Genomic DNA, 121,689 nt, shown 5'->3' on the forward strand with positions numbered 1-121,689 from the left:
GCCCGCTTTTGCCCTGTCGCCAAGCTGAGAGGCCTTCCTGCCAAGCCTAAGCACAGTTGTTTCTATTCTCCATTTGATGGCTTTATTGAGGTAGAATTCACATACCATACAATTCACCTGTCAGAAGGGCAAAGTTCCATGCACACACTGTCATGCACCCATCACCACAATCAACTTTGGACCACTTTCTTCACCCTAAAAAGAAGTCCTGGCCCCTGACAGCCAGGAGCCCTCTCCCTGTGTCTGGGGACTGGCCTGTTCTGGACGCCTCACATCCGCGGACTCACACACTGTGTCCTTCTGTGTCTGCTTCTCTCCCTGAGCGTCATGCTCTCGGGGTCCGTCCCCGTGGGAGCGGGTGTCAGGGCTGCTCTCCTGGTCACGGCTGAGCGATGCTCCCGTGAGGGAGGGACGCGTGTTTGTCTGTTCTCCGGTTGATGGACGCTGGAGTTGTTTCCGTTTCTCGGGGATTGTGAGTAATGTTGCTGTGAACTTCCAGGTGAAAGTTAGTGTGGACGTGGGTTGGTTTGTTTTTCTGGGTGTGTACCTCGGAATAGAATTGCTGGGTCATATGGAAGCTCTGGTTACCCTTTCAAGAGACTGTTTCCCACAGCAGCTGCCCCATTTCCTGTTCCCACCAGCCCTGTACAAGGACTCGGTGTCTCTGCGTCCTCACCAGCACTGGTTTGTTCTTTCCTTGGGGGCTGGGTGATGTCCCCGTGGTTCAGACTCACCTTCCTGGCGCCTGGGTGTCATACGACCCAGGGCTGTAACCTCACCCCAGAAAGTGGTCTTGACACCATTTATCGAGTAGCCAGAGGTTCTTTCCTCACTGCCGTGAATCACCGCTCTCACAGTAAATGCGCAGGTGCACAGGGTCTGTTTTGAGGTCCGCCTTTTCTCTATTGGTAAATGAAGATCTTAGAAGTCATGGTTTTATATAGCATTTGATGGTGGAACAGGTCCCTCCTTCTCCCAAAACTGTCTTGGCCAAAATGAGCCAGATCAAAGGACAACTACTGTCTGATCCCACTCACAGGAGGACCTGGAGGAGTCACATCCAGAGAGACAGGAAATAGATGGGGGGTGGGGCTGGGGGAGGGGAAGGGGAGTCTGTTTAATGGAGACAGTTTCAGTTTGGGGAGGTGAGAAAGTTCTGGAGACACAGGGTGGGGATGCTTGCATGACTGTGAGTGACTGTGTGCTTAGTGTCTGGGAACTGTGCACTTAAAAATGGCAAAAACAGTAAATATGTGTAACTTGCAATTAAAAAAAAGCACCTTGGTTATTCTTGTGTAGAAATGAGTGTAGAAATGAGTTCTACACTCATCAACTCCTTGAAAATTCCTCTTGCTTTTGGTTGGGTTTGCTTGGTCCCCAGGTTGGGGACAAACCTGTCCCTGGATGCGTGGCCTTGGATGCTGTCGGTCAAGTCTCTGGCTTTAGAGGGTGTAGTAGAGATTACCCCCCAGCCCCCTTCTTCCAGTGGGACCAGTTCTGCCTGCTTGTGCCACCAAGCATGGCCTGTTCCAAGTCCCTGAGATTGGTTTTGACATCTGCCTCAGCGGTGCTCCCTCTTGGGGGTCGGGGGTGAGGTGAGGAGGGGGCCTGGCTTTCAAGCAGCCCCCTGGCCCCTGGGATGCGCTGTGAGCCTGGGTCAGGCCATGCCTGGAGCCAGAGCAGCCTGTGAAGGCCTGTGGATTGCCGCACTACCAGGCACCTCACGCGAGGCGTTAGCCGTCCGTCAGGCTCCTTCGAAGTGGCTCCCATGCTTTCAGCCTTTGGGCTGACGCTGAGAAGTGTGAAGCTGCTGTCCAGCCGAGCACGACGCTGGCGGTGGTTCTGTCTCCACAATCCTGTTTTAAAGATGTTGATGGGAGCGAGGATACAGCTAAATGGTGGAGCATGTTCCTAGCACACACAGGGTCCTGGGTTCACCCCCAAGTACCTCTGTTAACATAAAAACCTAATTCCGTCCTCCTCTAAAAAAAATGTAGGTCAGGGGTCAGGAAGCTTTCTGTGAAGGATCTGACGGTGAGATATTCTGGGGTTTTGCCCGTTTCCCCCTGCTGCAGTGCTCAGCTCTGCTGCCAGCGTTTCACACGTGGCCCCGGCCCCGGCCCCGTTTGCGGAACGCACTGGGTTGTAGTTCGCTGGCTCTGGGAGGCGTCTGCGGAGGCAGAGCCTCTGACCGCCGCGGCCCAGCCTTACCTAGGCCTGCTAGGGGCTGCCGTCTGGGGCTGTTCTGTGCCAGGAACGGATGCCCCTGCTCTCCCCAGCTGCTCGTACCATGACCGGGTGTGAAATTCGTCTTCATTTTATATCAGGTGGATAGTTCTGAGCGGACTGTGGGGTCTCTCAGCTGGGTGAGGGGTCGGGAGCAGGCACTGGGAGGGTCCTCGCTGTGCTGGCCCGGACGGTGGCTGCGGCCTTCCCCAGGCTCTTCCGTCCAAAGGGATTTCAGCTGCAGCTCCTCGCATGCACTGGCCACAATCGCGGCTGGGGCCGCGTGGCCGCCTGGGCTCACGCACCTCGCGGGGCGGGGATTTCCCTTCACCTCAACCCCAGCGGGGAACGCCAGGGGTGCTAAGGGCCCTCTGTGTCCTGGTCCCTAGGGTGCTGCCGCCAGAGGAGACGGAATCAGGTTAAAGACTTTATTGTAAGCAAAGTAAACGTTGACGTCAAAGCACATCGTGTTCCCAAAGCCCAGGTGTCCAACCCGGTTTTCTGTGTGTCATCTCAACATGTTCCTGAACTCCAGGTGTCTACGTGGTTTTCCATAAAAGCCAGGACGTCCGGGGCCCACTGAGGCCTGCTGTCTGCAGAAGTTTCCAGTCCTCCTCCCGGCTACTGCGGGCCTCCACAGCCCAGGGCAGGCAGAGGCTGCTCAGGGGGTCCCTCTACCACAGCCCCTGGGCAACTCCTGAAAGCAAATCCTCTCCCTTGGGGAGCCAGGCCTGCTGGGCGTGCAGAGGGCTGCAGGGCAGAAGCTTCTGGGAAAGCTATCCAGTGTTGCCCTCACCACTGTGGGCCAGAAGAAGAGGCCTCTGGTGAGGCGATGGCTTGGCTGAGCCCAGGGCTATGTGCGGGACAGGAGCGGGACGGGCCCAGCACCCCAGCTAGACAAACTCCGGCTGCCTCTCCGGGCCGGTGCCTGTCGCGACCCGCCCGCCGCGGAGCCTCATGGCCGGCAGCCGGGCCGCAGCCGCGTTGTTGCACTGGTTGGTGTTGTACTCAGAGAGCCGCTGGGCCGGGTCCTCCCCAAGGCCCTTCCAGGGTGTGTCTCCGTCCTCCCCGGGGTCCAGCTGCTCCTCACTGCCACTGCGGCTGCCCTGGCCGCCCTCGGCGCCGGCCTGGCTCCCCTGCTTCTCCAGGAAGTTCAGCTGGTGCTGCACGAGGATGGCCGCCGGGGACTGCAGGTCCACGGCCTCCTCCAGCTCTGAGTCAGAGTCGTTGGAGGTGATGTGGGATTCTGGGAGGTCCGGGGCAGAGAGAGAGAGACCGTGGTCCTGTGAGCAGGAGGGCGACTGGGCCTCCACCTCCCATGATGCTGAGGCAGCCCCTCAGCAGGCCACTTCCCGCTCGGAACCCCAGGGGAAGCAGGGGTGCACAAAGTCTCAAACTTTGGGGTAGTTCTCGTCTTAGATGCCCATTTCTCAGCGTCAGCAAAACACCTGAAAGGGTATCTCTGCGAGAGTTTGTAACAAGGTAAGACAGTGAACAAACAGGTGACCCACGTGGTCTCTGGGAAGCAAATCAGAGTGCAGCTTCCAGGCCCAGTGCCTCACCCGCCACCTGCCCAGCACCCCTAGGGCTGCCCCACTCACCGAGGGCCCCGTCCTCAGCCTCCTCCTCCAGGGGGAAGGCCACGCCCCCACTCGTCTCCAGGTAGGGCACCTGGACCACCACCTCGGCCCGCTGGTTGGACATCCCATCCTGCAGGGGTGGGACGGAGGTCAGGGAGGTACCACGGTACCATTCCAAGTCCCATTTTATGTCTTGTAAATTAACAACACCCACAGCAGCTGAACACATGAGGACCCCTATTCTCATGTCGTGAGCAGGCTGAGCTTGTGCAAAGAGGGCAGAAGGCTCAGGCCAGAAAGGCTGAATCCCCACATGGACACCGGCACAGGAGCCTCCCCTCAACACCAAGATGCCAGGAGAAGGATTAAAGACGCCCGGGGACTCTGAGCACAGGAGCAAGGTGCTGCTCCAACACTACTTGGACTAGCAGAAACAAGAGCTGGTGGCAGGAAGTGAGGCCCAGCGGCGGGGGACCCTGCTGAGTGCTCAAAAGCCAGAGCACAGGGACGAGCTGCTGGTGCCAAGAGGTGGGGAATGGGAGGGGCTGGGGCAGCTGGTCCCATGCAGGCTTGACAGGAGCTCAGGCAAGGGCAGAGGGAAGGCTGGAGGACCTTTGCACCATCTGGAGCTGAGCCCACAGAGTTGAACCCACACTTGTCCAGTTCTTTGCTTAAAAGATACCTTGGAGGCCACCCCGACAGCCCTATCCTAGCCAGATGTCTGCCTGACGTTCTCCCCATCCTGGTACCCCGCAAGCCAGACTCCAGGCCCCCAGCCACATTCATGGAGCCCTGTGCCCCTCGCTTAGAGCAGACAGCCCTCACCTGGCCCCCGGGCGCCTCCTCAGGCTCCTCGAAGACCAGGCTGTAGTGGGTGATGAGGGTCTCCACGATGCAGGCCTGGTGGGGGTAGTCGACCAGGGAGGAGAGGGACACAGTGGCCTCCGTGGGCCGGGGCCGCAGCAGCGTGGGCCCAAACACGATTCCCAGGTTCCCCGAGGTCATCTTGTTGTCCTGCTCCACCTCCACGATCCTGGGGGGTGGAAGGCATAGGAGTAGGTGTGAGCGGCTCCTGGGACCCTGCCACCCTCGACTCCTGCCTGGGCAGCCCTCACCTGCGCAGGTGCCGCATCAGGTACCGCAGTGTTGCCCGGTTCTCCGCTGGCAGGTCCCGCAGGAGTTCCCGCAGCCGGCCAGCCATGGCCACGGCTGCAGCCTCCCTCTCAGTGGCATCCAGTTGTCCTCGGGACACTGCCTTGGCCTCGGCTTCTGCCTTCAGGCTGTCCTTGGCCAACCCCACAAGCTCATGGTAGAGGCGGAAGGAGATGAGCGGCTCGGGCAGCTGCGGAGCGATGGGTCAGGTATGGGGAGTCAGTGGGCCTGGCCTGCCTTGGCCACGCCCCTGACCTAGAAGGCCCCCCCCCCCCCCCCCCCCCCCGGCCAGGTGCTGGTTCCACCCACCCTATACTGACTATGCCTCTGAGGTACCACTGCCCCAGGCCAGGCACTGGCCACGCCCATCGCGCTCAGGCCACGCCTCCCGTCAAGCTAAGGTCCCGCCCAGGATCTGCTCTGCCCTGTCCCCATCTGTCTCACCTGACGCAAGTAGAGTTTGAGGACGTTGCTGATGTCGTGTGGCGAAGCCTGCGACAGTTCCACCAGCTCCTTGCCGTTTTCGAAGGCCTGGCACAGCTTCTCCACACGTGTCTTCACCCCATTGACCCGGTAGATGCCCTGTGGAAGCCCGCAGTCAACCTCAGCCCACGCCCAGCTCCCCTCCCTGTACAGCCCCTAGGACGGAACCCCCAGCGCTGTGGCCCCGGTGGTCACCTTCGTGCGCAGTGCCCGCTGCTCAATCTCGAAGACGCACTTCTTGACGATGAAGGGCACGCTGTCGGGGGCGCTGCGGGCAGCCTGGCTGAAGTCCTGGCCGAAGAGCTGCAGGCGGCCTTGCAGCTTCTTGTGGCCGCACTGGATGGCCAGGGTCTCCAGGCACTTCTTGTGGCAGGCCAGGCAACACTGGGGGAGAGCCGAGCACGGAGTGAGCAGGCCTTCCCCACCCCAGCGCAGCGCAGACTCCCCTGACGCCCGGCCGCTAGCCCCTGCGCTGACTGTGCCTGTGCCTGGGGCGCCCTCCTGACAGGAGCCACCACCCGCTTCTAGCTTCACTTCCCGCCAGCGCTCTGCATGCAAAGTGCTGGCGCCCGGCTGCTGCCCCTGCGCCCAGCCTTCCCCGGGCCGGCCACTCACCTCCTCGCACTCGGCCCCCTGGAAATAGACATAGCTGTTGCACTCCCGGCACTTGGCCGGTGTGCGGAGCTTCCGGAGCCGGTGGGTACGGGCTGCCTTAGACAGCCCCACATGACGGAAGGGCCCGCTGGGCATGGCCACTGGCAGCTCCGGGGCCATGCCGTTGAGGTCAGCTGGTGGGGAGGGGGCGGGTGGTCAGTGTCACCAAGGTCAGTCAGGGCCAGGCCCACAGATGGGGGTCCAAATACCCCCCCACCTCTCCCAGCCCAGGGGCCCCCTCACCCTGCTCAAAGGCTGACGTCCCTGCACTGCCTTCCTGGTCTGCCAGTTCCTCGCTGGACGACATGGTGCCACTGGACGACATCCGCTCGAACTTCTTAAAGTCCCCTGAGGAGGAAACAGGGCATTAGACACCCTGAGCCAGGAGGCTCCAGGCAGGACACTCCCCAGAAGGCCCTCAGCTGGCACTCCCCATCACTCCAGCTGCACGGTGGGCCCACTGAAGTCTGGGAGGGGCAGCAGCTTTCCACGCCCCGCCAGCCAGGGAGGCCCCTCACCTGAGCCAGGGCTGGGGTCCAGACTGGCATCGGAGTCTGAGATGGAGATCGGCCAGGATTTGTGCACCTGGTGTCCGCGCCCACCTGCGTGTGGAAGGAGGCATCCCTAGTGAAGGGCTGAGGTGGGCTGCAGGGAGGCATATCCAAGCGCACCAGACACTTACCCCTGCGCTCCTTGACAAGAGTCCCATCGCTGGGCCCACCTTCCTCCAGGGGGCTGCCCGCGGCCTCCGTCCCCGTGGCATCGCCCACATTGAAGCTGCCCTTCCGGGCGCGCATGACCGGGGACCTGGTGGGGCCAACAGCCAAAAGGGGGGGCCACGACGGGGGTCAAAGAGGCTCGCCGCACCCACCGTGATCGCAGGGCTTCCCCGAGCATGCGCAGACGGCGTACCAGGCGTTGGCGGAGACGTGGGGCTCAAAGTCATAGTGCACATCGGGCTCCTCGCCGCGCTGCAGCTGGCGCACGTGGGAAGCATACTGCTGGCCCGGGTCGTACAGCTTGCTGCTCTCGCACAGCATCTGGAAGAGCACAGGCAGCGGGGCCGTCTGCATGTGCATCATCTGGTAGTAGGAGATGGTGGCCTGCGGGCAGGGCAGGGCGCAGACAGCGTGAGTCAGGAGGCGGGCCCCGCAGCTGCCCCGCCCACCCCACTGCGGTGAGCGCGGGGGCACCGCACGCACAGACTTGATGGTCTGGTCGCTCTGCCGGATGACCTCCTGGATCTGCCGGAGTGCGGTCACCTTGGTGTCCTCCAGCTCCTGCTTCTGTGTCTTAGCATCCGCCACACATGTGCGGTATGTGGCCATGGCTTCCTCCGCCTGGGGTGGGGACAAGGGCATACCCAGAGAGACCTCAGCCCGAGGTTCTGCCCTCAAGGCATCGTCAGACCCCACACGGAAATCAGCCAGGCAGAGAAGGAGGGGAAGGCAGGCGTTCCTGGCAGGAGATGCAGCCTGGACAGAAGCAGGCAGTTCTGCACCAGGGTCAGGGCCTGCCGCCACAGGCATGGCCTCCTCGGCCCCTCTCCAGCCTGCACCTCACCAGCCCGCACCTTGTTCTTGGCCTCCTCCTCCAGGCGCCGCCGCTTGTCCAGAGTCTTGGAGGCCACGCCCCCTGCCCCAGGCCCGGTGCCTGCCTGCTCTTCCTCCGCCTTGGCCACCAGGAAGCGGGCCTTGTCGTGGTCCTCGCAGCGCTGAACGTAGCCCTGCTTGGCCTTACGCAGGTTGGACTCCGCCTCTTGCTGCAGGCGTGGGAGTGAGCAGACAGCGCCCCCATCAGCCAGACACCGAGTTAGGGACCTCCACCACCCACATCTCTTGTCCCAAGATCCTACAGCCAGTTGAGCAAACAGAGGTCCCCGCCCAAGAACTGATGGTGGAAGAATAGGAAGTGGCATCTCCAAGGCCCCAGAAGGAGCCAGCATCCGGGGTGCCCATTTCACAGCTGGGGAGGCTGAACACACCTAAGCTCTGAAGAAGGCATGGATGGCATCGTCTTCTTACACCTACACCCACCCCTGCTACCAGCCACTTGTGCTTGTCTCTCTCACTTCCCTTCTTACAGATGAAAACAGTGAGGCCACCCAGACAGGAAGTCAGGCACCCTCAGGGTTGGCAGGAAGAGCACTTAGTCAAAACCGAGTGCGCCTTCTGGGGGCCACAGCTTGCAGCCTACACCATCAGAGGTTTAAGCATAAAGAAGAGAACTCATACAAGTACTAGAAGAAACCACAGAAGAATTTTTAAAAATAAACACAGTGTGGGGAAGGCCTTTCCATGCATGACACAGAACCCAGAAGCCATAAATGAAAAGACTACTACTAACAGTCGTGGGTTTCAACTGGCAAAACCGGCCACAGGTTAAATCAAAAGTCAAAACGCTAAATTGGGGGTAGGGGAGTCTGTAACACCTATCATCAAGGGCTGGGGTCTCTAATATGTAAAGAGTTCTGGCAAATCAATAAGAAACAGAGTACCATCCAATCCAAGGTGAGCAACTTAGAGCTCACGGAAAAGGAGAAGAAAGGCTGCGGCTCAGAAGGGCAGCTCATACACTCACCCCATGATTCAGCCACTACCTTTTGGACACTGATCAGAGATAAATGCTAGGTCACCTGTCTGAGACAAGGGCACAAGCACGTCACAGCAGTGGTGTTTGAAACAGCAACAGCTCAACAACAACTGAAGTGCTCACGAATAGGAATTTAGTGGAATAAGCCACACAGTGCTGCAGCTGAACACCTGTAGCAGAGGAGAAGGGACAAGGAGCTTCATAGGGACTGAAACGGGGCAAGTCCCTGGATGTGGAGGTGAGGGTGAAAGGCCGGAGGCAGACCGGGGCCTCGGCAAGCTGTCAGCCAGTGTACAGAAGACGGGGAGGCACACTTGCCAGATGTGCTGGGGAGGCCACAGGACGCCACTAGCTGCAGCTGGCGCCGTGTGGACACTGCACCACAGACCCTGTTAACAGACCTAAAAAGAAACCCAAAAGATACCAGTGCCTTTGGAACAGCCCAAAGGAGAGGTGAGAAAAGAATAACATGCAGGAACCTGGAGTATCCACCAGACCTGAGAGAGCCTCAGTTTCCCTCCAACCCAGGCCTGTTCCTGGTGGCCTCAGGGGACACCGTTTCTCCCCATGACTGAACGGGGACAGTGATAGGGGCCAAGGTCACTCCTGACATAGCTGGGGCTGATGGGGCTGGAACACCTTGTAGTCAGGACCCGCTCCAGCCTGTGACACCGCAGCCAGCCCCACATGGGCACAGAAGGCCATGGTCCCGGGTATCCACGAAACTCTGGAAAGGATCCCCTCCAGTCTCTGCTAGGGGGCCTGAGCATGCGCAGGCCAGCCCGTCCTGCCCCATCCCACCCCCACAGCCCCGCGGTACCAGCTTCCTCTGGGCGCGGTGCCAAGCCTCCTTGATCTCCTTTCTGCGCTTCTCGTGCTCGAGCCGCCTCAGGTTCAGAGGCTGGGGGGGAAGACGGGCATGAGTGGGGCCTGCAGCGCCCTCCTTCCCACCCACCCTACCCTGGGTGCAGCCCACCTGCATGAAGGTCTGGGTCTGCAGCGTGCCCGCTGCCTGCACCATGCCGTGGCCAAACTCCAGGTCCTGCTCCAGTGCCAGCGAGTAGATGGACAGGAGGGGCATGTGGGGCTGCGGGGGGCGGGGGGCGGGGGGCGGCAGTCACAGGGGTGGGACAGGAGGGGGCCCCAGCACCCCACGCCCTCGTGGAAGCCCTGCCATCTCAGCTACTGTAGTGTAGACAGGAAGCCCCTTTCCTTCAGCCCTTCTCGGAGGGGCCTAGACTCACACCCAGGCCTGAGGGACCCTGCCCAGTACCCCAGGGGCCCCCACCTCCTGCATGACGTTCTGTCTGCAGTTGTGCACGATCTTCTGCAGGCCTTTGGCAAAGTCCATCTCTGCAGGCAGGGAGAGGTGTGAGTGCAGGGGGGATGGGAGGGGCGGGGAGGGGCGGGGCGGGGCGGGGCAGGGCCCCCCAGCCAGACCCCCGCCCTAACCCTGTCCGGCTCGCACCCAGGGCCATCCGCTTCTCCAGGTAGCCAATGAGGTCCTTCATGTATTTGGCCATGTTCTTGGCGTACTGCAGCGCTGCATCCACGCCGCCCTCACAGCGCTGCAGCAGCATGTCCACCTCCTCCGGGGCCAGGCAGCCTGTGGGGGGTCTGCTCAGCCCGGGCTCCCCCTCAGCCCACCTTTCCTTCCAGCCTTTGCCCGAGTCCTCCGCCGCTCGGCCCACCACTTGAGCACGTGCCACCCGCTCTGTGGTTCCGAGACTCACCCACATCACAGTCGTCGGTGCTGGGTGGGGCGCCCTCACTCCCCTGTCCATACAGATTCTCCACGGACTGCACAGGGGGAAAACAGGTGAGTCCAGCCAGGGCTGGGGCCTGTTTGATTCCCACCCTGCAGGAGACAGTCACCACAACCCTGGACAGAGCAGGGGACCACAGTCCACAGAGGGAGCTGGGGTGACTCACCCACCCTGCCAGCCTGACCCCATGCAGCCTCCAGGCTACCCCGACTCACCTGGCCCAGGTCCCCAAGGGGCACTGACAGGAGGATGCTACTGTCCACTTCACCCATGAGGAACTCAGACACACTGCAGGGCAGGGGGGTGCAGATGTCAAGAGGCACACAGGTCCCCACGATTCCCCACCCCGGCGTCGCTGGCCCCATGCTCACGTGCTACTGAAGGACACGGCAATGGTCTCCAAGGCCTTCTCAAACTCCCGCTTGTCAGACTCGTTGTTGCACTCATAATGGAAGGCTGAAGTGCAGAGACGAGGAAAAGAGGGTTTGGCCTAGTCTGGGAGGTAACCACCTGTGCAACTAACTGAAGGGGTAACATTGGAGCTGTTGGGTCTATCAGACTCCTATGCATCCTTCAAAACCCACTTCAAACATCCCCTCCTTCAGGGAGCCCTCCCAGGCAGAAAGCCATTTCTGCCCCACCCTAGCCAACTGACCTTTGGTCTTGGCAATAAGGGTGCCAGCAGCTGTAAGCGTCTCCACTGTGTTCAGCAGCGGGTACTTGGACATGACCTGGTACATCACACGTAGGGCCTCACCCAGGCACTCATGGGCCAGTGGCCGGCGGGCCTCCAGGAGGTCTGCTGGGCAGAGTGGGTGTGAGCAGGGAGAGAGGGGCCCACCTCCTCCTCAGAGCCCCTGTCCCCAAGTGGGGAGACAGGCAGAGATGGGAGGGCAGCTGTCTGAGGCTCGGCCTGTGACCTCAGTGGGAGCAATGTTCCTCTCTGAACTGCTGGCCAGCTCAACCAAGGCATAGACGTTGGCTTATGTAGTCCTGCACAGAACATTCTTTCCTCGTCCCTCCAGAAAACAAACTCCTGCTTCCCTTCAAATTTGTAGTCCTGGTCCTTCCTCCTCCATGCAGCCCACCTGGCCCCTTCCCTGCCCCAAACCCTCAAGGCTCTGTCCAGCTCTCTCCCAGCCCTGCATGCCTGGACACTGGGGCTTAAACACCTCGTTATCTCACTCTCCCCAGACAGCCACCCCATGGTGCAGACACTGTCATCACCCCCATTTGGCAAATGAGGAAAGAGGCACAGAATGGAGAAGTCAGTTCTCAAGGATCAAACAGCTTTCAAATCTACACTAGCTCTGAAGGCATGAGAATGCCAGCCAGATAGATCCTGCCTGACTTTATCTCAAGGGCAATGGGGAGCCACAGAAGGTGTTAGAGCAAAGGAGGGTTGAGGTCATATCTGCATCTTGGAAAGTAGCTTTAAATGCCCTCCTCAAATGTTCTTAATTGAAAAAAAGCAGTGTGCACAAGCAGAACAGTGTGTGCAAAACATGCACCATCTAGTGGAAACCAAGCCACAGGAATGCGTGGATAGGGAAGGAATGACCAGACTCTGAGACCCAGGAGGAGCCTGGCCACCAGTTGGGAGGATAACTTTCACACCTGTGGACCCTAACTCTGTGCCTGGTAGGTGATGCTCAAAACCAAACCAAAACCAAAAGAGTGGAACCTAAAAAGAGGTGCCTGATCCCTTTGCAGCACTGAGGCCCCTGGCTGAATGCCACCCACAGGGAGACCCCCTCCACGGAATGCCTGCTCCAGATACAGCCCGGTGCCTCAGACCTGGGTGCAATTTGCTGCCTGAATCCAAGGCCAACTCAAGGAGGCGGGAAGGAGCGTCAGAAAACCAGGGAAGCCAGGAGAGGAAAGGCCAGGACACGCCCCTTCCCAGGACACTCCTTCCAAGCACCGGCCCCTCTTGCCTGGGCCTCAGCCACTCCTGTCGCGCAGCATCCCAACCTGGGAAGCCAACGGCAGGTGGGATTCTGGCTAAGCTCAGATATGCCCAGCTTGGCACGGCCAAGGCAAGTGCCTGGCAGCCCTGTGTCCCCCCATGGACTGGTGGTAAATGCCCCAAGCTCCACGTGCTCGCAGCCAGACCCCTGCACCCCGCACAGTCCCCTCACCTCGGGGCCCCGTCTGGCAGCAGACGGGGCCCTGGTGCAGAGCCAGGTGCACCGTCCCGCAGATACACATGGCTCGACCGTGAGCGCGCGGGGACCTCCGTGAACGCGCAGGACGGACTAGACGACCTACAGGTCCAGGGTCTTTGGTGCTCGGTCCTCCGCAGCCAAACCGGCTCTGGCCGGTCCGAAGACCCCGCCCCCGCCGGGAAAGGCTCCGCCCCGGCGTCCCACTAGCCCTGGCTGGGGTTTTCAGCTCCCAGGACTGGGGAGCAGGAGTCCGAGACTCAAGGAGCCTTAATTCGATTCAGGGTGGGGCGGGCCAAGGGTAGGCAGGGAAACAGGCCGGCCGAGGCTCAGGACGTCAGGAGGCGCGGGGACACCCCGCCCCGCCCACGTGGATCCTGGCGCACTCCCCCCACCTCTGCCGCCGCTTCCTCCGCTGACAGCACAGGGGTCACCAAGTCGCTGTATGGGTCTCACTAACCCCACAATAGGCACTATATGCAGAGGGCATCTGGTTACAGTCAGCAACCCTGCCTGGCGTATCATTACCCTATTTCACATTGAAGACACCTGAGGCTTAGAGAGGGGACCGCTGGTCTAGAGCCTCAGCCCAGCAGGGGCAGCACTGGAACTCGAACCCACATCCTCTCAGCCCCTCAGCCCAGGGCTGCCCCTAGATGCAAAGCAGGGTACCTGGCCCTGGCCCAGCCTCCTGCAGGATGCCCAAGAGCTCAACTCCACCCAGGCCTGGCCTCCAAGGAACCTCCAGGATAGGAAAGGAACCGAGATTAGAGTTTCCCCGGGAAACAACTATGGCGCCCACCTCCTTCCAGCCCAGGGGCTGCCACTCCCCACCCAGCAGGCGTAGCACCAGTAGAGCACCCCACTAACGCCTGCAGAGCTGAGGTCTCTCTCCAGGCTGAGGTCTAATTTCGGCTCCGGCCCCTCCTTGGCTGGGTGAGCTAGAAGTCAGGGGCCCACTCTGGGCCTTAGTTTCCTCATCTGTAAAATGGGCACCTGGAGGAGCAAGTCAAAGTGTTTACCATGGCCCTGGCACTGCGGTTTCCGGGAGGAGAGATCACAGTGCCCTCTCTGGCTGCCAGGGACAAACAGGAAGCAGATGAAAATAACTCGGCAGGAAGCTGGGCTGTCAGCGGACGCGTGCAAGGAAAAAACGGAACTGCCATCCCACAGGCCACTCACTCCCACAGTTTACGTGCCAGCCCTGCCCCTTGTCCCTCTTGAATCTCTCTCCATTGAGACTTAAGCCCACCTCCAGTCCGTTTCAGTCCAACACACAGATCTCACCTCGTTCCACCTCTGCTCTAACACCTTCTATGTCTCCTCACCGCCCTCAGGTTAATGTCCAGGGTCCTTCTGCTTGCCAGTCTCAATGCCTTCAGCCTCACACAATTCATACACCCCAACCTTGTTCCCACAAATTCATATCTGTTTCATGTTTCTGAGTCTGTGTATATGACATTCACTCTGCCTCAATGCCATTCCTTCCTAGTTGCCACCAAACTCCTATATATCCCTCAGAACCCTTCTGCAATGGGTTTTTCCAAGAAGCCCTCCCTACAACCTCCTTCTAGCCTCCCCAAGTCCCTCCCTCTATCCTGTCTTGACCCCACAGGGTTTGGGGCATCTGTGTCTGGCCCTGCCTTCCACCCAGGCCTCGGTGTCCTGGCCGGTTCTCACCATCATGCAGAACACACTCCTTCAGCTTCTCGAGGCCCTCGGCAAAGCGGGCCACGTCAGCCAGCAGGTGGGAGATGTCCTCCACGGAGTCGGGACCAGGCCCCTGGATGGGTACCTCAGCCGGGCTGGCTGCTGCCAGTGGGCTGCGGTGGCTGCGGCCTAGCGTCCAGGTGCTGGCTCCAGACAGCGGGAAGCCAGCAGCACTGGCGTGGCGGCTCAGGCTGGTGGGCCTCTTGAGTGTGCCAGTGGCCTTGGCATTTGAGGCCACAGTTGGTGGTTCCAGGCTGGGTCCGAGGGACACTGCGTCAGCCCCATCTCTCCTGGGCAGCTCCTGGTCGGGGAGGAGAGGGGAGGGGGCGCTGGTAGAGTAGGTTTGCCACCTAGCCCTGCCTTAGCTTCCCCAGAAGTGAAGTGGGGCTCGGGAAGGTCTTCAGCCTGACCCTGCAGGGGTCAAAGGCCACAGGTTAGTGGGCTGAGATTTGGGGTCGTGCCCCTCCCACACCTGTTACCCAACATCCTCTTCCCCAGAGCTTTCACAAACAACGGTCTGCCCAAACCACAGCCAGGGGCGGGGCCTGCAAGGGTGCGGGGGAGGGGCACCTCACTTCCTGGGGGGTAGGGAGGGCCAGGAGAGGGTCCTCAACCTCTGGCTCCTCTCAGGCTAGGCCACTGCAGGCAACCCTACTCGCTGGTAAAGACACCGCCTCGATTCCCGAGGCCCCTGAGTCCCGTGGACTCCCCCCAGGCCTTGCAGATGCCCCCAGCCTGTGGAGACACCCCCAGGCCTTACACCCAGAGATCTTCTTCTTCACTCTGCTCCCACTAAACCATCCACCTAGTGGTCCTCACATCTCACAGTGCCTGGAGGCCCCAGATTCCCTGAGCCCCCACCATACAGAGTCTCAGACCCAGGGCGCCCACACCCTGGCACCCGCCCCACCCACTCCCTGGACCCCACAGCTGGCCCTGGAAGGGATCGGAGGGTGCAGCGGCCATCCCGAAGGGCTCTGACCATGAGCTGAACGCTGGGGGCCCAGCCTGTCCTGCGTGGCCCCTGAAGTCTGGCCCGGCAGGGGCTGTAGCTGGTTTGAGCCCTCCGCCGCTGCCCCAGCATGGCCCTGCCCAGCCCCTGCCCGGCCAGGCCCCGAGCACAGGGTACCCCTCTGTCTCCCTGCTGCCCGGGTGTGGCTCCAAGGTCCCCACCCGCTCCGAGCAGAGTCTCACTCACCCCCGAAGGCTGCGGGCAGGGGCTTCCCGCCCGGTTCTTTTTCGAGATGGAAGGGGTTTTCATGAGCTCCCGCTTCTTCCTGGAGAACATGGTGGGGCCGGGCCAAGTGGCCCTAGTGGCCCGAGGTGGGCCGGGCTAGGGGGTCTCAGCGCTGCAGCTCCTGGTGTAGGTGGCCACTGGACCACATTGCCGCGAGCCACCCCCTCCCCAGCTGTCAGGCCCACGTGACAGGCCCAGCCCTCATTGGCGGTGCTTCCCCCTAACAGGAAAAGGCCTCCGGAGGCGGTGACGCAGACCCGCCCCTGACCCTCCCCAGCATCGGCCTCAGCCTGCCCCTCTGCAGAGTGGGCTCGAAGGTGGGGTCCCAGGCCCCGCCCCCTCGCTTCCGGTTTCAGGAGCTCTGCGCGTGCGCGAGCTGGACAAGGTGCCCCAGCCTGGCACTGGCGCCCCCAGGCAGGCACCGCGCAGCACTGCGGCCGACTGCAGAGACGCTGACCCGCACTTGGACAACCCAGATGCAACCAGAAGGACACAGACTTCCAGAGACAGGCTCAGACACGTGCTCAGAAGCCCCCGAGCTCCGTGGAGGAAATGGATGCCCCACACATAGACGTCTATCCCTCTAGGCCCCGTCCTTTCCTGGGTGTGCCCGCCCTCCTCTGGTGACGCCCCCTGCAGACCTCAGGGCCTGGGCAGCAAGGGGCACAGCGGGTCACCTCCCCTCCGCCTCACACCTGCGCTGGTCTTAGCCCACCCCCCCCCCACACCTCCCCAATTCCATATTCCAGGGACACACATCGACCATGACCACTGGACAGCTAGCCAGCAGCCGGGCGGATAACACACCTGAGGCCACCCCGCCACCTCCTCCCCTCCCTGGCAGGGCCCCCAGAGCTGGGGCAATCTGCAGTGTGTCCAGCTCTCCACCTCCTTCTGTCCTCCACGCACCCCCTCCCCGCCCATGACCATCTCTTCTCTTCAACGCCCCTAATCTGAGCCATCTCCTCTCCCCACGTCTTCCTCCCTGCCCCTTCCGGAGTCTAACCCCCATCTCCAAACCCCAGCCAGTCCAACCTCCCCAGCACTGGCCCACACTGACCTCAGTGGGCAGAGGAGGATCTCCGGGGCACAGGGCGTGCAGGCCACAGCCCCTCACGCCAAATCCAGCCCTCCAGGCCCAGATCCATCCACAAACCCAGTGCAAAAGTCCCTTAAAGATCCTTTGCCCACCACTCATTTCTCTGGAGACCAGGATCAGGGGATGAGGGCTAGCTGGTGGGCTTCTGATCTGGTCAGGAGGCCCGAGGTCCGAGCCACTGCTGCTGGGCTCCTCCAGCTGCCCGAGACATTCCTGAGCCCTGACCTCATGCCCACTTTATGACCAGCGGCTCACAGTTCCCGCCCTCAGGTGCCAGAACCACGTGGGCATGTAGGGGCCCCGGGACCAGCGTCCAGGCTCTTAGGAAGGCCACCCGTGCACGTGAGACTCCCCTGTTCCCCAGCCCAGCACAGAGGCCTTTACAGCTGGGAGTCCAGTTGGCTGTAGCTGGGCCCTCCCCTGCATCCCACAAGCGGCATCTGCGTTCACAAGCCCACGCCCGCACACACGTGGGTGCCAGGCCTGGGATCCAGACAAGCGCACGCAGCTAGCTTTGGAGAAGCGCGCAGCCTGGCGCACGGACACGTGTGCTCACTGCTTTACACCGCGACTTCTCTTTATTTCCTCCTGGGCAGCGACCCCTCTGGGAGTCTGGGTCCATGCTCCAGGCCCTCTGCCCTGCCTCTGTCACTTCCAGGGCCTCCCGCCAGCTCCACAGAGGAGATAGGCTCAGAGCACCGTCACGGCCATGCTGGGGTCATCGAGGGACTGGGTGATGAGCTTGGGGCGCTGCCAGCCTGGCACAGGGTCCGCTTCTGCCTCCTGTTCCTCCTCCTCCTCCTTCCCCTGATCCTTGGAGAAGTACAGGAATACCTAGTGGTAGGTGGCCCAAGAAAACAGGAGCGGAAGTCAGCTTGAGGGCCCCCAGCCCCACCCTTACCCCCAGCCCAGTCCTGGCGCTGCAGTCACCTCCTCTAGCGTGGTCTGGCTTACAGAGAAGTCCTCCACGCCATGCTCCGCCCCGTGTGCCGCCAGCTCTCCAAAGACGCGCGCCAGGGCACAGCGCCCTCCCGGGGGCAGCTGGAAGCGCAGGCGGCCGCCGTGTGCCTCCCGCAGCTCGGCCTCCGGGAACGCCGCTGCCACGAAGGCTGCCGCTGACTCAGACCGCGACAAGGGCACCCGCAGGGTCAGCGTGTGGCCAGCCCCGAATCTGGGGTGGGGTGGGCGGGGCCAGAGCTACAAGGCCCGCCCACAGCCCACTCTTCCCTACAACCAGCCCACAGCACCCTCCAGCTTTCCTCTGGCCCCATCCCTATCCCCAGCTCCTCTAGATCCCTATCCAACACACGTGACCCCAACCCCTGCTCGTCCTCGCCCCACCCGCATGCTCGTTTCTTGTCTAGTTTTGGTTTCCCCTAGGCCCCGCCCACATGAGGCCGCGCCCCGCCCAATCTCCAGGCCTCGCCCACTCGCCAGACCCTCTTTGGCCTCTGCCCTGGCCTCTTGCACCCTCACCCATCAGACCTCATCCCCATCTTGGTCCAGTCTCGCCCTCTCAAGCCATCTCTCCCGGACAGCCCATGATTTTTGCCTCTTCCCCAGAGAGCCAAGATGGCCCCGCGTGGTCTCTCCTCCGGCCCCTCCTACAGCCCCACGCTTACCTGCCCCAACCCCGGTCCTGGAGGGCTGCCCCCGCTCACCTGCCCTTGAGGTGCTGCGTGCTGCCCAGGCAGCGGAACCGCCCGTTCACCATGACGGCGAGGCGCGTGCAGAGGGCCTCACACTCCTCCATGCTGCAGGAGCCCAGCGCCGTGAGCTCCAGCCTGGCCTGGACCAGCCACGCCCGGTGCTGTGCTGCCCCTGCCGGGATCCTCACCCGCCACCTCTAGACCACCCTGTGCTCGCGGATAGTTCCTGTTGGGCCCAGACTGCTGTGTTTCCGGGGCCGGGTACCAACCCCTTGTGTCCTCCGAATCAGGCTGGGCACCCTCCCCCAAGGGCAGGACCACCCCATCCCTTGTGACCCCGTGCTCTGACACCCTCTCGCCTGGGGCCTGGTCCACCTTTCTTCCCAGGCCGGGGCACCTGGACCCGCAGGCCTGGGCATCCAGTCTGGGGCCCACCTGTGCGAGGTGAGCACCACGGAGCGGCCCTCCTGCACCACAGCCAGGACGCTGTTCCAGAGGAAGCGCCGGGCACTGGGGTCCATGCCGGTGGTCGGCTCATCCTGGGAGGGGAGAGATGTTTAAGCCCCGCCCCACCCGCCCCGACTCCGCCTCTGCCTGGGCCCCGCCCACACGCACCAGAAAGACCACAGCCGGGTCCCCCACCAGAGCCAGGGCTGTCGCCAGCTTCCGCTTGTTGCCACTGCTATAGGTGCCCGCGGGACGGTCCGCATACTGAAGGAGCCCCAGGCGCTCCAGGCCCAAGCTTGCTGTCTGTGGTGGGCCAGAGTGAGAGTTGGGGGCCAGGGTGAGAGGGGCCAGAGTGTGCTTGGGGGAGGCCACGATGAGCCTGGTGGGGGCCACAGCGAGGGCTGGGCAGGAAGGTAGTGAGAGCAAGTGGGCACAGAGTGAGGGCGGAGTGAGCCCAGGGGTCCCGAGTGAGCGGAAGGGGCCAGGGAGAGGATGGGGGTGTGGAAGGTAAATAAAGGGGGTGGGGCCAGAGCGCATACGGTGCGAGTACAGAGCGGGAATGCCACGTGGGCGTGGGGCCGGAGTACGGGAGAGGCAGGACTTGGCCCAGGGGCAGAAGGCACCACCGCTAGGAAGCGCAAGCTGGACGGGAGTCCCGTGAGAGTGGACGAGTGGACGGGCTGGAGCCAGGAGGGTCAAGGAGGAAAGGGGCGGGTCCCTAAGCGGAGAGGGGGGTCAGATGCAGCCTGGAAGACTGTGGGAAGGGGAGGTGAACCGAAACGACTGTGTAGGAGCTGGGGGAGGAGCAAGGGGAAGAGCTGGGGGAAAGGCAGGGGCAGAGGACCAGGCGTGGGTGGACCTGGGCTCTGGGTGTGGTCAAGGAGAAGGCTTGATAAGTTGTGATCCGGGGCGGGGGCAGGGGACAGATGGTTGGGTGGGGGCTGGAGAGCTTGTTGGGGGGTGGTCACCTGGGCAACCTGGGCCTCAGGGACCCCGCGCAGGCGTGCAAACAGCTCCAGGTGCTCGCGGCCTGTCAGCAGCTCGAAGATGGCATCAGACTGAGGGCAGTAGCCCATGCCGCGGTTAGCTGCAGCCGGTTCCTGGGTCACGCTGGGGACGGGGCACAGGTAGCTCAGGGAACTGGCTAGGCCTCGGCCATGCCGGGGCAAACAAGGGTCTCAGGGCCCACCCACCCTGGTAAAGGACGGGGTGTCTCAGGGCCGAGTCCATGGGCAGGGGCGTGGGGGTCAGGCACTCAGGCCAGCCCGAGAGGACCATGCTGGGGAGGTAGTGGCCATGCGCGGGAAAGGGTGGTGGGGAGGAACAAGGGCTCCGGGCTGGGGCTGCTCACCTGTGGCCCACCAGCATGGCCTCACCCCCGCTGGGGAGCATGTCCCCTGTCACCATGCGGAAGGTGGACGTCTTCCCGGCTCCATTCACACCCAGCAGCCCAAAACACTGCAGGTACACCCACAGGTGGCACTCAGTGAGGCCTCAGACCCTTGTCCCAGCACCTCTGATTTCTGGGGTAGCTTTCTCAGTTCCACAGGGACGGCTGTGGGCAAGGGGACCCCTGGGGCAGATACTGGGGTGTGCAGGTAGACGTAAAGCTGCCACTTAGCAGGAATGGTGGTTGGCACACAGCCCGTGTTGAATCCATCCGGGCACACAGCCAGTGCTCCGTACGTATTTGGGCAGGAGATTTCTGAATGTTTCCTGCCACGCATGGGGTACCTGATAGCAATGGTACCCAGAGAGAATTCAGGCTGGGCGCAAGTCAGCCTGAGGTGGAGAGGTTGGCTACACACAGTAGGCACTCGACACAGTGACTACAACTGACACTAACACGTCACATGTGTCCATGGGTGTGTGCCAGCCCCCAGAAGGTGGCCAGTAAATGGCCCACAGCAGGTAAGTCTGCACAAAGTAATTGCTTGAAGGTGAATCAGTACAAAGCAGGTGACTACTAGATACTGGCTGTCAGCAAGTGCTCAGACATATACAGTAGGAGCTCAGTAAATACTGTTGGTGCTTGATAAAAAGTTGACCATCACAAAGGTGACATTCAATACACTTTGGGTGCACACAAGGGGGCTCAACAATGCTTTAATGTATACAGTTCATAGTCAGTAAATGCTGGTACACAGTAGGTGCTTGATTAATATAACCGGCACGTATGTGGGAGCCCAACAAGTGCTCAACCATTAATTTGTCCTCAGTAGGCTTGTTCTAACACCTGATAGCACACAGTAGGGGTCAATAAATGTAAGCATGCAGTAGGTGCTTAATGAGAATTTGTTGGCTCAAAATTGAAGCTCAAATGTCGACAGCCAGTAAGTGCTCAATAAAGAGCAGCAGGTGCACAGTAGGTGTTCAGTAGAGGGAGATAAGCACAAACATGGTAAGGGGCGGGGGTGCACAGTAGGGCAGCCTCTCAGCCCTGGACCAGAACCTCCACCCTGGACCTACCTCGCCAGGGGGGATCCCCAGGCACAGGCGGTTGACAGCCAGTGTCCTCTGCCCACGGTACACCTGGGAAGGGCACAGGTCCATGAGAATGGGGAGTGGGCCAGAGGGAGCCCCCCAAGCCCGCACTCTGCACCCACCTTGGTCAGGTCCCTCAGCACCAACACATCCCCCTGGGTATCCCCTAGCATGACCCGTTCCCGCTCACGGGCCACATCTTCATCCTCCTCTCCAAGGGGGGGCAGAGGCTTCAGCTTGGGTCTGAGAACAGAGAGACATGAGTGAGCCCAAAGCCAGACCCCAGTCCGCACCACCCTCCCTGGTCCACACTGACTGTGGCAGGAGGCGATTGCGATGCTGCAGCAGGAGCGTGAAGAGGAGGAAGATGGGCCCCTGTACCACCATGGCCAAGAGGTTCTTGCCAACCACCTCCCAGCGCAGGGGTGACTGGAACTGCCCATCTCCTGTGGGGACAGGAAGGAGGGATTGGGTCATTTTGGGGGGCTTGGGATCTGGGTCCCTCTCTATTTGGGTTATTTTGGGTTCTTTTTGTTTGTTTGTTTTTAATGCTTCTGTGTGTGGAGGAGATAATTAGGTTTATTTATTTGGTGGAGGTACTGGGAATTGAACCCTGGACCTCATGCATGCTAGGCAAGCACTCTACCACTGAGCTGTATCCTCCCCTCAACCTTGGGTTCTTAAGGGAAAGGACCAATAACTGAATAGGCCACTCAACTGGGGTCTAATTGGCATAGAAAATAGTGGCATTACCATCTCCCTTATTTAGGGCCTCAGACCTCTTGTGATGTGACCAAGATGGAATTGACTTTTACGGCTGCTTTGCTGCACTTCTAACTTGGTCCACCAGTTCTTGGGGCCACCTAAGACCTTCAGTTCTCTTCCTGGGGGCTGTCATTTGTCCTTGCCTGTAGAATTGATGGCTAGAGGGAAGTTCTCACCCAAGCGCTCAAAGGCGTCAGCCATGGCCTGGTTCCGCACCATGTCAATGAGTCCCCGACCCAGGCAGAAGTGGGGAAAGATAAGGAAGACCCGTTTCAGGATCTGGCTCACCTCCTGCAATTTCTGCTCAAGGGCAGGAAGAAGGAGATAAGTCAGGGGCTGAGGCTGATGCCCCCATCCAACTCCAGCCCAAGGCCCAGGCTTGTGGTGCCCTTACCTGATCAGAGAAGAGCTCAAGCACAAAAGTGGCCATGCTGCCATTGGTGCCAATAAAGAGGTTGATGCAGGTGAGCACCACGTAGGCCGTGCTGGGCACGGAGAAGAAGAAGGAGGCTGGGTACATGAGCGGTGTGATCGACCAGCTGAAGGGTAACAGGAGTTGCTCTTACTGCCCAGACAGGGTGCTGAGCAGCCCTGAGAGGAATACAGATCTCCCCTCCCAAATTCTGTGTTGTAGACTCCTGTGATGTGGGCCAGGACAAGATGAGCTTTTAAGGCCACCTCAGCACACTGCTGAACTAGATCACACTTGGGGTCAACTCAGACCTCCAGATCCTCTCCTTAGGAGTTGCTACAGAGTCCCATCTCCCTCAACAGTATTAGGTGGTAGGGGGTATCAATAAGAACAAGCCCTGAGGGGCTGGGGGCCTCACCCATACAGTAGTAGCAAGAGCAGGAGGGCAGGCAGGTTGGCAGGGGCCACATACGCCCTCTGCTGGAAGGCCAGAAAAATGAGGACCACAATGCACGCTGGCACCAAGTAGTTACACTGCATTGGAGATGGCAGTTACACCCCTCAGTGTGCAGGGGCAGAAACTGGCATCCTCAGCACTGTAATCCCCCCACCCTCTGACCTCCTTGTGCTTTGGGTAGCAGGATATGAGGTCTCCCACAATCCCCAAGATTTCACTTGGGCCATCCTAGACATGATCTGCCCAGAAGGGGCAATGACAAGTGGTGACTGGGGCCCCATCCCTCCAGGCAGACACCGCACCATGTCCCAGACAAAGTTGCTGAGCCAGTAGAGGGTTGGGGGCAGGCCACCCATGCACTGCAGGTGTTTGGCTCGGGTGACACGCTCATCGATGAGGACAAGGGTGAAGCTGGCTGGGACGAAGGACATAGCAAAGACCACGCAGATGGAGACGAGCACGTCCACTGAGGAGGCCATCCTGGGGGCGAGGGTAAATGAGCAGCTCAGAGCGGAACTGGGCATGCCACAAATGGGACAGAGGTCCCCACGGCTGGGCATGGGTGGGGGACGGGGCCTGAGCCATTTCAGGTCGTTTGTCAGGGAGAGGTTGTGCAGGTCTCTCGTCGGATAGAGGTTGATGTGACAAGGATGTGCAGGCTGTTGGAGGAGACTGGAGCCTCATGCTGTCCCATTACCCTGGCCTAGGGAGTGCAGAGGGGCCGTTCCTGACCCCCATTTACACAGCAGGAGTGTGGCAGAGCATAAATCCAACTCCTACTGCCCAAAACACCAGAAAAACGGAGGCGGGGGGACACACAGGGCAGAGGGACTCACAGCGCAGCCTCGGACAGCTGCTCCTTGGTGAGGTTCAGTGGATGGTTGATGGTGATAATGCTGTGGGCTTGACGGGTGGGGCCTGGTGGCTGACGGGCATGTAGGAGAGCATTGTTGGCTCGGTTGACAAAGGCCACCATTGCGTGCCAGCCCTTGTTGTTGAACCATATCTAGGGTGGGGTGTGGAGGAGTCAGTGTGGGGGTCAGACCTGTCCCCAACAGCATCTGCCTGCTACCCGCTCTGTTCCCACCTTGAGGCTGTCCGGGGTGTCCAGACTGAGAGCCCATGCTGTGAGGTTGTTCAGGATGCGGTCGAGGGCCCCACCAGGTTGGGGACTCAGCAGGGCCCGCAGCTCCTCCACAGAGCGACCCACCTCAAGCCCTGAGGGTAGGCCGGGGTCTCGGCCCCCCAGGGAGAAGCCCCCATACCTGTGGAGCAGTGGAGGCAGGAGGGGAGGCTGAGGGCCTGGGCAGATGGGGCAGCAGAGTCTCCCAGCGGGAAGGCAGAGGGCACAGGAAGGAACCCAGGCGGGGACCCTCCTCACCTGACCTCATTCACCCACTTCTTAGTTTTCAGGCTGTTGGGAGAGACAGACAGAGAGGTGACTGAGATGAAGAGACAGAGATGTGGGGGAGTCAGTGAGATAGATGAAAAGGGTGAGGAGTGGAGGGTACTCGGGAGGCCCCAGCCCAGAGCCCCAAGCCGGGCATCCACCTCTGAACCCCCCAGACCAGACCGTCTCCTCCACCCAAGGACCCATGCTATAGCCGGGCACGCTGAGTCCAGGGTGGCGGCTCACCCCTGGCGCACCAGGCCCGGGTAGGTCTTGACCAGGAAGTCAGACAGATTCCGGCCGGTTAGGTTCTGGACCACTTCGCCCGAGCTGCTTGGCGCCTGGGGTGGCGGGGGACCACCAGCCCCTGAGGGACAGTCGGGCAGCAGGCGGCGGGCACCAGGCCGGCTACACTGGCAGGCTGGGGACGGAGACTCTGGCGTCCAGTTGCCCCTGGCCAAGACTTCAGCCACATCTGCAGGAACCTCGGGCACCGAGAACTGGCCGACAGCGGGCGGGGTGCACTTGGGCGCCCTACAGGGGCAGGGGAGGGGAGGGGTGGGGCTGGGCTGGGGTATCCGGCTTCCTGGGCTCCTCGAATGTGGAAGTGCCCAGCTCCCAAGCAGGCACGGGGGTGCCCCCGGCACCCGCACCCGCGGGGGCCCAGTGGCCAGAGTCCAGATAGTGAAACCGAGGCCAGAGAGGAGCAGGGTTCAGGCTTGGCAGGCCCTCACCTGGCGGAGTTATTTCCCTCCAATCCGGCCTCCTCCAGCAGTGCCTCGAGCAGATGGGCACGTTCAGGGTCGCCTGGGGCATCCTCGCTGCATGGAGTGGGGGTGCTGGGTCAGGGCTGCACCCATAGGCCCCTGGCCCTCCCGCCACCAGCCCTCTCTCCTCTGCGCCCACCTGAAGAAGGACACTTGGGCACCGTACATGCTGGGACTGAGCTGCAGAGGCGGGTAGTATCCAAAAGGAGGCACGACGAGGCTGAACGCCAGCGCAAGGCCCACAAAGAGGGCAGGCAGCACGATCTGAAGGACCAGCCCATCAGCTGTCCTCGCCGTCTACCCTCCAAGCTTGCCTGCAGCCAGCCTCCCCAGATCCCGCTCTAGAACCATCCATGGCGCCCCAGTGCTCTCAGTAAAAGTGTTCAGAGTGAGGGATATGCCTGGGATCAGGGGGCTGAATTAGGTCACAGAGTGGATTACAGGCCCCCAGGGTCCCCCACGCTGCCTCCCTGGTGCCCGGCCCCACTCACCTGTGCGAACAGGCCCCGGCGGCTGCGGTGGGCCAGCAGGAAGCGTTTGAGAAGCAAGGCCCGGAGCTGTTGGAGGGTCAGTGCCCAGCCCTGGACCCGGCCTGTGGCATCTGGCCCTGAGCTCTGCAGGGCCTGCATCTCTGGGGCAGATCCAGCTGTGCGGGGGGTGGGGGTGGGAGGTCAATGCCCATGCCCTGATCAGGAGGGGATCAGGAGGGGCCACAGGGCTACAGGGTTGGGTGGGGACAACTCACCCAGCTCCCCATTCTCCAGGGCGGACCCCTCGGGCAGAATCTTGAGCCGCGTGGTCACTTCCGGGTAATTCCTCCTCAAGCACTGGAGCTGCCTGTGCTGACCATCTGTGGAGCAGGGGTCAGGGTCAGCGTTCAGCCTGGGGTCTGGGTTTAGATCAAGGCTCACAGATGGAGGGGTCAGGAGCGAAGGATGTAGGTTGGGGGTATGCCTTGGGCCACGCTCAGCCAGGGATGGGGACTTGGTCTAAAGTCAGGTCCAACTCTGGACCAGGGTCAGGGGCCTGGGACAGGGACCTGTGGCTGCATCCTCTGGGCCTGTGTCTGTAGCACAGTCCTCTACCACCTTCAGGAAGATCTGGGGAGACAAAGCAGGGGGCTCAGAGCCTGGAGACACACAGGAGGGAGGGGGACTCAAGAGCCACCCAGCCCTCATTGGTGTGGGTCCCCAGGCCTCCCCAAGGGACTCTGGGCCTCCAGGCCCCTGCGTGTGCCCTGCCTCCTCCCATGGATGCCCAGCTGTCAACAAGCGGACTCCTTCTCATCCTGCCAAGCGCCACCCACTCCAAGCAGCTCGCCTCCCACGCTGCCAAACCTCCCCCAGCAGCCGCACCTCCTCGAGGCTGGTGTCGGAGATCCCGTAGCCGGCCAGCCCCAGCTTCCCCAGCTGCAGGTCCAGCTCATGGAAGAGCTCGGCGAAGCTGCCGTCCAGGGCGCCCTTGTAGGGCAGTGCCAGCACCAGCTGGTGTGGCAGCTCCTCGACCAGCCGTGCCCCGGGCACCAGGCGCTGCACCAGGGCCAGCAGCTGAGGCACACCTGGGCGGGCAGTGGGGCACATGAGGGGCCCCGGAGGAGTGAAGTAGTCCCTGCTCCTGCCCCTCCCCCACCCTAGCCTCCCTGGGGAAGGGGCTTGGGTGCCCCGTGAGGAACCTGTCCCTGAAAGGCAGAGGAGGTCAGGATTAAGCACCTGAGGGCAGGTCCTGACCTGGACTCAGAGCCAGAGTCCACCCAGGGGCAGGGGTAGGTTTGTGTGTGGACTCAGCCCATAGTCGGGGGTCAGGGGTCAGGGGTCCAGCCTGGGGTCAAAACCCTGTTGCCCTGAACCAAGTCACCGCCACCACCAGCCGCTCCCTCTGGCTCCTCCCTCACCGGCAGTGCTGCCATGGCTGCCCAGCTCCCCTTCCCGCCTGGCATCCATGCTGTCCTTCAAGTCAGTGGCACCCTGTGGACAGAGGAGCACCAACTGCCATGGCCATCAGGTCTGGACAGAGCCTTGAGGGTCAGTGGTCAGAGGTCAGCCCTCACCTTTTTGCTGGCAGCCAGAGGTGGGGGACCCTTCACCAGCGTCAGGTAGTATCCGGAGCCCAAGTGACGCCGCAAGAAGAGTGGGGAGCCGCAGCAGCACAGGCGGCCGGCCGCCACTATTGCCACACGGTCTCCCAACAGCTCAGCCTCATCCAGGTGGTGGGTGGAGAGGATCAGTGTGCGACCTGGGCATGGGACCCAATCCGCACGTACCACCCGGCTGCAAGGCCTCTGCCAGGAATTGCCTGCCCCATGTGGTAAACTCCTCCTCACCCCTCAAAACCCCATCCCCAGCACCTTCTCATCAGAAACATCTTCTGGCTCCTCAAGCAGAATCCAGGGGAACCTCAGGCCACCCCCCAACTCTTACCTTCACGGTATTTGAGCAGCAGCTCCCAAATGCTGCGACGGGAAGCAGGGTCCACACCAGCCGTGGGCTCGTCCAGGATAACGACTTGGGAGCCACCCACAAAGGCAATGGCCACTGAAAGCTTCCGCTGCGTCCCACCTGGGTTGGGACAGGGGTGGGGTCTTGCATGACCCTGCCCCCCCAGCCTCGGGCAGGGCTGCCTCCCTCCTCCCTGCCCCTTTCCCTACCCATCTGGGCCTCAGTGTCCAGCTCCGCCTGGGCCCCCAGATACCCGTCTCCTTCCGGCTTCCCACCACCCTGGGGATAAAGTCCCAGCCCCTCCCCCCAGCCTCACCTCCGCAGACCCAGAGGCTCCCCACCAGGCTGGGCTCACCAGAGAGGTGGCGCGTCTGTGTGTGCCGCTTGGGGACGAGCCCCACGTCCTGAAGCAGACGGTCCTGCTCAGGGCCCACGGCAGCTGCGCTCAGACCCTTCAACCGCCCGTAGAACCAGACATGCTCATCCACAGTCAGCCTGAGGCCACGGGCGGAAGACAGGGTGGCCACCATGGCTGGCAGGGCCCCAGAGAACACCCAGCCCCTCCCACTGCCGCCCCCGGGGCCCACTGTGACGCACATGTCAAACAGCACGTTGTACTGTGGGCAAACGCCCAGGTGGGGCCGGATGGCTGCCATGCTGGACCGGACGTCATGGCCCAGGACACAGGCAGAGCCAGCAGTGGGTGGGAAAAGGCCGCTCAGGATGGACCTAGGGGTGCACAGGTCTCAGAACAGCTGCTCCTTCAGAGGGGAAAACCGAGGCTCCCAGAGAAGAGAGACCAGCACTTACAGGATGCCAACTGTATGCCCATACCAAAGGGGTGTTACATCCCCATTTTACAGGAGACGGAAAATGAGGCTCAAAGAAAGCACTGCCAATTGCGTATCCAAAGTGAACTGGGGTCCCACCCTCACTGTACAGAAAGGAAACTTCCGACCCCAGATGACCCCTGGGAAGGGAGGGGAGTGCAGGCTGCTCACAGAGTAGTGGTCTTGCCCGCACCGTTGTGGCCCAGGAAGGTGGTGATGTGGCCCTGGTAGAAGTCCAGGCTGAGCCCCCGCAGGGCTGGCTGCGGGTTGCCAGGAAAGCACTTTTCTAGGCCCCGTATGGAGACCCCGGGAACCAGGCCATGTGGTGCCTCCTCCACCAGCACTGCGGAGGGAAGGTACAGTCAGCCATGGGAGCTCTTGGGGGTCTGGGGACCCTTAAAACTGGTCTGCGGAGTCGGGGACTTCTCGGTCTGGGGTCTGTAGGAGTCAGGGTAGCCCCAGGGGACCTGGGGAACTAGGGGGTGTCCAGAGGATCGGGATCTGTGGGAACCACGGTTTTGGGGGGGGCCAGGGAAGTGGCTGCTAATGTTTGTCAGGCCTCACCCTGTGGGTCCTGCGGGGCAGGGGGCGGGGCGGGACCCTTGGGGGTCTGAGGCCTAATCCAGTAGCTCCTCTGAAAGGGAAAGTTCCATGGTTCGGGAATCCCGTACTGGCCTGTGGGAAATGGTGCTCAGTCACCCCTTGAGCCCATCCTCCTGGAGTGTGCCAGCTTCTGGCCACACACCTGGGATTAGGCCATCCGGGTAGGAGGTAACCAGGAAGTCCCATCCGCCTGCCCCAGGCTGTCCCTCCACGCAGCCACCAGTGTGCATGTGCATAGGGGCAAGGAAGCCCCACCCACTCAGCTAGACCCGCCTCCAGGTACCAAAGGCCTTTCAGCCCCGCCCCACCCAGGGTCCCGCCCCTCAGCCAGCCTCCCCTGGGCTGGTGTCCCTCCTACAGCCCACCTGGGCACACGGCCTCCAGGTACCAAGTGGCGAGGCCGTAGAGAGTGGCATCGAGCAGCAGAAGGCCCAAAACCTGGGCCAGGCTGAAGACGTCGTCCGTAGGCGCAGTGCCCATGTTGTGCCACTGCGCGCCCTCGCCCTGCTCCTCCAGCAGCGCGAGGCTCTCGCAGCCGAAGCCAAAGGCCACAGGTGACAGAAGGCTCTGCGGGTTGGGGTAGGGAGGTAGGTGGGTCAGCGAGCAAGGGCAACTGAGGGTGTTCAGCACCCTGGCACCCACCCGGATCGGCTCTTACCGCGGCGACGCGGCCGCCCACCGGCAGCTGGTCCCGCCAGGCCACGCACAGCACGTAGGGCAGATAGAGCACGAAGTAGGTGAGGCCCCCGCAGGCGGCCGCCAGGTTGGCGCGGGAGAAGAAGGCGCTCAGCAAGAAACTCTGGACCACCGTGGCCACGGCGAAAGCCGCCAAGAACAGGAAGAGCACAACAGGGTGGCTGTAGGGAAGGATGTCCCCAAGCTGCGGGAGTCAAAGGGAGCTTGAGGGGGTGCTGGGATTGGCCCAGTGACACGCGACAGCGCGAGGCGCCCTCTGCCTGTTATCCTCCCACGTGCAGCACACACATTCTGGAGCCAGGCAGGCCAGGGTGCGCCCACCTTGAGCACGGCCACGAGCAACGCGGTGCTGAGAAGGAAGGGCCCGAGGCAGCTGAGAAACCAGCCCAGCCACAGCACAGCGCTGCTGAGCCCCATGGCGCGCATCGTGTGGCGCAGCCGTGTCTCCTTCTCGCGCACCACAGCCTTCACGGTCAGCGCCACCGAGTAGATCCAGGCCAGCGTCAGGAAGAGCGGCAGTGAGCGGCTCAGCACTCGCAGGAACCTGAGGCAGTGGGGCAGCTGGGGTGGAGGCCGAAGACCCCGTGCTGCCCCCATCAAGCACAATGGTTCCCGCCCCGGGGTCCCAAGGTGCAGCCAGCAAACATTTGCCCTCCCTTATCCTCGGACCCCTAATGGCCCCTCAGGGCTCCAGCTGCCAAGCCACCTTCTCCCTGTGTCCAGAGACCCCAGACCCTCAGGGATCCCTGCTCCTCCCATTACAGGTCACAGGAAGTGGTCCCTCTAAACCAGTAGTTCTCAGCCTTGACTGCATGGATATTCCAAAGGGAACAGAGGCCCCACCCTAAGACCCGGGAATCTGGCATCTGGGTGAATGAGTGAGGACAGGGTGCTCACGCATCATCCACATAGCAAGGGTAGGGCATCTGCTGCAGGTAGAGGCCGGCGCGGGGCGGGGCACCGCTGAGCACGTGCACGGCAGCGCGCTCCACCATGTCCTGCAGGTACACGAAGCCGCCCCACACATAGCGCAGGTCTATCAGGGGGTCAGCGGCGGGGCCAGGGTCCCAAAACCTGAGGGGAGCACGGCGGTGGGCTGGAGGGAGTGGCTGGGCCCTGCCCATCACACTTTTAGCTCCACTCTCATATGCGCGCTCAATTAAGCACCTAGCCCCAGCTGCTAGCGGCTCCCATCTTATCCCAGAAGCCAGTGTTGACCCCGCCTGCCACGCCCTTAGCCACGCCCCTCACGCATCATAGGCCCCTCCCACCACGGACCCCAGTTGGTCTAAGGAACCTCTGATAGGCGAGAAGCTCTCTGGCATCTCTAGACAATGGAGACCCCGTCCTCTTGGCCCTGCCCCACAAGGCCCCCACCTGTCCCTTATCTTATTGGTTCTGGTTACGTCATCGATGTCCATACGGATCTTGATGCGCAAGGGACCAGGGCCTGGGAACTGCGTGCGGTCCGGGGAGTCCTCCGGCCCCAGGAAGACAATGCCGGCCCAGAAACGGTGCTGGGAGAGCAGTTCCAGGGCCCGCTCCACCAGGGCGGCCTCTGAGGGCACAGCCTCCAGCTTGTCCAGGGTCACGCACTGCAGAGGGGCCTGGGTGTGGGTCCGAAGTCCCAGGGTCCTCCCCTGGACCTTGGGGCCAAGCCGTGCTTCCTGCTCAGAGCCCCAGAGTGGGGCCGACCCCTCCATCGGACCCCCACAGAGGGGCTGCCTCTCCGCTTAAGAGATTTCCCCTACTAGACGGCCCCTCACCTCCAACACGCGGCCCAGCATGCCCACCAGATGTCCCATGTCAGCATGGGCCTCCTGCCAGCTGTAGCCACCTCTGTGTGGGTTCAGAAAGGCACGGAGGGTCTCCACCTGGTCCCAGCCTCCAGGTCCTAGCTGCTTCCTTCTTTTGTCCCGGATTTGCAGGAGCTTCTGGGGGGTGTCGTGGAACGTGGGGGTCTGCACTGGGCATTCAGGGCCATTGCACCTCTTCCCATCCCTGGGGCCTGAGCTCACCATGGACACCACATCCCACCTCCACACTCTTGCCCAGAAGGCCCTGCCCTTTGCCCAAGTCCTCCGCAGGGGGTGATGGGTATGGAGAGGTGGGGGTGAATCTGCCACCCTCCATCCCGGCCCCACCTGCAGCACGGCTACATTTGCACTGTCATTCATGAAGTTGAAGAGCTGGGGTCCCAGCAGCTCCCACACCTCCTGGACGTCCTTCAACACAGCCAGTTCCTGGAAGGTTCGGTTCACCTGTAGGAGGTGGGCGCTGAGGTCCATGCCAGCCTCGCCTGTTCATTGACACTTCCCTCCTCTGAGGACCCCTGCCCACCTCTCCCGCTCCCTCCACTCTGCTCCATCCCGTGCCTCTGAGCCGTAGCCCACGCCCATTCCCTCTCCACCCAGGGTCTGGGGCTCTCTACCCTGGGCTGAGGCAGAGACCAGGGACCCCTCCCACCCTCACCTGGGCCATGAGCTGCCGGGTGAAGGGCGTATCAGGAGCAAACAGTACTTTCCCCAGGACCAGTGGCTTCAGGCGCCTCCAGAGCAGGTGGGACATGGGGTGGGTGTCCAGGGCCCCCATCAGCTCATTGCACTTGGAGCCTGGGGCGGGACACCATGAGGTCCTGCTCTCTCTCTCTCACACACACACACACACACACACACACACACACACACACTTCCCAGACTGGGAAACCAAGGTGGTCACTCACTCAGGCTGTCAACAGGTAGGGCCCTTGCCGGCTCCTGTCCCATGAGCTCCTTCAGGTCACTGGCCTCATACCAGTTGAGGGAGGGCCCCCCCGGTTTGCTAGGTCCCCTGGCACTGCAGAGGGCCTCTGACACCACTTCCAGGGGGCCAGTGGTCCTCTGGGGTCTCTGCAGCAGCACCCGCAGCTCCACCAGGCTGGGCAGCTCCAGGACCTGGAGGTGGGTCACCAGAGGGTCCTGGCTGTCTTCGCTTCCACGTGGCCCCCCCACCACGCCTTCACCAGGGCAAGGGACTCTGCCGGAAGAACCCTCTCCCTCTCTTTCTGCTTGTGTTTCCCCAAACCTACAGAGGGTAGGGTGCGTGGGGCTGCCCTGTCACCCCACCATCCGGGCGGCCACAGTTCCAGTTTCCTGGCTGGGGTCGAGGATGCATAGGCCTCTTACCTCCTGGGCCAGGTCCTCTGCTGCCTCCACAAAGCTGCCCATGGACTCTGGGGCTTGGCCCAGCACAGACCCCAGGGATTCCTGGAGAGAAAGGTGACAAGGAGTCAACGACATTCAGTGACATCTCACAAGGAGAGGCTTAGCCAAGTTTCCACGGGGTCAGTACTTTCAGAGACCCCATTTTACAAACAGGGAAACTGAGGCTCTAAGAGGCACATGATCTGTTCAAGGTCTCAGGGCTGGAGTCTTCACCAGCATGCCAGACGTGGCTTGTCTGGGCACGGATCGGACAAGGAACATCACACTGGGCACCAGGGACAGTCCAGGCCAAGGCCTGAAGGCTGGAATCAGAGGTCCCAGAAGGAGGTGCCTGGCCCAGGATGGGCAGCGCCGAGGCCCCATGAGAGCAGCGTCCCACCCCACCTCACCCCTCGCAGCAGTGTCCTCAGCAGCTCAGTGGCCAGGGGTGGTCCCTCCTTGGGCTGGTCACTCGGCTGAGGCCAGGCTGAGGGAGTAAGGCACAGAAGCAGAGGGTTAGGGAAGCTTAACCTGAGACCCACCCCCAACCTGCTGCCTGTTTCACAATCAGGCAGAGGCTCAGTGCTCAGCCCTGCCTGCCCCCAGGCTCCTGCCTTCTCACCTGCCCTAGCTCGGTGAGCTGCCCTCAGCATGGGCATGAGCTTCCTCAGGCTGGCCAGCATCCTTTGGGCACTGGGGCCCCCCAGGACACTATGGGCATCTGCCAGGAAGCGGGAGACCCTGGGGACAGAGAGAGAGAGCGGGAGGTGGTGGCCAATGGGCACCCCCTCACCCCGCCGCTCCCACAGCCTCTTACTTACAGGGAATCCTTGAAGTTGCTGACGACTCCAGGCTCCTCTCCAGGCGTTGGCCACGGGAAGCAGGTGTTGTTCACATTGCAGATGAGGCCCTGGAGCCAAGGAATGGTGCCCGCTGAAGGCAGCGGCTTGTTGGGGAAGTGGCCTGCGGGGACACCGGATGTTGGGGCTCTTGTCCGAGTCCTCATCGTGATCACGCCCCCCAGCGACAGAGCGCTCACTCTCGGCCATTATTTGAGTGCCTGATCTGTGCTCCTAACGCTCACTGGGGGCCCTGTGGATAGGGTGACCATTGCCCTCTGCCTCCCAAAGTGCTGGACGCTGCGGGGGGCTTACATTCATGCTGCTCGAGTGGGGGGTGGGAATGGCGTACGGCCACCAGGATGAAGAAGAGAAAGAGAGGCCACATCAACTCCACCAAGAGCTGGATCTGCGGAGGCAGAACAGGCGGGAGGAGTGGGGGGCTGTGGGGGGCGCCCTGGCCGCCCCGCCCTGGTTCACCCGACGGGGCTTTACCGGCTGTCTCCTGCGATACAGTAAATTCTTCCAAAGCAGCAGCATCAGCTGCGTCCAGAAGGCCATGGTGGAAATGGACGGGAGACAGGACGCAGGGGTCAGGCTTAGGACCTGCTGTGTGGCTGCGAGCAACTCCCTGTCCCTCTCTGAACCTCATCATCTATTCCATTGTGCAGGGTTCCTGGAAGCTCTGCTTAGAGCCAAGAAAACAGTAGGCACTTATTAAAGCGGCTCGCCTCTCCCGGTGTAGTAAGCCAATGGGAGCCCTGCCCGAAGCCGTCCTCGGATCTCATTGGTTTTCGGGGCTGTCGCTCCTTCCAGGGCTACCGGAGGCGTCCGAAAGGCGCTCAATTAATCCTGCAGGGGGGCGGAGCCTCAGCTTAACTCTTTCATCACCAGGTTCCCCCTGAAGCCCCACTTGGAGGTCTCCAGGTCCTGTCCCCCAGCCATGTCCCTAACCCGCGGGGAAGTTCCCTTTACCCCGGCTCTTCCCCAATGATACTAGCAACCAGTATACACTGTGCTGGACATTTTACACTACTGACTGGAAGAGGGGCCACCCCAGGCCCCTAGAGAGTCAGGCCGAGACACTCAGCTAGAGGCCGGACCCCAGCTCTGCCCACCCTCATGTATTATTCATTGTTCAGAAAAATCACAAGATCCTGAAAATGAGTGAGTGGAAGGAGCAGCGAATGAAGACTCCTGGAACCAGCGATTCCTGACACTGTCTCTTAGTTGGAACTGTCCAGCCCGGCCTACTTCATCACCGTACAGATGGCGAAGCTGAGGCCGCCAGTAGGGCACAGAGTGGACCCAGGACCCTCGGCCCCCACTCCAGGACTCTCCTTTACAAATGGGACCTGGGGGAGAGGCCTCAGTTACTCTACTTGTAAAATGAGGCATAGAGTTTAGGGAAGAGGGACTGCAGGTGTATGTGAGGGAGGCGGGGGACTAGGGACCTGAAATGGCACTCATTCGTTGCCTAGAGAAGTCTTTAAAAGTTTAAATTTAACTTAGGAGATACTTTTGCTTGAGTAATGTTAAAGTTATCCTAAGGGAACAGAGAGCCCCGACTGATCTAATCTTATCTGACCACAATGTTTGAGGGTCCCGCCTGCTTAATCTTGTTTTTGCAAAGTGCTCTGCTGCACAGAGCAGAAGGAGCCAGGGGAATGAGCGGAGGAATGAGGGCGAAAAGGGCAGCCAACGAGAAGAAGCCACAAAGAGGAACAGATAAAAGGACCCAGCTGAGACCCCCAAGGGCGGCAGTTCCTGGTCAAGCCACCCGGGCTTACGGCTCCCCCGCTCCCCGCTCCAGCGCCTTTTCTTCTTCCCCTTAAGCAATAAAGCAGCTTTCACTCTGTCCCTCTGCCTGTGCTGCGAATCCTTTCCAGCCAGCGGGCAAGAACCCACCTTTCTGTGGGACCCCCATTCTAAAGGGGAGTCTCCCATCCGCTAACGTATGTTGGCAAAGCGCCTCTCAGGGGAGTCTAATGCCCAACCTTCCCCTCGAGAATGAGTGGTCAGTTCTGCGGTCCCCGACACTCCCTGGCAAGGAGTGAAAGTGAGAGTCTGGACTCGGCCCGCATCCCTTAATTCCCAGGGAATCTACCTTTTTCCCAACCATCCGTACCCCCGCATCCTTCCTTGAGAGTCTCAGGGCCATCCTCTTTCTCTGGGAAGCTCTCACCGTTCCAGCCCCCAGCTCTTGCCGCCTTCCCTTCACCTGACAGCGGCCTGGGAGCGCGGCTCCTTTAAGAGCAGCCCCACCTCCCCCCTACTCCAGAGGGCGAGGGGTCCCTGCAGCGAGCTGTACCTGTGGACCCTCGCGCGCTGCCGCGCCCGGCCCGGCCCGCCCATTCCACCTCCATTGGCTGCCCTACCCGCCACTCAGAGGCCGGGCCAGCCAGGGCCGCGCGCGCTGAGGGTGGAGGCGGGGTCACAGCGGAGCCACGCTGAGCCGGGTTTCTTAAAGGGCTGGGAAGGCACTCCTCTTGCTCCAGCACCGCGAGGAGGCGGGGCGCTCGGCTCAACCCCTTCCGCCTGGGCTCCGGACACACGGGCCCGGCTGTCTTCCCACGTTTCACAGCTACCTGCAATACCGCAGCCCCTGGTCACAGGAGGTCCCTTTCTCCCCACTTTCCCCTGGGGGACCCCAGTCCTAACCAGACTCGCTCTAATACCCTGGGGCTCCATTTGCGCATCCAGGAAACGGGGGTTCGGAGAGTCTTCATTCTTTCACTCATTCATTCATTCATTCCACAAACATTCCTCGGACCCTACAGTGGACCAGGCGACGGCAGAAGAGGGAGGGGCCGCCAACATTCTAAGATTAGAGTTGAGTCATAATGGTCACCCTGATTTTGAAGAAGACCTCCAGATCAGTTTCTCCCTCTGTAATATTGGGTATATTTCACAAGATCATGATGAAGTTGAAACAAGTGTGTGGATCGACAGGTCTGAAGGCGCTGGGAAGGGTGAGAGGTGTAGGAAGGGCTCCGTGGAAGGAGGTGGTTTTGGTGCTGGGGCTTTGAGGATGAGTTTGCCAGGGAGGGCACTCCAGGTGGAGACTATACCAGGCTGGATGAAGCCCAGCTGTCTACGTGGGGCTGGGGGATAGGGGCGAGGCTCCAAACTTCTCCCCCTCTGCCCCAGGCCTTGATCCTCAAATCCCCAAATCCCAGACTCTCCTGTACCCCGGGCCTCAGCTGCTACCCCTCCCAGGGAGGCGGTCCTGAGGACCTCCACAGAGGTTTGCCTTTCACTCCACCCCCAGGCCCCCATGGCTCCGGAAGGGATCAGAGGCCAGCTCGGCCCGCCCCATCCCCAGGCTGTCTTGGACACCGACTCCAGCACCTTCATTTCCTAAAAAGAGGCTTTATTTCCTTTGGTCCACAGTCGGTATTTCACATTATTTCTTGGTCCCAGGGCTCCTGGGCAGGGGCTGGTCCCTAGGAGGGCCTCCGGGTGGAGGTACCTGTGCAGCACTTGGTAGGGGAGTAAGGACGAGTTGGGGCGGCATCTGGCTTTGCCTCAAACTTTCAGAGCTCACTGTCCTGTCTGGGCCTCGGTGTCCCCACAGGCCCCTGGGAAGGGCCAGCGTTGCTGGCCTGAGGGCCCTAGGGAAATTCAGTACTTTATGAGGCTTAAAATATTTGGGGACTGTGGCCTGGCCTTCTCCTAGGGAACCTACTTCCTTCAGCACCCTCCACCATCCCCCACACTGTTCCCCTGGAAAAAAAAAAGTACTTTCAAAACCGCCTGAAACTTTTGTGGGTACAGAAACCACAAACTGATCAGCAGAGAAAAAAGAAGAGGGGAAGAAGCAACCGGAAACCATTTGGGGCCTGAACCCCTCGGAGCCGGGGTTTCTTCTTCCCCTCGGCAGCTGCCTGGCCCAAAGGCTGCTGGGAAACTGCTGCCCGGAGCACTCAGACATGTAGGAAAACAAGACAAAAACACAGAAAAACCCGAAAACCCAGATGGGGCAACAGATGTGGGGAGATAGCCCGCCTGGGCACCTCAGTAGCCTGCCTCCTCCTGGTAGTAGGAGGGGTACTCTGGGGCCTCCCCTGGGCTGGGGCAGTCACCGGCAGCCCCTGGAGCTCCATCGGCTGCTGGGCCTTGCGGGCAGTACTTGGGGTCGTATATCTGTCGGCCCAGGCCGAACACCTGGCCGCTCTGGTTGGCGCCCTGTGTGTAGCCCATCTGCAGGGACATGGAGGAATTATCACATTTGTCTGTCCCCAGCTTGGTGTCATAGATGTGCCGCCGGGTCCCTGGAGCCGTCATGCCCACCTGGAGAGGGAGGAGAGGCATTAAGGAAGGAAGAAGAGGGGGAAACAGAGGCCCCGAAGGAGAACTTCCCCCAAATTCCCACATCATTTCCCACCTCCCCGTCTTTGCATTCACGGTGCAGACTACTACAGACCCTCCCAAACCCTGGTCAGAACCCTCTCTTTTCTGACTCTGTGCTGAGTTGATCTCAATTACCAGTGACCCCCCTCCCTAAGGACCACAGTGTTTGGGCCCAGCTGTCCCTGCCAGCTAGGAAGCTGCTCAGGCTGGGGCTCAGGTCTTCCGGAGACCATCAGTGATACTCAGTGATACACAGGAGGAAAAGTGACACTCGCAGGATCTAAACATATCAGAGTTGGATGGGCTTTCAGGCAAAACTTTCAGGGAACCTGAGGCACGGAGCTGGGTAGTAACATCCCCAGGGACACACAGCAAGCTGAGGCAGAGACAGAGCAGGCAAGGCCACAGCGGGTAGGAGGGAAACCCAGAGTGGGGTTTTTCACAACAGGGATGAGCCCTTGGAGTCTGGCGAGGAGGGGAGGCAGGTGGAGGTCTGGCGGGACTGGGCGCAGCCCACCTGGCTGGCACACTTGTTCGTGCCCATCTGGAGGCTGATGGTTGAGTGGTCCATGGGTGGCAGGATATGGTTCTTGGGGTCGTACAGATGCCTCCTGGTGCCGTAAGCCGTCATGCCCGACTGGCTGGCACATTTGTTGGTGCCCATCTGCAGGGAGGCAGGTGGGAGAGGTCAGATGGTCCCCGCCAGGCCACTAGACCCTGCCCCGAGCTTGAGGGGCTGCCGGGCTGCACGGGGCCTGGGTCGCACCAGAAGCCTGCCCACCAGGGACCCCGGGGTGGAGCAGCCCAGCGCCTACCTGCAGCCCGATGACGCACTGGCCCGCCTTCATGGTGGCATCGTCGAAGTTCCGTTCCTGTTTCTCCGAGTATTTGACACCAATGTCCACACCACTCTGCAGCCCCTTCGTCTTAGCCTGCAGGGGAGGGGGACAGGAGTATCAGGGTGGGGCAGCCCGGTCCCTCAAGCCAGGTGCATGGTGTATGAGCCCAGGGGAGGCCTAGGTGCTGGGCTGCAACCTGCCCCCTGCACCTGCCGCCCAACCCTTTGGGCACATCAGACTCAGCAGGTCCTGTGGCTCCCACCTCCCCTCCCACGGCCATAGCGGCCCCAGCCTTCCAATTGCTCAGGCTAAGAATTTGGGGTCGTCCTCGCCGCCCGTGTCTCTTACCTTTCTTCTGCCCTTCCCTGGCCACCCGTCCTGGCCTCGGGCACCGTCTCGCCGGAGGCCTGCCCTGGCTCCACCCCGGTCTCTGTGTCTCCACCGCCCACGGGGCAGCTACCAGAGGTTCCCAGAAACACTATTTGGAACCCAGTTCCCTGATGTGCAAACCTCCTCCTCAAGCCCGTGGCAGAACTGGCAGTTCCCTCCTCCTGAAGCACTGCTCTAACCCACCCTGGTCTAGCTTTCAGGGTCACCAGACCCTGGTGCAAGCGTAACACTTGCTTCTCATAATGTATAATCTGTAAAAATAGTTATTTGAAGCCCAAACCGTCATGTGGACTCTGGGAAATAATGAGGTGTCCAAGGAGGCTCATGGACTGTAACCAAGGTGGGGAGGCCATGCCTGAGCGGGGCGGGGGTGGGGGCAGCTGGGAAGTCTCTGGACCTTCCAGTCGGTTTTGTTGTGAACCTAAAAATGCTCTAACATATGAGGGTTTTTTTAATAAAAAAAAATTGTAGGGGGAGGGAATAGCTCAGCGGTAGAGCGCACGCTTAGCATGCACGAGGTCCTGGGTTCAATCCCCAGTTATTTCCATTAAATAAATAAATAAACCTAATTACCTCCCCCCACCAAAAAAAAAAAATTTTGTTCATGACCTGCCCAGAAAGGGGTGGACTGTGTCTACCTTAGTCACCCTCGAATCCAAAGTGTCTGGTGCCTTGTGGGTGCCCAAAAATCTTTCCAAAGTAAGGAATTAAGAGCATCTGTGGATCTCCGCCTGGCTTGCTGTGTGACTTTGGGCAGGTGGCTACCCCTCTCTGGGCCTCACCTTCCCAGCCAGGGCAAGAAGAGACACCTGCACCTGTGTCAGGTTGCCACTCTCAAACAGGTCGTTGGCCTCGAACAGATCCACGGGGTTCATGCCGTAGCTGACCATGGCCTTGATGAAGTTGGAGAGGTTTTCTAGCTGGGAGGAGGCAGGAGAAGAGGGCGGTGAGGGGCCTCAGTCTGCCCACCTGTCAGGTGGGGCCCCCCAGCCCTGTCCTTGCTCCACCCGCCAGTCCCTCACCTGGTGCCAGTTCTGCATGGAGCGGTTGATCTTGGGGACTGAGCCTGGTTGCAGCTTATTCATGAGTCTGTGGGGGACACATGGGTGGGGGGACACGGGAACTTCCATCAGGGTTGGGGAACCACAGAGACCCAAGAGACTAATTCATGCCTTCCTGGCCAATCTCACTGCCTCTCTCTGGGTCTCAGTTTCCCCCCGCTGCAATCTAGTCTTCACCACCAAAGAAACAAAGATGCCAAAGAGTGACAACCACCCAGGATGCAGCAGAGAAAGGCCTCCAGTCATGTTAGAGGCTCTCTTGAGAAAGGACAGGGGTAAGGATGCTCCCCATTAGTGATCCTGGACAAAGCAGTAACACAAGAAAAAGGAAGGGTGAGAAAGACCGGAGACTCTTGAAGGAAAAGCAAGAAGGTGTCACACAGCACGTGGAGCATGACCTCACTGTGCACAGCAGTCAGGGTGATGAGCACATGCAGACACACGCACTCACGTGCATAAGATAAGTCCGTCCTTCAAACCCTTTTGGAAGTCGGGGCCTATGGAGAGGCCGGTGAGTCCCTCAATCCAGCTGCGGAGTTCCGCCTCCTTCTGAGGGTCATACTTGGACAGGAGCTGGAGGAGCAGAGGGCACAGGGTTGGAGTAAACACACACCCAGCTGTAGCCTCATGAAGCTTCAGATGGGGTGGTGCCCATGGCTCCAGGGGAAGAAGAGACAGTGGGGCCTGGAGGTCCCCATACCACCCGAGCACACAACTCCCCTTTCCCATCAGCACAGATAAACCGCTCCGTATGTCCCACTGATCAACATCGGGGATAATCCAGTTCCAGTGGTGCCAAACCCCACACAGCAGCCAACACGAACCGTAAAGGATTTGCACTCCCCTTCCGCCATCTCCCTAATCTCCAGGCACTAGAGACACTGGCCCTTCTCTGTTCTGGTCTTTAAACTGTGGTAAGATATACACAACACGCACCACTTCAAGGTTCATAATTCAATGGCATTTAGTACATTCACAGTGTTGTGCAACCATCACCTCTATCTAGTTCCAGAACATTCTGTCAATCCAAAAGGAAGCCCATCCCCATTAGCTGTCACCTCCCACTGCTCCTCCTCCCCAGCCCCTGACAACCAGGAATCCACTGTGTCTGTGGACTGGCTTGTTCTGGACGTTTCACATCCACGGAGTCAGACACTGTGTGTCCTTCTGTCTGCTTCTCGCACTGAGCATCGTGCTCTCAGGGTCCGTCCACGTGGGAGCGAGTGTCAGTACGTCTCTCCTGTTCACGGCCGAGTGATGTTTTGTGTGTGGAGGGACACACTGTGTTTATCCCTTCACCCAGTGATGGGTATTTTGGTTGGTTCCACCTTTTGGCTGTTGTGAATCACGCTGCTGTGAACATCCATTTACAAGTTTTGTTTGATCACCTGTTTCCAATTCTTTTGGGTCTATACCTGGGAGTAGGATTGCTGAGCCAAGTGGTCATTCTATGTTTAACTTACTAAGGAAACACCAAACCTTTCTCTGCTCCTTGAACTGGCCATACCAGTTACTGCCACAGGGCATTTGCACATGCTGTCACTGTGGACTCAGACGTTTGCATAGCTGGGTCCCTTCCTTTGATCCATTTGTAGCTTGAAGGTTACCTCCTTGGAGAGGACTTCCCTGACCACCTGGCTGTGAAGGCCCTCCTCATCCCAACCTGGCTGTGAAGGCCCTCCTCATCCCACTCCCGGTCCCGCCCCACCCTTCTTTGTCTCCGTCTAACCTTCCTCCACCTTCTACGAGCTGATCTATCTCCTTGCTTATGGTCCATCCCTACTTACAGGCCTACAGATTGTGCGTTCAGCTCAGGCTGTCCCTGGATAAAGATGCTCGTGGTCCCGGATCAGCACACACTGCTGCTCACAGACTCAACACTTCCTGTTCCCCAAGGCAGCATCTCACAGCCCCCAGGGAGACCCAGGATGGTGTGTAGGCAGCAAAGGGCGGCTCCTTGGAGGGGTGGTAGGAAACTGAGGATCTGGCTGCCGAGGCGGGTGGGCTTTCTGTCCCAGACCCCTGGTCAAGTTTACTCACGCCGACCCCACCCCTCTCCCTTCCTCTCCTCCACAGCCCCCAGGGGACTGGGACCCCAGTGGCCCTTGCAAACCCAAGTCTTCTTCCCAGCTCTGCCCCCAACTCCCTGATGATCATGGACAGTTTTCACCCCGTGCCTCAGTTTCCCCATCTATGTCTAAATCATTTTCATAAGGCTCACCAGACCTGGGGCCCTGATTCCAGCTTCCTGCCTAGAAACCTCCACACACCAGATCAGTGCCGAGCTGCCCAGAGCGCAAGACAGACAAAGGCGGGGAGGCTGGCCTGCTAACCCGATCCGCCAGGCCCACCCCCTCCCTCAGGCCTTGGTCTCTGGTTCCCACACCCCCACCCCTGGCGAGCAGCCCCGCCCAAACGAAGCTTGCAGGGTCATCTTGAGAGCTGAGCTCGAAGCACAAAAGCTGGTCTGGAGGCCTGGCCTGCCTGCCCAGCTGGGGCCCGTCCCTGACGGCTCTCGGGGGGTCAGGGGAGGTTGGGGGAGCAGGGTCCCGGGGCAGAGGCGCCTGGCCGCCCCGCCCCACAGGGGCTGCCTTCCTCCCCTGCTGCCCAGTCGGCCTTCAGCGCATTCCTCCCCACCGCAAACTGCCAGGAATGCAGCCGCTGCCTCCCTGCTAAATCGGGACCAGCTGTTCCCGGCGGCCCGACCCCCCCAGCCCGCCAGAGAGCTCAAGAGGGACACACTGGACATCAGCCTGCCTCTGTGCCATCCAGCCAGGTGGCAGGAGTGGGAAGTGAGGCACAGGCTGGGCAGAGGGGGCGCCGGGTCTCCCCACTCAAGCAGCTGGGAAAGTGGGTGGCGCGTGGGCTGGAAGCCACAGGAACCTGGCTTCCAGTTCTGGTGTGGAATTGGCCTCTGAGTGACCCTGGCAAGCTGGTGGGGGCCCCGCCCAACCTCCAGACCTGCAAACTGAGAGTTGGTCACAGGAAGCCTTCTGACTGACCTCCTCCCTGACAGAGCAGGTATCAACCTGCCCCCATCCCTACTGCCTCTCAGGAAGCTGCTCCCACCCCTGCTGGGGCTGCGCCCTCACCCACTTCCTGCTGCCTCAGGGGAGAAGCCAGCGCTGCCCTGGAGGATCCAGGGCTGTAAGGCACTGCCTGTGGCAGGTCTGGGTTCGAGTCCTGACTCTGCCACTGGCAAGCTGTATGGTTCTGGGCAGTCTGAAAGGCGTCTCTGAGCCCTGTGTGCAGACCAGGGGTCTTAAACCATCTCGGTCCTGGGTAGGGCACATAAAAGCATCCCCCCCCCCCAGCTGGCTCTGTCCCCTGGCAGACCCGTGCGGTCCCTCGGCTCCCCTGGCTCCCCAGAACAGCTGGAGGGAGGCTCCTCGGAGCTCCCAGAGGTGATGCAGAGACCCTCCTGTCTGTGGTCCCGGCGTGCCAATGGGGCAGTGGCCTGGGGGCCGGCAGGGCTTCATCCCCGCTGTGCCCAGGCAGGCTCCCAGAGGCTGTCACTGTGGGACCACATTCCCAGGAGCCTTGTGGAAGTGTGTGTGGGGTGGACAGGGGTGACAGACCTCCTCCAGCTAGATGGCCCTTATCTGTCAAGCCTAGGACCTCCCCCTGGGTCTGGGATCACCCCCTGCTCCTCTATCCCTAGATGGGCCGACCCTGCTGTGTGACCCTCCAGAAATGCCTGGCTCTCTCTGAGCCTGAACCACAAGTGTTTTCTTAAGAGGTGTCTCCCCAGCCCCACCCTGAGTTTGCAAGTTACAAAACCCACTTCCCAGGGTCACGTTCAGGGGACCCCACAGGTCCTGTGGGCCCTTTTGCTATCCCTTTAAGTTTGTCAGCTGGGGAGAAAGAGAATGTAGAAGGAACAGCCGGGCCATGGCCCCTCAACTCCAACTTCCCCCTTGGTGCCCCACCTCCCAGGTATAAGAGGTCGGGAAATTCCGGGGGTGGGGGGAGGGCACAGGCTTCTCAAAACCCAGCGGCCGGCCCCTACCCTTCCTGAAACTTAAGTGGCCCCAAAAGCAGAAGTGGGGTAGGGTGATGAGGAGAGGGGCTGCTGGGGTCTCCTAAGACCCTCAGGGCATTCTCAGGCCTTGCAGCGCTGAGGGGCCCAGGGCTGGGGGGCTTCAGACGAGGTGGGGTTGGGGGAGCAGGGCTTGTGGAAGGGGTTAGACTCAACCACTCCTAGATGTTAGGCTATGCTAGAGCACAGACATCACCGCTCCCCCAGGGTTGAGGGAGCCTCGGGAGGCACCCCCAGATATTAGGGAGGCGGAGGGCCGCCCCAGTTGGTGGGGAGCCTGGCGGGGCGCCCGCCCTGCAGAAGTGGAGGGTCCGACGACTTGGGCTGGCGGGGCGGGGCGCGCCCCTCACTCACCCGGTTCTTGACCTCGGCCGAGAGCCCGTACGAGGGTCCCTTATTGAACTGCGTGGAGCTCATGCCTGGCGGGCGCGGCGGGCGCGGGACGGGACGGGACGGGACGGGACGGGACGGGGCGGACGGGCGCGCCGGCGGTGGACGCGCGGGCCGGGCGCCCCGCCCCCCGCCGCTGATTGGCGCCCAGCGCACATGTCCTTATAAGGCCGCGACGCGCCGGATTCCAGCGGCCGCCGGCTTCCTGAGCCCCCCAACCGCTCCGACCCCCGCCCTGGCGCAGCATCCCAACACCAGGGGCCCGGAGGGCCCCTCGCCCCCTCTGAACCCGCGGGGAACTGAGGCAAGGAGGGATGGGGCCTGCACCACTGATACCTGGCACTCCTGCCCTCTCCCTGCTGGGAGCCCCTAAGCGGCTGTATCACCCTCTCTGGGTCCCACTTTACCCTTTTGCAGGATGACCAGAGAGGAGGAATGGCTGAGTGGGACCCTAATTCCTTTGGGACACCAATGAGGCCCCCTCCTCTGCCACTTAGAGGTGCTTCCCAGTCTAGGTCCCCTTCTGGGAACTCCCACAGCTGGGTGGTAAACAAGGGAACTAGGGCAGGCTCCTCAGAGGAGGGGGCCGTTGGTGCTGGGGCTTTGGTGGATGCGCAGGAGTTTGTCAGCCCAAAAGGGATTAGTGTTCTTGCCAGAAGAAAAAGCGCAAAGACCTGGAGGGGCAGCGGTTGAAAGCCGGTAGCAATCAATTAGATACTTTGGGGAAGAGGGGATGAGAAGGGTCCTTCAATTCTGGGCTGAGGGATGATGGGAAATTAGGGGGGGGGGTGGTTGGTGAACAGCAGAGAGTTTAAGTCAGGAGATGCCTTGGGGTAGGTCTGAGGCTGCCAAGGGAGCCAGGCCAGGCATTCAGTAGGTGCTACCTGCTTGAACAGATAAATCAATAAATTAATAAAGGAATAAATCAATTCACTTCTTCAGTAACTCATTCATTCACACACCTATTCATCAAAAGCTCCCTGGTATGGCCTCTGCATGGCAATACTGGCTCCCAGGAGACCTTGGCTCTGGCCTGCTCATCCCTGGGAAGAACAGAGCCAGGTACAGACACCCCCCACCTGATGTGAGCAGGCAGAGGACAGAAAGAGGGATCTGGTATGGAGGAACCTGGGGAGGGAGTGGATGCTCCACAGGAGGGGTCAAGAAAAGCTACATGTACGAAGGGATGTGTGAGGTGGGGTTTTGAAGCATGAGTAGGAGTTTGACACATTTGACAAGTGGCTGGTTGGGCTCTATGAGGGCTTAGAGATGACTCACCCTGCCCTTCCCTGGGAGCACTCTGCCCTGGCACCCCACTCCTGGATGTCTATTTACTCTTTCCCCACCTGTCATTCTTCCATTCCAACCCTTTGAGGGCTCCTTTCTTCAGGGTTCAAATCCTAGCCAGGTGGTCTTGGGTGAGTCCCTTCCTTTCTGGATCTGTTTCATCCTGTGTGAAATGGGGCCCAGTGAACAAGCAGAGGGTCAACAGTAAGTGTGGGAATGGCGTGGTGTGTCAGTATCTAGGTGGGGAGCCGTGAGTGCAGGAGCAGCTGCAGGGGGTGGTTTGGGTGGTCCCCTTGCAAGCCCTGCTGAGGCATGGGGATGGGTGGGACCCGGGGCACTGTGGAGAACAGCAGTAGGGCATTGGAAAGGAGGCTCAGTCCAGTTTCCCCCAGCCTCCCGGCTCCAGCCAGCAGTGGTCAGAGGTTGTGGGCAGCACGTCTCATCCAGTGGGGCCACCAGCAGGTCTCAGGACACCATCCTGACCTGGGGGCCTTTGCGACAGAGAAGTGGCACATGACACCCGCCAGTGCCCACCCAGGCAGGCACTTGAGGGCAGTGGCTGGCCGATGTCTGGGTGTTGGGAGGGTTGGGAGGACAGGGAGCAGGAAGGACTGCATGGGGGGCTCCACAGGGCTGGACATGAGCTAAACTACAGAAGATGGAGCCCAGATGTTTCCAGACCTTAGAATCACCTGCCCACCTTCCCACTGGTGAACTGGCCATGCCCCTCAACGCAGCCAAGCCTCAGTGTCCCACTTGTGAAATGGGCTTAGCTTCCAGGTGTTGATAGTCACCAGGAGCCCAGATGCAAGCGCCACGTAAGTGCTGGGTGACTTGAATCTTGACATTCAGACCCGTGCTGACCAATGGGACCAAGATGACAGTAATGTCCCACCAAGGACCTTCCTATCAGGAACGGGGCTGCTGCATCCTGGAAGGTGGCTGGCGAGGCCAAGGAAGGGAAGGCTTCCATTTACTTGGTTTTAATTAATTCTGATTTAAAATTACAAACCAACACTGGATCCAGATTTTGGCAAGTGTCCAAGTATGTCTGAAACAACTTGGGTGTGTGTGCATTTTCCTTTTCAGTGTCCGCTGTAGGCAATCCACCTACAGATAGAAGAGTCTCTCTGGGGAAACGTCCGTGTTGGCACTGAGACGTGCCCTGAGTTGGAAAAGCCAGATTTCAAAGACTTGGCACAGAAACAGGTGTGGAACACTTCGTACATCATTTTCACATCAGTGATGTGTTGCAGTGATCAGACTTCCGAGATGTCGAGGTAAGTGAAATATATTATCAAAACAATTCTCTAACATGGCCTAAAATTTTAAATTATGTGCTTGGTTTGTCTTATTTTTTCTATTGGCTAGCTCTGTCCTAGACTGTGGGCCAAATTCAGACACTTTTTTTTTTTTAACCAGTTTGGCCCCTGAGCTAAGAATGGTTTTTACATTTTTCAGTGGGTTTAATACTATTCCACAACACATGGAAATCATATAATATTCAAAGTTCCATGTTTGGATAGTTTTATTGGCACCTGGCCATCCGTGTACAAGTTGAGTGGTCTCTGGGCTGCAAAACTGAAAATTTTAGCTCTGTGGCCTTGTATAGAAACTAGTCTAGGAGAGGGGAGGGTGTAGCTCAGTGGCAGAGTGCGCACTTAACGTAGCATGCAGGAGGTCCTGGGCTCAATTCCCCAGCACCTCCGTTAAAAAAAATTATAGTAATAAGCTTTAATAATAAGTAAGTAAACCTAATTACCTCCCCCCACCAAAAAATTAAAATAAGCAAAATGACTCCTTAAAAAAAAAAAGTGGATACTAACCATAACAAGAAAAAAAAAAAAGAAAATAGTCTATTGACCCAGGGTCTAGACTCTTGGCCTTCTGGAACTCAAGAGATGCAGATGAGACATTCCAGAATTTTGAAATCCTGGGGTTCCAAAGGCTTGGAATGTTAAAATTGGAGAAACTTCCCCCAGGACCTAAGACTTACAAGAGCTCTGTGTTTCTGTATAATCCGAAGGCCTGGGCCTGGGCTCCAATCCCCCTGCAGCGCTGAAAGGGCCGGCACAGGGCACAGGGCACAGGGCGCGGTGACTCAAAAGGTGTCCAAATCTTAGGAATCTGGGCTCCTCCGCGGAAGCCGGCAGGGAGGTCTGGTGTCTCTGCAGCTGCCCTCTGCCCTCGACGCACCTCTTTCTCCAGGACTGACCCCTGGGCCTGCAGGGGCCATGGGACGGGAGCTCCACGATGCTGGAGGGATGGGGGCCGCGGCGGGAGGACCTGGGTGGCAGGAAACCCTGGAGCCTCAGCCTTGGGTTGAGGGCATGGGGTCTGGGGGTCTGGGCACAGGGGCTGCAGGCGCGGGAAGGGCCCTGGGCCCCTTCCCAGCAGCCACCTTCTGGGTAGTCCCTACTGTCCCTGCAGTGTCAGGTCTCTGAGTGGGACCCCAAGGGTCCTGTGGGTCTCAGGATGCAGCAACTACAAAACAGTTCACAGTAAGGACAAAAATCTCAAGCCTGTTAACGCAGGTGAGGACCCTCCATTGCTCACAATCTGCCATGGCTCCCCACTGCCCCTTCAACAGAGGTGCCCTCTAGGCCCCATGCTGTCCTTTTTTGCTCTGCTCCGGACACGTGGGCCTCCTCCTTGCTCTGCCTCCAAATTACCAGCCTCAGTCCCGCATCTGGGCCTTTGCCCTGGTGGTGCCCTCTGCCTACAATTTCCACCTGGCTTGTTCACAGTCTTTCCAGCATTTTCTCCCCACTCCACCGCCACCCACACGTGCCAGACAGGTAACATGAACGCCAGAAACCCAACCTGTCTTCTAAGTTCCCAGACAGTTCCCAGAAGGGTGGGCCTGGGGTCTGGTCCTTCTCAGTGTCTTTGGTTTAGAGTTAGAACTGTCCCCTACCACCTTCCTTTTTTTATGACGATGACTTTCACTTGCTATCTTGGGCCATGTGTCTCCCTTGCGTGGAAGCGAGCTCTAGCCCGAGCTGCCCAGTACAGCAGCTGCTCCACACACAAGCCTATTTCAACGTAAATTACATCAGTAAAAATAAGTTTTAAAATTCCACTCCTCAGCTGCACTGGCCACACTTCCAGAGCTCAGGAGCTGCATGTGGCTAACACCCTGGACCTCAGTGGACGTATCAGAGACCCACAGCTTCCCCCACGGCAAGGCTGGGTTTACTCTTCAGGTCATGGGGACATCGCCTGCCTTGTCCATTGGGAAAGATGATTTTGTGTTTTCCCTTTGCCACTAACAAGTGATCTACGGGTGATCCCTAATAACGTTCAGTGCGCATGGATTTAGCACCTATTGTATGTAGGACCCATGCAGGACACTCTCTATGTAGCAGGAAGAGAATGGCTTTGGCCTTTTGGTTGCGATAGGCCCATCCACCTCCAGGGAGTGGGGTTCCCAGGATTATGAACCCCAGCAGGTAGGTCTGGAAGGGTCTCTCCAGGTCACAGCTGAAGTCTCCTCCTTCCCTGACTACCCAGTGCAATGCAGACAGACGCCCTGCCTGGCCCCCAGTGCCACGATCTTTTCCAGAGGCCCTGACTGTGCCCTTCACGGTGGGATGCTTACCATCGGGAACCAGACGAGACATCTACCTGGTGCCTGCCTGTCTCCTGCTGGTCCCTGAGCTCTGTGAGAGCACAGATGGGCCTGCAGTGGCCACACTGTGTTCCCAACACCCGGCACAGGCCCTGGGGCATTGTCAGCCATTCCCCAAGACCGCCTGCTGCGGTGTCCTTTCCCAGGATGGATGCCCCAGCATCCTCTCCCGTGCCTCCCGGCTCCCCCTCCTCCTGCCCTGCTATGCTGATGCAGCCTACTGGGCCTTGCTTTGAAGCATAGGGTGGCAGTACCTGGCATACAGTAGGTGCTCAATGAACGCTGCGTCCTATTACTGAATGAGTGAGGGAGTATGTCGTCCAGATCACCCACCCTGGCCTGGGACACTGGCAGGTGCCTGGTGGCAGTCAAGAGGAAGGCATGGCTGAGGCTCTAAGAACTCATACCCTAGTTCAGAGTCCTTTTTACGCACCGGGCACACACCGTTTGTGGCCCCGCTGTGGCTGGCAGAGGCCTGTCCACTCTGTCGTCCCCGAATGGGCGAAGGTTGCTGCCCGGCAAGGACAGGGGTCTGGCGGTCACAAGCAGGAGACAGAAGGGAGGTGATCTACCTGAAGGCCGGGTTCACAGAAGAAAAGCGAAGGTTGTTGCTGGGAAGACACAGCTAGGAGAGAGCAAAAGCAGGCCTCTCGGCCTCTCCTGCGAGCAGCTGGCGCTCTGCAAACACCGGAGCCAGCGCCAAAGGACGTGAAGGGGGGAGAGGGGTCATCGAATCGCCAACCTCCGCGGGGAGCGGGAAAGCGGAGCCTAGCATAGGCCCTGGGACGTCAGGAGGCACCGCGCGGGTCCGCACGGAAGGGTAGCAGCTCCCGGCATAACGCTGCTGGAGAGCTTATTTAAAGGCCATAAATTAAAACACTTTACAGTTAGGATACCCGGCCCCCCCCCACCCCGTAAACTTACTTTTGACATAACTTTCTAGACAGCCACGTAAAAAAAAACCTCCAAAAGTCACATCTACTTTGAATGTATTTTATCACCTCTAAAATCCTCATATGTTGACCAACTTTACCGCCCAAGAGCCTCCTTGAAGCCGCAGAGGCTCGTGGGCGCAATATGCAAAAGAAACCCAGGCCAGACGCAGCCCCGCCCCTCGATGCTCCCTAGCCGGGCGCCAGGCCTGTGGGCGGGGCCGCCGCGGGCCAGCCGCCGGCATCCCAGCGTTCCCCGCGGGCGCAGGTTGGCCACTCTTGCCGGCACGGCGACTCGCTGGCGTCAGCTGGGGCGCGGAGGCGGAAGATGGCGGCGGCGGCCCGGCGGCCGTGAGTAGCGCGGCGGCGGCTGCGGCTTTGGGGACGGCCGATGGCGGCCGGAAGGCGCCCTCGGGGACCCACGGGCCGATAGGGGGCGACGCGGGGCGGCATGTCGGAGCAGGCGGCGCCCGGGGCCCCGGGGCCCGGGCCCAACGGCGGCGGCGCCGGCGCCGGCCCGGCCCCCGCGCGCGGGCCTCGCACTCCCAACCTCAACCCCAACCCTCTCATCAACGTGCGCGACCGGCTCTTCCACGCGCTCTTCTTCAAGATGGCTGTCACCTACTCGCGCCTCTTCCCTCCTGCCTTCCGCCGTCTCTTCGAGTTCTTCGTGTTGCTCAAGGTGATCGCCGCCCCGACCCTTCACCCCGGCGACTAAACCCTCCCCCCGGACCCGTGACCTCTGACCCGGCTCGGGACATCGAGCCCCTCCCACCCAGAGGCGTAGACCCGGACCGCCCCGTTGGGCTCCTTCCTTTCAGGCTTCCACCCTTGCCCCTCTGCCCAGAGACTTCCACCCGGGAAGGCTCGAGTCTTACCCCATTAGTGGCCCCGATCCCAAACTCATTCCAAGCCCTCTCCAGGCGCACGCCACTCCTGGCCTCGCCCTTCCCCGCGTCCCCTACCTCCCGAGGCCTACAGCCGGGGAGCCCGGCCCTGACCTGCCAGGGACTTCCTCCTAGCAACGTGACCCCTGGCCCTGCGCCTGGGATCCTCAGCCCGGGATGACCCCCACCCCACCCTCCCATCCTGGCCTGGGCCAGAACCTCAGACTGGAGGGATTCCAGGCCCCACCGCCACTGCCCCCCTCCCAGGACACACCCCCAGACCCACCTTCACCGGAAGCTGTCCCCTCTTCTGTCTCTTCCCGGCTCGGGACCTTCTGCTTGCCCCCACCCGGATTCTCCCTTCTCTGAACCTCTTTGGGGAATGTGACCTAGATGAGGTCACATTCACCAGCGTTAGTGGCAGAGTCCCAGCGGGTGGTGCTGCTTATGGCTTAATAAGGGGCCGCCCGTCAACCTCCCTGGGTTGGTAGAACTTTCAGCTGTGAGGGCAGCTCAGGGAGGACAGGCATTGCTTTGGGTCCCTCCAAGAAGGGGTCTCACTCAGGTGACAGCTGAGGCCCTTCAGAGAAGGAGCCCACTGGGTGCCAAGGTTCTGGGATCCTGAGCAGAAGAGTGGCCCCTGTTGGCCTGCTGAGTCTGGGGGAGTAGAGAAGTGGCTGTTTGGTTTCATCTCCCCTTGGAGCGCTGCCGTGCAGGGCCGGGGGATGGTGCAGAAGGGGGCTGACCCTGCTGGTTTAGGCACACGAGATGCGCCTGGGCCAGGTTGGTCAGGAGCCTGCAGCCCTTTCGGGTTCAGTGGAAAAAGCGCAAGCTTGGCCGTCCTACAGGCCTGGGTGTGGGTCCTGGCCCTCCCACAGTCTCGGGGAAGCCCCTAATCCCCCAGTCTCAAGTCTGCGATAATGACTGATGCTCCTGGCCTCCCGATGCTGAGTGGAGCTGGCTTTCCCACAGCCCCCAGGATGGCAGGTGTCTCCTGAGGCACGTGGCTTGGGTCCTGGAGGATGACTGAATCAGGATTCCTTTATCCTGGACCTACGGACGCCTGGAATGTGGACAGAAGCCTCTGTGGGTGTGATCTCCTCGGGTGTCCACGCCACACACTCAGAAGGCGTCACTGTGTCTGGCGGTCGAGCCTTTGTCATTTGAGGGTGTTCCCTGTGTGAGGTGGAACCCCGTCCTCAGCCTCCTCAAGAGCAGGTCCCGGAGCCTCAGCTTTGTCCCCCCACTTCCCGCTTTACCAGGGGACCAGGTGACTGGGAGGCCGGGCAGCTGGCCTCTCGGTTTAGGCAGTGTCCCTGGTGCAGGTGGTCAGATCGGCCAGGCCGCTCTCAGCCCCCAAGCTCTGCTGCCTAGACTGAGCTGCAGCTCAGGAGGACCCTTTTTCCCTGCAAGCCCACCTGGCCTCTGGTGCCTTGGGTTTTGCTGAGGCTGCCTCAGGTTCCAGAAAGCTCTGCCCCGCTGCTTGCTGCCTGCCGGCTTCCTGCCTTCATGCTGCCAAGATCACGTTCCCCTCCTGGACTTCCTCACACTTGCCTCTTCCTGGGGCGCCTGTGCACTAAGTTCACTGCCGGGCGTGAGCCAGCCGGGCCGCTCGTCCCTCTGCTGGGTCTTGGGTTATTTTGGGGACTAGTGTCCAGTGCCAGCTCCTGGGAAGCAAGAAGTGGTGGCCGGGACCTCTCGGGAGACCCCCCGCCAGCCCATCTTCCACTTTTGTTGGTTTTCCTGGCATTGAGGCCAGCCAAGACCACTGAGTCCTGGAGCAGTGGGTTTGAGGTACCCAGGCCCGGCCGAGTGGACTCGGGACCCTGGGCAGCCTAGCCTTGCAGCCGCTGAGCAGACACCCGCGGGGTGAGGGGCTCTGAACATGCGCCTTTGCCATTCACTCCCTCTGGAGAACGGGGGTAACGGGGTGCCCCTTGAGCAGTCCCCTTGGGGGTTACAGAGAGGACGTGCGTGGAGCAGCCCAGGGCCCCTGCTCTGAGTGAAGGTGTTCTCTGTGTCGCCTCTGCAACCAGTCTGGGCCCCAGGGCAGCGGGCAGTGGGCAGGGCAGGGTCTGTGTTACATCAGGCAGCCTGAGGCTGTGGGGAGTGGTGTGTGCAAAGGCCTTGGAGCTGGTGGAGCAGGAAGGCAGCACAGAGGCCAGGTGGAGGGCAGGAAGGGCCTGGACAGAACTCCTGAAATCTGGGACAGGAAAAATAGGCAGGGCTGCTGGGTGCCTGGGTGGGCCCGCGTGGATGGGCCTGTCCTGTGTGTCCAGCGATATGTCTTAGGGAGCCAAAGCCCCGTCTACCAGCGTGTTCCATGAAGGGGAAACAGGACCAGGTCTGGGCAGCCTCGTCAAGTGGGGCGAGAGGCTCCGGGCCCACCTCTAGGGACCCACCTGCATGCTCAAGGGCAGTGGACCCTACCTGGGGTCTTGGGTCAAGGGAGGACAGTGATGTGATGAGGCAGACCCCTGTGAGGGGTGCTGGAGAGGGCACCAGGGTGACAGTGGGGTCTTGGGGGCCAGTCAGCGAGGTCATGGGCGTTGGTGCCACCAATGTGCCCCTCCTCTCGGGACCCAGCTGCCCCTGCTTGGTGCATCTTCCAGGTTTAACTCCTGCTTCCATCCCTCATGGCTGTGGCCTTTGTGCCTCAGTTTCCTCTTCTGCCACCTAGGGGTGATGGCAGGTGCATGTGTCGCCCGGGGACACGCCTGGGCAGCCACTGGCATCAGGCCACACTGTGTGTCAGTGCTTCTCATGGTGTCTCGGCACGTTGTACAGTGTTGTCCTTTTGGCTCAGAGGGGATGGTGCCCTGACACAAGTGCTTCTGCTGGACACCTGGGCCTGGAGAGCACGGCCAGGGCTGTGGGTCAGCTCTCTGATCACATCTGGCTGCCGTGGTGGGTCCCACACCATCGTGACCCCTGCCGCCAGCTCAGCGGTCCTCAGACATGGTGTTGGGGAGAGGGGCTGGGGGTCCCAGGTACGCTTAGCCTGTGGCCACATCTCAGGGCCCTCTTGCAGACTGGCCCGTGGGAGGCTCTGCAGACCTGTGGGGCCTCAGCTGGCTTCCCACACTGCCTGCCCCCCAGGCAGAGTCCCCGCCATACTCTTAGTCTCTGCCCTGAGCCCAAGGCCTGGGGCTTGGGGTGTGTCTGCTTACATCTTAGCAATGCTCTAATCCCATCCGCACCCCCCTCCCCCCTCCCCAGTGCTCTTGGCTTGCAGGCAGTTCACGTTGGCCAAGAGAAGGTATTGGAACTCACACAGCTGAGAAGTTGGAGTGTGGGGGGGGGGTGCCCCTTCAGTTTCAGGAACAGCTGGATCCAGGACCTCAGCGGTATGTGGGGCGTCTCTCCACTCTTCATCCCTTCAAGTCACAGCCACAGGGGCCGGGCTGGGACTGGAGAGGGTGCTGTGCTGGCCCAGCCTTTGTCCAGCCTGCAGGGCGAGCTCCACTGGGGAGGCCAGGCAGTCCATGGGCCACCTATGGGGCTCGTGGCAGGGTGTGGAAAGGATGAGGTGCTGGTGGCTGTGCGGCCACGGGCAGTTAACCACACCCCTGAGTGTCAGCATCCCGCCAGAGGACAAGGAAGGACCTTGGGCTCTGGTCTATTATCCGGGTGTTTCTGGCTGTGGTTTCATCCCACACGGTGGGGGACTAGTGTGGGTCCAAGTGCGTGGTCGGGGCGTGTCAAAGGCTGTGCCACCCCCAACTCCCATCTTTGCCAGGGCAGCAGGCAAGCACCCCACTGGGTTAGCCAGGCCCTCGGGCCCTTTCCCCAAGAGGTGGGTGAGTGGGTGGAACACACAGGAGTGGTATGTCCAGGTTGGGATGCTGACATGCGTCTCCTGGGGCCCCATGAGAGGCACAGCGCTGTGAAGCTCTCTCCTGGGCACCGTGGACATCAGGACTGGGGCATCCTAGGCACTGGAGGGGTGTGGAGGAGCCACCTTGGACCCACTTACTTAATGCCAGGAGCCCCTCAGGTATGACAACCACTGATGCCCCAAGATGTGGCCCTGTGGCTCCTGGGGCCTGTTCACAGATGAGAAAACTGCCCCTCAAAGAGACAGATCCAGCAGGCCCTGCTACAAGTGCCGATGGCCTGGCTGAGAAGGCCGGCTGTGTTCAGCAGCTGCCAGTCCTGGAGGGTGTGGGTGCAGCGGGCGCCCCAGCCTCAAGGGAGGCTGTATTTAGCTGGTGAGGTCTGGGCTCTGAGGATGAGGGAGCAGCTGGTTGGCGGCCCCCTGTGCTCTGTAGGTCCCTGTCAGGAGGGCCCAAGCCCAGCTTGGGCCATCCCTGGGTGAGGGTCCAGCGGGTGCCCAAGATACACTCAGGACGTGCCCGAGCCCCCGGGGCCCAGGCTGCTTGGGGTCTGGTGTGCTGGGTAGGGTCCAGCAGGTGGGAGGCAGGGACGTGGGCAGCTTACCTGCTGCCCGCCCCCCGCCCCCCCAGGCCTTGTTCGTGCTCTTCGTCCTGGCCTACATCCACATTGTCTTTTCCCGCTCGCCCATCAACTGTCTGGAGCACGTGCGGGACAAGTGGCCGCGAGAAGGCATCCTGCGCGTCGAGGTGCAGCACAACTCGAGCCGCGCGCCCGTCTTCCTGCAGTTCTGTGATGGCGGCAGCCGCGGCAGCTTCCCTGGCCTGGCCGTGGAGCCGGCCGGCCTGGAGCTGGAAGAGGAGGAGGAAGAGGAGGAGCTGACCATGGAGATGTTTGGGAACAGCTCCATCAAGGTGAGCTGGCTGGGAGGGCTGCACAGACCCGAGGCCTGAGGCCCTCCCCGGCTGCTGGAAATGTGCCTGACCTGCAGGCCCTGGCACTTGGCCATATGGCTACTCTTGCTACTCTTGCTCTGGTGGCCTCAAGGCAGAACAAAAGGCTGTGTCCCAGCTGTCACCTGAAAGGGACTGGCCTACTTCTGGGGTGCCAAGGGCAGAGATAGCCGAGGAGACCCCCAGAGGCTCCAGGCCCAGAACTCTGGGCGGGCCCTGGCCTTCCCAGATGACGGAGCTGCTGCAGGGATGGTAGGGGCCCTGTCACTGGAGGGAGGGAGGTGCTTGGGCAGCCAGAGCCCAGGGTCCCATGGCCCACTGACCCCTGCCCCTACTCTGCAGTTTGAGCTGGACATCGAGCCCAAGGTGCTCAAGCCACCGGGTGGCCCCAAGGCCCTGAACGACAGCCAGGACTTCCCCTTCCCTGAGACACCCGCAAAAGGTAGGCTCACTCACTGGGGCTAAAAGCCCAGGGCCCCAGGCAGGCCTGCTGTCCCTCGCCCTCCCCGGGCAGAGAGGCCCTGCAGGCTGACCTGGCCTGTCCCCGCCCACAGTGTGGCCACAGGACGAGTACATCGTGGAGTACTCGCTGGAATACGGCTTCCTGAGGCTGTCACAGGCCACGCGGCAGCGGTTGAGCATCCCCGTCATGGTGGTCACCCTGGGTGAGTGTCAGTCCTGGACCAAGTTTGGGCCCCTTTCTCCCGGATCTCAGGGTCTCCTCCTGGGAGAGGGACTGGGTGGGGGGTAACCCCGAAGCATTGAGTCCGAGGTCTGCGGGCTATCCCTGGACCATTCGTCCAGGCCTGCCAGTTACAGCCTGCTTGGGGTGAGGCTGGGCAGGGGCTACCCCACTCCCAGAAATGAAGGTCTGGCCTTCCTGGGGCCTCAGACAGGCCTGGGGCTGGTGGGGGCCTGGCCGGGTCCACGTCCCTGTCACGGTCCCGCCCACAGACCCCACGCGGGACCAGTGCTTCGGGGATCGCTTCAGCCGCCTGCTGCTGGCCGAGTTCCTGGGCTACGACGACATTCCTCATGTCCAGTGTGAAGGGCCTGGCCGAGAACGAGGAGAACAAGGGTATGTGGGGGCCCAGGGATGGGGACCCGAGGCGCGGCCCGGGGCGCCTGCTCAGTGTCTCCGGCGCAGGCTTCCTGCGCAACGTGGTGTCCGGGGAGCATTACCGCTTCGTGAGCATGTGGATGGCCCGCACGTCGTATTTGGCCGCCTTCGTCATCATGGTCATCTTCGTGAGTGCTCTGGGGCGGGGCGGGGCAGGGGTGGGTCCAAGGAGGGCACCAGCCCGGGGCTGGAGGATGAGGGGCAGGGCAGCCCCTCCAGCAGGCGTCACACTGCCCCGCTTGCAGACCCTGAGCGTGTCCATGCTGCTGCGCTACTCCCACCACCAGATCTTTGTCTTCATTGGTGAGTGTCCCTGCTGGTCAGCCCCCTCCCCCCTCCCCCCGCCGGGTGCCTCACCCGGTCTGCCCGCCCACCGCCCTGTCCTGCAGTGGACCTGCTGCAGATGCTGGAGATGAACATGGCCATCGCCTTCCCCGCGGCGCCGCTGCTGACCGTCATCCTGGCCCTTGTGGGTGAGGACCCCACTCCCACACCTGATGCCCTGGCCCTGCCTGGCCTGTTGCCCACCCGCCGCAACCAGCTTGCTGCCCGTCTCCTGCAGGGATGGAAGCCATCATGTCCGAGTTCTTCAACGACACCACCACGGCCTTCTACATCATCCTCATTGTGTGGCTGGCTGACCAGTATGACGCCATCTGCTGTCACACCAACACCAGCAAGCGGCACTGGCTTCGGTGGGCACCGGGGTCCCTGGGGTCCGGGGCGGGCTTAGCCAAGTGGCAGCGCCTCACCGTTCCCCTCACAGGTTCTTCTACCTGTACCACTTCGCCTTCTACGCCTACCACTACCGCTTCAACGGCCAGTACAGCAGCCTGGCCCTTGTCGCCTCCTGGCTCTTCATCCAGGTGAGGTGGCTGTCCCTGCGACTGCCTGGCCCCGGGGCCCGGCCCACTGGGGATGCCACGGAGGAGGGGGCTCTGGCTCTGGGCTCTTGCCTGACCTGATGCCTCCCCCCGCAGCATTCCATGATCTACTTCTTCCACCACTATGAGCTGCCTGCCATCCTGCAGCAGATCCGCATCCAGGAGATGCTGCTGCAGGCCCCGCCGCTGGGCCCCGGCACCCCCACGGCGCTGCCGGATGACCTCAACAACAATGGAGGCGCCCCGGCCGCCACCCCCGACTCTGCCGGCCAGCCCCCTGCCCTGGGCCCTAGCTTGCAGGGTGCCGGCGGGGGCCCCGGGCCTGTGGCTGAGGCACCCAGTTCCTTGGTGGCCGCGGCAGCCTCGGTGGCTGCTGCAGCCAGTGGTGACCTGGGTTGGATGGCAGAGACGGCCGCCATCATCACAGATGCCTCCTTCCTATCTGGCCTGAGCGCCTCCCTCCTGGACCGGCGGCCGGCAATCCCCCGGGCTGCCCAGGACAGTACCCCCCAAAGCGACTCCCCGGGGCCTGACACAACCCCTCAGGCTGCCAGGGTGAGTGGGCCTAGCCTTGCATCCATGGCCCTGGTGGATGCACCCTCGGAAGTCGGCTCCTGAGCCCTGGGCGGCTGACTGCCTCTCTCCCTGGCTGTGCAGGCCAGCTGGGTATGACCTGGCTGGAGCCTCCCGGGATCAGGGGGGCTGTCCCTGGTGGTTCTGGGACTGCCCAGCCTGCCTTGGGTGGTGAGAGGGTCCACCAGGTTTGCTTGGAGGCGGGCTTCTCTCCCCCAGGCCGTGGGGCCTGTCTGCAGCCTGTCCCTGTTTATGGTGGGCTTCCTTCGCCAGCAAATCAAGACAGGCCAATGAGCCTGGTGGGAGAGGGGGCGGGGGCTTTGCAGAAGATTCTGGAAGGGGCTGGTGAAAGGTCGGGAGCGAGCTGTCCCAGGGGCAGAGCGGGCAGGTCTCTGAGCAAGGTGAACTTGGGTGGAGATGGCTCAGCTGGTGCTCCGTCGTGCGCAGTGCCTTTCCACGACCGCCCTCGCCCCGGGCTGGGGTCCCAGGAAGGTCCGGCTCACACCTCAGCCACAGGGACAGGCCGGTCACCAACATGGAAGGCAGCCACAGGCGTCACCTCACCCTTCTCGGGGTGGTAGCTGGCAGGCAGCCCAACCCACTCGGTGAGGAATGCAGAAGAGCGCCCATTCCACTCTATTTAATTGCAGTGTACAAAATGGTGTTTGTATATAGAATAAACTGTCTGTTGACAGTGTCTAGGCCAGCGTCTGTGTGGCGAGGCTGCGGGGAGGGGGCCCACCTTCCAGTGGGTGGGGGCCCCTCGGAGCAGGTGGAGCCACTGGAACTGAGCTCCGGGTCCCTCCTCACCCTCACTGGGCAGCCCCACTTGATTCTACACAGGCCTGGAGCGGGTGGCAGGGCTGCTCGCCGGCGCTGACCCCGAGCTGGGCAAGGAGCTCTCTGTGCCGCACCAGTGCTTGGCGGAGCCGCTCGCGTGCACCCTCGATGTGTCGCTCCAGCTCCTCCAGCTCCTCCAGCTCCCCAGGATGCGGGCCTTCCGAGGTCAGCTCAGTGGGCAGGCGGCCGTTGGGGCAGAGCCGGATGGGGTCCCCAGGCGGCCTGGCCTCATCCACATCCACGTCTGGTGGGTCAGCAGCCACGACTGGCTCCAGCAGGAAGCGCACGTGACGCTCCCTTGCCACAACCTGGTGCACCCGTGTCCAGCTTCCCGGGCCCGCGGGGGCAGCCAGCATGTCCCGCCGAGTCTCCTCAGGGTCCCTGGAGATGGGTGGGGCTGAGCAGCCGCATCCTACCCACGGCCCTCCTCTGCCCTCTAGGCTTAGGGTGTCTCAAGAGGCCACGGGTGGTGTGGACCCAGTGGCTGGCTTGGGGGCAAGTGCCAGAGCTGGTGGGGTGGGGAGTGACCCCCCAGGGATGCTTACCTTGGCTCGGGCTCTGGCTCCTGTTCCTTGGGCGGCTCAGCGTTGAGGGCGCGATGGATTCTCTAGGAGCCAAGACAGAGGTTGCATCGAGGTCGGGTCCGCGGGAGGCTGCCAGTGCCCACCCACCTGTGTGGTCGCTCTCTCACCTGGCTGGTGTGCAGCCAGTACTGCAGCCTGTTGCCCCTGCGGATGCGGGGCAGCGCCAGGTGGTAGAAGACGTGCTCGCCTAGCGAGCTGAGCAGAGCACTGCCCAGGCCCAGGCAAAGCAGCACAAAGAGCCCTGAGAAGTGGTGGATGCCCATCTGGAGGGTCTACAGGCAGGACACAGGCACACAACCCTTCATGGTCGTGGCAGACACTTGGGGAGTCCTGGCCTTGGGTGGGGTGGAGGTCAGAGGTTGGGCAAGAGAGAAGGACCTGGGGCTGTGGAGCTGCACTGGAAGGCTAGGGCTCCATGTTCAGAACTCGGGTTTCATGGAAGAGAGGCCGGGCACTGGAGCTGGGGTTTCATGGGATAAATAGGAGTCCACAAAAGCAGGCCAATATGCACGAGCAGGGGTTGGCCACCTCAATGGGGGAGCAGGCAGGCCCAGGAACCCCAACGCCTACCCACCCCGCCGCGTCCCAGGCCCTGCCCCACCTCTGTAACGGCGAAGACCCGCTTCCCACAAGGCACCATCTTGTACCACTTGTCATGCAGCAGGTCAATGAAGCCCGAGGACTTGTAGCGGCTGATGAACTCTGACAGGTTGGAGGTGAGCGGCGAATTCTGGGGGAGTCCAATGCCATAGCCTTGGGGAAATCGGGCGTTGGGTCGGGACCAAGCTAGACACGGCCCCAGAGGGGCTGTGCCCGCCTGAAGCCGGCAGTGGCTCCCCACTGCCCTAGTTCACTGATCCCAGGGGCCTCTCACCCTCGATGGCGAAAGGCTTGCCCACGGTCAGCAGCCTACAGTCGGCGTCGATGGACACCTCGTAATCCAGGAGCGCCTTGTCCATGATGAAGGCGTTGAGCCTGGGGGGGTCGCTCCTGCAGGGGCAGGGGCGGGGTGAGCGGGCCCGCGTCGCCCCGCCCCGCCTGGGCGCGCCCACCCGCGGCCGCCTCACTTGAGCATGGCGACGCCCTGCGGCGTGGTGGGCGCGCTGTGGCGCCGCATGTGCGCGTGCATCTCTGGGAAGCTCTTCTTGATGTAGGCCTCGGCGCTGCTCTCCCACACGGTGCCGAAGCGGAAGCCCTGGGCCGGGTGGTGCAGCTGCGGGCCAGCGCCGGGTCAGCGCGGGGCCGCCCCAACCGCTGCCCAGCTCCCCCAGCCCAGCTCCGTCCCCCAGCCCGGACCGCCCAGGCTGATGGCTCTCAACCAGCCTCTCCCCTAGCCTGGCTGAAGCGGGTGGGGGTGGGGGTCCCCTGGGCATGGCAGGGGGTGGAGCAGCACCCCTGGCTGCCCCCGCCCACGCCAAGAGCATCCCCAGTCATGACAAGCACAGACATCCCCAGACCTGGCCCAGTGTCCCCCGGGGGCAGTACTGCCCAGTTGAAAACCGCTGTTGTAAAACCCCCACATCCATCTCCAGGCAGACCTGGCCCTGAATGCCACAACTCCCACTGCCCTCTCAACGTCTCTCCTTAGGGTCCTCCAGGAAACCCAAGTTCACCACGTCCAAGACCCCCTCCTGAATTGCCCCCCCCACACACACACCTTCCCACTGCAGTCAGGGCAGCTCGATTCTCCCTCCTCTGTTCCTCCCTGGCTCTCTCACCACCACCCGTCCATCTGCAGATCCTGTGGGCAATGCCTTCAGAACACCCTGAACCTGCCCACGGCTGGCACCTCTGCAGCCCTGACCCAGGCCCCCCCACCCCATCCCTCCTGGACCAGCGGTGTTCCCTCATCCCTGGTCTCTTGGGGTCACCCACTGATGGTGCAAACTCCTAACGCGTAAGTGAGTGGCTGCTGAGGCCACACTGACCAGGGCCTCCTGATGGGGCTACAGCTCCTCCAAAAAGCCAGACCTAAGTCTGAAGCCTGTAGAGCAGGGCCGTCTAGAACGTTCTGGGAAGGGAAACACTCTGCACCTGTGCTATTCTCCAGTGACTGTTAAGCGCTTACAATTAAATCAATTTAAAAAGAAGCACACGTGGCGAGTGACCAGCACATCGGACAGCAGGCATCTAGGTTTTATTACTGGTTTAGAGAGGACACTGGTGGGGCGGGGGCAGCAGAAGAGGCTAAAGTCCATTTGGGGATGTGATCGGCTAGATGCAAACACTGGGAGATGCTACGGGAAACACAACAAGACTATTTGTCCAACAAACAAATCTCTAGTGTAAAAAAAAGATGGACAAGGAAACTAGAGTCGAGTATCAAGATGCACGTTCCTGGGACAGACACTCCCTATACTCCACCTGCCTCTTGTTTATAGAAACGTTTCCTCCTAGTCCTTACCCAATTTCCAGAGCATGAATCTAATCAGAGACATGAGAAAAACAGTCGAACGGGACAAAATAATGCTGGTTTAGCCATTTAACAAAGTCAAAGACCTTTAGTTCCTCCCTGGTGGCTAGAGGGAATATTCTGAGCCACGTCCTTTGAGCTGTTTTGCAGAGGCTGAAACCACCACCAGGCGGAAGAAGTAAACTGCATGCTGCCCACCAGCACGTGGACCCCAAAACAATTGGAACCAGGGTGACGATGTTGACTCCTAATGACTTCACCACCAACCAATCCATGAGCTGATCACATGCCTCACAAACCCCCTCCATCATCCTGTCTTTAAAAACCTCTCCCTGAAGCTCGTCTGGGACTTCAGATCTTTTAAGCACTAGCTTCCTGGACTCCTTGCTGGGTACCTACAATAAACGCTGCACTTTCCTTGACCACAACCCAGGGTCAGTAGACTGGCTTTACTGTGCGCGGGTGAGCGGACCTGCGTTTGGTTCAGTTACAAAGAGGTTTCTACCGTCTGCCATGTCTGTGCATGTGTGATTAGGATCCTGATTCAAACAAACCATGGTGGGAAAAAAGACAACTGAGAAAATGGGTCCCCGATGTTTAAGTTCCCGGAATGTTCATGATGAAATGACAGGAGGCCTGGTGCGTAGATGAAACTAGCCAGGAATTGATTTTAGAACCAGGCAATGGGTTGATGCATGGTGGTCCTTGCTCCCTACTCGAGAATATGACAAGGTTTTAATTAGAAGAATATGTAGGCTGGGGCATGCCCTGCTCTGCCCACAGATGTCCAGGTCTCCTGGTGGAAGCTCCATCTCAGACAGAGCTGCTTTTGAGGCCTAGGTCCTCACACACCCACAGGCCCTGCACGGTCTGCTCTGTCCCCTCCCTACCCTCTCTTCCCTACTCTCCCTTCCTCCCTCTAGTTGCCCCAGCCACACAGGCCTCCTCAATGTTCCTCCAACACACTAGGCACAGTCCTGCCTCAGGGCCTTTGCAGAAGCTGCATCCTCTACCACATTCCTCCCTGATATCTCCATGAAAGTCACCCTGCCCTGAGGAATTCCTGATCCCCATTTGAGAAATTGTCCCTCCCCACTACTCCCCTTGTCCCCACCGGGCCTTATTTTCCTCCCTGGAACTTGATCACCATCTCACACATCACCCATTTTGCTTCTCTCTCTCGGTTCTTGTTAGCAATCCCACCTGTTTTGTCCCAGCTGAGTCCCCAGCGCCTGGAACACACAATACATGTTCGCAGGAGTGGATGCCCGCACTTGACTGGGTCTTGGGTGGGGACTGGGGTGAGTGGGTGGGTGACCTCCTGGCTCTGAGCCCTGAGCCCCCGCAGCTGCCCACCTTGGGGTCGTGGATGCCTGACAGCTCCTCGAACGTCTTGTCCCCGACTATGACGGCAGCCAGGTTGGCGGTGTAGCTGGACAGCACAAGCAGACAGAAGATGGCCCACAGGTTCATGAGGAGGCGGCCCGTGGGGCACTTGGGCGTCTTGCTGAATGCCGTGCGTCCAAAAAGGATGGCGTAGCAGAGGCTGAGGGCGGAGGAGTAGGAGAACACGGTGCCCCAGTTCCGGCCTCGGGGTGTGAGGCCGTAGGGGCTGCGCCACTCATAGAGAGTGAGGAAGAGCGCGGTGAGGTGCAGGGCAGCGAAGACGCCCAGCCACATGGACCAGTGCAGCGGCCACATGAAGGCGCCAATGGGCGCGGCCGTGTCCCGCGCGCGCACCACGATGCCCAGGCTGGTGGAGAAGAAGGGGCTGCTGAAGTCCACCACCTGCGAGCGCGCCGAGTTGATGCTGAAGCTGGTGACCGCCATGTGGGCCCGGCCGGCCAGCAGGTCGCCCACCAGGCCGGTCCAGCGGCCGTCCCGCAGCGCCCCGTACTTGCCGTCGCCCACGATGTACAGCTGGAAGTCGAAGGGCGTGTCCTCCGCCAGGCGCTCCAGCAGGTCAATGCAGTAGCCATAGCAGCACCTGCGCAGGGCGCGGGGCACCGAGCCATTGGCCAGCGCGGTGAACAGCGCATCCAGGGCGGCCGAGTCGTTGGTGCCAGGGGCCAAGCACAGCTGCCCCACCGGGCACTGCCCGTCCTCGTCCGTCTCACGGGTGAACACGAACGGGTGCTCCACCAGCGTCACCACGCGCAGCTTGGGCCGCGCCCGGGAGCCGGGCAGGGGTGGGGGCCACGCAGCTGCGCCCCTTGGCTCCAGCTCCAGCCGCCCATCCCGCCAGCTGCCCACTGTGGCCCAGGCCGGGGCGCCCAGCGGATCCTGGTGAAGGCTCCACACCCGGAAGTGCCGGGAGACGTGCACCTGTGAGAAGCTGGTCACCCACACTGGCCCCGTGCGGCCCCAGAAGGACGTGTTGGCTAGGAACCTGGGGTGGGGTGGGGGTGCATCAGGGCGGTGGAGGGGTCCGTGGGCCAAGGTCAGATCCCTCCGCCTCGCCTCCCTGAGACACACCTGGCCCTGGGTCTCAGGGATGCTGCTGTGCCCCACTCCAGACCCCCTTCCCAGCTGGAGCACCCATGCCCCGGAGGTTGTGACAACGGCCCCCGCCCGAAGCTGGGGTGGGGTGGGGGTGCATCAGGGCGGTGGAGGGGTCCGTGGGCCAAGGTCAGATCCCTCCGCCTCGCCTCCCTGAGACACACCTGGCCCTGGGTCTCAGGGATGCTGCTGTGCCCCACTCCAGACCCCCTTCCCAGCTGGAGCACCCATGCCCCGGAGGTTGTGACAACGGCCCCGCCCGAAGCCAAGCCGAGGGCTGACTGCCCAGTTCAAACGCCCAGGTGGGGCTGTCTGCCCCCGGGGTGCTGTCCACCCGCCAGAACTCCCCAGGATCAAGTGGAGGCTCGCTTCCGCAGGCCTCGCCCATTCCCTCCCCTGCCCTGCCTGCTTCTCCCAGAGCCCCCCGCCCCCAAAATTCCCTTCTTGGGCTCTGCTTTCCCCCACGATGGACAAACCGCCTGGCTTCTGAGGGCACAACGCCTGGCATACAGCAAGTGCCAATAACGTTGCCTTTTGCCACCCACAGTCAGAGGTGCCTTCCTGCAGCGGCGTCCACGCTCACCGTGCCAAGAAGCGACCTGAGGACTCAGGCTCGGCCGGCTGCAGGTCATTGCAGTTGACCATGGTGGGGAGGAGGGCACGCTCCGGCCGCACACGGGCTGCATTGCCCAGCGCCCGGGCCACTAGTTCCACCGCGTCGTGGATGGCAGCCTCCAGTGGGGGCCGAGCCACCTCGCCCAGTGCCAGCAGCCCAGGCGGCAGGCCCTCGGTGGGCAGGGCCTTGGCGGGCAGTGGCGTGCCCAGCAGCCAGCGGGGCCCGGGGGGCGCGACCTGCAGCACCTGACGGGCCCGGGCGGCGTCACAGCCCAGGAGTACTGCGATGGGTACCGGGGCTGTGCCCCGCGCCGACACACCCAGTGGGGCCAGGCGTGCCTGCAGCCCTCCACTATCGCCCGGGTCCGGCCGGCTTAGGTCCAGCACCAACGTCGGGTCCCGGCCTGCCCGGCTTGTCCAGAGGGCCACCAGGCTGCTGGGGTTCCGCATGCGGCAGAGCACCAGGCCAACGTCCTCCCAGGTGTGCGCCCGCAGCACAGACACCAGCACGTCAAGCAGCGTCTCCAGGGGGCTGGCCCAGTCCAGCTGCAGGTGAAACGGATTCTGGCAGAGAGGTGGTCACAGTTAGGGCTGGCAACCTCAATGTCCCATCATACTCTTCCCAGCCCCATCAGCAGATGCTCAATAAATACATGTCACCTTGGTGATTGGACCTCATGCCTGCTTCTTCCCAGTCTCACCCCTGCTCTACACCATCTTGTGGCTCCCCATTGCCAGCAGCACAAAGCCCAGCCCTGGCCTGACGGTCAGGGCCTGTTCCCTTGGTTCCAGTCACCCTGAGGCTTTCTGAATTCTCCAGCTGGAATACCTTTTGCCATTTATTGCCAGCCAACTCCTACACATCCTTGAAAACCCAGCTCTCCTACCTCTCCTCTATTCAGACTTCCCAGTCAAGCCAGGGACTGAGGGGCTCCTTCTGTACCCCATGGCACCCAGAAAGTTCTCCTGGAAATGTTTTGAGTGTGAGAAGGATAAGAGAGCTTTGCCAGACACCTAAGGCAGGACACCTAAGGCAGGCAGTGTTGTCCGGGTGGGGTCAGGGTGCCGAGTGTTGGAGGACAAGCTGGGGGCTGCTGCTCAGTCCTGGGCGGGGCGCACGCCAGCACCCCCCCCCCCAAAAGGCTGACAGTTCCAACTACAGGGGTGCAGTTCCTAGAATTGGCTGCAGAGGGTGGCATAGGCCTGGATTTGGGTCCTGCATCTCTCCCACAGGGAGGGGTCAGTGACAAGGAGGATGAAAGAGACCCAAAAACTTCAAGAAAAAGACCTCAAGAAAAGGAAGTCCTAAAGGGTTAGTTTGGAGGAGGGAAGCCCCTCTCAGTCCCCATGTCCTGACTTTGGGTCTCTCCCTGCTGGCCCTGGGAGGGGGTTCTTTCCCTGGGGCACAACAGGGTCCCCAGAGTTCTGCCAGTTACCCTTTCCTCCTCCTTATCCCATTCTCTACTTTTTCGGACCCAAATCTGTGCCTGGGGGTGGAATTTAGAAAACAATAAGCTCCAAGGACGAGGAGGGGGTGGAGGAGGAGAGGGGTTTGGAATGACAGGGTAGCCCTGGGGACCTGAGAGGGCCATCAGGGAGGCTGTAGGGCGGGGCAAGCCTCGGCTCCCCCCAGGTGGGGTCTCTGGGAGGATCCTGGAAGAAGGACGATCTGGTGCCGCAGCCCTTGAAACTAGCACGCGCTGGAGTTCCAGGAGGGAGACCCACTTCCTGGTCCCAGCACCCCCGCCCCCCCGGCCCTGCGCCTTGGGAACCGGGAGGTGCCCTCGGACCTGAGAATGGCGTGTAACGAGGGGAGCTCCAAATTCAGGGCCTAGAGGAGTGTCTTGTGGGATTCGCCATTAGGGGTCCAGGGCCGTCCCACGGGGTTCCCGCCTCCCATCCTGGGTCTCCGAGCTCCAGGGGCATCCGGGATCCAGGGGTCCAGGTCTCGCGATCCCAGGGCCCCCAGGCCTCTGTCATCCGGACTCCTAGTCTCCATGCATCCGGACTCCTGGGCATCCCCGGGGGCTCCTGCATCTAGGGTCCAGGAATCTGAGTCCTGTGCGTCCCAAGGACTCCGCTATCCGGACCCCTGGGACCCGCGCCCCAGGAGCGTCCCAGGACACCCCCCCCCATCCGGACCCGGGGAACCCGCGGGTCTTGTCCCGGTGTCCGCGCGTACCGGGGCGCCGAGGGGCGAGCGCGCCTCCCGCCGCAGCACGCTAAGCACCGGGGTCTCGGTGGCAGCCGCCAGGAAATGCAGCTGCAGCAGCTCGGGCCGCGCCTCGGGGAAGGCGAGCACGGCTGCCACGCCCGGCGCCGCCAGCGCCTGGCACAGGCCGCGGGCCAGCGAGGCAGGGTCGCGGGCGGGGGGCACGGCGGCCACCAGCTCCAGGCTCAGGTTGTGCGGCAGCCGCGGCGCCAGGGCGGCCCGGGCCAGGGCGGCGCGGGCGCGGGCGCGGGCTGCGGGTGCGCGGGGCAGCAGGGCGCCCAGGCGCACCGAGCCCCCCAGGCGCGCCAGGACGCCGCACGGCTGCGGGTGGCTCCCGGCGGGCCCGGGTCCCAGAGCCAGCGCCAGGACGAGCCACAGCGCCCGCACAAACTCCATCCCAAAGTTGCCGGCGGGAGCCGCGGGGCGGAGCGGAGGGTGGCACCGCGGGAGGCGGGACCTCAGCCCGCCCCAGCCTCTCCCTGCCCCGCCCCCGCCAGGCCGGCGCCCATCCTTCCTGCCCCCGCCTGCCGACCAGCGCCCGTCCTTAACCCCATCCCGGTCCCCTAGTACCTAGCAACCCACTAAAGAGGAGTCACAGCCACCACTCAGGGCAGGAAACCCAGGCTCGGATGGCTACACCATGTGGGGGCGGGGAGGGTGGGATCTAACCACTGCCCTTCCTGGTTCGGTGCCATGGGAGCTTCTCCCCATTCTGCAGATGAGGAAACAGAGGTTAGCACCAGGGAGGGATTTTGCATCAGAATCAGTCCCCGCTATCACCCGTATTCCACCCCAGGATTGCATTTCATCCCCCTGCCCCCAAGCCTGGGAATATTTCCCATTGCTCAATCAGGGAAACTAAGGCCCAGAAGGGGTTAGTTTGCCTCCACAGTCACAGAACAGCACCTCCCTCCAGAAAGCAGCATCGACCCAGACCGACCCATGAGTGTGCTCCAACATCGCTCACACCCTTGGGGAAACTGAAGCAGACACGTCTGATGGAAACCTCTAGGGCAGGTCTCCTGCCATCCAGCTGTGGGCAGGCAACTTAAGCCAGAGAACTCCTCTTTACCCTACAAGACCCAGTTCCAAATGCCCCTGCTTGAAAAATATTCCTGGCTTGTCACCCAGGAGGCAGAACGTCCCCCTACTCCATTTAAGTTTCCCCTGCCTACATTAACTCCATCGCATGCTATCATCCTTTTGCTCCTTTATTTGCTTTAGTATTTAGTGGCTCTCCCCTGCCCACCCCCCACCCCCCATCTCTGGGAAGCAGGGGTGGGTCTGGCTTATTCACCACCGTCTCTTGCACATGGCAGGCACTCTATAATGGCTCAGACAAGGACACTTAGCTACATCACCTTCCACTGCTTCTGAATCTTCTGCGACTCCCCACTACCTGCCAACCTCCCAGCCTCCCCTTGTTCTCTGGGCTTCTCCACGTCAAATGAACTGGGGTTCTTCTCGTGCCCTGGCCTGCCGCAGGCGCTCACTGAACACTGGCCAGGTAAGGGGCCTGCGGTGTCCTGCAGGGAGCTCTCCTCCCTGGAGCAGGGGTGGAGGACCAGGCTTCCCTCACGACCCCTCAGGGTGCGGGGCCACAGCTCCACGGGGAGCATTCCAGCTCGAATCAATGAGTCTATACTCGGGTGATTTTTTTCACACACAAACCCGTCTCCTTTTGGAGCCAGTGTTGAGAGAGGCTGGGAAAAAAAAAACCCATTACATGGATAAAAATGCCAAGAGGCAGCCAGCAGTATAGACTGAATTTCGAGATGACTAACGAGGGCCAAGTGGCTGGGTTCCAGGTGACAAGGCCACCTCATCCAGCCATCTGGCCAGGCATCCCAAGACAGGGAGCAGGAAGGAACTGGATTCCAGTCCCCGCCCTGCCTGAAGCCAGTGTTACACCAGGGACATGCCTCCTTCCCTCCCCGCCCCCACTGTCCTGGGTGAGGCAGCAGGTTACAAAGTGTTCTCGGGGGCCCCAGGGCCTCATCTCACCCTGGGGTAAGGTCCCCATGCCAGCATGAGTCCTCAGAAATAGGGACCCATCCTGGGGTGGGGACACTTCCTCACCCTAATATGGCCCTCAGCAGACGGTCAACACTGTCATGCACTGGTTCTGGGAGGCAGCTGAGAAGCAGACAGGGCTTCGCCCCTCCCAGGACTCACACGGAGCCCCCCTGAACCTGCCAGCCCTCCGGCCCTGCTGGTACCCCCCCTTAACCAGTATTTCCCTATCAGGACCAGTGATGAAGGCCCCGGCTGGAATCTAGAACTGGCTGCACTTGCGTGATTGGGGTGGATTCCTGGCCACTGCTCCTTGGTTCTCCATCTTTACAAGGGCAAGGGTAGTAGCTTTTAACCTCCCAGCTACCATGCAGATTAAACAAGGAGTCACAGGAAAGGCTTTTTTCTTAATTATGGTAAAATACACATAACGTAAGATTCACCAGTTTAACCATTTGTAAGTGCACCTCAATGGCATTAAGCACTTTCTTCTTGTTGTGTGACCCTCCTCACCATCATCTCCAGGACTTTCTCATCTTCCCAAACTGAAACTCTGTCTCCACGAAACACCGACTCCGCCCCTCCCCCCCCCCCCGCTCCCCCAGCACTGGCCCCACCGCCTCCTTCCTGTCTCTATGACACTGACTTCTCCATGGTCCTCCTGTAAAATCAGACAGTATTTATCCTCTGTGTCTGGTTCTCTCACCGAGCACTGTGTTCTTGAAGTCTGTCCACGTGGTAGCGAGTGTCAGCGCCTTTCTTTTTCGCGGCTGCATAAAACCTGCTGTTGAGGACAGACCACGTCGTGTTTACCCATCACCTGTCGATGGATACTTGTGTTGCTTCTGCCTTTTGGCTGTTGTGAATCGGTTGCTGAGGCAACAGGCATACAAACATCTCTTGCTTTTCCTTCTTTGGGGTGTGCACCGAGGGGCGGGACTGCTGGAGCACATAGTGATTCCACCTGTAATTTCTTGAAGACCCTGCAGACTACTTGTCACGGAAGCAGCACCTTTTCCTGCTCCCGCCAGCCGTGCGAGAGGGCTGAACACCTCTCTCTACCTACTCCCGACACTTGTTCCGTCTTTTGAGGTAACAGCTGTCCTGGTGGGTTTGAGGTGCGGCTCACTATGGTCTACACGTTCAAGCAGCACATGGGTGTCATCTGTGGGCACATCTGCCCCTCTGCCATTGATGCCTCGGGACTCGGACTGTGCTTCCAGGGAACATGCACAGAGACTTGTGCAGACGGGACGGTAAGGGCACCACGTGCCGCGGGGCATGCCCTGTCACACACTCGCTCTGCTGCATGCCAGTACCTGAAGGCTCCTCGCAGGCCCAGGTGTGTGCCCCATTACAGGTAAGGATACCAGGTGTCCAGAGCAGGTGGGGCTTGTCTGCGGCCACCTGGGGTTTCAGAAATGGGAAAGTCTGCAGGCTCTGCCCCTCACCGCCCACCCCCATCCTCTGCAACCAGCAAGTGGCTGAGGCTGCAAGGCCTGTGTCTGTGGCCGGGAAACGGGCACCCTTCCAGGCCCACATGGCCAGGCGGCAGGGGCAGGGGGTGTGGAGGCCAGACGCATGTCAGTAGGAGGCTCTCCCTGCTGGGCAGGGCCGCGCCTCGGGCCCACAGGAACCATGAGCACCGGCCCCCTGCCCCATCCACAGGGCAGGGTGGACACACCAGGAAGCACCCCCAGGAGCTGAGTGGGCAGCTGAGGGCCCAGAGCCACGCTGGGGGTCTGACACTGGGACTCCTTGAGGGGTGGGGGTGGGGGTTCAGGGGCAGTGGGAACAGCAGCCCTGTCCCCACTCCAGGGAAGAATCCAGGCCCAGAGGAGGCCAACAGCCCAGCTCACCCCCCACCCCTCCTCTGCAGGCTCCTGGCTGGGAGTGGAAGCAGATGCCAAGAGCAATCCCAGGACCTCTGGAACCTGCACCTCCTTCCAAGTCACTTAACCACGGATGAGAGCAGACAGCTGAGGGCGCAGGGGTCGGGGTGGTGTGGCCAGGTGGAGGGCCACCAGCCAGAGGCACAGCACCAGGGGCAGGGAGGGACCCTCACCAGGGTCAGGGCCTGGGGGCGAGGGGCCTGGGTAGGTGAGGTGGCCCTTGGTCCCTGGGGAGCCTCAGCTAACCCAGCTGCCCTCCCCACCTTCTGGACGCTCTGGACTGAGCCGGCCCAGACCACAGACGGTGCTCTGGGGAAGAGGACGTAGCTCCAAGACCCAGCTCTGTGGTGACGAGCTGCCACAAGACCATCCCCCACTGGCTGCCAGGAGCCCCCAGGAGCCCCAGGCCTACAGCCACCTCACTCTGTGTTTGGCGGGTGCCTGTAACGGGGACTCCGTGAGCCAGCAGAACCCATTACCTGGCATCTATAGGTAACCCCCGTCTAGCTTCCTGAGCACAGTGGGCTGGGGGTGGGTGCAGAGGGACACCCCTGGGACCTGGTGCCACTCCAGCCACCCTGCTGCAGCACAGCCAGGCCACTGGGGAGGGCGCAGAGTCCCAGGAGGGGACGCCCACTAGCCTAAAAACACGAACTCAGTGCTGGCCCCCAGCTGAGTATGGGACCCGCTAAGTCACACGGATTTTTCTGGGCCATTAAGCAGGCTGTCACTTGAGGGCAGCTTTCTGGAAGGTTCCACTGGCAGCCTTGGGAGTCACATGTCTGGGCTGGGCTCCAGGTGCTGGCTGGCAGCTCGTGGTGTCCCTGTCTCCCTTAGGCAGTTAGAATACCTGACCCCCTTGGGCCCCTGACACCAAGAATGTCCTGTTCAAGTTGAGGGGGCACGTGCTTCTCTGGGGGAACCCCGGCCCAGAACCAGCTGCCACCCCAGAGATGGCTGCCCTGACCCACGTTGGGGGGGGACCCTAAGGTGGCCCCAGAGGGCTGGAACCAGTATGACTACACTGCTCTCTGTGTATCACTCCTGTGCCTGGTGACCTCGGCCTGCAGCTGGCGGGCTGCCCCTGGCCCGCCCCAAGGACCGCCCCCGCCTCTCAGTTGTGCAAAGGCACCCAGGCGGCAGGTGAGTGAAAACGTGAGAAGCAGGATTCTCACACCAGATTTAAAACTCGGGCTGTGACGGCTCCGGTAAAATTCGTGGAGGCAGGTCCCTCCACGAGGGTCCCGGGCACACAGGGGCCGAGGAGAGGATTTCAGGTCTCTTGTTACAAACAGAACAGCACCAGCGCGACAGACAGGAGAGGTCACGACAGGGCAGTAGGTCAACGAGAACCACGACCCCGGGGGGGAGATGAAAATCCCCAAAGACAGGAACGTGGCAGAAGACGGCTCCGGCCTGGGGCTCTGCTGGTCTCGCGGGGATGCCCAGCTGGAATCCCCTACGGTGCGGCGGGGTGCGGCGGGGTGCGGCGCGCTCACTTGGCGGGACGCGTGATGATGCGCGTGGAGAAGTCGAACAGGTCGCGGTTGATCTTGCGCAGGTTGCGCACCTCATCCTCCAGCTCGGTGACGCGAACCCGCAGCTGGTCTTGGCCGCCCAGCACGCTCTAGGGGAGGGGCGTGGGCTCAGAGCGGAGGCTTGCGTCAGGGCCACGGTCCCCACCGCCCAGGACGGAGGGCGGGGCGCCGGCATCTTCTCTCAGTGAACAGCCCCGCCCCTGCCGGCGCCGGCCCCACCCCTCCACCTTGGGGCCCCTCCCCTCCCGCTTCGCCCCTCCCACCTTCTCCATCGTGCTGCACATCACAGCGTGCAGCTGCTCCGCCCGCTCCACGTAGCTGGGCTCCGACCCCTGAAACACAAGAGGCGGCATCAGCGGCCACGCGCATCCTCCCAGTTAGTGCGGGCCGTAGTCCTGCCGCCCGCTGACTGATGGGAGATGAGGCTCCGAGACGGGTCACCAGGTGCCTGGCTGGTGTGACACTATCCAGGCCCATGGCTTCATCACCACGCCTGGCCGGAAGCCACGTGCCCAGTCTCCTCAAACCTGCTTCCCTCTCCAGCATACTGCCCAAGGCCCACGGGCCGGGGAGGCTCAAGACCATATGCAGGGGCTTGGAGACAAGCCGCCTCAAGGGATGTGCAGAAACATCCTCAAGGACAGATGACCGGGTGGTCAGGTCGTGCCTCCAGCCTGTAGGGAGGGCCTGCCCACCCAGCGAGGTGGCTGCAGCGGAGAGGCTGTTGGCCTCCTGCTGGGCACTGCCCTCGGCCAGCAGATTGGCGCGCGCAGAGCCAAATTTCACGCCGTACGGAGGGGCCTAGACAACCCCATGGCTCAGGAACAGTGGACAGAGCATGGCTTTAGTGGGCAAGGCCAGCCCCGCAGAGGCTGGGGAGAGGACCCAGACCAGGAGGGGCAGGAGGGCTGCGCGTGCAGCCTGCTGCCCAGCTGGACACGTACAACCTCCAGGCCCTGGCGCGCTCCTGTGACAGCTCCTGGGTGCGGCCCGCCCCCTCTCCGTAAGGTTCTGGTGTTTCCTGAGGTCAGGGCTGGCCACCAGGTTGACCTCAACTACAAGATCAGAGGAGCCTGCTCACTGAGGGTGTTCATGGGAGGTCCCAGTCAGGACCCCGACCCCGAGGGACCACAGCAACACGGTGGAGGCCCAGCCAGGGTGGGGCCCTGAGTCCCTGAGGGTTGGCCACCTGCTGGGGGATAAGGGGGCCATACCTGCTGGTGGAGGCCCAGGCGCAGCGCGAAGCCCCCGCGGTGCAGCTCGTCCCCATGCTCGGCGCCCAGCAGGTGCTTGCTGAAGCGGGGCAGGGGCAGGCCGGGCCTGAAGTCGGAGCTGAGCATGCTGACCGGCGCCAGCATGATGGAGGCGTTGGTCACAGGGCCTGGGGCGGGCAGGTGTCGGTTGGGACCCACCCTCAGCCCCACCTGTACCCAGGCTCACCAGCCCCCAACTCCTCAAGTGCCCACCAGGCCTGGGGCCCTGACTCCCCACCCACGTCAGCCCCCAGGGCCCAGACAGGTAAAGCCTCATGGGCTCAGGACCTCTTGGGGGAGCTGGGGGTACCGGAGGGGCTGCCCACGCCCACCTTTGAGGGTCACTGTCCTGAGGCACTGCTGGCTCTGCACATCCCAGAGGCGCACGGTTTCATCGTGGGAGCCTGAGAGCAGCAGGCTGCCATCCGTGGACACCGACAGGCAGGTCACCTGATTCCTGGGGACACACAGGCCCTGGGAGGGCAGCCCCAGGGACTCCAACCCAGAAGTGGGAGAATGGGGCCCCCATCCCTCCCGTCGACCCAGTCCCCGCACCTGTGCCCTCTGAACACCTTCCCGCTCTCCTGCTCCGGCTGGAAGCTCTTCTCTCTCTGCCCGGGCTGCAGAGGCCAGGAGAGCCGGTGAGCCAAAGGCAGGGCGGCTCCTCAGCCCAAGCCTGGGCCTCCCTCCAACCAGCTGCCCTCGGACACTCACCCAGGTGCAGAGGTCGACCTGGAAGATGGAGCCATCGCTGCCACCACAGAACATATGATGCTCGGCCAGGTCCATGGTCACGGCCATGATGCCCACGTCGAAGAGCACGGACAGCAGCAGCTCACCTGATGAGACTTCCCACAGCTGGGGGTGGGTGGGGCGGGAGTGCTGGTCTAAGAGCTGGGCAGCCTGGCTGGGGGGCTCTGGACCCCGTGAGGGCCTCAGTTGGGAGCTGTCACCAAGGGAGTCTCAGGGGCTAAGGGCGCCGGTTCCCAGGCTGGGACCCCTTAAGGCCTCCTGCTTTAGCCACTGTCAGCCCCTAGGCCACCATCTGGTCAGCCCTGGACCACCCCCAGCCATGGACAAAGACCTGAGGACTCGGCCACCCTCAAATCCCCTGAGGTTTGGCTGGGAGCTGCCCGTCGGGCACAGTGGCCAAGTGGGAATTTCCAAGCTGACACAGGGCTGGACTGTCCACCCTCTGGATGTCCTTGAGGCCAGAAGCATCAGGGGGATTAAGAGCTGTCTGGAGCAGCCAGCCTTGGGGAGGAGGCAATGTTCTGGCTCCCGCAGGCCAGGAACCCGCCAGCCGCCAGGCTTGGCTCACAGGCCCACTGGAGGCAGGGGCAGAGTCCTACCTTCACTGTCTGGTCCAGCGATGCAGTGGCCACCCGGGCCAGGGGTCCCCCAAAACCGCAGTGCAGGTCTGTGATGGGGAGGGTATGGCGAGACCAGACGTGCCGGGGGGCGGGGGTCCTGGAGGGGTCTGCCTGCAGCACACTTCCGGGGGCAGGGGGGTGGACCTCAGCAGGGAGGGCGGCCCACATCTCTACATTCCACCCGGCTCCAAGCAGGCCCTGCCCTCCTTAAAACAGCCAGCCTGACCTGGAGCCCCTTCCCCCGGGCCCTGGCACGGCCTTTCTGCGGAGCAGGCTCCTGGCCCCCTGGTCGGAGGCCTCGGCCGGCCAGGACTCTACCTGCAGAGGCTCCACACCAGCACCAGGCAGTCCTTGCCCCCCGAGAGGAAGTGGCTGCTGTCCCCCGTGAACTGCAGGCACGAGACATCCTGGTAGTGGCGGCTCAGGATAACCAGAAGGTTCCCCGTGGAGACCTGGGGGAGGGGCGCCCGGGTCAGAGCAGGAAAGGGGTACAGCCCCTGGCCCCCAGCTGCAGGTCACGGGGAGCCCTGTGAGGAGAGCGCCCCACCCCCACCTGGCCAGGGCGCTGCGTGTGTGGCCGACAGGCGCCTGAGATGGGCAGGGAGGCCGGCTGGGCTGAGCCCCTCCGGTCCTGCCCGCACCTGCTCCCACCTTGCCCCCAGCGAGGTGATGCTGGTGGTAGTGTAACTGCGGTCCCCAGGGAAGGTGTGGGCGAGGGTGACGAGGCCAAGGGGGCAGCAGGGGATGGAGCAGGTCCCTTCAGGATGGGCTGGCCCGGGACCGCAGGCAGCTCCTTGTGACAACCATCTTCAGGGCTAGCAGGAGGGAGGGGGAGGGGTGCCTCATGCTGCGAAACCCTGGGAGCTGGGTCTGCAGCAGAGAAGGCACCTGCGGCAGGGACACTGGGGAAGGGCTGTGGTGGTGGTGGTGGTGGTGGTGGTGGTGATGGGGGCACGATGCTGCTGTGGGTTGAATCGTGTCCCCTAGATACCCCTGTCCACGTCCCGACCCCCAGGACCTGTGACCTCACTTGAACACAGTCTTTGGAAATGTAATCAACTCAGACGAAATGAGCAGTGTCTTTATAGGAAGGAAATCTGAACACAGACTCACACTTGCTCACTCGGCAGAGAGAAGGGCAGAAAGCCAACAGAGGCAGATACAGGAGCCAGGCGGGCTGGGCTGAAAGCCCTCTGCCTGAGCAACTGTCTCCGGTCGGCCGTGTAGGGCGCCCCCTCGTGGTCACAGCTCATGCTGGCCAGGAATTTTCCTAGAGCCAGGGCAGCGGGGCGCAGCCTCCACGGGAGGAGACAGACACAGACTGTCCTCCACCAGGGAGGGGCAACTCCCTAAGGTGTCTACTGACAGTGGAAGACTGATTTCTGCCCACACCCCCAGCACCAGCCGGACAGCAAGCAAGAGAGGATCTCTACCACGATGGGCACCTGAGAAGAGTCTCTCCTGAGACTTTCTCTCCCTGCGCTGGGGCAAAAGCTCCCTAGTTTGAGAATGACACACTGAGGTTTGAGAGACCCGGAGTGAGATCACAAAGCTCCCCACGTGTCTGCAGGCCTCTGACAATCCACAGAGAACACTTAGTTCTCTTTGCCAACCTCTAGGGGAGCCAAGAAGGCCATTTTGCAGGGACGGCTGAGGTTGGGAAAGGCAGAATGTGGTCACGGCTTCATTCTCTGGCCTCAGATCCTGCACTGTCCCAGCAGGCGGAGATGTGAGCTCCAACCAGGCATAACAGGCTATCAGTGACAACCCGGTTAGTGGTCTAACCCAGTGGCTTGCCCACAGGCTGGACCCCCCAACCCCCAGCCCTGTGCTCTTATGCTCACCTCCCACAGGTATATACTCTCTGAGATCCCTGCCAGGACGTAGAGGCCGCTGGGCGATGTGGTCAGACAGGTCACAGGTCCGGGGCACATGATCTTTTGCTGAAGCTGGTCCTAGAGGCATAAGAAGCCTGAGTTTTACGCTGAACGAGGGAGCCAGAGGGCAGCGAGGAGAGCGGGAGGGGTGCCCAGGCAGCTGTACCTCCAGGACAACTAGAAAGAGGAGTGGGGGCGGAGTGGTTTGAGCAAATCCACAGTTCAGCAAGGAGGGATTTGCTCCAGCTCAGGCTCTGCAGGGCGGAAGTGGAGGAGGCGGCCTGCGGAGTCTCATTAAAAGCAGGACGGTGCCTGTCTGCCTGGGGGCCAGAGGAGCCCTCTGAGTGTGAGGGTGGGCAAGGCACTGAGGGCCCAGTAGGGCCCACTGGCCCCCTCGGCTTTTGCCCCAGTCCTGTCTCTTCCAAAGTCTGGCCTTGGACCTTGAGCCTCAGTTTCCAAATCTCTAACATGGAACAACTCAGGTTTGTGTGTGGACCACACCAGCCAGAGCCAGAACACAGAGCCTGCCCCAAGAGATGTCTGCTGCCAAAAACAGGTGGCGAGCAGCCAAAGGGGCTGCACTTCTGCGTTTCCGTAAGAGGAGAAACCATGCACCCTGGTGGCAAAAGGTAGCGTCTTTTTGGAGGGGATAAATGCATTAAGTCTCCCGGGCTACCATTGAACGGGCTCCCCCAGGCCTTGGACCTTCACCGTCTAAGCCCACGATACCCACGGGATCCCAACTGTAAACTCTTTCCAATTAAATTTCCCGCGCAACGGACCAGCTCCAGTGCAAGGCCCCCAAAGGACACACCTCCCGCCCTCATTGTGCGCGTGCGCAAGGCTGGCAGCCCAGAGGCCCACCCCCCACTCCCCCTAGTCGCAGCCCACCCTCAGCTGCGCGCGTGCGCCTCCCTCCTGCAAAAAAAAGCCCCCAGACCCGCGCGTGCGCAGAGCACCCTGAGATGCCCCATCCCCACCCCAGTTCAGGGCCCGTGCAGCCCCCACCGCCCCTTCCTCCGACCCCAGTCTCGGGCGCCCGGCACACGCAGCCAACGGCGCCGGGTTGAGTGCCGCTGCACCTTTCTCTGCAGCTCCCAGGCGCTAATGTAGTTCTTGCCCAGCTGCGCCGCCAGCAGGTACTCGCCATTGAGCAGCGCAAGGCCGCGAGGCCCGGCCTGGCCGCCGCGGTACGTGAGCAGGTTGGCGCCCGAGTGCAGCTCCCACACGACGCAGCTCCACAGCTGGGCCGTGGAGTCCGTACACACGGCCACCTCCATGGGCGCCGCCATCTTGCCTTCTCCACCTCGCCGGACGTGCGTCATCACCAGCGAGACGCGGGCGACTCCGCTCTGCAGGCTAGAGCGGCGCCCACGTTACATCGCTCTTGGCGGCCGGCCGAGCCGCGCGTGCGCGCATGCCTCAGGGAAGGGGGCCTCCCTGTAAATTAGGCTGGGTTTTGGGTTTCTTTCACCCCTGCTCCGCGGAGACTCGAAGAGCGCAGCGGCTGGTTAGAGACCTAGGGAGGAGACCTCTTTCAAAAAAAGGTGGAGAAACCAAGGCCCAGGGTCCCCTGAGAGCAGTTAGCTTCAAAGCCTGGAGGTCTGGCTTGGCCATTTCCGTTGGGCGCTTTTGGCCAAGTACTTAACCTCTCAAATTATCATCATCATCATCATTATCAATCATCAGTCATCGTCATCATTATTAACGTGCAGATACTAAGTACCGACCTTACAGGCCCAAATGAGACACTGCACTTTAAACACGACCACGCACCTAACAACACATCTAGCTGGCGTTCAGCAGTAATTAGGTGCAATTAGATGCTTACTCATGGGTTCACCGTCGGCCTCCCCTTGGACCCCTCTTTTCTGGGGGCCGCAAATCCACATTTTTATTTCAGCAACTTGGTGCAGGTCAAACAAGTCGCAAGCTCTGTCTGAGGAGCTCCTAACCTCGTGTTACAGCTGCCGGCCGCAGGCCGCGTCTAAAAACAGTGCATTTTAAAATGTAGAATTAGTTGTCAACCTTTGAAAAGGGAGAATTCGCTTAAAGGTCCAGATCTCATAGCCGTCCTAGGAGGCGTCCCCACAAGCAATTCTAGGGGCACTGAATACGGAGAGCGCTCAGAACCTCCCAGAGTGGGACGGGGATGATGGGTCCCCTAATCCCGCTGCGCGATCCAGGAGAGGATGGTGGAGAGAAGGGAACAGCATGAGCAGCGAACGGCGCCCAGAGCCTGGGGGTCCGCAGCTCCAGCCCCGGCCGCCAGGTGGCAGGCTCGAGCCACCGACCTGGAGGCCAGGCCGGTTTGCTCCCAGCTCTGGGGCCTCAGCAAGCAGCAGCTACCGGGAGGGAGGGGGGCTACGGGGGATCTGCCTGACCTGGGCGTCGGGAAGAGGGGCTTTCCAGAGCAGGTGTGGCTCCAGCGGGAACTAACCCTTGAAGAGGAAGAGGGGCAGAGGTGCGTGCGCAGGCAGATCATGGACGGGGAGCTGGACAAGGAGACCTGGATTTTATTTTATCCCAGGGTTGGGGGAGGCACATGACACGGAAAAATGTTTATAAACTGGGGAGAGCTAGGTGCCTAAGCCTCCAGCAGCTGCCAAAAGTGGAAACTGAGGCAGGGACCATTGAGTCCAAAAACAGATTGGAGCTAGAACCAACTGTTCCTGATTTCCACCCCCAGAATTGGCTCATGCGCTCTCCCCAGTTCCTCAGTTGTTTTTTTAAATGTGAAAAGAAAAATGAAACACTTTGAATGATAATTTACATTTTTCAGATACCATTTCCCCCCCACCCAAGCCACACCTTTCTTTGAATCCTGAATCCTCCTGCCTTCTGTGGAACCCCATTTGAGAACAGGCACATTGTGGCTCCTATGGGTGGACTGAGGCAGCCTTCTCCTAACCACCAACTCAGGGCTCGAACCTGGCACTTCTGAGCACTGGGGCAGAGTCACTGTGCCTCAGTTTCCCCATGTGCAAACTGACTGGGATTCGAGCCCTGGGTCTGTGTACTTGTCTGGGGAGGTCTGGCTGGAAGTTCCCAAACAGCCAGGTTCCAGGACATGGGGTGGGCCCAGCAGGTGCGGGTTACAGGAGGACCAGTTGTGCAAATGGAGGTGCAGCCCCAAGAGTGGAACGGGGTGCTGCTGGTGGCCACTCGGGCGGGGACAGGGGTAGGCTGGGCTCTGGGGGCAGGCCAGCTGGACTGCAGCCTAGGTTCCTCCGGGCTTCTCCCTCCTCTCCTCCCCTCCCCCTTCTCCCCTCCCCAGGGACCCAGCTCAGCCAGGCTGCTGTGTGAGGTCAGAGGTCACCCCACCCCCAGCCTGGTTCCGGAATGAGGACAGACCAGTTGTGTCAGAAGGGCAGGGCGAAAGCCACGCTTTGGGGGCCTCTCGGACCACCCAGTTGCCAGACCTCCTTGGTGCCTGTGTGGCGCCTGCCTGGTCCCAGACCCAGTAAATCCAAGGCCAGGAGGGCGGCAGGAGCAGAAGGGGAGACCGAGGCACAGAGGGCCCCACCGCCTCTGTGTCCATGCCCCACTTTCTTCATCCCTTCCACATTTATTGAGCACCTCCTGTTTGCTGGCACAGGGTGCACACTGCCCCATCTCACACCCTGTGCGCAAGGGGCCCCACCAACAAACCCAGCAGCCTCAGCCTCCGTGGGGTCCCCGGTAAGCTGGGGAGTCAGTAGGTGACTCCAGTGAAAGCCCTCTTCTCTCCCGGGGTCCTCTCATCCAGACCTGCGGCTCTGCCTGGCTCCTGCAGCTCTGTGGATCGTGTTTGGAATGCCACCTCCTGGGATGTTCCCCGGGCCTCCGAACAAGCAGAGGAGGAGGCCCAGGCGGTGGGAGACTCTGCGGGGCTCTGGGAGGCTGGGGAGGAGGTGGGGCCTGAGCCCTCCCTCCTCCTCCCAGAGGCTGTGTGACCTGAGGGCCTCTTCAGCAGAGGAATGAAGACGCTGGACTGGCCAATCCAGTTTGCCAAAAGACCTTTTTATTAAAAAAACATGACTTTACTTCCCTGGAGGTGAGGGGCAGGGGGCTGAGAGGCAGGTGGGTTGACTTCTGTCCTCTGACCTCCCCGGCCCCCCAGGCCCACAGAGGCTGGGCCCACGTGGATGGGCCGCGGGGAGGCATGTTCCCCAGGAGAGTGAGTTTTTTTCTCCTCTCTCAGTGCAGACCTGGGGACCGAGCCAGGCAGGAGGGACCGGCCCAGGCCAGCCGTGGCCAGAGCAGGTAGCAGGGGAGCTAGGTGGCAGGAAGCTGGGCCTGCCCACTGTCCCATCGGCCACGCTGACCTTGAGCCCGTCACGTCCGCGGGGTGGGGGTTGGTAAGAGGTGGACGGATGTGGATTGGAACCCATGAAATCTTTTCCAGTCGAAATCCTGTGGTGCTGGTGCTGCTGTTGGAGGCTGAGAGCATGGGGTTTCCGTTCCATGTGTGCTGAGCCCAGGGGTCGCTAACTGCCCCTTGTTCTGGTTTCTTTGGGGCCACATGTCAAGTGTGAAAATGGGACTGAATCACAGGGGGAAGGTTCAGGGGACAGGGTAGACCCCCATCGGGGCACAGACTGCAGGAGCTGCTCCCAGTGGCCGTGGAGGAGCTCTATGGGTTCACCCAAAGAAGGCCAGTGTCCCGCAGCATCCGTTAACCGGCGGCTGAGACGTGGGTGTGATTCCCCAGAGCATGTGTAAAGGCCAAGAGGCAGGCCCGGGGGTGGCCTCCTTGAAGAACCAAAATGAAGCCAGCAATGAGGGGCAGGGGCAGGCAACATGCCCTAGGACTTGGTCAGACAACCCTGGAGCCACCCTGGCATCAGAACCCTGAGGATGGGAGGCCTAGACTAGGGGACCAGGGGACAGGCTGGGGGACCCTGGCCCTGCCACACCTGGGTCCTCCCCAAACCCCTAGAAGGACCATGCATCAGACCCGCACCGAGGCACTAAAGGCTACACCTGCCCACTTTAAAGAGGGTGACGTTGAGGGGGAGGGAGGGGCGTCTCAGACACCACTTAGCTTGGGTCTTCCAGCACTGCTGACATCTGGGTGCTTGTCCTCTGTGGGGGCCGTCCTGGGCACTATGGGGTGTGGAGCAGCCTCCCTGGCCCTACCCCCTTGGTGCCAGCCAGGTGTCCCCCACTTCCTCGTGACAACCACAGATGTCCCTGGACATGGCCCAGTGTCCCCTGAGGGACACAGTCCCCACTGGAGGACCTCTGGGTCAGGCCCTGGGCCTTCTGCCACCAGAACCCAGGGTTGCGGTAGGGTGACACTCAAAGAAAGCAACACAGGAGACATTTTCTGTTAAAAGTCAGAAGTGTTTTGTCTTGTTTTAATATTTCATCAGCTTTACAGGGTTACAATTGTCTTAAATATTTCTGAAGTTTAAATACAATCTGCATAATAATGTTATAAAATGTAAACTTTCAGTGTTCTTTTAAATTTCAAAATCACACTTTTTTTTTTTTTTTTTTGGTCTTTTTTTTTTTTTCTCCCTTTTAATACCTGAATGTTCTGCAAAAACTGAAATAAATTGTCACAGGCTGCCTGGCCGCGACCAGGGCGGGACAGGCTGGGCCCAGCCAGAGGTAGAGAGTAGTTTTACATCTTTTTATTGGAAGGTTTTTTTTTTTTTCCCTTTAACCTGAGTTCAGGCGTGGTCCCCACGCCGGCTGACAAACCCCAGAGAAACTGAAATTTCACATGTCAGAAATGAAAGGCTGAAATTCGTGTTTGCCAAGAAAAAAATGCAAAAGCAAAATTAAGGAAAAGAAAAAAAAAAAAAGGATGGTAGTGGGCAAAATAGCTAACAGTGTGAAAAGTGACTGTACAAACGCACAACTATTACAAACCAACCCGCCACCCCGTGCCCCGTCCCACCCCCCCTAGCCAGACCGCTACAGCCCTGCGCAGGTTTAGAGGTCACGAGGAAGGCTCTAGAGGCAGCCCGTCCAGGAGCATCCCCAGAGCAGGGGAGCCCCTGGGGAGCCCTGCTCCATCCTGAGTCTGGGGGTCCCCACCCTCGCCTTTTTGCTAAGCCCCACCCCTTCCGCAAAGAACAGTGCTCAGCCCCCAGCCCCACCCCAATTTGCATAAGGGGGGGCTGAACTGCACCCCAGAAACCCCCACCAACAGGAGGTGGCGGTGGAGTTGGGATTGCAGGGGCAGGGGCGCTGACGGGGGAGCCCCGCCTGAGGCAAGGCCGCCTGGAGGCCAAGCTCCCACCTGGCCCCAGAGCCCCCAGCGTTGCCACCCGTTCAGGCGCCCCTCGAGGGCCCACGCCCCCACCCGCCCCCTTACAATCATCAGCACCGCACAGCAGGCACACCCTGAGAGTTCGATCCAGGAGGTCCAGTGCCCACAGGACACAACATGACACCCGGTCCCCCGACGCCCATGGACATGCAACACACACACACACAATACACACACACACACACGCACACACGCGCGCGCGCACACACACACACACGGCGAGGCAGGCGGGCCCCCAGGCTCTGGGGCGGAGGCGCCCACGCAGCCTGGGGCTGCGACCCAGCACGGGTACCTGCTGAAGCCCTGCTGCCGGGAGGGGTAGGGGTAGCCGAGCGTGGGTTTTGGCATCAAGAGTCAGACCTGAGGTAGAAAGAAGCTCACAGCAGACACCCCCAGCGCCATGCGGGGGGCAGCGCCCACACTCCCTCCATCCGTCAGGTCGGGGGACAGGAGAGGGAGAAGAGGGGATGCGGGTGGCCAGATTGTGTCTGGGGACAGAAGGACCCCCTCCCACAACGATTGTGCCGCTGCAGCGGAAGATTGGGAGGGGAGAACCTTCCAGAAGAAAAAGCAAGAGGAAAGCCCCGCGCAGCCCCGCCGAAGGCCGGGCACCAGCGACCATGAGACACACGAGAAAGGCGCAAGGGGCTAGGGGCTCCCTCCCGAAGACACACTCCAGCCCCACAGGAAGGCAAGCCCGTGCGAGGCCCACGGGCCGAGGACCAACCCCGGGGTCTCCGAGGCGCCCGGATGATGCCGGGGCGGGGAGGCGGGAGGCTGCCCAGAAGGGGCCCTGCTCCTCCCGGCCTCGTTAGGCTGGGCTCCCTGGGCCCAATTAGAGATGCCAGGCTCACCCTGGGAACCTGAGTTAACCCCCCCTCCCCCAACGCCTCCAGGTCCCTGGCGACCCGGAGGGCAGGTCAGCCAGAAAGCCTCCAGACGTCACCTAGGCTTGGGACAGACGTGCAGCTCCGCTGGTGGGGGCACCATCACTGGCCCTGAACTAAATGCCCTGCCCGGCTGTACAGCTGCATCCACCCTCCACCCTCTGCCCACCGTCTGACCTGGGGGTCCTGGAGGGAGGGGCACCGCCCTTTCTCCGCCTCTATCTAGTTCCTTTAGTTACTGCAGGGCGCTGTGGCTCCCAGCAGCTGCAAAGTTAAGGAGACAAGAATGGGGGGGTGTTCGGGGTGCCATGGCCCCAAAAACCTCGCCCTGAGCTGAGGCCGGCTCACCCCTGTCCCCCAGGATCGACAGTCTCCGAAAGCAGCCCTTTCAGGCCAGAGCCCCCAAGCCGATTCATCCCTGAGACAGGAGCCTGGGGCTGACAGGCGGAGGCCCTCCCAGCACGTTCTCTTCTGAGTTAAGACTTGCTTGCCAGAGACAAGTATGGTGATGCACCATCTACCGCTCAGCATTCCTACCCCATTCCCGCTGACCCCCGGCATGCACCCCCACCCTGGCCTGGCCCACAGCACCTGAGTTCATTGGTTCTGCTGGCTCTAGCCCAGGGATCCAGTGTCCTGCGCCCACCAGCTGCCCACTGCACCACAGGAAACGCAAAAACGAACCCAAATCAGTCATGGGAAAAATAAAAAGGGTGTTACTTTTTTTTTTTTTTTTTTTTGCTTTTTCAAGTCCAGTTTCCCTGAATGAACACAAATATATAGATATATATATCCTTTTTCTAGGTTTGATTCCTCCCCCAAGAATAAAATAGAATATTTACAAAACAAAACCCCCAACCTCTTAAAAACCCTATAGAGTTTGAATTCCTGCTATTTCTTAAAAAAAAAAAAAAAAAACCAACAACAACAAAGTTCCCGAAAGCAACAAGAAAAAAATTTCAGCTGATCTTGGCTCAGGGGTTTCATTCAACACAAGGAGCTGGCTGTGGTGACTGTGTGATGAACAGAAAGAAAAAAAAAAAAAAAAAAAACCAGACAAAAATGAAAAAACACAGTGCAGGGACGTATGAGGTAAACAGGATCTGCCTTATGCTGCAACTGGTCCAAATCAGAAACCACACACCAGCCCATGTGGGTCCACCAGGGCTGCATGAAAGCCCTGGGAAACATCTGTCTTTCTCTTTTCCAATTTCTCTTGCTGTTTTCACAATTCATCTCTCTGCATGTCCAAAACCTGAGTAATTCAAGTGTTCCTTGGTTTTCCCCTGCTTTATTAAATTTTCTTTATATATATATATATGGATATATATATTTCTTTCCTTTTTGGCGTTAGCTGTGGCTCCTCTGTGGAGAGCTCCCCTCCCCACCCGTATCTCCCGCCATCCCGGCCCCTGCTCGGCCCACCTCGACCCCCTGCCCGGTCTGGCGGGCTCCCAGGGTGGGGAGTGTTGCGGTTAAGGCAATGAGTTATTTGAGGTAGAAGTCGTGGGTGTTGAAGACAGCCCCGCTGGCCCGGCCTGGCCGCCTGCGCTGCCGCTGCCGCCGCCGCCGCCGCCGCCGCCGCCGCCGCCGGTCCCACTGTTTCCTCCCCGGCTGCAGCCACTTCCGCCTTTGCTAGGAGCTGAGGGTGGTGTGGAGGCCGGCGGCTGTGCGAACAGCACTCCTGGTGTAAGGACAGGAGGAGAGACAAGTCACAGAGAATTGAAAAGATCGTGTGACAGGATTCCGGAGCACTGTACCCCTGCAAAGTCCCCCCCGGACCTCCTGCGGTCATCAGAGCAACCGAGCTGCTCTGTGTCGACAGCGCCATCTGGTGTCCGATTACTTTTTTTTTTTTTCAGAAGGACTATGGAGACATCACTTGCAATAGGACACAACACATGATACATATTTCTGAGCACCGGGCCCAGTACAGGACGCAGACTCGGGTCTCACGAGAGCCAAGCAGACCACGTCCAGGGGCAACCAGGACTCTGGGGAGACTGGTAAGGTGGGCACGGGGGCTGGGCGGTCTCACCTGTGTACATGACTCCGTTAATCTCTACTGACATGCTAATACTGCTGCTGCCGTTGGTGCTGGCCAGGCTTGCAGCCGAGTCCGGGCGACTCTCGGAGGCTGCGGGAAGAAGCAAAACCTCCGTTTGCAGTCATGAAGCCAGCGGTGCAACGATCTGCATCACGCAGGTCAACCCCGCCAGATGTGACACATCACAAAGCTACAGGCTGGCTCTATCCCCAGCGCACAGACACTCAATAAACGCTTGCTTAATATGAATGTAGTTGTCTAAAACTTACTTTTTAAAAAACATTTTAAAACAATTTTGGGGGGATGTTATTAGGTTTTATTCATTGATTTATTTTAATGGCGGCACTGGGATTGAACCAGGACCTCGTGCACACTGAGCTTGCAAGCTACCCCTGAGCTGCACCCTCCCTCGAGGTGTTCTGTCTTGAAAGAGATTGCCAGTTTGTCACCTCCTTACACACCCACCAGCAGGACGCCCCCATCCTGACCAACTCTTGGTATTATCAGACTCTGATGGGTAGGAGCCAGTATCCGCTCGTTCACTTGCAGATCCCCAGCCAGATGGAGGGGACCCGAACACCTTTTCCTAAGAATCTGCTGGTCATTGCTGCCCATGTCTTCCCTGGCCTGCCTGCCTTTCCTTCTTATTGCTCTGTAGACGCACTTTGCACGTGTTGGCTGTGAGGCCCTTATCCTGTTCCACACGCAGGAAGCACAGGGGCTGTGAGCTGCGGCGCTACCTTGGCTGCTGATCCGGATGCTCATGGGCAGCTGGGCCGTCATGGCCAGCAGGTTCTGCTGCAGCGCACGCTGCACTAGCCGCTGCTGCTCCTCCGCCACCAGGGCCATCTTCTTCTCAGGAGGCTCCCCGGACTCCAGCTTCTCCCGGAGCTGCTCCAGGGCAGCTGCCTGCGCCGCCACAGCCGCCTGGGCTGCTACCGCCTGGGCTGCCACCACGGGGTGGCCCGCCAGGGGGACCGGCAGGCGGCTGGCAACCGCGATGGGGACAGCTGCGTCCTCCTCTAGACAGGAGAGAGGAGGGGTTGGTGGCCAGAAGGGAACAGAGGTGGCCCAGTCCCTGCCTTCTACCCAAGGTAAGAACACCTCCACGGATGGGGCGCTCACCCCCTCTCCAGGCAAGGGGATGCACTTCTCAGCAGACACAGGTGCCAGACCTTTTCTAATGTCGGGCTGGTATCAGACACCGTCGTAACAGTGATACAGGTCATGACAACGCTAGTATAACGGTACCACGGCACTACTTAGACACCAGTACCTCCATCTCACTGCTAAAGAAAACTGAGGCTCAGAGAGCGTGGGCAACTTCCTTAAGGTCAGGGAGCTGGAGAGAGGCTGAGCCGGCACTAGAACTCATGCGGCCCAGCTCCAGAACCAGCCCCTAACCATTCCCCTGTCACGCAGCTGAAACAAATGTCCCCACTGCTCCCAACCACCGATCCCACTGAGACCGGCTGTCTCTTCTTCTCCCGCCTCTTCCACCTGTGTCTGTCCCATTGCCCGGTGCTGCCTCTCCATGCTGGGTCCCCACGCCGACTTTTGCAGCTGCACTCCTCCTGTAGTGTCCGCAGCTCTCCCTGCTGGTCTCAGCTGAAAGGCCACCTCCTCAGGAGCCCGCTGGGACTCGCTCCCGCAGGTCAGAACCCTCTCTCCCATCCCCCAGTTTTCCCCAGCTCCACCACAGGGCCTTGCGTATGGTGGTGCCTAATAACATTCCCAGGTATCGCTGGAACCCCCCCAAGGCTGGGCGGTAGACTGAGGCCCACAGAGGAGCGAAAGAGCTGACAATAGACCCATTCACCTCCGATCTGGCCAGCCCCAAATTTTCAGGGTCCTGTGAGGATCATCTCGGATCCCCAGACCAAGGCTGGGAATTAGGGGGTCACAGCCCACGTAGATGAGAAACAGGAACTCGGGATAGGTGCGACAGCCTGCTTGAGGCTGTGCCCCAACATGTGCTGCTGGTGCTTCTGTGTTAGGAAAGGTTCAGAGGCTTGGCAGGAGAAAAGACTGTGATCGACTGGTGATGTCTGCCATGGATGCGGACTAGGGTTGGTGGGGCTCTCTGTCAGGTAGCTGTAAACCCAGGCCTTATGTCGGCTAGGCATTTTACACACTGAAGTCTCCCCAACCACTCTACAGAGAAGGTGTAATTTCCTAGACTTTACCTGTAAGGAAAGCTGGGCTCAGAAAGGGGCAGTCAGCTGCCCAGGGGCACTGAGCAATAGCTCCAGAGACGGTTAAAGGGTCAGTCTGATTGACAGACCCATGCTACCCTCTTGGTATCTGCTGAAACAGTGCATTAAGGATTCTACAGCTCACAGGGGAAAAAAATACAGTGATCAACTAGTAACGTCTGTCATGTGCAAGGGGCTAGAACACATAATAGCAACTAAAAGCAGCATCCACAGACAGAAGACTGGGCCACTGCTACAACGAACGATTAGCAATGCCTGCTGGGGGATCTGAAATAGATGCAGTGCTAAACTAATAATGTCTGCTTCAGTGTAGACTGGGAAAACAGCAATCAACCAGTAATGTCTGCCATGGACACAGGAAGGGAAAACTGCTTGATCTGCAATGTTTGCTTTGGCATCAAACTGGGGGGGAAAACCTATTGATTCGTGATGTCTGCCAAAGGCACACATTTAGGGAAAATAAATTGGTTAGTGATGTCAGCCTGCTGTGGGCCTGGGGCTGGGAAGATGGCCATTGATTAGTGATGTCTGCCAGAGGCATAGCACTGAAAATTTGGCCGCCCTCTTCCACACCAACTCTGAGGGTTATCATTCCGGTTACCCAGAGAGGAGAAAGGCGGCTCCTTCGCCCTGGGGCCAAACCGCCAGGCTGAAGCTGAGTCGAGGCCAGGCCCCAGGACCCGTGCTGCCCTCACCTTTCTTGATCTTGGGGGCTGGGGTGATGGAGCTGCCGTTGGTGCTGGCGGCCAGGCCCAGGGAGGGCACGGGCAGCTTGGGCGAGGAGAGCATGCTGTGGGCCCCGCCTGGCGAGTAGGCGAACAGGGAGCCCCCGAAGCTCTGGCGCCGGCCCTCCCGTCGGTTGCTGTCGATGGCCGCCTGCAGCTCGTTGGGGCTGCTGAGGCCACGCTTCTCACACTCGTAGGGATACAGGTACTTCATGTACCTGCGGGCAGGGGCGGGGGCAAGATGGCACCGGGGATGCTGCTGGGATCCGCAAAGCTCCCTTCCCCACCACACATCCCCACCCGGGAAGCACTTGGCAGCTGCCCGAGCCAGCCGCTGCTGGGCACTCACTGGGTCCGCAGGGTGAAGGCAGCGCTGGTGATGGACGTGGGCAGGTTGAGGCCCTTGGTGATCTCGCGCCATAGCTTCTTGTTGATGACCTCCACCAGGCCGCCCTTCTCCGTCACCAGCACGTACAGCATGAACAGGTCGAGTACCTGCTTGGCCATGATGGGGATGCGGTTCACGGGCGTCCCTGCGGGGAGGGGCGCGGGTGCGGGTCAGGTCGGGTGCCGTTGCCTGTGGCCCCTCGGTACTGCCAAGGTGGGGCGGGTCCCTCTCTGGGGGCCATCCTGGGCAGCGTGGGGGGTGGAGCAGCCTCCCGGCCCCACCCACTGGACACCAGCAGCCGCTGGTCATGACAACCACCGATGTCCCAGATGATGCCCCTGTCCCCTGGGCTCAGGGTCAACCAGGTGAGACCCCTGCTTGGGAGAGCCCTGAGGAGGCAGCTCTGCCTCAGTTTCCCCATCAGTGAGCTGGGCTCACGCTGATCTCACCCTGGGGGAGGGGGAAGGTGCTTTGTGCCAACCTGGCCCCCCCCACCAAGCAGGAGAAACACAGCGTTTGTTATTCCTGCAAAACCAGGACAGCTGCCAAACAACTCTGCTGTGTTCCCAGAGGCCTGCTCCCTCCAGGTCCCCGAGGGCTTTGCAGTGGGGGAGGGAGGGCTTGGTTAATCCACTTCCCAGCTGAGAGAGTGGGGAGGTGGGCCAGCCCAGGGAGGGAGGCTCCTCCCAGCAGACAGGCCTGCCCCCTCTCCCACCCACCCTGATGCTCCAAGCCTCTACACAGACGCTCCTAGCCTCAGCTCTCAGCTCAGCCTGCCAGCCACCTGCCTGGCTGTGCATGGAGAAGCCCCCGTTTAAACCTCCCTCCCTGGCAGTGAAACTCCAGGTTTACTGTCTGTGCCCCAGCCCACTGTCCTGCCAACATGGGGTCCCCGGTGCCCAGCCTGGCAAACAGCAGGCGCTCAGTAAACAACAAGGGAGGCTGATGGGCCCATATCCCAGCCTGAGGGGCACGCCTGCCGCTCCTGCAGAGATGGCAAAAAGGAGACCCCAGCACGGGGTCTGCTGGAGAAATGACCAGCTCGTGTGAGGGGCCGGCTCCCTGCCCCTGGCCTGGACGATGCCCTGTACCTGGGCCCCTGGTTCCTGGTCCCCCCCCGAAGCCGGACATCCCGGAACCACCTCCTGCCACCTTGGCTGCTTCTGGGCCCTTCCCAGGTTGCAAAATTGCCAATGAACGAAGATAGCTTGGAGAGGATGGAGGAAGATGGGCCTGACCCCTACCTTACCCACTTCATTTTTCAGCCCAGGAAGGGAGAGCAAAAGGCATCACCGAGTGTCAGCGGCACACTCGGCCCCAGAAGCACCCACAGTGCCCGCCCAGCCAGCCCACCCAGGACATGGGTTCAGGCTCTGCGCTGGGAAAAAGAATAGAAGGAATCACACCAAAGGTCCTCCTGGGACCCTGCCCTGGCTCTGCAGCAGGCAGGGCCTGGGCGGATGTTTATAGAAGGAGCAGGGGCTGGGAGAGCACAGAGAGGCACTGATAGAGGAAGGGTGGAGAGGGCGTCTCGGAGACGTAGGAGGGTGGGGTGCAGGCAGGACCCCTCCTCCACTTCCAGCCCCCAGGGAGGGCGTCACAGAGACGTAGGAGGGCAGGCGCAGGCAGGACCCCTCCTCCACTCCCAGCCCCCAGGGAACTCTGAGAGATGCCCAGTTGGAGGCTTTCTGCTCTGTCGTGTGGGGAGAAAACTACTTTCCCTTTGGAGGACAGGGGAAGGGGCTTGTGGAGTGCATGACACAGTGTCCAGACTCTCGGCCCCAGTGCCCCCATCCCAGTTACAGAAGGGGGAGTTCGAAAGGACGGCAGAGAAGAGAGGGCCTTGGAGCTGGGTTTTGAGGGATGCATAGGAGTTTGTTATAGCTGCCCTCCAGGAGCACAGTGGCTTGGTAAGGGAGACATTGCTGGACACAGACCCATGAAGCCCTGTGTGGCCAAGGGGGCCCCATGGTGGGGGGTCGGGGAGCAGGGGGCTCAGCAGGTGTGAGCGGGATGATAAAGGGCCGTGGGGGATCTGACCACACGGCGGTGGGGGGTGGGGGTGGCACGTCTGGCCGAGTTGGGCTGGGCTGGGCGATAACAGGAGGCCCCCCTAGGACTGGTCTGGCCTCCTCCACCCCCAGCACAGGAGGGGTTAACGTGGAGGCTGAAGCCCCCTCCCCTTTCATCTCCTTCCCTTCCGGCCTGGGCCTGGCTGGGCCTGTGTTTACAGAAGCTGCTAGCAGGGAGGGGCAGGCAGAGGCCCTGGACAAAGAAGCCGCCAGCCTGGCCCCTGCAACCCCCCTGCAACAGCCAGTAGACCCTGCAGCCCCCAAACCCCACCCCTTCCTGCCTCTGTGGCTCTGAGGCCGGGTCCCCTGTCCCTTCTCCGGGCCTCAGTTTCCTTCCCTCAACAGCTGGGACTGTAATGACGACGAGTGTGGAGGCGTCAGGGAAATGAGCCTCACCCTGCAGTGTGTGTGCCTAGGACCCCTGAGCTGAGTGGCTGGCGATGACAGACCCGAGGACTGTCCCGCTGTCCTCTCTGGGCCTGGCTTGCACCGAATGCCCCTGGACACCCACCCAGACCAGTCCCTGCTCCTCATGCCTGGCCTCTGTCCCTGGTCTCCTCACTGTCCTCAAGGCCACATCTGACATCTGCCTCACCCTGGACCCTGCGGGGTAGGGGGTTGGGGACAGAGGTGGCTCGGGCCTAGTACACTGTTGGTGCTTAATAACTGTGGCCCCAGACAACAAGGTCCCACTGTACAGCACAGGAAATGTGCTGTAATACCTTGTAATGACCTATAGTGGAAAAGAACATGAAAAGGCGTATGTATCTACATACGTATGGCTGAATCCCTATGCTGTGCACCAGAAACTAACACAATGTTGTAAACCAGCCGTACTTCAATAAAAACAAACAACTGTGGCCCCAGCACGTCCAGGGCACTGCCACAGTGGGGACTGTCTGTGGTGCATCTTACCGACGTGGGAACTGAGGCCGGGACTGGGAGCAGGGGAGGCGCCGGGGCCCGAACCTCCCCCCAGCAGCTGCAGAAACGCCAGTCTCTGGCCCGCGGGAAGCTTCCGCCCTGCTGCCCCGATGCCCACCTGCTGGCCTGGGAATCCAACCCTGTTCCCCAGACACAGGTGTCCCAGTGTCCTGGCCCTGGGGGATCCTGGGAGGCGGAACTCCATCTCACCCCTGTCTCAGCAGCGAGGGAGGGAGCCTGGACTGTCAGCTCTGGGTTGGGACCCTGGGACCCCACCACTACCCAAGGATTTACCCCTTAGAGTCTCACAGCTATGCCTCCCCCATCAGACCCGCAGGACTGGGCCGTGTCTCACCCATCAGACCCGCAGGGCTGAGCTGTGTCTCCTCTGTCAGATACTCACGGCAGGGCCGTGTCTGCCCGCCTCATATATCTCTTGGATGCCTCCAGCCATAAGGAACTCACTCACTGCCCCGCGGACACACCTGCCCGGGGCTGTGGCCAGCAGGACCCCCTCCCGCGTGTTCACTCCTGGTGGGCGGGCAGGCCTCACCTCGCTTCTGCATGAAGCTGAACAAGTCATCCAGGAACTCCTTCCTCTTGGGGTCCCCATCCAGTTCGTAGAGCTGCAAGGGCAGGGAGGGGATGGGTTAGTTGGTGCGAGTTTGGGGGTGGGCACCACATCCACATCTCAAGCAGAGTCAACCGACAGGGCAGGGGCAGTCCCGGCCCCAGTGCCCCTGGCCACTGCCAGAGTCCAAACATCCCCCGAACCCCCACTGAGCAGACAGTGAGCCTGCCCCCGCCTTCAGTTGAGGACACCTGTCCAGGGGCAGCCATAACAGCTGACCGCATGCTCAGATTTCTTCTCTCATGGTCTGGTGACCAGACGTCCGAGATCAAGGTTTCCCAGAGCTGTGCTCCCTCTGGAGGCTCTAGAGGAGGGTCCTCCCTGCCTCTAGCTTCTGGGGGCCCGGGTGTCCTGGGCTCACGGCTGCGTCACCCCAGTCTCTGCCTGTCTTCCCAGAGCTTCACCCTGTGTGCCTGTGTCCAAATCTCCCTCTCCTTCTGGGACACCACTCGCTGGCTCTCGGGCTCCCTCAGCTCCATCCTCAACTAAAGCCATCTGCAAAGACCCTGCTCCCAAGTTATGTCCTGTTCACAGGTACCCAGAGCTCAGCCTTAAACATACAACTTTGAGGGGACACAATGCATCCCCCCCAATACAGTGGCATCGAGAGGACAGTGGATGTCCCAGGACCGTCCGCTGGGTCACATGCATGTGCCTCTGAGAGGCGGCCCATTTTGCAGAAGAGGAAGAAAGGCAGGCCTGAGACCAGAGCTGGGACTGTCAGGGACTCTCAGTCTAGGCTTGGGAGTCTCAGGGGGACAGGGGGTCCAGTCTCACTGGCCATAAGCGCGCAGGTGCTGGCGGGCAGGGGAAGCCAGCAAGGATAATTAGAGAGCAAATCTGAGGTGGTAGGGGAATTTGCCCAGGAGGGGCAGTGCAAATAGCAGGCTTCAAATTAAGCTCTGGGGAATGAGGCCCCAGTGGCCGCCTGCGTACAGACGGCAGGGCCACGAGGAGCCTTGAAACCACCAGTTTGCCCCGGCCGGGAGACTCCATCATCAAGGCCCAAGAACACACCGACCCCCTGCTGCACAGGACACACTCAGGCCCGGGGAGGCAGGGTCCTCGGGGCCGCTACCCCTCAGCCATCCTTCCCCTCTCTGGGTCTCAGTTTCCCCATCTGTGTAATGGAGGCAAAGCAGGGCCTGCAGGGCATGGGCTCAGGGAGCCAGAAGCCCTGACTTGGGTGGTCGAGACTGGGCCTTTGTCTCCGCCCTGCCCAAGCCAGGCTGGCCAGCTGCATTCCTGCAGTGATTTATGGTGGCCAGGGAGGCCCCATATTTCCCCCTGCCTGAGGGGTGTGGGGCCTGCAGGTGGACGTTCCCATGGGCGGGCACCCACTGGGTCTCCTCCACCACCCCTGCCCCGTCCCGAGCTCTCCCTGCCCCCCAGGGCCCCCCAGCACTGTGTGCGCCCCTCAACCCACTCCCCCTACCCCCGGCCCCTTTGGCAGAGCCACACGATTTACACACCGCTTAGGGCTCCTGTCCTGTGCCTGGGTAGAATGTCGGAGATTCTGTCTGTCTTCTTCCCAGGGGCAAAAACAGGGCCAAGCACATTGTAGTCACTTAATAAATGTTCGTTAAATGAACCCTGATTCTCTGGACCCCAACGTGGGCCGAGAAGCGCAGAGGAGAGCTCAGACTTGTCAGGAAAGTGCCCCAAATTCACAGCCGTCCAGAACCTCAGAAAGGGACCTCCTCTGGAAATGGGGTCTGGACAGATGCTGTTACTTGAGATGAGGTCCCAGAGTAGGGTGGGCCCTGAATCCAGGGACAGGTGTCCTTCTGAGAGGGGACACAGACACATGGGGAAACGGAGGCAGAGACGGGAGGGAGGCGGCCACAGGCCGGGGGATGCTCGGAGCCCCCAGGAGCTGGAAGAGGCTGGAAGGGCCCTCTACTGGAGCCTGGTAAGGGAGCGTGGCCCTGCCACATCCTGAGCTCACACGTCTCCAGAACCGTCGCCAGAACCGGGAGAGTAAATCTCTGCTGTTCTAAGCCGCTAAGTTTGTGGTCACTTGTTACAGCCACTCCAGGAAGCTCTCATGAGCGGCAGTGACCCTCGGGCCCTTCCTGACAAGGGAGTGACCCATGTGGAGGGGGTCTACCCTGCCGGCACCCTTTTCCCTGGCCAGGCTGCCACAAGAGATCGTGGTGGCCCTCCTGCCTCAGTTTCCCCATCCTTCAAGAACGGTGGGCGACAAACACAATAGCTTCCCCTGAGCTCCCACGACCATCAGGACCCCCATGTTCCCAGCGGGGAAACCAAGGCTCAGGGCAGAGAACGGCCGCTGGGGCAGAGGCAGGCTGGCTAGTGGGGCCATCAACCCCCAGACCAAATGGTGGGAGGGCTGCGGTGGCATGGCCAGTCCCCCATGGGGCTGGAGCATTGTGCGGGGCCATAAAGGGGGTGGGCCGGCCCCCAGCTGCTGGTGGAGGAGGCAGCTTTAATGGCCGTTGCTGTGGGCAGCCTACAACAAAGCCAGGCAGTAAAGGCCGCCCCAGCTTTATGGGGCTCTGGCCTCAAAGTTCCGCACCCCTGTGGGGTGTGTCCTGCCCTGACCAGCCGGCCAGGGCGGCCCACCAGGCCCCAGGGATGAGGGAATAGGGGACGGTGCCCAGGCCCCCCATGGTGGTGTCCAGTTCCATGTGAGCCACTAGGCCTGGCTGCCTGTCCTCACAAGGCTCTGGAGCCACACAGCTGGGCCACAACACGTCCCGGGCCACGCCCAGGCCTGGGTCCCACCTGGGTGCTCTGGCTGAAACCCTGCCCCTTTCAAGATGGACCAGGAGGCACTAACATCGGTGCTGCAAAGCCAGGCTGGAGACTGGGCAGGACTTCAGGAAACCCCTCCCTGGGGCTGAGGCCTGAGATAAACTGCCCCACCAGCTCCCTCCCCACAGCCTGATCTCCCTGGGGCCCCTGGGCACTGTGAGCATGGGTCACGCTCTGCTCCCGCCTGTTCTCAAGACCCTCCTCCCCGCAGCCTCCAGGTCCGGCGGGACCTGCCCGGTCCGCTTCCCTCTGACCTCTCACCGGCCTTCTCGCTGCTTCTCAAACCCGCCAGGGGCGACGGTAGCACCTCCAGGCCTTTGACCCGCCAGCTCCTTGTGCCTGGAATGCCGCTCCTGGCTCTGCCCACAGGTCTCTACTCAAACGTCGCCCTCTAGGGAGGCCCCCACCCAACCAGCGGGCACTGTGTTCTCAGTTGGAGCACATTCACCAATGATGGGCGACACGCACCCCGCTATCCCCCCGAGAGCCTCCGGGATTTGGTCGGTTGGGCTCCCAGTGTCTAGAATTGGCACACGGCAAATGCTTGCTAAATGCTCGTCAGGTGGACCTTGACCGTGCAGTGCCACGCAGGGATGGGACCCTCATCCTTTCCCAACTCTGAGATGTGTCCATGCGGGACCCATGCTTTGGGTCAGCTGCGTCCTGGCATCGGTGTGGGGTGGGGGGGCTGGAGTCTGCCCTGCGACCCTGGGCCCACCCCACCCTTCCCAAGCCTTGCCTATCAAGTGAGGACAGAACCTCGAAAATGTGGGATGTGGGTGTGCAGGCCCCCGCAGGTGCTCCCAAGAGTTTCCACCTGCAGGGCGGGGTCGCCGGGACATGCCAGGCCGGCACCCTGTGGCCCCCCCACCCATCTTAGGGTTGGTGGGGCTCCCACCCCGTGAAGGAGGGTGACCTTCGAACAACGACCGAGGCTGGGCCAATCGTGTCTGTCCTACCGCCCGCACCGCCCAGGCCACCGAAGGGAAACTCAGGCACAGGCCAGGCACGGCGAAGGCCCCATCTGGCCCTCAGCAGCCAGAGGGGCCCTCCCGGGCAGCCTGAGCAAGACCTTCCCCTGCCCTCCAGTCTCCCATGGCTCCCCTTGGGCCCTGTCATGCTTTCTGAGCACATCACACAGGACCTCACCTCAGGGCCTTTGCACCAGCTGCTCCTTCCTCTGGAATGCAGTTTCCCAGAGCCCGCATGGCTCCCTCCCCGCCACCTCCCACCTCTCCTCCTTGCCCCCTGATCCCTCCTCTGCCTCAGTTTCCTTCGCAGCTAAGGCACCAGCCAGCCTCACTCCACACACCGATTTCTCAGCAGACACGCGAGAACACATGGTGGACAATGAACACTAAAGTCCGCGTCCCCACACGCGCCTTGCTCTGGGCCCAGTGCTGGCTGGAGGGGGAGGCCGGAGGGTGAAGGAGGGGGGACCCCGGTGGGACACCCCCAACAGAGGGCGGAGGGCCAAGTCGTCCAGGAGGAAGAGATGAAGGGGGCTGCTGGGTTCAGGCAGTGGGCGGGGGAGGGGCGGGAGGAAACCGTCGGGTGACCAGCCCCTCCCCCAAGTGCTTGAGGGGCAAACAGGAAATTCTTGTTTGTGGCGAATGGTGAGCATTATTTTACCACCAAGGCTGCGAGAAAGTGGGGTTGTGCTGCTGACCAGGCCAAGATAACCCTGGGCGGGGTGGGGGGCTGCAGCCACCCTGCAGGGACAGTGGCCCCTCAGGGCCCCACCTGCCAGCCTGGAGGCCAGGGCAGGGCCCAGGTTTGCAGGGGGGAGGGGTGCCACCTGGGCTGCACGCGGGAGACCCCTCCTGGGCAGTGGCCCCTCCTGGGCAGTGGCATCCGGCCATCCCCAGCCTGTCCCCAGCCTGCATGGGGCCCAGGGTAGCGTCCAGCCCAAGGCAGAGGGGCCCTGGCTGTAAAGCAATCACCCGCCCCAGGGCCCCCGGGGAGGACCTTTGCCCCCTTAACGGTGTCTGCTCAGGCCCCCTCCCGGCGCCCTGGCGGCTCCAAAGTCCGCGGGGCCCCACCTTGGACAGACGAGGCCACCAGACTGGCAGGGGGACTCCAGGAGTGAGGCCTCTGTCCTTGGACGGCAGAGACAGGGACCAAACTCCGGAGGAACCGGGAGGGTTCGGGGGACCGGCCAGCCCCCAGCCCCGCAGAAGGACAACTTCTCTGTGGCAGACACAGAGGTGGCAGACAGGTTTAAAGAGGCACGTTTTTCACGGGCTTGTGGGGAACGAGAAACAGACATCTTCCCTGACGGCCAGAACGGCGGGAACAGACAGGCGCCGTCGCACGTGGGGACCTTGGGGGCCCTGCTAGAACCCCCGCCCTCAGATGGGGTCCGGGAAGGGACCAGGGATGAAGGGAGGAGTGAGGCCACGGGCAGGCTGGGCGCAGCCCGGGAGGCTTCACGCCCTCATCCCACCTGCCGTCCTGGGCCTTTAGAAAATATTCACGGAGGCAAGAGTCACACAACATACACTTCACCATCTTCAAGTAAACGATGCAGGGGCCTCTAGTGCATTCACACTGCAGTGCAAACTTCACCTCTGTCTAGCTCCGGAACGTCCCGTCACCCAGTGGAAGCCCCGTCCCCACCAGCAGCCACCCCCCCACCCCCCCAGCCCTGACAGCCAGGAGCCCCCTCCCCGTGTCTGGGGACTGGCCTGTTCTGGACGCCTCACATCCGTGGAGTCACACGCTGCGTGTCCTCCTGTGTCTGCTTCTCTCCCTGAGCGTCGTGCTCTCAGGGTCCGTCCACGGGGTAACGGGTGTCAGGGCTGCTCTCCTGGTCACGGCCGAGCGACGCTCCCGCGTGTGGAGGGACACCTTTGTTTCTCTGTTCACCGCTGACGGGCGTTTGGGTTATTTCCCCCTTTTGACTATTACTGTGAATCATGCTGCTAAGAACCTGCTGTGTAATAATCTCACTTATTTCTATTCCCACCATGTTTTGGACAAAAGTTGATTCACTGTAACTCCTATGAACAGAATGACACTGCAGGGAAGTCTGCACTGCTGTTTTTTAATCTCCCAACATCCCCTCCCCACCAACACCAAGGGCAGCGTGCGGCCGGCCCCCAGGATCGCCCCCAGGATCGGGGAGCTTTCCGTCTTTACATCAAGATCAGGCTGCAGGGTGGAGGGAACAGCTCGGTGGCAGAGAGCGTGCTTAGCTTGCACAAGGTCCTGGGTTCAATCCCCAGCACTTCTGTTGAAACAAGTAAGTAAACACCTAATTACCCCCCAAAAAACAAAGTCTAATTAAAAAAAAAAAAAGAAGACCAGGCCGTGTCGCCCCTGCTTCGGAGGCCAGACCTCCTGCCTGCGGGCCCGCCTTGTGCACAGTGCTCCCTGCTCACAACCTGGCCGGGCCCAGGGCCTCTGCGCTGCTGGCCCCCACCTGGGCCCCCTCCCCCACCCACGGCTCGAGCTGGGCGGCGCCCCCAGCAGCGCCCCCAGCAGGTCGGGGCTCACCTACTCGAGCTCCTTCGGATGGGTTCCTTCCGCTCTTTCTCCCCACCCCCACGAGAGCCCTCGGGGGCAGGCTGGCGATTACGGGTCAGCCGGCGCACAGCAGGCGCCCACTCACGAAGGAAGGGAGGGGGGAGGGGGCACACTTGGGCAGTCGCCCCCAGGTGCATCCTCCACCAAGCTGGCCCCGCGGCCCCCGGCCCCGCTGGTGAACCCCTCCTCACATCATCAGGCGCTGGGAGGCAAGCCCAGGATGACTCAGCAGGGGCGGCTGCTGCCCAGGTGGGCCAGAGCTCGTCCCTGGGGCCCGCTGGCCCCACTCACAGAACCGCCCGTGGCCACAGGGGGAGGTGGGGTGGGGGATGCACCGGGGCGGCAGCCCACGCCTCCCCAGCCCCTCTCCTCACGCCCACTCTGCACTGGGGAACCTGAGCTGGGAGGAGGCACCGTGCACCTGAGGACCAGGTCTCAGTCTCGCCCGGGGCAGACTTCAGTAACCGTCCTCTTCCACCTCCACCGAGAGGCCCACAGCTGCCAGCAGGGAGCCTGAGGCCCAGGCTCAGCGCCTGGCTAGAGACCCAGGGGGCAAGGACCAGGCGGGACAGACAGATGGATGAAGTCGGAGTGACAGTGGGGCTGCAGGAGGAGGTGACGTGGGGTGGAGGACCAGGAGTCGGGAACCCTGCGTGTCTCCACTCCCAGCAGGGGGGTGGGGCTGGGGCCATGTGATCTGGTCACCAGCTGTGGGGGGCAACGGGGGCTCCTGGGACTCAGACCCCCCACAGCACAGCATGGGGAGGTCAGGGCCAACTGAGAGTTTGGCCTTGGGATTTCGGCCACGTCAATCCATTCTGCAGCCACGCCTGAGCACCTTCTGCATGTTAAAGCCTACGCTGGGTGCTGGGGACACCGCAGTGTGCCTGAGAGCCCCAGAAGCCCCTTGGGAGCCCCAGGCCAGCAAGGGGGACAGGAGAAGTCACACACAGGAGGGGAGGTGGGGAGGAGCAGGCCTCTCCGCTGCAGGACGGGTCAGGGCAGGCTCGCTGGCCGCTGCACACAGCAGGGGCTTAATCAATGTCTGTGAGGTCTCCTGGCGCACCTGCTGGCTGGGCCACCCCCGCCGGGCGCAGGGCCACGCGGCCCTTTCATTTCCCGTCAGCGCTCCAGGGCCGCGGGGGCCCCACTGGGCCCGCAGGAAATTGGGGAAGTGATTCTGGGCAGGGCAGAAACATCTGCCCGCGTGGCCACCAACCCACCGCCCGCCCTCCCGGGCCACCAACCCACACGTGTCCCCTCTCTGAAAAGACACAGCACCTCCACCCACGCCCCAGATATTAATAAAAGTTCCAGAAACGAGTCACGGAGCCTGACCACGAAGCTGACGATGAAAGGCGCTGCTTCCTGGATTTCCGGGTTAGTGGTTCCAGGGAAGTGCCCTTCTCTCCAGGTCGTGTGACCAGGGCCCCCGGGGCCTCAGTCTTCCCATCTGTGAAGGGGACAGGGATGCACCTGAAGCGTCCAGGATGGGGATGAGGGATCACGTGGAGCAGACTGTGCAGGGAGGAGAGTCCGGCTCCGAGAAGATGCGGGGGCACCGAGCAGGGCAGCAGAAGGAGCCACCTTGGTGGCAGCCCCATGTCACAGCTGGGGACACCAGCAGCTCAGGCCTGGAGGACACATCCAGGATGCAGAGCAAGGGAGAGAAACTTCTAGGAAGGCAGTTGCCCCGTGGTGGCACGCAAATGACATGCAAACCGGGGTGGGTGGCCTCCAGTCCGCCTGGGAGCCCCCGACCCATCGGCCTGGCTCTGAGCAGACCGCTGTCTGCACGGGAGCCCATTTCACAGAGGTGCTGAGAGAAGGCTGCGCAGCCAGCCTGGAGCCCAGGGCCAGCCCCTCGGAGCCTCTGGGACGACTCAGGGCCTTGCAGGGCTGCAGGAAGAGGGGTCCTGTTCAAGAGCGCCTGCCGCTGAGGGCCCCAGGCAAATGCTTTGGGGCCAGAGAGCCGAAGACCCAGAATCTTCTCCCTCCCTGCCCCCACCCCAGTTATGAGCCCAGAGCTCCACGCTGCTCTCAGGGCATTTCCTACGAGGGTCCCAGGCCCCTGCAAGCCGAACATGACAGCCTCACTACCACTCAGCCGCTGGCTTGGAGTGGCGAGGGGTCCGAGCCCTGCACCCAGGGCTCAGCACCGGGAATTAAAAATCCCGCCGTGGGGTTTCCTCTGAAGGGAAGCAACCCTGTTTCCCTGCAGAAGAGCTGCGGGCAGCCCCGAAAACGCTGGGAGGGACTTTCCTAGCGGTGAGGCTGTTCTGAAAGGTCTACCTGGTCAGGGAGTGAGGTCCCAGCCCAGGTTCTCCGAAGGGAAATGCAACAGCATTAGGGAGCAGGAGGCCAAGTGGTCCCCGCTGAGAGTGCGGGAAGGAAGGGGGCTGCCTCCCGCCCAGGAGTCAAGAGGAAGGGGCCTCGAAGGGTTCAGGGAGGAGCCTTGGTGAGACCCCAGGCCAAGGGCAGGAGAACAGAGTCCACCCCGCGGTGGCCAGCAGGCTCACAGGGCCCTCAAGCCTAGCCTCGACTGCAGGACAGGGACTCCGCTCCCCAGGGGCAACTGCTCCAGTGAACAGAGTGGGGCTGAGATCCAAGCTGGGCGGCCCCCCCATCCTGGGCAGGCAGAGCCGGGGCCCCACACGCCCACCCTGCTCCACCAGGACCCTGGTGGCAGCCAAACACCAGCTCAAATGCTGACCCCATCTTACAGACAAGAAGCCGGGCCCAGAAGGCCAACATCTGCACCCCAGCGTGGCTGTCCCGCCCACGGCGACGGCACCGAGAAAGAATAACCCCAGAGGTGCCCACAGACCCCACTGCCTGTCCTGTCCAAGAACCAGGCTCTCGGTCAGCGAGGGCGTGGACCAGCCGGGGGGGGGGGGACAGGGAGGGGCCGGGCAGGGTGCCAGCTGTGGCAGGGCCAGCCGCCAGGCTGCGGGAGGGCAGCAGCGGTGCCCACGCTCGCCGTCCACTGGGCACTCGCTGGGGCCACTCCTGGGAGAAGAGCAGCTGAGGAGTGATTACGGGCTGATGGGAGGATGGAGGGTGAAGAAAAACGGGGAAGGAGAAAGACAGAGACAGAGACACATGAGGGAGAGAGAAACCAGAGACCCAGGGACAGAGGGACGCGTCCGGGTTCCGGGCCTGGCTCCCCAAGGGCGAGGCGGGGTGGCCTGGAGGTTCACGCTGGTTCCAGCCTCCAGCAGAGGACCCAGGCCCAGCCTGAGTCCCCGGTGGGGGAGAACTTAGCGGGCTCGTCAGAAAAGAGGGGAGAGAACAGGAGGCTCTGGTCTGCAGCTGGCAGCCCCTCGGGCTCGGGGTGCCCCCAGGGCAGGGGGGTCTCACAAGCCCAGAATATCCACATTGGAAGATACTAGTTCAACACCCCTACCGAAGGCGGGGGTTTGAGGGAGTGCTGTTGCAGGGCAGAGGCCGGGGCGGTCACGGGGACCCCCAGAGACCCCTCACGGGGCAGAAAGGGAAGGTTACGGAGCACCAAGGCCCACAGCCACTCCTGGTCACTCCAGCCTGGACAGAGATGCTGGACCCCCCATGGACACTAGCAGGACTCACCCCCACCCTGAGGGAAACCCAAGCCCCACTCAGATGGCGCCCCACGGCCCCCCACCTACTCCACGGCCCCACATGCACACCTACGTGGCCGGCGCACAGACCCTCCCACCCGTCTGGACGCCCCCCCCCTCACAGTCCCTCTCGATGTGCCCACGGCCCTGCCACCTGGCATGGTCTCCTGGCACAGATGGACACGCCCGTCCAGCCAGACACAGACACACAGACAGACACACCCTCACCCGCTGGCTCGCAGATAATAGCTCCAGACAGCCTCGGCCGCCCCGCCCAGACGGCCGGCCGGGGCTAGTAAGGAGCAGGCGCTCCGTACTCGCTGTGGGAGGAACACACACACACACACACACACACACACACACACACACACACACACACACTTGAGGTTTCCTACATCCCGTGCCCACTGAGCAGGGGTTCATTCCCTCCCAGTTCTGGAGCCCAGACGTCCGGAACCCAGGGGTCGCCGGGCCACACTCCCTCCGGAGGCTCCAGGGGAGGGTCCTTCCTGCCTCTTCCAGCTTCTGGGGCCCCAGGCATCCCTGGGCTTGTGGCCCCATCAGCCCAGTTTGCCTCCACTGTCACATGGTTCTCTCCCTGTCTCTGTGTGTCCCTTGCCTTTTCCTAAGGACACCAGTCACTAGATTCAGGGCCACCTCCTTCCACTGTGACCTGGCCTTCACTGCGTCACACCTGCAAGGACTCCATTTCCAAATAAGGTTCCATTCTAAGGACCTGCGCGGACGTGAGTCTGGGGGACACCATTTGCCCCGACAGACTTCTTCCTGGAACGGGCGGTTTCATTTGCCTCTTCCTCATCGTCGGGAAGGCAGGGGTCCCTGCGGCCGCCAGCCTGCAGGGCTAGCAGTCGGTGTTGGCTCTGTGCCCTCCCCACCCCCACCGCTCGGCCCCACGGGACCCCCACCAGCCCTGACCGAGGGGCAGAGCTGCGGCCCGCGCTGGGGCCTTCAGTAGGCAGACTGGTTACCGTTTAACCCTGTGACCCCCAACTGTCCTCTGGCAGAGCGCAGCCGGGTGAGCAGAGAAGGGCGGTCCACCCAGCCCCCGCACATGCCCACCCAAGGCCCGCGCCCCCAGCTGCTCCCCAGCAGCGGACAGCCTTTGCAAACGGGGGCGCTGGGCCTTCCAGAGGGCCTGGGAAGCCCCTCCAAGTCACCGCGGGAGGTGCTGGCTCAGGATCAGAAGACTCAGCAGGTTGAGGGGTCTTTGCATCCAGCAGGGAAACTGAGGCACAGAGTGGGCGAGCCCTGCCTGCCATACCTTGGCGGCATCCCTGGATCAGAGAGGGTGTGCCCCTGCCTAAAACCACACAGCACGTGAGGGAAGGAGGGGATGGGACTCAGTGGGGGCACCCCTGCAGCCCCTGGGGCTCTGGTCACACCCTGCAGCTCCTGGGGCTACGTCAGCAAGGCAGCTTGGAGCCTACATGGGCAGGTGCAGGCGGCTGACTTGTGCCTGGGCTGGCCGACTCAAACCACTGACTTGGGGGGGAACGTGGCTGATGGCTAATGGGCCCCACTGCCACCTCACGCTTCCTGGGACACGGGGTCAGTGGGGCCAGCGGTGCGCACGCAAGGCTCACACGGCGGAGCACTGGGAGCCCGGCCACACACGTGCGCTCATACACGTGTGCTCACAGACCCCACCACGCACACAGCTGCACGCAAACTAAACAGCCATGGGAGACGGTGGCCCACCACCTGTCACATACAGGCACATGGGACATGCCTGGCGCTGGGCCAACACATCTGGGGTACACGAGCCCAGGACACGTCCATGCAGATTGGGGCCACGGAACAGGGTGTGCACGCGGACAGACCCAACACTCCAGACACAGGGACACACATGGCGCTGGAGCTGACAGCTGCCCATAAAGATGCCGCAGATGGGCCACGTGGCCATGGAATGTACATGTGCACACACGGGACAGTCGCGACCCCCAGACCCCCCGCCCTGCAAACTCAGACCCTGCCACACACAGAGCCCCCTCCCGAGACAGGGCCCCCCCAGCCCACAGGGACCCCACGTAACCACCAGGTCCCCACATGTGCCCGGACGCCCTGGTCGGCAGGCTGGACCCCACGTGCTCACCCGCACCCATCCCCGCCTGGCAGAGAATGTTGGGCACCACTCCCTCTCTCTGGCAGCTGCGTGTGTTATTAGAAAGCGTGGGGAGGGGCCGGGCGCTTGGCAGCGGCCACCAGGGTGGGGAGCAGCGGTGGGCGTGGGGCCAGGCCGCAGTGGTGGTGACCCCATGGCGGTGACCGGGCGGCTGGGCGGCGGCGCCGGGGCCAGATAAGGTTCTTCCGGCTGAGTCAGTGTGGCTCCCTGGGCTGGCACGGGCAGGGGCACGGTGCCAGGGGCTGGCAGGCGGGCACCTTCCCCGCGCCCGCCATGGCCCAGCTGGCTCCATGCCAGCAGCCGCAGCCGCTTTGATGAGGCGGGCGCTGCCCCAGGCGGCTGGGCCGGCCTCCCGAGGGGCTTCCCAGCACTCGTCCCGCCCCCAAGCTCGGGGCCCAGGGATCCCGCCGCCCCAGGATGACACCCGGCACCCGAGGGACCCAGGGCCTGGCCCCAGGCCCACCCTGTCCCCAACACACCGGATAACGGTGCTGGGCTCACCTGACCTCCAGCCTGTGCCCAGGGTGTGCCTTCTGCCCTGAACATGCTCCTCCGCCGAGAAGCTCTCACCTTCCCCCCGGCCCGGCAGGCCCGGCTGCAGCACTGGCCTCTTCCGCTCCTGCCTGGAGCATGGGCCCTGGAAGGGCTCCCCCAGCATCTCTCTCCCTCGCCCACTCTAAAAGCCCTGCTAAGGCCCCCCATGAGCCCACCTTTGGTTTGCCCAGATGTTCTGCTCACCCCTCCCCCTCCCACTTTACGTCCCAGCCACACTGTTCCAAGGCACGGACCCTAACCCTTCTCTGTCCATCTGGCCAACTCTCAGATATCCTGCAAAGCCCCAGCTCCAAATTCCACTCCTCAGGGCAGCCTTTCCCCTAAGCCAGCCCTGACAGGGCTGGAGTGCCTGGGTCCACTCCTGGCTCCCCAGCCTCCGGGGGCTCCCACGCAGGATGAAGAAAACACCTGCCACCTCCTCCCCAAGCCCTGGCAAGGCCAGCTCCCAACCCCCACACCACACAACCCCAAGCAGCCCTCATGAGCCCGGAGATGTTCACTGTGGTGCTCAAGTTTACAACAGGGGAACAGGAAAACAGAACAATGTGCTGGTTTGGGCCCCACAAGGAAACTGCAGCACTAAAAAGGCAACTCAGAACTCAGATAAAACAGACGGACACAGGGCGAAAGTCACGTGGAAAAGTGGCAGGACAGCAGGGTCCAGCTCGGAGCCCGCAGCCCCCGAGCGGTCACACCTGGACAGCCGTCAGCCCCACTTCTGTGTAAACGGGCAGAGAAAGGCCCGGAGACACCACGGCCGATGCCGGCCGGGGCGGGGTGGGGGCCTTTGGGCCTCAGGCCTCCCTGGAACCCCCACAAGAATGGTGCCAAGTGTTCTTCTGGAATCAAAAAAGGACTTTAAAAATGTTCCTGGTGGAAATGTTGCTGCGATACTCCAGGCTCCGAAGACCAGACTTAGAGGTAATCGCCAAAAGGAAAAAAAAAAAAAGGACATAGTGTGTTTTCCGTAGTCAGTAAAATTCTAAGTGAGCTGAAAGGACCAGAAAAAAAATGTGACCCCAGCCTCGTGCTGAGGACACATCTGAGGCCCCTGGTTTCAGTCCAAGTTGCTGGAGCCTGTCTCTGGGGTACAGAAGGACACCCATGGGAATTCACTGGGCCCCAGGAGGAGGGGAGGGGCCTGGGTGGGGTCCACGGCGAGGGCGGGGCAGCCTCTCAGGGCTCACTGGTGGCCCTTCCTGCCTGAAGGCCTGTGTATGTCTAGGCCCCAGGTCCCGAGGCCCTGATGTGGGTCCCTGGACCAAATGTCTCCATTTCAGTTGAGGAAACTGAGGCTCAGAGCGCCATCCAGGTCCCCCCAGACCCATAGCCAGTGGGCCCCTGGACGTGCAGCCTGCTATGCCCCCAGTGTACCCGGGGGTCAAATCCCAACTCTGACACCTGCCCTGTGTGACTGTGAGCGAGTGGCTTGCCCACTCTGCGCTTTGGTTTCCTCATCCGCACAGTGGGGGCAGTAGGAGTGCCCTCCCCCCCGCCGTGGGACCAAGTAAGGGTACGTGAGACTCAGAAGAAGCTCAACCCGCTGCCTGTGCACATTTAGGCGACAAACAACAGCTAGGTTTGTCATCCCTACACCTCTTGAGCTCATTTACAAGTTGTGCTGAGCAGACATGACCTTGGAAAGTGGGGAGTGGGGGGGAATATCCCAACATTTAATGCAAATCAAAACCACAGTGAGATAGCGCACCACCCCCACCGGACGGCTGGAGTCAGAGTCATAACCACAAGTGCCAGTGGCGACGTGGAGAAACTGGAACCCTTGTGCGGCTGCTGGGGATACAAAATGCAGCTGCCGCCGTGAACGACCGCAGCTCCCAGTGGGTTAAATGCAGAGTTCCCGTGTGACGCAGCAGCCCCCCTCCTGGGTACACACATTTGTGTAAAACTCGTACACACGTGTTCATGGCAGCCAAAGGAAGAAACAACCCAAGTGTCCATTGGTGGACGAGTGGATAAATACAACGTGGTATACGCACATCTAATGGAATATGGGGGAGGGTACAGCTCAGTGGGAGCATGTGCTCAGCATGCACAAGGTCCTGGGTTCAATCCCCAGTACCTCCTCTAAAAATAAGTAAACCTAATTACCTCCCTTTCCCACCAAAAAAGAAAAAAACAAAACAAAACAAAACCCGAACGGAATATTACTCAGCCACGAAAAGGAGAGCAGCCCTGACACCCGTTCCCACGTGGACATACCCTGAGAACACGGTGCTCAGTGAGAGAAGCAGACACAGAAGGACTCCCCACAGCGTGTGAGTCCATGGATGTGAAACGTCCAGAACAGGCCAGTCCACAGGGGTGAACAGTGGGTTCCTGGCTGCTGGGCTGGGGAGGGGACGAGGGTAGCAGCTAAAGGGGGCATTTTGGAAGGTTTATCTTTGAAGAGATGGAAACATCCTAAGGTTGCCCGTGGTGATGCCCTACAGCCCTGTGAATGTACTAAAACCACTGACTTGCATCTTCAGTGGGGGAATCGTGCTCTGTGACTTTTATGTCGATGAAACTGTCAACGGAAGTCCCAGCGTTCACGTGCGTTGTGGAGACTGAGGATTCAAACCCTTAAAAGTGGCTGACAAGCTGTTATTCAGCGTCTGCCGGCTTAAAATTCCTCGGTGGTACTCTCAAGAGCCCAGGCGCAGCCCTGCTAGTGACCCGAAGCCACCGGGATATCACCAAATGCCACATGTGACCGCAGCAGGCTGAGATCCTGATCACCATGCGCGACACACGGACCCAGGACAGCAGCGGCCAACTCCGCACACGCCCCTGGGGCCCCACAGCAGTGCTGCTCCCAGCTTTCAAGGGAAGATTCCATGGCCATGAGCCTGAAGCTCCTGGCCCCTCCCCAGCCTGGCTGCCCCCCAGACCCCGTCGCCGATGGCGTAATTTCACGGCTGTCGAGGGTTTTTTGGGCGGAAGTCAGCCCCAGGCCCTGCCAAGACCAGGGAGGAAGAGGCAGAGGTGGTGCCAAGCAGGAGGCTGGCTGGCCTGGCTGCCACGTGCCAGGAAGGGGGTGGGGCAGGCGCCAGAGTCAACATGGCCCCGACATCTGCTGGGCCGGCTGGGCCCGGGCCACTGTTGACACTGGCTGCACAGGTGCCTGGCCAGCTGGGCTGGAGGGCAGCGCTGGCTGCTGGACCTGTCACAAATGGACAGGAAGAAGATCCCAGCACCGCAAGGCAGCCCCTCACCTGACCATAACCTCCCTCAGCCCTCACCGTCTTGGAATCCAGGACCATTCCCTTTGGGACCCAGCCTGGCGGCGTCTGGCCTCCACACACAAGCCAAGCTGCGTCCTACCTCAGGGCCTTTGCACGGGCCATTTCCTCTGCCAGCTACACCATCATTCCTCCGTGTAGTGCCTGGCACCTCCTACGAGACTAGGCCCAAACGCCATATCCTGAGGGGCCTTACCCGCCTCCCCAGCTGGGTGCCCAGCCACATCTCGACCCCCCACCCCACCACGACCACCTTGACCTTCCTATCCATTTGCTTACCAACTGTCCCTGCCCCACAGCAGGGGAGCCGGGCAGCTAGCGGGGACTCCATAGGCACGAGTCTGACTGTGTGACACGGGTCCCCTGACTTCCTCTGGCCTCAATTTCCCCATCCACAAATCGACCCTGGGCATCAGCAGGGCGTGATCATCACGTCCCAGACAAGAAGGACGATGGCTCCCGGAGGCCCCTTGTTCTGGACACGCTGAGGGGGTTGTGAAGTCAGGGCACCTGACCCCTGGACTCTGCCCCGCTGGCCACCTGAAATCCGCCTCCCACCAGCACTGGGCCCCGTGGCTGGGGCTGCTGGGTGGGGCCAGGGCTGCTGGTCAACCTCCAACCCCACAAGGGCTCTGGTCTGGCCACGACCCTATGAGGTGGCGGGTGTCTATCCAGCTCTGGCCCCCCAGCCTGGGGCTGCCCAAGAGAGAGATTCAGGGCAGATGGCAAAAATCCAGTGAACCCATAAACATAATTCGCCCGTAAGGTTCCGGTCTGCGTCATTTTGACCCTGAAGAACGTCAAGAAGCCCAGTTCTGGGAAACCCGCCCCCCCTTGCCTTGCCAGTGTTTTCTCATCTACAGTCCAGATGACAACAGCCCAGCCACGAGGGGCTCCTTGGGAAGGGGAGGGAAACTGAGGCAGGGAGCTGGGCAGCCCTTAATCCAGGGTACCAGCTCAGGCTGGTGTCCACCCACAGGGGCAGAGCCTCCCAGGCTGAAGGGTGCGGCTGGCCACGCCCTAAGGAGGTGACGTCTGCTGTGTGTCACTCCACCTCCGGCACCACCACGGTGCCAGGACCCAGCGGGAAGCTGGGGCCCCACCTAGCCCGAGATGCCTGGGCAGGGGATTAACCCTCCTTCCCATTCCTTGAAGCTGACCTCCTGCCCCCAGGCCTCTGTCCTGGCCATGCCCACCCCAGGGCACCATCTCCTCCTGCCTAGATATCTCCTATTGCCCCCGTCAGCCTCTGGGCGGTCCCCTTCACGCCGTGCGTCCACTTTCCAGTCCTGCACTTTACCTGAGTTCCGCTGGGGTCCCGGTGCCCTTTCCCCAAGTGAGGCTGACAGCAGAGGCCCCACACGGTGGCCCGGCCTCCTGCGCCCTCCGGAGGGTCCCACTGCCCATTCTGGACACCAGCACGGGGAGGGGGGTGACCCAAGGCTGCACACGGTCACCTCCCGGCTCCCATGCACCCCAGATGAGGCTCAGGCGCCAGGCCGGGGAGGCCAGGTCCCCACCGTCCACTCTCAGAGGTCGGGGCAGGGCCCAGCTGGCCTCAGGCTGGAACACAAGCCCAGCCGGCCGCCCTGGCCGCCATCTGGTTTCCATCTGCCCGGCCCAACTTCAAAGGATCGGCTGCCTGGCCACTTCCTCTGCCCTGGCCGCCCGCGGGGAAGGCACCCGGGCGCCCGCTTCCTCCCCACCCCTCCAGAGCCCCAGGGAGCCACCATCCGCGGGGCTGTCCGCACTGACATGGCCACCCTTGTCTCAGCCCAACCTCCACAGCCGCAGCCCGGAGAGACCAGCCTCCACACAATGACAAGGCCTCTGGCCCCGCGTCCCTGAGCCCCGGCCGCTGCCGCGGGCCTCACCACGACCCACAAGGGGCCCCGGCCAGTCACACGGCCTGAGGAGAGGCCATTTCCCCATCGGGTGCTGGCGCAGACACCCAAACTCCACCGCCCACCTTGTGTCCTCACGTATCCACACATCCGCGCACCTAACGGCCGGCCCCGCCCACCCACAGGATACAATCTCCCTTGTGGCTCCTACAGGATCCCCAGAGCCCAGCCCGCAGCCAGCAAATGCCCTGCTGTCCTGGGCCAGTTAGAAGGACCCCAGCAGCAACCTCGTGCCCCCATTTTGACGCACAGCCCACCTGCTTGAACTGCTCCTCGTACGTCCAGTCCCCATGGTCAGGCGGCTGCAGCTGGGGCGCTATGTGGGCAGCCCCTCCGGGGTGGGCCGGGCCAGCCCCCGGGCGCTCCTGGCTGCCCAGTGCTCTCGGCCCGCCATCGCCGCGGAAGGCCTGGAGCGGCTGGGCCTTGCGGGGGAACAGGGCTGTGGGGCCGAGGCCAGCAGAGCCAGGGGGCCCAAGCCCCTCCTCCTCCCCGTAGTCCTCGTCCTCCTCGTCCTCCTCCTCGTCCCCGAGATCTTCCTCCAGCTCCTCCTCCTCGTCTTCCCATTTTGGCTTCCTGGGGCGGACACAGGGTTAGGGGGTTAGGGGAGGAGGCCCCAGCTCACCCCTCCAGCCTGTTTCCCTCTCTGGGCATGGGAGAGCAGCCCCCACCTGCTCTGGCGGCCGAGAAGGCCTGTGAGCATGACCTGTTTAGGGCCTGAGACACATTGTTCTTGTTCCCAGTTAGCCCAGAACAACTAGAGGTGACCCTTTGGCAGATACCCCAGCCCCCCGGCCCAACTGCTAAGCCCAAATCCCCTTCCCTGACCACACTGCAGAGGCTTCCTCACTGGGTCTCCAAAATGTTGACCCAGTTCCTGCCTCGGGGCCTTTGCTCAGGCTGTTCCCTCCACCAGGCATGCGGTTCCCTGCTCCCCCCTTGCCCTCCCTGGGGGCTGTCACTGGGGCAGGGAGACCTCCCCTCACCATTCCTGAAAGCTGAGCCTACCCCTAGCCACCCCCTCCAAGACCCCTGCTTTATATTCTTGCTGGCCTCAGCCTCAGCCTGCTTCCTTGCGCATTAAGTGTCTGCCGAGAAGGACCCCACCAGGGTCTCAGTAGCACCAGCTCGGGGCGTGCATCAGACCTGGTGGGATGCATCCGTGAGCCAATCAATGCCCACTCTGTGAAGGTTCCTAATCTGTCCCAGGCAGGCGACAGGGGCCGCTGGCCACACGCAGCTAGTTCCGTTTAAGTTGAAATAAAGCTACAAAGGCAGATCCCTGGCCACACCGGCCACATTTCAAATGCTTGTCAGCCATGGAACACAGGTGGCTCCCACCCCGGGTGGTGCAGATGGAGAAAGGTCCCTAGTCACCCAGAAAGCTCTAAAGGATGGACGCTCTTGGTGGTCAGCAGGACAGGGGTTTTGTCCCTCCTCTGTCGCTGCATCCCCAGGGGTCAGAGCGGCCTGGCACCCAGCAAGTGCTCATTAAACGCTCATTCAGGGTGAACCCCAGAAACCCCAACTCACAGGTCATCGTCGGAGCCTGTGTCCTCGAAGTGTCCATCGTCTTCAGGAAGTCCCACCGCCTCCCTGCCTCGGCCAGGCGGGCCGGGTGAGCCGGGTGCCCCCTCCTGGGCAGCATCCTCGTCCTCCGAGCCGGCGGGCCCATCCTCGGAGCCGCTGGGGCTGGGCGCGTGTCCGAGGCCGGCAGCCGCAGCCCGCATGGCGGCCAGTGCGGCCATCTGTGCCCGCTGCATTCGTGCGTTGTCGGGCTCTCTGTCCTCGTCCGGGGCGGCCCGGGTGCGGGCCGGGGGGCCAGCCGGGGGCTCAGGCGGCGGTGGCTGTGGCTGCCGGGCCTCCAGCTCCTGGCGTGCCCGCTGCTGCCGCTGCAGGAGCGTCTCCATCACGGCCTGCAGCTTCATGGCCCTGCGGGCCGGGCCGCCCCGGGCACCAGGGGTGGGCGGCGGGGGCGGCCCCTGTGGGGAGGGGGCCCGGCCGCACTGCAGTGTGGGGGCCGCGGGGGAGCCGGGGCAGTGCAGGGTGGCGGGGGGCAGGGGCGAGGGCCGCCGGACTCAGGCTGAGGGGTGGCGGGGCATGCCAGCGGCAGGCGGGCACTGCCTCCTCACACAGGGCACCCAGGGGCAGCGGCTGGTGTGTGGCTCATTCACGTGTTTGCAGAAACCTGGGGGGACAAGAGAGACCGTCAGACCACCCCTGGGCTCCTCAGCCCCATCCTCCCCACTGAAGTCAGACCCCCAAAGCCTCTTGGAAAATCCCTTCCATCCATGTCCACCAGGGTGCAAACCCGGAGGCCTCCCCTGGAGGTGGAGGAGCATGCTCTCCCCATCCGCCCCCTCTCTGTCCACCCTCCAGTGGCCTGGGAAGTGGGGTCACCCCACTCTGGGCTCCTGAGGGTCTTGAGAGGGACCCCACGAGTCTGGGCCACACAGAAACACACAGTCGTGGAGGAATACTTGGATTATGGTTTCATAAACAGAGCAGGGGAACAGGGCGTTTCTGGCCTCTGATTGGCTACCAGGGACCAGAGTCCAGGTGCATTCTGGGTTCTGGTTCTGAGTTCTGGGTGCTGCTCGTGGCCGTGCTGGATGCAGCCCGGTCCGGGGAGTGCCAGGCACCTTCCTTTCTCACAGGCACGCTGGCTGCCCGAGACGCACTTGCTGTTTATGGGCTCTGAGCTGCAGCCCCCACTCAGGCTCTCATCCCATCCCTAAACCTCAACTTCGCTAGACCTCAGTTTCCCCATCGGCACAGTGGTGCCCTAAAAGGCGCGCCCACCTCCCTGTGCCCAAGCAGGATGAAGCGAGTCTATGATGGCACAGACGGGGGGAGGGGCGGGCACAGCAAGCACCACACTGGTGTTGAGGAAGGAGGGACAGATGGCCCCCGGTTCACCGACGACGAGGAAAGCAGGCTGGGAGGGGACCCCCTGGAGGACACACAGCAGGTTCCGGGCAGGGCTGGGATTCGAACCCAGGGCTGGGTGACATCAGAGCCTCCCACACAGCCCCCACGTGCTCTCTGCAGGGAGTTCCCCTGCCCTTTGGGACCCCAGGTGAGGCCGATGTCCCAGAATGCAACGCACTCTGCCCCTAGCCTAGGGTCCCCTTGGACCCCAGCCAACCCTTGCTGCCAAGGCCTCGGGTGGGCTCTGGGCATGGACATCCCAGAGCCTGGCACAGCGGGGCACAACAAAGGACAGGAGGATGACGCAGGTCCTGTCCCGGCCCCCCACCCAAGCCCAGGCCACACCTCCAGCCGCCCAGGCCGCCAATAAAACAGACCAGGCAGAACCCAACAGGTCTGGCAGTGACACCCCAGATGGTACATCACTGGGACAGTGGGGGCAGCAGGGGAGTCCAGAAGCCACCCCTAACCCAGCAAATGAATCCCCTAAGGATCTTGAACAGCTCCTGGAGCACAGGGGGCCCACACACAGGAAGGGGCTGACACAGTGGGTGCTGGCTGCTAGAGGCTCCTGGTAGCTGGCTGACACTGACCAGCCTGGCCACCCTCCCAACCCCTCCCCTGACCTGCTAAGAGAAAGAAGCCTGACCCCACCCTGGGGAGACCCTTCCAGCCTTCCCAGTCACAGGAGGGGCCCTTTCCCCAGTCCTTGGGGCTTCCAGCAGGATGGGTGAAAGGACGGTGGGGGATGCAGGTGAGCGGCCCCTGTGGGAAAGTGGGCAGGGACCTGTCCTGGGAGGGCCTCAGGATCCAACAGGGGCAGGGGTCCCAGGGCACAAAGGCCCTCTCCGAGGCCACAGCGCTGGAGAGTGACCAGGCTAGCCTGTCCTTAGAAGCAGCAGAATAGCACCCAGCCCCCACCCCCCAGGGGCAGGCGGTCACCCCCAGCACCAGCCCCAGCCCCAAGAAGTGCTGAGGGGACATTTCTCACCCAGTGTCTAGTCTGGTCTGCCGCCCCTCCCCCACCTTTGACAACTTCAAGATGAGTCCCCCCTCCCCACGGAAACGCTCTGGGCAACGCCCCCCTCTTTGGGGGGCAGAAGGAAGAGGCCAGAGGAAGCCACTCCCCCCACGCCATCCCCCTCCCCAGGCCTGCTGGGTTTAATGACCCTTCCGGGTCCACGGTGGGGGAGGGGAGCAGGGCAGGCCTCCACGCTGGGGCTGGTGGAGGGGGCAGGTGGGAACCCTAGAGCCCCCTGGGCCCGGGCAGGACCCCCCATGGCCGCCATTAACCCTAAGCGGGTGACGCCCGCCCCCCTCCAGACCCCTCCCCCCAGGAGCCCTTTGTCCTCGGCCCTACCCCCACTTTATGACAACCCCAGGGGAGAGGCAACCCCTGGCAGGGACTAGGGGGGATGGGGGTGCTGGGTGGTCGTTGGGACCTGGCTGGAGGGGCGGGGAGGAATCTGGGGCCACACCCTCCCCCCCAATGCCTCCCGGGGAGAGAGAGGTCACCCGCTCAGCCCAGGGCTTGCAAAACACGGTTATTTAAAGAGTTGTGCAAGGCTGGGGCCCGCGGGTGGCGAAAGGGGGCCCTCACTCCACCAAAGGAAGAGAAGGGGGAGGGCGGGGCAGAAACCTGGGGAGGGGGCTAGCAGAGTCCAGCGGGGGCGGTCTGGAGGAAGTGAGAAAAGAAACACTTAAGAAGAGAAGAAATAAGAAGACAGAAACCCCAGTCCGATTTCAAAGGCTTCTTGGAAAGCGGCAGATTTGCATGGTGGGGGGGCAAACCCTCCAGGCCGGGCCACTAAAAACGGAAGATTATTGACAAACCGGCCGCCCAGGTCCGCCGAACGTTGGAATTGACCAACGCGCGCTCCCCGCGCTTCCTGCGCCCGCTTTTGTGTCTGGGGGGCACTGAACGGGACAGGGGGGCCTTTTCCCGAGGATCCTCACCAGAGAGCCAGGGCTCAGGCCGAGCCCACCCCGGGACGGAGTCACGATGGTGTTCCCTCCAGGGGCCCCTTTCTGCCCCAGAACCGACACTTTATAAATAAACCATCCAAGCTGGGGAGGGTCGCCACGGAACTGCCCTCCCCACCCGGCGCTCCCACTCCCCTTGGGGATCCCAAATGAAACATCCTAATTTCAGGGAGGAAAAAAATGAAATAACCCAGAGCTTAGCCCCCCGCGCGCGCATAGAGACCATTTCCTTCCGCTGGAGGGTGGGGGCGCGCACTCGCGACCCCCGATCACCCCCGGACCCGCCTGGGTGCAATCTGGTAGGGGGTGAGGTCTTCAAGGGGGACGCAGAGAAAAACACCCCAACTCTGACCCACTGGGACCGCCTTCCCGGCCCTGGACCCCCACCCACGTCCCTGACCAACTTTGGGGACCCCCCCTCATTGGCTTCCAGGGCGCACGGCACCCACCCGGGACAGAACCCGCGATTTGAAAGGCCGGCCCACCCCTCGCCCCAGCCTCACCGCGCAGGGCCCGCTCGGGGGGCGCAGGGCCCGCTCGTGGGGCGCATGCCCCACGCCTGGCGTCCGGCCCTGCCCCGGCCGCGCCTGGCCTCCGGCCCGGGCCGCAAGCTGCGCGCTACTGGCTCCCGGCCACCGCCGGGTTTGTGCCGCGCGCCGACTCACCAAGACGCCGGCCGAGTCCGCGTCTACACCCCCCACGGACCCGATTGGTAAAAGTCTCCCCGCGCGCGGCCTCCCCCGCCCCTCCCCTCCCCCCCCCCCGACCGGCGCGCTCACCGCCCCGCAGACAAATCACCGGGTGACAAATCGCTCTCAGATGCAAATACCTCGCCGGTGATTCAGCACCGCGGCCCAGGATGCGGGGAGGGGTCTCGCGAGGCCCCCTCCCCCTTCCCGGACGCCCCCTCGCCCCCGGAGTTCTGTCCGACGATGCACGACTAGCTCAGGGGTGTTGGGGAGGGGGAGAGAGTGGACGGAAATTTTCAGGTCGCGGCCCCTTTAAAGGATAATAAATAATAAAAGGGAAGGGGAACCGGGACGCGGAATGCCCCGCCCCCTATCTAGGGACGGTGGGCAAAGTGCGCGCCGTGGCCGGGAGCGCACAGGGCGCCTAGGGTGCGGGCGGGGTTGGGAGCGCCCTGGGCTGGGGGAGGGGAAGAGATTGGGCCTCCGCGTGGAAGGTCTTAGGGGATCCGAGCCTGGTCGGAGACCCCTTCGCCATCTTACTGAGCACCTAGTATGGACCTCCTGGGCTCGGAGTTTCACCCCTGCCCCTTAGGCTGAAGAACCCGCCGGAGTGACTTTACCCCCTAGAGCAGTGCCTCTGTTTCCAAGTCTGTAAAATGGGGATTAGAGACCTGGTAAAGTAAGGATTTGCGGTGATGGGAAAAGAGAGCGGGGCGGGGTCGGAGAGAGGGAACTGAGGTCCCGCGATGGGGGCGCTGCACGATGGGGGGGGGGTGGCGGAGCGCGGCTGCCAGGAGAGGGGCACGGCCTTGGCAAAGTCGTAGGGGTGGGCGAGTGCGTCCTGGATCCCCCCAGAGGGCACGTCGCGAAATCGTGATGACCCCTACCCCCCGACAGTCACCACCTCTTGGGAACCTGATAACCCACACCGTCTAAGAGGAGAAACGAGGTTATCACCTTGGTAATAATAGTTCAACAGTAATTTCCATATTCTGAGCCCTTGGTTGCCCCACCATATGCCCAACGCATGAGGCTCACCTCTTGGTGTAGCAGAGACTCTCCATTTCTGAGAGTGGGAAACTGAGGCCTGGCATAGGTTAAGGTTAAGGGGAATGTGGGGGTGGGCATGTGAACTCAAGTAGGAGGTCTCAGCCCCTCAGGCCACTGCTGGGAGCTAATCGCAAGGGCCCAGGCTCCAGCCCAGATAAGAGTCAAGTGGGAGCTTGGAGGGCAGGCAGAGGCCACCCAGAGGGCCCCAACTTTCTGGAAGGACTGGAGTCCCTGAACTTGAGTTGGGGGGGTTGTGTACAGCCCCCCACACACACACACAGAGCACAGCGCTGCTATTTTCTGGGGCTCCTCCCTCCCCACCCCACATCATCCCCCTCAATTGCAGGCTAGCTCTCTGGGAGATTCACAAGCCCAAGGGACAGGGCGGAGGGTGGGGGTGCTGTCCCCTGAGCCAGGGCCAGAGCTCTGCCTGCCCTTTTAAGAAACCCAGCATCCCAGCCCCTGGGCTGTGTGGAGCCTAATGGCAGCAGATGGCAGGGCAACCTCCACCATGAGGCTATTAAACGCCCAACACCACCAGAGGGGCCCAGACATCTGCCCCAAGGTGTGGAGCTGGAGGAGGGAAGCCACCCCTGAAGGGCCAGGCCCCAGATCAGTTACAAAGTGCAAGAAAGCCCCCTCCCCACCAAAGAGACAGATCAGAATACAACCCCTTCCCCATCCTGGGCAGGTTCATGGGCCTCCCTGTGTAAAGTGGGTCAATATTAATTTACTTCTTCTACAGTAGTTTTGAGGATTACATTCCCCCCTGTTCTCAGGGCAGGGGACAGGGAGGGAGGATCTCCTGAAGGGCAGGAGGGGTGCTGCCCCTGCCCCCATTTCCCAGAGGGCAGTGGTTGTCTCTGAGCAGTTGGGTGCAACTTCCCCAGAGGTGCCTGGCCCAGGAGGGTGAGGGGCTGCTGGATTCCCAGCTGACTCTGGTGAGGGGGGGATCCTATTTTTAGCTCAGAGAGGGAGCTGGGAATTGATACCAGACTTGCTGGCTCAACCAGGCATGGGCAGCAGGCCCAGGTTCCACCTGGCCCTGGCTGGGTGATGTTAGGTTAGGGTAGTAGACCCCTCTCTGGTCTCTGTTTCCCAAGCTGGGAAATGGGTGCAGCAACCCCAGCCTTATGTTTCCTGTCCAGTATGGCTTGCGGGGCCCCTGTAAAAACCAACCCTATCCTCACTGAGCCCCACAGTCAGTCATTCATCCTCCCCCGCCACTCAGAGCTGAGGGGCATCTACTTAAAAGTTCACCCAGATCCCAAACTGCCCACCTTCCCACATAGATTCCTCCTCAAGCATATTCCCATCTCGGGGCCTTTGCACTGGCCATTCCTGCTGCCTGGAGTGCCCTTCCTCAGGTTTTCCCATTCAAACAGGAGCCTCAGCTCAGTGTTAGGGGAGCCCCCATCACATCACCCTGTTGTATGTTCATCAGGGCGCTCCCATGACACCACAGCTGTGTTTATTTACCTACTCAGCCTTGATCTGGGCTGCCTGCGCCTCCAGTCCTGAGGCAGGGTCTGACACACAGTAGGTGTGCCAGTCACACTGGGTCAGGGAATGAATTCATGTGTCTCTTCTCTCCTCATCCCACAGGATTTCTGGTGTCTGTCTACACAGAGGTGGAGGACAACTTGAACTAGTCAGCATCTCAATCTCAAAGGGCAAAAAAAGCCTGGAGGGGTTGCTGGGCCCACCCTGAAACCATCGACGCCCCTTCTCCTATCACCCACACCTGGCCCCTGGGTAAGCCAGGGTCTATGAAAATGTAATTTTAACTTCTTTTAAAATGAGAAGAGTAGGGGGGCGATAGCTCAGTGGTAGAGCAGCATCTGCTCAGCAAGCATGAGGTCCTGGGTTCAATCCCGAGTACCTCTATGAAAATAAGTAAGTAAGTAAATTAACCTAAGTGCCCCCAAATCAAAAACAAACTAAAAAAACAAACACAAATAAACAAATAAAATATTATTTAAAAAAAGAAGAAAGCGAGTCTGACTATAAGAAATATATATTAATCATTTTAGCCTAAATTAATTCGTCTTTATACCAACGCAGCTGCAAAAATACAGTTTTAAATATTTTTTCATAGAAGAGGCCCAGGAGACATTCATAATGCGGCTCTGCTTGGCCCACTTCACAGCGAGAAACCTTTGAGCCCAGGGGTCCAGGTTGGGGAACCCATGAGTGGCTCCCCCTTAGGCGCTAGGGTTCCTTTGTGGGGTCGACCCAGGGGAGCGAGCGCCCTCCGCGGGGTGCGCGCGCCACCTGCCGGGCACCTGCAGGTTGCAGCCGGGGGCGGGGCGGCCCCGTCACTGCGGTGGCTTCCGCCGAGGCCCGTGAGGGGGCGCCGTGTCCCTGAAACCGACTGTCCCGGGTCAGAAAGCAGAGGCCCGCCGAGCCTTTTCTGCAGCTCTTTTGAATCCCCGGGAGAGTTTCTAGACGAAATAGAGAACTTACACTTACGTTAGAATTTCACATCAACAACGAATCACTTTAAGTATAGCCTAAATTCTGCACAGGACAGAATTATACTAAAATTTGTTTCATTGCTTTTCTGAGGTTGAAATTAACCCCTCTCCGACCCACCCAGACACGCCCCCCCGGGAGAGGGGACTGATCCCCACGCTGTGGCTTCGGGTCCCACCCTCACCGCACCCCCTCCCAGGTCGGCTATACCGGCGTATGCTTGGTCCTGGCGCCGCCAAAATGTTAGAATAGTCATAGGAGTGAGATAATAAATGGAAACAAATTTTCACATACCTTGGACCCTGTCACTCCTTGCTTAGAGGCCTCCCATGGCTCCTACCCCGTCTCAGGAAAGACCCAGCTCACCCCGATGCTTGCATGGCCCCACCACCTCTGTTCTCACCTCTCATCTTCCCTCCTCACCCTGCTCCAGCCCCACCTGCCTCCTAGCTATTCCTTAAATCCAGCTGACAAATCCTACCTCAGGGCCTTTGCGCTGGCTGTACCCTCTATCTGGTGTGCTCTTCCCACCTCTGAGTTCAATTCACATTTCCTGGACTCACCTCCTCCAGGAAGCCTTCCTGGAATTACCCCCACCAAGGTCAGCCTCCCAGTTACAAAGGTAATACATATTTCCCTTGTAACCCTTTTTTACTGCTGTCACTTTGCCTTTGCATCCCTCTAGGGGGTTTGCCACTTACTGGCGCCTTCACAGACAGGGGCTCTGTACCGGAAGGGGGCTGGGCGGCTGCCTTCCA

At 61.3% G+C, this 121,689-nt stretch overlaps 7 protein-coding genes across 19 annotated transcripts; 1 reads left to right on the forward strand and 6 right to left on the reverse strand.

Moving 5' to 3' along the window:
* Positions 1 to 2,640: 2,640 nt before the first annotated feature.
* On the reverse strand, positions 2,641 to 16,887 carry ARHGAP45 (Rho GTPase activating protein 45). Of its 4 annotated transcripts, none has more exons than XM_032466150.1 (23): positions 16,626 to 16,887; positions 14,299 to 14,629; positions 11,109 to 11,252; positions 10,825 to 10,909; positions 10,669 to 10,741; positions 10,421 to 10,487; positions 10,156 to 10,293; positions 9,976 to 10,040; positions 9,664 to 9,774; positions 9,508 to 9,588; positions 7,669 to 7,857; positions 7,298 to 7,435; positions 7,008 to 7,198; positions 6,778 to 6,902; positions 6,614 to 6,697; positions 6,339 to 6,443; positions 6,057 to 6,229; positions 5,637 to 5,825; positions 5,403 to 5,540; positions 4,922 to 5,148; positions 4,632 to 4,839; positions 3,828 to 3,936; positions 2,641 to 3,472 (listed from the first exon to the last, which is right to left on the reverse strand). In XM_032466150.1, the coding sequence occupies exons 1-23, from the start codon at positions 16,761 to 16,763 to the stop codon at positions 3,120 to 3,122; spliced, it is 3,462 nt and encodes a 1,153-aa protein (XP_032322041.1). In that variant the 5' UTR covers positions 16,764 to 16,887; the 3' UTR covers positions 2,641 to 3,119. The 4 variants fall into 4 exon arrangements, with proteins under 4 accessions (XP_032322041.1, XP_032322039.1, XP_032322043.1 ...); XM_032466148.1 differs by lacking the exon at positions 16,626 to 16,887 and adding an exon at positions 15,527 to 15,996; XM_032466152.1 differs by lacking the exon at positions 16,626 to 16,887 and adding an exon at positions 15,311 to 15,427.
* Positions 16,888 to 16,948: 61 nt separating this feature from the next.
* ABCA7 (ATP binding cassette subfamily A member 7) lies at positions 16,949 to 51,830 on the reverse strand. Of its 3 annotated transcripts, XM_032466147.1 has the most exons (48): positions 51,716 to 51,830; positions 48,611 to 50,182; positions 34,116 to 34,231; positions 33,936 to 34,029; positions 33,603 to 33,744; positions 33,404 to 33,522; positions 33,192 to 33,268; positions 32,764 to 32,844; positions 32,322 to 32,532; positions 32,072 to 32,211; positions 31,744 to 31,860; positions 31,366 to 31,533; positions 30,977 to 31,194; positions 30,497 to 30,673; positions 29,921 to 30,143; positions 29,562 to 29,783; positions 29,269 to 29,470; positions 28,865 to 28,975; positions 28,472 to 28,643; positions 28,068 to 28,199; positions 27,826 to 27,965; positions 27,453 to 27,590; positions 27,083 to 27,267; positions 26,927 to 26,999; positions 26,391 to 26,593; positions 26,075 to 26,135; positions 25,781 to 25,885; positions 25,527 to 25,681; positions 25,175 to 25,299; positions 25,003 to 25,089; positions 24,515 to 24,802; positions 24,260 to 24,292; positions 23,966 to 24,143; positions 23,715 to 23,884; positions 23,181 to 23,358; positions 22,840 to 22,955; positions 22,404 to 22,548; positions 22,186 to 22,309; positions 21,561 to 21,690; positions 21,367 to 21,487; positions 21,230 to 21,292; positions 20,112 to 20,218; positions 19,729 to 19,870; positions 18,929 to 19,063; positions 18,749 to 18,852; positions 18,326 to 18,418; positions 17,595 to 17,835; positions 16,949 to 17,498 (listed from the first exon to the last, which is right to left on the reverse strand). In XM_032466147.1, the coding sequence occupies exons 3-48, from the start codon at positions 34,179 to 34,181 to the stop codon at positions 17,355 to 17,357; spliced, it is 6,456 nt and encodes a 2,151-aa protein (XP_032322038.1). In that variant the 5' UTR covers positions 34,182 to 34,231; positions 48,611 to 50,182; positions 51,716 to 51,830; the 3' UTR covers positions 16,949 to 17,354. The 3 variants fall into 3 exon arrangements, with proteins under 3 accessions (XP_032322038.1, XP_032322036.1, XP_032322037.1); XM_032466145.1 differs by lacking the exons at positions 48,611 to 50,182; positions 51,716 to 51,830 and adding an exon at positions 35,728 to 35,853 and having other exon boundaries at positions 31,366 to 31,860; positions 34,116 to 34,305; XM_032466146.1 differs by lacking the exons at positions 48,611 to 50,182; positions 51,716 to 51,830 and adding an exon at positions 35,806 to 35,821 and having other exon boundaries at positions 31,366 to 31,860; positions 34,116 to 34,305.
* On the reverse strand, positions 36,973 to 44,814 carry CNN2 (calponin 2). Its single transcript, XM_032466158.1, has 7 exons — positions 44,657 to 44,814; positions 40,715 to 40,836; positions 40,225 to 40,291; positions 39,985 to 40,122; positions 38,789 to 38,905; positions 38,491 to 38,637; positions 36,973 to 37,913 (listed from the first exon to the last, which is right to left on the reverse strand). The coding sequence occupies exons 1-7, from the start codon at positions 44,717 to 44,719 to the stop codon at positions 37,638 to 37,640; spliced, it is 930 nt and encodes a 309-aa protein (XP_032322049.1). The 5' UTR covers positions 44,720 to 44,814; the 3' UTR covers positions 36,973 to 37,637.
* Positions 50,994 to 59,492, forward strand: TMEM259 (transmembrane protein 259). Its single transcript, XM_032466156.1, is given in 12 exon segments — positions 50,994 to 51,224; positions 55,896 to 56,177; positions 56,559 to 56,658; positions 56,771 to 56,881; positions 57,171 to 57,247; positions 57,249 to 57,294; positions 57,364 to 57,464; positions 57,582 to 57,639; positions 57,726 to 57,809; positions 57,899 to 58,031; positions 58,103 to 58,202; positions 58,317 to 59,492. Coding segments are annotated over 12 exon segments (1,845 nt in total). The 3' UTR covers positions 58,839 to 59,492.
* Positions 59,463 to 68,371, reverse strand: GRIN3B (glutamate ionotropic receptor NMDA type subunit 3B). Of its 3 annotated transcripts, none has more exons than XM_032466153.1 (9): positions 67,927 to 68,371; positions 65,713 to 66,308; positions 63,987 to 65,019; positions 61,285 to 61,430; positions 61,092 to 61,207; positions 60,819 to 60,970; positions 60,325 to 60,489; positions 60,179 to 60,240; positions 59,463 to 60,014 (listed from the first exon to the last, which is right to left on the reverse strand). In XM_032466153.1, the coding sequence occupies exons 1-9, from the start codon at positions 68,350 to 68,352 to the stop codon at positions 59,606 to 59,608; spliced, it is 3,105 nt and encodes a 1,034-aa protein (XP_032322044.1). In that variant the 5' UTR covers positions 68,353 to 68,371; the 3' UTR covers positions 59,463 to 59,605. The 3 variants fall into 3 exon arrangements, with proteins under 3 accessions (XP_032322044.1, XP_032322046.1, XP_032322045.1); XM_032466155.1 differs by lacking the exon at positions 67,927 to 68,371 and adding an exon at positions 67,535 to 67,880; XM_032466154.1 differs by lacking the exon at positions 60,325 to 60,489.
* A 4,654-nt stretch (positions 68,372 to 73,025) lies between these two features.
* WDR18 (WD repeat domain 18) lies at positions 73,026 to 79,233 on the reverse strand. Its single transcript, XM_032466157.1, has 10 exons — positions 78,985 to 79,233; positions 77,870 to 77,980; positions 76,344 to 76,477; positions 76,005 to 76,146; positions 75,367 to 75,510; positions 75,208 to 75,272; positions 74,985 to 75,109; positions 74,614 to 74,780; positions 73,663 to 73,731; positions 73,026 to 73,488 (listed from the first exon to the last, which is right to left on the reverse strand). Exons 1-10 carry the CDS (start codon positions 79,225 to 79,227, stop codon positions 73,357 to 73,359), a joined length of 1,332 nt encoding a protein of 443 aa, XP_032322048.1. The 5' UTR covers positions 79,228 to 79,233; the 3' UTR covers positions 73,026 to 73,356.
* Positions 79,234 to 83,359: 4,126 nt separating this feature from the next.
* ARID3A (AT-rich interaction domain 3A) lies at positions 83,360 to 117,714 on the reverse strand. Of its 6 annotated transcripts, XR_004314391.1 has the most exons (11): positions 117,221 to 117,371; positions 113,337 to 113,991; positions 112,064 to 112,379; positions 93,980 to 94,052; positions 90,392 to 90,575; positions 90,013 to 90,260; positions 87,842 to 88,123; positions 87,093 to 87,191; positions 86,480 to 86,738; positions 85,646 to 85,710; positions 83,360 to 85,318 (listed from the first exon to the last, which is right to left on the reverse strand). XR_004314391.1 is itself a non-coding variant. In XM_032466162.1 (9 exons), exons 2-9 carry the CDS (start codon positions 113,729 to 113,731, stop codon positions 86,530 to 86,532), a joined length of 1,806 nt encoding a protein of 601 aa, XP_032322053.1. In that variant the 5' UTR covers positions 113,732 to 113,991; positions 117,547 to 117,714; the 3' UTR covers positions 83,391 to 86,529. The 6 variants fall into 6 exon arrangements, 3 of the variants coding, with proteins under 3 accessions (XP_032322053.1, XP_032322054.1, XP_032322052.1); XR_004314389.1 differs by having other exon boundaries at positions 83,360 to 85,710; XR_004314390.1 differs by having other exon boundaries at positions 83,391 to 85,318; positions 85,646 to 86,738.
* Positions 117,715 to 121,689: the final 3,975 nt, after the last annotated feature.

This window comes from Camelus ferus, chromosome 22 (genome assembly GCF_009834535.1).
Source record: "Camelus ferus isolate YT-003-E chromosome 22, BCGSAC_Cfer_1.0, whole genome shotgun sequence".
In the NCBI taxonomy this organism is placed as follows: domain Eukaryota; kingdom Metazoa; phylum Chordata; class Mammalia; order Artiodactyla; family Camelidae; genus Camelus; species Camelus ferus.

Bases quoted from the DNA above. Each gene is read 5' to 3' on its own strand.
- ARHGAP45 (XM_032466150.1), bottom strand. From the start codon at position 16,763: ATGAGTGGTGGGCAAAGGATCTTTAAGGGACTTTTGCACTGGGTTTGT. The intron at 14,630-16,625 runs GTCAGTGTGGGC...CTCCCCGACCAG, and splicing joins ATCCTCCTCTGCCCACTGAG to GAGCTGCCCAGGAGAGATGG. The intron at 5,826-6,056 runs GTGAGTGGCCGG...GCTCTCCCCCAG, and splicing joins AGGGGGCCGAGTGCGAGGAG to TGTTGCCTGGCCTGCCACAA.
- ABCA7 (XM_032466145.1), bottom strand. From the start codon at position 34,181: ATGGCCTTCTGGACGCAGCTGATGCTGCTGCTTTGGAAGAATTTACTG. The intron at 25,886-26,074 runs GTCCCTGTCCCA...CCTGCTCCACAG, and splicing joins CCCAGAGGATGCAGCCACAG to ATGGTCAGCACAGGCAGCTC. The intron at 24,144-24,259 runs GTGAGGAGGGTC...ACTGCTCCACAG, and splicing joins AAGTGGGTGAATGAGGTCAG to GTATGGGGGCTTCTCCCTGG.
- CNN2 (XM_032466158.1), bottom strand. From the start codon at position 44,719: ATGAGCTCCACGCAGTTCAATAAGGGACCCTCGTACGGGCTCTCGGCC. The intron at 40,123-40,224 runs GTGAGGGACTGG...GCCTCCTCCCAG, and splicing joins CCATGCAGAACTGGCACCAG to CTAGAAAACCTCTCCAACTT. The intron at 37,914-38,490 runs GTGGGCTGCGCC...CTCCCTCTCCAG, and splicing joins CGAACAAGTGTGCCAGCCAG to GTGGGCATGACGGCTCCAGG.
- GRIN3B (XM_032466153.1), bottom strand. From the start codon at position 68,352: ATGGAGTTTGTGCGGGCGCTGTGGCTCGTCCTGGCGCTGGCTCTGGGA. The intron at 65,020-65,712 runs GTGAGCGTGGAC...ACCCCACCCCAG, and splicing joins TCAGGTCGCTTCTTGGCACG to GTTCCTAGCCAACACGTCCT. The intron at 60,015-60,178 runs GTAAGCATCCCT...ACCCATCTCCAG, and splicing joins GAGCCAGAGCCCGAGCCAAG to GGACCCTGAGGAGACTCGGC.
- WDR18 (XM_032466157.1), bottom strand. From the start codon at position 79,227: ATGACGCACGTCCGGCGAGGTGGAGAAGGCAAGATGGCGGCGCCCATG. The intron at 75,273-75,366 runs GTGAGTGTCCGA...TGGCCTCTGCAG, and splicing joins AGGTCGACCTCTGCACCTGG to CCCGGGCAGAGAGAGAAGAG. The intron at 75,110-75,207 runs GTGCGGGGACTG...GTGTGTCCCCAG, and splicing joins AAGGTGTTCAGAGGGCACAG to GAATCAGGTGACCTGCCTGT.
- ARID3A (XM_032466162.1), bottom strand. From the start codon at position 113,731: ATGAAGCTGCAGGCCGTGATGGAGACGCTCCTGCAGCGGCAGCAGCGG. The intron at 112,380-113,336 runs GTGAGTTGGGGT...TGTCCGCCCCAG, and splicing joins ACAGGCTCCGACGATGACCT to GAAGCCAAAATGGGAAGACG. The intron at 90,576-93,979 runs GTGAGGCCTGCC...CCCTCCCCGCAG, and splicing joins CAGCTTCATGCAGAAGCGAG to GGACGCCCGTGAACCGCATC.